This window comes from Saccopteryx leptura, chromosome 2 (assembly GCF_036850995.1).
Source record: "Saccopteryx leptura isolate mSacLep1 chromosome 2, mSacLep1_pri_phased_curated, whole genome shotgun sequence".
In the NCBI taxonomy this organism is placed as follows: domain Eukaryota; kingdom Metazoa; phylum Chordata; class Mammalia; order Chiroptera; family Emballonuridae; genus Saccopteryx; species Saccopteryx leptura.
Window position 1 is genome coordinate 347,412,054 of NC_089504.1, and position 137,524 is coordinate 347,549,577.

At 50.7% G+C, this 137,524-nt stretch overlaps 3 protein-coding genes and 2 non-coding genes across 11 annotated transcripts; all 5 read left to right on the top strand.

Annotated features, from left to right (window-relative positions):
• Positions 1-301: 301 nt before the first annotated feature.
• On the top strand, positions 302-17,542 carry CACNB1 (calcium voltage-gated channel auxiliary subunit beta 1). Of its 4 annotated transcripts, none has more exons than XM_066364328.1 (14): positions 302-593; positions 3,035-3,121; positions 6,041-6,160; positions 6,881-7,003; positions 7,479-7,615; positions 7,839-7,915; positions 9,302-9,321; positions 9,586-9,666; positions 10,089-10,147; positions 10,322-10,431; positions 10,585-10,736; positions 13,373-13,468; positions 13,888-14,073; positions 15,719-17,542. In XM_066364328.1, the coding sequence occupies exons 1-14, from the start codon at positions 510-512 to the stop codon at positions 16,181-16,183; spliced, it is 1,797 nt and encodes a 598-aa protein (XP_066220425.1). In that variant the 5' UTR covers positions 302-509; the 3' UTR covers positions 16,184-17,542. The 4 variants fall into 4 exon arrangements, with proteins under 4 accessions (XP_066220425.1, XP_066220423.1, XP_066220427.1 ...); XM_066364326.1 differs by lacking the exon at positions 9,302-9,321 and adding an exon at positions 8,317-8,471 and having other exon boundaries at positions 303-593; XM_066364330.1 differs by lacking the exons at positions 9,302-9,321; positions 15,719-17,542 and adding an exon at positions 8,317-8,471 and having other exon boundaries at positions 307-593; positions 13,888-14,284.
• Positions 17,543-22,423: 4,881 nt separating this feature from the next.
• On the top strand, positions 22,424-29,156 carry ARL5C (ADP ribosylation factor like GTPase 5C). Of its 4 annotated transcripts, XM_066366389.1 has the most exons (7): positions 22,507-22,532; positions 23,266-23,326; positions 23,672-23,923; positions 24,434-24,581; positions 25,965-26,048; positions 26,557-26,708; positions 28,405-29,156. In XM_066366389.1, exons 3-7 carry the CDS (start codon positions 23,862-23,864, stop codon positions 28,451-28,453), a joined length of 495 nt encoding a protein of 164 aa, XP_066222486.1. In that variant the 5' UTR covers positions 22,507-22,532; positions 23,266-23,326; positions 23,672-23,861; the 3' UTR covers positions 28,454-29,156. The 4 variants fall into 4 exon arrangements, 3 of the variants coding, with proteins under 3 accessions (XP_066222483.1, XP_066222486.1, XP_066222485.1); XR_010749123.1 differs by lacking the exon at positions 23,672-23,923 and having other exon boundaries at positions 22,424-22,532; positions 26,557-26,856; positions 28,405-28,440; XM_066366386.1 differs by lacking the exon at positions 23,672-23,923 and having other exon boundaries at positions 22,424-22,532.
• Positions 29,157-29,669: 513 nt separating this feature from the next.
• TRNAC-GCA (transfer RNA cysteine (anticodon GCA)) lies at positions 29,670-29,741 on the top strand. Its single transcript has one exon. It is a non-coding gene; the product is annotated as a tRNA-Cys (tRNA).
• Positions 29,742-30,451: 710 nt separating this feature from the next.
• TRNAC-GCA (transfer RNA cysteine (anticodon GCA)) lies at positions 30,452-30,523 on the top strand. The gene has a single exon. It is a non-coding gene; the product is annotated as a tRNA-Cys (tRNA).
• A 1,963-nt stretch (positions 30,524-32,486) lies between these two features.
• On the top strand, positions 32,487-102,287 carry PLXDC1 (plexin domain containing 1). Its single transcript, XM_066366390.1, has 14 exons — positions 32,487-32,692; positions 40,717-40,901; positions 67,449-67,592; positions 67,866-67,935; positions 68,553-68,675; positions 69,303-69,421; positions 70,113-70,212; positions 80,869-80,964; positions 86,876-86,957; positions 90,359-90,419; positions 91,431-91,566; positions 96,845-96,880; positions 98,965-99,125; positions 100,976-102,287. Exons 1-14 carry the CDS (start codon positions 32,617-32,619, stop codon positions 101,093-101,095), a joined length of 1,509 nt encoding a protein of 502 aa, XP_066222487.1. The 5' UTR covers positions 32,487-32,616; the 3' UTR covers positions 101,096-102,287.
• Positions 102,288-137,524: the final 35,237 nt, after the last annotated feature.

The following is a 137,524-nucleotide window of genomic DNA, read 5'->3' on the forward strand; positions in this document are numbered from 1 at the left end:
TTGGAATGGAAGGGGGGCGCGGTGCCAGCCATGCTAATCCACGTTACACCTCCACTGGCGCTTGGCATCCCCTGGTAAAGCGCCCCCTTCGTCCCCGCCCCCACAGAGTGGGCCGCCCTCACCCCAGGCGGGTAGGAGGACTGCGCGCGCGGTGCAGCCGAGCCGGGAGCCGCACGCTTCACTCCAGCCGCCCAGCCTTTGTCTGTGCGGAACCCGCGGAGGGGCTGCGAGGGGCGGGGCCGGGGCGGGCAGAGGGAGGGAGGGAGGAGGGGCGGGGGGAGCGGAGCGGGAGGGGGAGATGCTGAGCCTTCAGGGGCGGAGGCGGCGGCGGCGGCGGCGGGGAGAGCGCGAGGAGGGAGGGACGGCAGGAAGAGGGCAACCGCAGGCCGGGCCAGGTGGTTGGGTCTGGTGCTGGTTGCGCTGTGCCGCTCTCGGTTCCGACGGCCTCTCTCATGCGCTGAGGGCGCCGGGCTGGGCCGGGCCGGCGTCCGGAGGGGAGGCTCCTCTCCATGGTCCAAAAGACCAGCATGTCCCGGGGCCCTTACCCACCCTCCCAGGAGATTCCTATGGAGGTCTTCGACCCCAGCCCACAGGTGAGGCGTGGTGGCCGGGCAGAGGGAAGGGGGCCGCTCCCGCGGGCCTTGTGGGGTCGGCTCGAGGAGCGCTGGGGAGGAAAGGGTTATATGGCGCGAAGGGGAGAGGGGTGCCTGCGCCCCGTCCCTGCTGGTTAATGATAGGTAGGCGCTTGGCCCGGAATTGGGCTGCGGTTTTGCGGAGCCTGAGGGGGCGGGCGGGTAGTCTGTCACCCTCGCCTACACGTCTCCCCCGCGATCAGGGCTCCTGCTCCGGTACCGGCTCCAGGGGTTTGACAGTGGAGGTGCTGGTAGGGGGATTCTAGGGGTGAGGGAGGCTAGAGAGAGCTCAGGCAAGGGGGCGACGCAGAGCACACTCATGGGCGCAGGGCGGCGGTGGGTGGGGCGGGGGTGGCTCTGGGAGGTGGCCGAGGCGGCAATCACAGGGCGGCGCCAGCAGGCCTTCGGAGCCCTAGACAGTGGCCCTCGAGGGTGGGGAAGGGGCCAGGCCCCCATCCCAGCGGCGTCAGCTGCACCCCTGTATTGGACCGGCTCCTCTCTCCTGACACCCACGTTATCTCTCCCTGTCAATCCTCCCTCCTCCACCCCCCAGCCCCGGAAAAATGCCTCCAAAGTTTGGAAAGTTGGATGGATGCCAACTCACTGTCCTGGAGGGGAAGACGCTTCTGTGTTACCTGGGGGTGGAGGTCTGCTGCTCTACCCCCACTCACATTTTTCTTGTGCTAGTGAGTTAGTCTGAAGAAGGGGTATTCTTGGATATGGTGCTGGGTGGTCGTGCCCAGGGATTTCTCTGGGATATGTCCTTCTGTAACTTGGCAGTACCCCAAGGCTAGGATGGCATTAACTCTTTTCTTGCTGTGGCCAGCCTGGAGCAACTGTAATCATAATGTGGTTGGTTGGGGTGTGTGTGTGTGTGTGTGTGTGTGTGTGTGTGTGTGTGTGTGTGTGTGAGACAGGGTCAGGTCAGACCTAAAAATACCTCCCTTTTCCACCCCAGGCCCCGAAGAGCCTGGGAGGCAGCTGACTGGGGCCTTCTTTTCAGCTGTCCCTTGTGCCTCTGGCTGCCACTCCCTTTTCCCAGGCGGGTTGGTGGTGGTGGTGGTGGTGGTGTTAAAAAGAGTCCAGGGCTTACTGGGGGATCCTCTTAAGTTTGTAGGGATTCTCAATCCTAGAGGTTGGGTATATGTTTGGTTTGTAGAGGGGGATGGGAGAGAGGATTCTGGGGTTCCCAGGTGCCCTTTTTCCCATCTATCTATCTTCCTTCCTATACTCAGACCCAAGGAACCAGAGAGCCTAGTCTGGTCATGGCTTATCTACCTTCTTTGGTAAAGAAATTTTAGGAAGCCGGCTGGAGTCAGGGGTTTGGAGGGCCCGAACCCTCAATCATCACCCGCTATTCTGGACTGGCCTGAGGCTAATGTGTATATGTGTGTTGGGAAGGGCAAAGAAGCAGTCCCCTTTACAGGAGATCTGGAAAAACCCGAATGTGTGGCTGCTTGAGTGGTCAGGCAGTGTCCACTCCAGCCAAGTCAGGAGCTTAGCCAGTGAGACTGAGCCAACTTACCCCAGGAATTTGTGGGGGCTGTGTCCCAAGCTCATCTTGGGGCAGGGCCAGGGGGCATTTAGATTAATGCAGCCTGGTATGTACCATGGGGACAGGATGTAGGCAGTGGCAGCTGGGGGTTAGTGGGTGGATGCTTGAACCCTCTTGCCCCCTGGGAAGAGGTGTGACCACTGTGATTGTGAGGGGAGGCCTGAGAAAAAGGCCTGCCAGGGCAGGGGGTGCTGAGCTAAATCTGCCCCATGGCAGTGGGCCACGTTAGAGGTTTACTTTCCAGATACCTTTTCACAGCCTGGACCCCCTCCTGGGAAATCTAGGTTTGGGTCTTCAAGAGCTGAGAGCTGCCACTCCTCTCCCTACTTTGCAAAAAAGGAAAGCAAGAGTTGGGCACAAGAACAGCCAAGCTGGTCCCGGTGGCAGTGGCAATTCCTCTTCTCTCTGGGGGCCACGGGCACTCTCAGCCCGCTCTGCGCCTGCTGAGGGGGAGAGGGAGGGGAACTCTCCCCAGGTCTCTTCAGCCTCTCCGCCCATCACTGCAGGCAGCCTCTCCCTCCCCTCGAGGCCTCTGCAGCCTGCCCAGCATCTTAATTAGCTTTGCTGCCTAATGAGCCTCCAGCTGCTCAGTGCCTCCCCCCTTCCCAGCCTTTCTGGCCCGATTTGGGGGTTTCTCTGTGCACTTCCTAAGGCTCCCTTGCACTGTCCCCCGCCCCCTGGCTGTGGTCTGGGCCCTCCCTCCCCCTCGGGCTGTACCATCGGGAAGACGATGGTGGGAGGGCTGTTCAGATCAGGGAATGATATTCTCAAGGCTTTCCTGTAGGCTGGGCCTGGGCTGGGAAAGGGCCTTTCTGATTCCACTCTTGTCCCATCCTGGCTTCTCCAGGGCAAATACAGCAAGAGGAAAGGGCGGTTCAAAAGATCGGATGGAAGCACGTCCTCGGATACAACATCTAACAGCTTTGTCCGCCAGGTAATGGGGAGGCTGGGCTGGGAGGAGGGAGGTGGCTGGTTGGTAGAGCTCAGCACTGGTAAGCTGAGTCTGAGATTGTCTCCTGGCACCCTCCCCCATGTCATTTATCACCTGCCTGGAACCGCCCATCACACTGACACCCCATGACCTCTCCTCCATATACTGTCAGCTGCACCCACTCCCTCAGCCCCCGCCCAGCCCTTCCCCCAGCACCAGGCACCAGCCCCTGTTGCCTGCCTGCGTCATCTCATTCAGGGACAGCCTGGCCTGCCTCCTTCCAGCTTGCTTAGGGCTGTCACCCACTCCCCCTGCCGGCTGTCTGCTTCCATGTCCTCCCCCAGAATCTGTGACAGCGTGGGGTAGAGGCAAGACTTACGAAATGAGAAGCCAGGGCATGAGTCCCTGGAGCCCCGGTTAGGTATGGGTCAGGGGAATGCCCTCCTCACATCCGGATGTGACTGTTCTTTAACAGGCAGAGAGAAAGTGTGTTGAGGGAGGTGGGCCATGGGCAGGAGGGAGTTGATTTTAGAAAAGACTTTAGCCCAGCACCCCTGACTGAAGGCAGGTCACTGAATAGCTTTCTGGGGTCTTGTGTGCTCAGTCAGGAAGATGCCATTCTCATTTCTATTCTAATTCTCAACTCCAGGCCATCTCAGGCTCAGGGAGAAGCATGTGGTTGCTATGACTACAGAGCATCTCAACAAAGACTAGTACCCAAAAAAGGCGAGAGGGGCTTGGGATAAGACAAGGAAAAGGAGTAGTTGAAGAGGAAATAGGCAAACCAAGCTTATGAGGGCAGAGGGTAGTAGGGAGGAGGGGCCCTGTGGAGGTAAACACCCTCCTCGGGCCAGGAGAGAGAAGATGGTACCAGGCAGATCCATCACAGCTGGAGCGAGGCCCTTCTTTTTAATTCCTGATTCCACAGCACTTGGCACATGTGAGCCCAGGAAAGGGGCCCTTCATCCCAGCATGTCCTAAGCACACAAATAGGAAGTCCTTTCTTCAGTCTCTCCCTCCTCCTCCTGTTGCAGGACTGGGCCGGGGCCAGGGCTGGGAAGTGAGATGCTGTGCTCTCAGCGGAACTCCTCTCGCCAGAAAAGGCCTTGGTTCCCTCAGTTTGGCAACCCAGGGTGTCAGACCCCAGCCTCTAATCCTTTCCCCTCTCAGCTTCCTAGCTCTGACCCCCAGTAGTTGGTGGGGAGTGGGGGGGGGCAGTCCTTGCCACATCTCTGAGCTAAATATACCCTAGCAGTTTGCACATGTAGCAACTCTGCTTGTAACCTGAGCCCCCTGGGGGAGCGGGCAGTTTGGGCCACCTTCTAGGCCAGCAGGGCCAGGCACTGAGGGCGCTGTGATGGAGGCGCCCAGCCGGACCCTCATGGTGGTGAGCTGTGGATGGGGGGTGGGTGGGAGTAGCCTCTCACGAGAGCTTGTGAGAGCGGCTTCACACCAGCCTGTCTCTGCCTGTCTCCCGCCATTCCTGATATGTCTGTGTGCATGCATGTGCGTGTATATGTGTGCATGTGTATGCTGGGTCAATAGGCGCCTCTCTGTCACTCTCACTCTGGGTCTCACTCTGGCTCTTCGAGCATCTGTCTCCTTGACTCCGTGCTCCCATCAGAAGGGTGAAGAGTGGTGGTTGAGCTGGTTTCCACTCTCCTTCCTGTATGTCTCGTTTCCAGCTTCTGTTAGTGACTTCAGCCCCCACCCCCACCTTTGCCCTCGTGAGTCTCCCATTGTCCTGATTTGGCTGGGAAGAGGATGGGCAGCAGCACTAGCTCATGATCAGGGCCCTCTGGGGAAAGTAGGACTTTGTCTTCTCTCTTTCTCAGGTCCTCACTGTACCATGCTAATGGGCATTTCTGGCTAAGTGACATTTTCATGCACTCAGGAAAAAAACCCCACATCTCTGCAGCCCTGTTCTTTTCCCACGTCACCTCCTGTACCTGTAGCAACAGCACTGCAGCACCGTCACGGAGACCCGCATGGGCTGCACACTCTCAGGGATACCGACACCCAGGGTGCCCTGTGTACCTGTCTGCATTCAGGCATGACATCCAGCACGTGTTGTAGAACGCACTCTCCTAAGCGGACTTGAAGTTGCACATCCAAGCACACCCATGAGTGTGTTCATTCACACTGCAGGTCTGGACAGGCTGTGTGTGTTTTACACATGTGCCTGCATCACTAAAGGAGTTGTGCTCTGGGATGGCCAATGTCAAGACCAGCTTCCTCGCACACCCCAACTTCTGAGCTGGCCTTAATCCTGGCAGCTGCACCCCTAACTTAAGAAAGAGCCTTCCCTGTGTTCTGTTCTTGACCTGCCTTTTCTGCCTGCACCGCCTCAGGAATCTTGGACTCTCTTTTGTAGTTTATGAGAGCCTGGGGGTTGGGCTCCCCCGATTCTGCCAGGGGAGGTAGGATTCTGTCTTCCCTCACCCTCGAGCACAAGATAGAATTTTTGGTGGTCCTGTCATGCCAATTAGGCTGCCCACTACCAACAGTGCAGAAAGCTCAGGCCTGTGCTGGTGGCTACAGTCCCTGGAGGGACCCACTGGGCTTCTGCTGAGTCTGTCTCAGCTGGTGCTGGGGGCAGGGGAGAGACTGAGGAGCCGGGAGGGGAGGTTCATCCCCTGGCACTCTTCTCCTGTGCTTTGCCCCTATCAGGTTCCCACCCCTCCCTGGGGCCCAAGCAGCTGTCCTTGGACCTGCCTTAACCCCTGGCTTGCTGCTGCCACCCTTCCTAGGGCCACCCTCTTTCTGTGGGCCTTCAAACCTCAGTCCCTGGTTCTTCCCATCTAACATCATTCCTCCGAGCCCTTGTGGCATCATGCTGGGCTGGCAGAGGCTTGAGGCCTCCCTGATAGGTGGTACCTCCATGCCTTCTGGGGCCCAGGACCTGGCCTTGTCTGTTTTCAGGGCTCAGCGGAGTCCTATACCAGCCGTCCATCAGACTCCGATGTGTCTCTGGAAGAGGACCGAGAAGCCCTAAGGAAGGAGGCGGAGCGCCAGGCTTTAGCCCAGCTCGAGAAAGCCAAGGTGAGAAAGAAGTGAGGGGCTGTGCTGTCCTGGTTCACCTGCCCCCAGGCTTTAGAGACGGCCTGGCGAGACCTTAGGTCAAGTCTCCGCCCAGCCACATCCCAGCTGGTACCTCTGGGCCTCAGTGTGCCTCTGTCTTTCCCCTGTAAAATGTGGGCTGTAATACCTGCCTCCTTATACAGTATAAGTGTCTAATACTGTGTCCACACGTAATAGGAGCTTGAGAAGTGCTAGAAATGTACACTTCTTTCTGGAGTCAAACTTCCTGGGCTGCTCTTGCTAGCTGTGTGATCTTAGGCAAGTCACTTAACCTTTTTGAACTTTAGTCTCCTCATTCATTAAAATGGAGGTAATAATACTTCCTAGGATTTTTATGCTAAATAAATGAGATAATGCACATGAAATATGTGACACAGTAGCTGGTACACTAAGCAGTGGCTTATTGTTGTTGTTATCATTTTTATTATTATTCCTTGCGGGTATCATGCTGGGCTTCCCCACCCCTCCACGCTGAGAGGTCTGAATTCTATTTTTTCTTTTGCTTTTTATTGATAAATTTAATGTATATATATTAAAATGTCTACATAAACTATTCAGTATACCTTTTAATGAACAATTTATAAAACAAACCTCCACGTAATCACCACCCCACTCAAGAAGCCGTACATTACATTATGGTCTAACCCTCTGGGTGTCATTCTCCCTGTGTGCCTTCTCTAGACCAAGCCGGTTGCATTTGCTGTTCGGACAAACGTTGGCTACAACCCGTCTCCAGGGGATGAGGTGCCTGTGCACGGAGTGGCCATCACCTTTGAGCCCAAGGACTTCCTGCACATCAAAGAGGTGGAGAGAGCACTTGCATTTGGAGGGAAGGCAGGGTGGTGGGAAAAAACTTCTGGGCTGAGTCTGCTGTGTGACCTTAGACAAATCTCTCCACCTCTCTGAGCCTAAGTTTTCATTGGTAAAATGGGGTGGTAATGCCTAGGTCCCAAGGTTGTTGGGCGGGGTTGTGAAGCAGCCCGTAAGTGGAGTGGCAGTTGGCCAGGCACATGTAGGTGTCAGTGTTTACTTCCCTCCCCGCGCTTCCGGGGCAGGGCAGACACGTGAGGAGGAAGGACTGAGAGCAGGGATGTGCTGGGGGCAGGCCGATCCCTGACCCAAGAAGATGCTGGGCCTGATGCTGGAGCCAGGGGCGGGGCTCTTTGAGGGTGCCACCCTGGTCAGGATAGGGATAGGCAAGTAAGTCCAGGGCTGGTTTCCCCTGGCCTGCACCTCCAAGCTCCCTCTCGGTCTCTCCCACCCCACCTGCCGTTTGCAGAAATACAACAATGACTGGTGGATCGGGCGCCTGGTGAAGGAGGGCTGCGAGGTTGGCTTCATCCCCAGCCCTGTCAAACTGGACAGCCTGCGTCTGCTGCAGGAACAGAAGCTGCGCCAGAACCGCCTCAGCTCCAGGTGTCTGGCTGGGGGCGGGGCACTGCCAAGCCCGGGAGAGCCATCCAGGCAGGCCCAGGCCTCAGGGGTTGACCCATTGCCCCGAGGGCACAGAGCTGCCTGTGGCATCAGCAGCGGGGGCCCAAGAACCTTGGGGGCAGGACAGCATGTGAGGGAACAAGAGTCCCCCACCCTCACACCCACCCCTTTGCTCACAGTTCCATTTGCCTCTCTGCCCACACAGCAAATCAGGTGACAACTCTAGCTCCAGTCTGGGAGACGTGGTGACTGGCACCCGCCGCCCCACGCCCCCTGCCAGTGGTAAGCGCTGCTGCCTCCCCAGGGAGCCGGGGGGGCTTCTGGGTGGTGTGGTCTCCCCTCTGCCTTTCCCACCCTTCCCCTGCAGTACGGGGCACCCCAGTCCTGAGCCCTCCACACACACCCAGTGGTCCCCTCTCCACGCAGAGTAGGATACCCCACAAGCTGGGCCCGTCAGCGCCCGTCCTCTCATGTCTGTCCTCTCCCATTTCCTTGGTAGCTCCATCTCTCTGCCTGACTCCCCTCCCCACGCCCCCCGTTCATTTCTCCCAGCCCTGTTCCATTCACTTCTTCTTCTTTCTTTTTCCCCCATCCCATCCCTTCATTCTGTATTCGTGTCTCCATGTCCATCTCACTCTTCCCTCTCGCCTCCCTTCTTCCTCTCTCCTGACTCTCCTGTCCAGGTAATGAAATGACTAACTTAGCCTTTGAACTAGACCCCCTAGAGCTAGAGGACGAGGAAGCAGAGCTTGGGGAGCATGGCGGCTCTGCCAAGACTAGTGTTAGCAGTGTCACCACCCCGCCACCCCATGGCAAACGCATCCCCTTCTTCAAGAAGGTAATTCGAACTGGGCTCTTACAAGAGGGGAGGGGCCCAGGGCCCAGATCTTTGGCAAGGGAGGGGCCTGGAATGGATTCAGGTGTGGTAGCAGCCTGATTCTGTGGGGATCAGGGTGTCTTGCCGAAGGGACAGAGGGGTGGGATGGCACAGAGGACAGGCTTATCTATCTCCACCCACAGCCCTACCCTGGCCCGCTCCGCAGGATGGAATGGTTCTTGTGATTGAAGTACCCCTTCCCTTGGAAGGCGCCCCCCCCCAAACCAGTAGTAGGGTCTGGTGGTAATGAAACCTGAACTCTTTCTTCACTCCCAGTGGGATATTCCACATTTGCCCCTCAACCCCGAATGTGAAGGGTGGAGTGGAACAGTGACCCCTCTTTGCCCTTTTTGGACTCCATAGGTCTAGGGTAAAGATGTGGGGGTCTACTGGCTACAGAACAGGACATTTAAGGGAACTCTTAAAATGGTCAAGTTGGCCTGTACTGGAGGCAAGAAGAGGTGGGCACCAAATTAGGGGCTGTCACCCTTCACAGCTCTTTTCCAAGACCCAGAAAGGGGTTCTTGGTATGTCTGAATAGTCCCAAGTGCACTGGACTGACTGACAGTCCTGCTCCCAGCCCTGACCCAGGGCCATCTCTGGCTCCCCCTGGCAGGGGGTCCCATCCCCTCTCTCTGGCTCTGTCTGTCACTAACACGCATGCCCTGTTATCTCTCCTCGTCTGCCCGCTCCCCCCCCCCTTGTCCTGGCTCCTTCCTTGCCCTCTGCCCTTGCTTGGGTGCCCTCCCTTCTCTCTCCCCCTCCCCCCTCTTGGCAATCCCTGGACCCAGCCAAACAGAAGCAGAAGTCGGTGAGTATCACAGCTTTCTGTGTCCCCCTCCCCACCCTCTGGGATGAGCTAGGGGGACCTTCTAACACCCATTCCCATATCTGCCCCCTTTCCCCCTCCCTTCCTGGTTCTCCCTGGCCATCCCTTCCCACCCTCACTCCGGTCCCCACGTCTGGGCTCTGGGACCAGGGGGAGGAAAGGGTGCATGGGGGAGCCTGAAGTCTGGGGGAGAGGGGCTAATGCCATCTCCACTCGGGGGTTTCCCCCTCCCTGCTTCCCCTCCAGACAGAGCATGTGCCCCCCTATGACGTGGTGCCTTCCATGAGGCCCATCATCCTGGTGGGACCGTCGCTCAAGGGCTATGAGGTAGGAGCCTGTAGAGGGGAGTGGACCCAGAGGGGCCCAGGCCTCCGAGAAACTCTACAGGGTCAGACACCAGAGAGGTTCTTTCCAAGGGCCCAGGTTCCCAGGTGTCCTCCTCAGAGGGCTACAGACCAGAGAAATTTCCCAGGGGGACCAACCCAAAGGGAGGCCCACTCAGAGGGTCCAGTTCCTCCCCCCCAAAAAACCCCAGGAGAGTCCTCCCAGAGGTATCACCTAGAAGGACCTTTGGAATCTGAGAGCTCACTGGAAGCTCATCAGACTTAGAAGGACTCCCCCACCCCCAGTCCCAGGGTCCCATTCATCTCAGGAAAATGGAATGTGAGTGTGCAGATACCCTGCAGCCCACCCTTGCTGAGTGGTTTTAAACACCTGACTTCTCCCCGCACCCCCATCCCCACCCTCAGGTTACAGACATGATGCAGAAAGCTTTATTTGACTTCTTGAAGCATCGATTTGATGGCAGGTAAGACCCTGGCGCTTGCTCCCCGCTCCCACCAGGGTCCTCTGCTGCTGGGGATGGATTTGGATAATTTTGGGGACTCTTAGACTGAGGAACAGGGGGCAGGCCTGGAGCCTGGGGAGTGGGCAGGGCATCCTAGGCCACCTGACCCATGACTCCCTTTGCCCCTTCCCCTAGGATCTCCATCACTCGTGTGACAGCGGACATTTCCCTGGCTAAGCGCTCAGTCCTCAACAACCCCAGCAAACACATCATCATTGAGCGCTCCAACACGCGCTCCAGCCTGGGTGAGCCCACCCCTCCGTTGCCCTCTCTGGGGCCAGACACAGGAGGAGAGGGAGGTGGGAGGGGGAGTCATCTCCAGAAGGGTTCTATCCACCCACGGCCTCCTGGGAGGCTCCCTTATACTCCCCCTTCTCCGTGACTCCGTGTGCCCCCAGCTGAGGTTCAGAGCGAGATCGAGCGGATCTTCGAGCTGGCCCGGACCCTTCAGTTGGTTGCCCTGGACGCTGACACCATCAACCACCCGGCCCAGCTCTCCAAGACCTCCCTGGCCCCCATCATTGTTTACATCAAGATCACCTCTCCCAAGGTGGGTGTAGGAGCCTGATCCTAGAGGGGACAGGGACACTCGGTTGTCGGGCTACCTGTTTAAGTTCCAACGACTGCTTGCTAATTATGTGACTTAATCACCCCAGCCTTACTGTCCTTTTCTGTAAAACTTCATCACGGATATTGTGACAATTCAATATAATGTGAGTCCTTAGCAAAAGGTCTGGTATAATGTGCCTTATCGTATATTAGTTATTCCTATTATGTAAATATTCATATAACTTATTATTAGGGTGCTGCAGGCCAGTCCCCGATCTCCACTCTGGTGGCTTCCCATCCTTGATCCAGCAAACTGAAAGAGCTCTGTGCCTATTGTCCCGGGTGTCACCCAGCTACTTGCCGGCTAGGCGGGCCTTCCTGTCTTCATTTCAGCCTTTTTTGTTGCACTGTCCTCATGTGGATCTTGATAGAGATGAAATCGGCAGGAAGGCTCATTTTCTTCTTGGTCACATCGTGCAGCTCCGTCGGTTTTCCCTCCGTGATGTCAGTCGGGAGGAACTAGCAGCCGAGCGTAGGTGAAGAAGTGGGGGTGGCAGGAACGTGGCGAGCAGGTAGAGGTGAAAGATTTGAAGTCAGAAGCCTGCATGAGGTTCAAATCCTAGCTCTGGTTGCCTTATTAATTCATTAGATTCTGTTGGGGTTTTTTTAAAAATTGAAATTGAGTTCTCTAAGCCTCAATTTCTTCATCTATAGAATGGGGATTATAATCCCTCTCTTGTGTTGCTGTTGAGAGGATTTGAGGTAACGATGTAGAGTCCAGAGTGCATGATGGCAACTAGGGGTGGTAACTTATTACCTCGTGATGGGGCCCTGTGAGCTGAGCATCCAGTTACTTAACCTTAACCTTTCTGCGTCCTAAGTTTCTTTTTCTTTTCTTTCTTTTTTTTTTTAAGTGGGAGATGGAGAGGGGGACAGACAGGAAGGGAGAGATGAGAAGCATCCATTCTTTGTTGTGGTTCCTTAGTTGTTCATTGATTGCTTTCTCATATGTGCCTTGACCGAGGGCTCCAGCAGAGCGAGTGACCTCTTGCTCAAGCCAGCAACCTTGGTTGGACTCAAGCCAGAGACCTTGGGCTTCAAGCCACCTTTGGGCTCAAGTCAGCAAGCATGGGGTCATGTCCATGATCCCACTCTCAAGCTGGCAACCCTGCGCTCAAGCTGGTGAGCCCGTGCTCAAGCCAGCAACCTTGGGGTTTCAAACCTGGGTCCTTAGCATCCCAGGCCGAATCTCTATCCACTGCACCACCACCTGGTCAGGCAGTCCTAAGCTGAGCACGAGCATGAAGGGGACGATAGGATTTAAGTACTTCCTGGTGTAGTTGAAAGGGTCAAATGAGATAATGGATATAAAAGCACTTTGTGAACCAGGAACAAACAGCTCAGTTCACTTCCTCCATGGGAGGAGCTCTGACTGAGGTTAATGGTGGGGACTCTGAGGGTCCAGACTGCCTGGGTGTATGTCCCAGCGCTCCCACTTACCAGCTCTGTGCTCCTTTGGCAAGTCACCTAACATCTCTGTGCTTCAGTTTCCTCATCTGCAAAATAGGGATCCTCAAACGGTAGTTGTGAAGGTCAAATCCAGTAAATGGGTTAACCATGCAAAGTGGCTGGTACCTACTAAGCACTATCTCTATTCTATTTAAAAAGAAAGTTTATTGCCCTGGCCGGATAGCTCCATTGGTTAGAGCATTGTCCCAAGTGCAGAGGTTGCCAGTTCGATCCCCAGTCAGTGCACATACAGGAACAAACCGATGTTCATGTCTCTTTCTCTCCCTTTCTTTACAAAAATCAATCAATAAAAAAATTTAAGCCTGACCCATGGTGGCGCAATGGATAAATGTCAACCTGGGATGCTGAGGTTGCCAATTCGAAACCCTGGGCAGTTTCCCCCGAATCCAGGATCATGGGTTGCATTTTATATCTCTTTAGTAATCTTCAAGCTGAAACAGTTCCTCAACCTTGGGCTTTCACGACACTGACATTGTTGTAGAATACAGAAAACTAATGTTATAGAATGTCTCAGTGTGGGTTTGTCTGATGTTTTCCTTATGACTAGAGTTAGCTTTTGCATTGTAGGTTGGAAGATCACCAAAGCGATGTGTCCTGAGTGCATCGCATCAGGCATACGATGTTGGTTTGTTGGGCCGTTGGTGATGTTAACTTTGTTCACTTAGGGTGGTGGCTTTAAGCTATTGTTATTATTATTATTATTGAACGAGAATAATAATAGTGGCCACCTAATGGGATTATTGTCAAGACTAAATGAATCGAGCATGTAAAAAGCAAAGAGTGCCAGCACATAGCAGGTGCCCCATAAGGCATGGCCGTTATTGGCCTGGACAATGAAGCCTGTGAAGGAGGTGAGAGGGGCTGGGCTGTATGCCCTCATACAGCCATCGCCAGCAGAGCTTCCTAGGACAGGCTGGCATGGGACCCAGGAGAGCCTGAGCACGGTGTAGTATGGCTACAGAGCTGGTGAGGTGATTGCTAAAGAGGTGGCCGGGGTTGAGCGTCCTCAAACATCCCCCAGCCACGCTGGCTTCCACCAGGATCTGCCTCTCTGACCTGGTGCATTGCGGGGGCATCCCTTTAGCTCTTCTTCTTCCCTCAATCCAGGTACTTCAGAGGCTCATCAAGTCTCGAGGGAAGTCTCAGTCCAAACACCTCAATGTGCAAATAGCAGCCTCGGAGAAGCTGGCGCAGTGCCCGCCTGTGAGTGCTCAGACCTGGGGAGGGGGGATGTTTGGATTCTGGTTTCCTCTGGTCTGCATGGGAGACAGAGTGGCAGGAACACCTGGGCTGGTGCAGACTGGTCTTCCAGGAAGGAATGCTGGGCAAGCAGTCAGAGACTGGCTTCAAGCCCCAGAAGTACCACTTCTCTGTGGGGAGTCTAAGACTTTGTTGCCTTAAATCTAGAATGAGGGAATTGGACTAAGTGGGTGCCAACACCTTTTATAGTTCTGCCAATGCATATATCTGAGAGCTCTCCTTCTCTTTCTGAACATCAGAAGTCTCTTTTTAACTTTGTCCTTCAACCCCTTGACTCTCCACCCACTGTGCCCAGGCCATACCCTCACCCCCTAGGTCATGCCTGGCTCATCCTAGCCCTGCCCCTAACCCCGCCTCCACAGGAAATGTTTGACATCATCCTGGACGAGAACCAATTGGAGGATGCCTGCGAGCACTTGGCCGAGTACTTGGAAGCCTATTGGAAGGCCACACACCCGCCCAGCAGCACTCCGCCTAACCCGCTGCTGAACCGCACCATGGCCACTGCAGCCCTGGCTGCCAGCCCTGCCCCTGTCTCCAACCTCCAGGTACAGGTGCTCACTTCACTCAGGAGAAATCTCAGCTTCTGGGGTGGGCTTGAGGCCTCCCAGCAGGCCAGGGTGGCACCCCAGCAGCAGGAGCACGCCATGTAGGTGCTCTCCCATCTCCCCTCCCGTCCGGGGCCCAGAACTGGAGCGCAGGGAACATGGGGAAGGAAGGAAAGAAAGAACTTTATTTTGTAAAAAAAAAATGTGGTGACCAGCAGCTTCTGGTGTCTGTGGTTTTTGATGGGATTGGGACTGGCTGGTGGTACTCCTTGGGCCTGGTCCCATAGGACTATATCCGCTGCCTTGACAGCCCTCTAAGACAAGTGACTAGGAAGACTGATAGATTCATTCGCTGGACTCCATACCCATTTTAGACCCAATAGTGATGGCAGCATTGTAGACCCAACAGAGTACGGAATTCCACAGAGCAGAGACCTTTAAACCCGAAGAGATGGTCCCCTCCCCTAGAGCCCTAACCCCAGGAGGCCCCTCCAAAGGGACCTAGAATGTAGTGTCTCTTCTGTGATTGACGCCGAACCTTCCATTCTTCTCCCAGTTAACCAGATGCCAGGAAAGGCCCTGCTGTGGGCGCCCTTCCCTGCCTCGCCCTCTTCTTGTGGGAGCCATGGCCCATCTCTGAAATTACATCATTAAGTATTTGGTTCCCAATTAGAGCCGGAAGAAACCCATTCTAGACCATTGCTTTTCAAATTGGTTTCCAGCAACAGAGCCCATTTGTTCACGGAATCTTATGTGGAAGCTAGTATGTAGAGAGGGCATCCTTGCTCTGCTCTCGTGCTTGGCCTCCACTTCACCTCCATGGGGACCCTTGAAGCATTTCTGAGCCCTCCCCACTCCACCCCAGCTCTCCGGGGAACAGTTTGGAAACAGCTGCTCTAATCTCCATCACACCACCAGAGAAACTGGGCCACAGAAAGGGGAGTTATTTGCTTAGGGTCACACAACTTAAAGGGGCGGGGCTAGGACCCAGGCCAGTTTGCATCCACCAGCAGCCTTTGTGGCGGAAGTGGCCATCAGATCACCTTTCGTGTGGCATTTGGTACTGAGGACATTGGGTTGTCTCATCGTCTCCTGTGGGGGATGGAGACCCATCAGCCTTCCCTATCCTGCTGCTTTGAGTCTTTGCTGGAGGTAGAGAAGGAATTCCACCATCTGACTGGGGGCAGGGGAGTGTGAGGTTCTAGAAGCCTCTGATTAGGCTCTGGTTTGGGCTGAAGGAGCTGGGTTAGTGAGCTTGAGCCGATATCCCCTTGGTATAATTAGAAAACTGGGGCAGTGACTAACCTAATCAACCACTAACAAATGGCAGTACTGCTGAGCCGTTCATGATGATCTGCCCCAAGACAGCATGATGACTGTGTTGCAGAAGCGATGACTAATTGTTGGAGGGCTGTGTACCATGGTTACCGAGCCTCCTTAGCCTTAGGAAGGTCGGGGGCCCCCTGTCCCAACAGAGGAGCTAATGCCCTGAGATCTGCCTGGCTGGGCTTCATCCCCTACAGCCAGCGCCCTCCTCCCTCTGCCAGGATGGTGCCCGAGTACCATCACTAACCTGCCTTGCTCTGTTGTGTTTCTCTCACCCCTGCCTGATCTGCATGGTGTGTGCCGTCTGTCTGCTAACCAGGGACCCTACCTTGCTGCGGGGGACCAGTCGCTGGAACGTGCCGCCGGGGAGCACACCAGCGTGCACGAATTCCCGGGGGAGCTGGGCCAGCCCCCAGGCCTTTATCCCAGCAGCCACCCACCAGGCCGGGTGGGCACCGTGCGGGCACTGTCCCGCCAAGACACGTTTGATGCCGACACCTCCGGCAACCGAAACTCTGCCTACACGGAGGTGGGAGACTCATGTGTGGACATGGAGACTGACCCCTCAGAAGGGCCAGGGGTTGGAGACCCTGCTGGGGGCAGCACCCCGCCAGCTCGCCAGGGATCCTGGGAGGACGAGGAGGAAGACTATGAAGAGGAGCTGACTGACAACCGGAATCGAGGCCGGAATAAAGCCCGCTACTGCACGGAGGGCGGGGGTCCGGTGCTGGGACGAAACAAGAACGAGCTGGAGGGCTGGGGGCGGGGTGTTTACATCCGCTGAGAGCCCGGGGCACACCGTGGGAGGATGGGCTCAGAGCCCAGGGGAAGGGAGGGATAAGCAAGGGATACACCCCGGGGTGTATCTTGCCTCCAGGGGGCGCTGTCTCATTTCAGATGCCTTTGCTCAACGTTTGGGGTTTCTTTGGTAGTAGCATCCCAGCTCTAGAGAGACCCTTAGTCCCCAGCTGTAGGTTTTTATCTACCTGTGGTGGATGGATGGGGAGATGCCCACCTTTCTGCAATGTCCCTTTCTCTTCCACCTCCGGGGTCTCTCTCCCAGAGAAAAGGTGCACTTCCTTAACTCTACTTGGGGCTCTAAATGAGGGTCCTAAATGGGGTGGCCCTTTCTTTTTCCAACCTTGGGTATTTGGGAAGGGTAGGGGGATTTTCCTGGAGAAGGAGACCACAGGTTTTACCATGAGGGTTCTCCCAAACTCTCCAGATCCAGGGTTCATCATGCTCAATGTTACCCCCTACCTCTGCTTTCTGGCACCACCATTGTCTGGTAGGAGAAAGCTATTGGATGGAAGCCCCTTGGGAAGGGGTCTGGGTGGAAACAGACAGGTATGAGATGTAGTGCCATCTGCCCACTGGTCCAGGACCTAGCCCTGAGGAGTGGGCAACCTGAGACGCTGCTGCACTTCCCACCTCAATGCCTCAGCCTTCACCCGCCCCAGGAATGAGCTTTGCCTACATACAGCATCCTTTGCTTGCTTCCATCACAAGAGGGGCCCTCTGTGTCTGCGTGCCCTGTCCCTGAGTCATCTGGGTGTTAAGCCCACAGAACACTCTGGTCTGCCTCAGTTTGAAACCAAAAACCGTTCATTCACTCTCATCCTGAAACCCCAGGAAAGAGGCCCTTTGGGTTGGTGCCCAAGAAATGACCACCACCCCAGGGGTTGCCTTGGGACCACGGATCTCCCCTGGGGGGCTTGGCTGCTGCTGCTGCTGCTCTGTATTTGCCCCTTGTGATCCTGTTCTTTACCACGCCCCCTCCCCTCCCCCCAGGAGAGGCCTCCTACCCCCTCTGACCTGGAGAGGCCCTTTACCTAGCATTCCCACAGTCCAGCAGCCCTGCCCCTCCCCAGCATCCCAGCTGGGCCAGGGAGAGCCGATTGTGCCAACGAGGACTGGGCCCTGCCCGGAGGCCCACCTCAGGGATGGGCATCTCATGCCTATCTCGCCACCTGTGCCAATGTTGTCCCACACACACACCCCACACTGGGGGTGGGGTGCAGCTTCCACTTACTGGTTAGGAGAGGCCACTGCCCAACCTTTTTCCTCCTGTCTGGTCCCCCATCTGTCTCTGTTCGTCTGTACTCCCCTAGGAGAAGTATTTTGCCACATATAAAACCGCCGTCCTGTCCTTTGTGGCAGCCTCTGGAGCCTAATTTGTTCCCGCCACAAGCTTGCTGACCTAGGCATGTGAGGGCTGCCCATGTGCAGGGGATGGGAGGGGTGGTGCAGGGGTGAGCTGAGTCTGGAGTGTTTACCCCACGGGAGAGATGGGGCTCTGTGGTGGCTCTCTGGTGTATTACATTCAAGCCTGACAGGAGCTGCGTGGCCAGTCTCAGGCCCCCTCAGCCCCTAAACCCACGCCTAACCTATCTGTCCATGAATAGAGCCAGGGAAAATGGGAAGCCGAGGCAGGGAAATGGGGTGTCATGATTGTGTAGTGAGTGAGGTCCAGACCTACTGGCACAATGTCTTAAAGGCTTGTGTTTGTTTTTCTGCTCTGGTGATCTCAGCTACCCCCCACCCCCACAACGCCTCAGAAGAGGGAGGGACTGAGCTTCTGGCTTTCTCCATTGAAGCCCCACATTTACCCTCTTCTCAGCCCCTACTTGGGGGAGGGGCAGAAAGAATGGGGAAAGCCCCAGTCTCAGCCTGAGAGAAAGATCAACAAAGTCAGCAGGTTTCTGCCAGCATGAGCTGGCAGGATGTGGACTTCTAAAGGTTGCTGTTGTCACCTGTGTCCTCTCTCATGTAGCACCCACAAACCATTTCTCCTCCTAGCATTTGGTTCTGGGGTGCTGGTGGATATGAAGGGCTGGAGCTCCTGTGTCTTTCACCTGAGTGCTCCTCTATGCAGTGTGTGTGTGTAGAGGGCAAGAGACATCCAGACCTCCCACATGAGGGACTGGCAGACCCAAAGAAAGGAGCTGGACAGGCCCACCGGTCAAGGTCTCCAGGGAGTCAATGGCAAAGCCAGCACCACTGGGATAAGTCCAGTGTCTGCCCCCCAGTGTAGTGCTCTTTGCATAGCCTTCCATCACAACCCTTCATTCCCATGTTTTTCATACGTTCGCTGAGCACCTACTATGTGCCAACCACAAGTCTAAATGGGAGCCACAGGCAATCTGGGACAGCACAGTGAGCTCTGGTGCAGGAAGCACTGGGTCCTAGGGGAACCTGGAAGAGAGGTCACTCTCTGAACCTGAGACCAGGAGATGCTTCCTGGAGGAAGTAAGGTTTGAGCAGAGATTAGAAGTAGAGAAGTGCCCTGGCCGGTTGGCTCAGTGGTAGAGCATCGGCCTGGCATGCAGGAGTCCCAGGTTCGATTCCCGGCCAGGGCACACAGGAGAAGTGCCCATCTGCTTCTCCACCCCTCCCCCTCTCCTTCCTCTCTGTCTCTCTCTTCCCCTCCCTCAGCCAAGGCTCCATTGGAGCAAAGTTGGCCAGGGTGCTGAGGATGGCTCTGTGGCCTCTGCCACAGGCGCTAGAATGGCTCTGGTTGTAACAGAGCGATGCCCCAGATGGGCAGAGTATCGCCCCCTGGTGAGCGTGCTGGGTGGATCCCGGTCAGGCGCATGCGGGAGTCAGTCTGACTGCCTCCCCGTTTCCAACTTCAGAAAAAAAAAAAAGTAGAGAAGTAAGGGAAGTATTCAAGGCAGAGGGAACAGGTGACTTCACTAGCAAAGCATGCTCTGAAGGTGGTGGTCAGGGGTCAGCAGGAGCGGGTTGCAGTGGGCCTTGAGGCATGTTAGAGTTTGGGCTTGGTTCTGAAGCTGGTGTTCAGAGATTGAAGGATCGTAAGCAGCAGTGACAAGCTTGCCTTGGTCGCAGTTCGGAGCATAGATGGGAGGATCTAGGCCAGAAACCTGCAGTACTCTAGGTGAGAATGAGAAGGGCCTGCACTGGGTCTCAGCAGTGGAATGGGAAAGGAGGTACAGTAATGCCTCCAGAGACATCTAGCAGAATGGAGAGCTCTTGGAGAGCAATTGGAGTGGCCAGTGAGAGGGAGGTATCTGGGCTGGCGGCAGGTCACAGAGAGAAAGCAGGTTAGAGGCGGAAATGACGTCTAGCTTTGGACAAGGTGCGTTTACGGTGCTGTGGGAGGACACCCCAAAGGGGAAGAGTAGACAGCTGGGTGCATGGTCTCTCCATCTTGTGTGGAGCTTGGTATTTTGAATCAAGGGGAGGGGTTATCAACTCCAGTCCACAGAGAAATTCAGCAACTCGTCCACAGTTACATGGCCATGGAGCAAGAAGTTGGACTCAGATCTTTGGATTTCAAATTCTGTGGTGTCCATGACTCCCAAGTCTAGGGCTAATTTCCCTGCCCCAGCTTCTGTGAGGGGAGGGGGTTTGGGGCAGAGGAAGCAAGTGTGTGACTGTGTTCTGTCTCCACCCGTGCGCCTTTGGCCTGAAATTGCATTAGCTCAGAACTTACAGGCAGGAGAACGTCTTAGAAGGCTTAGATACTGAGACAAGAGGAGAGATGATCGTCTCTTGGTAACCACAAGCTCTCAACCGACACACAGTTAACACAGCGGTGATTGTCAACATGTGAGGATGTCAACAACCATGAAGTCAGATGGGACTAGGCCCAGCGAGGCTGGTTCTACTACCACAGCCACCTGCTCAGAGGCTCAGGAGCTGAGGCGCTAGGGACCCCCTACCTGACTAGCTGCTCTCTCTTTGCAGTAGGTTCTGCCCGAGTGATCCTCAGTCCTAGGTGTGGCTGTAGATTTTCACCAATTGAAAATAAAATGAGCTGAGCTGGGGCCACCACGGCCCAGAAGTGAGATGTTTCAGTCCAGTACCCTAGAGAAAAACCTTGTCTTAGTTCCAGTGATCACCCCCTCAGAGAAGTGTGCCATGGCTCCCTTCTAAAGCCTTCTCACCTACTTATTGCCTCTCAGGGTTTTGTTGTCTGTCTGTTTTTGTTTGGTGTGTGTATTTGTCTCCCCACCAGACGGTAAACTCCGTAAGACCCAGACTGGGTCTATTTTGTCTATTTGGCATCTTTCCTAACTCCTGATTCATAGTTGTCAAATGAATGAAAAATGAATGAAATGCCCCTAAGATCCAGGCTCTGGGCCTCACAGAAAAGGCAGCTCTTGTCTGTTTACTGAATATGCTCCAGCTAGCAGAATGTCACTTTCAATTCTGCAGCTGGTGGTGCTGGAGGAGGGGGCAGGGTGCACTAAGAGGTTCCCCCCCACACACCCAGGAAACAGATGGCAGAAATGCTTAACACATTGCTGCTTCCCTCAGCGCCCTCCTGTGCCCCCCCCCCAGGCCCCCACTGCACCTAGCTGCAGCCCCAGCTCCTTTCCTAGGGCTGGAATGGAACCAGCCAGATGGGCTCTGCTAGCCAATTCTTTCTAATTCTGCTACGAAGCTGGGTGAGATGAAAATTCTGTATTTAATGAGCTGTTTGCTCTCTTCTCCTTACAAACTTCCCAGCCTTCCTCAATTCTCCTCAACTTGTACTTATACCCCCCCCCCCCAAGGCTTTATCAAACACCATTTCTCAGGCTGTATCTTAACTCACTGTACTTCAATCCAATAACAACACATTCCTACTGTGTGCCAGGCACTGGACCAGGTGAGAAGTGGGGGAGTACATGGGTGAGCAAGACGCGAATCCCACCCTCCGGGATGCACAGGTGATGGGAAGGAACGGGCATGCCAATCTGCAATCTCAGTGTGAAGCCCCATTTGGCTGGAGGACCAGGCCAGGTCTTGGGAAGTAAGTGGCTTTTATGACAGGCAGCTAACGGGTCTCAGGAATCCTTTTTTCTGAGAAGGGGAAAGGCATTCAGAAGCAAAAGCACAGTTGGAAAGAGCTGTGCATATGTGAGTACGGACCAGTGGAGGCAGACATGGGAGAGAAGCTGCAAGGGCAGACGGGGGCTGTTCACTGAGGCTCTTGAATTTCAGGTGAGGAGACCCGATCCAGTGGCACGGCAACCCCTGAAGATTTATGAGCTGCGGAGTAACAGACTCAAGGTTAATAGGACTGTGAGGAGGATGCCCTGGTAAAGGGGAGACAGAGGCAGGGCGTCCAGTTAGAGGGTTGTTCCCTCAGTGGAGAGTGCACTAATGGCCAGTAGGAGAGCAGTGGAAGGGCCAATTCTCTTGTGTGATGACTGGTTTCTCCTAACTACTGCGGCTGAGGTTGGTTTGCTTTCCCCACTTCTCTTTTTGTTTTCTGGTTTTTTCCCAGTTTAAGCAAAGAAGGAAATTCACAAACAAACCATGGCTCCCCCTTTCTGTTCCTCCTCCAGCCTGGCTTTCTTGGTCCAGGTTCTCCTTTGCTGGGTCTTAGAATCTGGGATCCCTCTGTAGGATCTCTGGCTGAGAAATCTTTATTTTGCTCCATCACTGTCTTCAGATGCCTACCCTCTGGGATCAGGGAGCTGTGCCTGAGCAGCTGGTTTTGTCAGTAAAACATAGAAGGAGCACGGATTTATTCCTAGAAGTTGCCTATCACCAAGGGACCTGCAAAAGGAAGGAGACCCTGCCCTTCCCCAAGAGAACTCACTTTGAGAGGGCCTACAAGACCCACACAAATGAACAACCAGAGATCTATTGAGGGTCAGACAATCCTCCCAGCTCAGAGAGAGAGGATCAGTGAGCCCTGCCTCCCCCACATAGCTGGTAGGTGCGGAGGGTGGATGGCCAAGGGTTCTGCTCTAGTCTCATGTCCCAGACATGGCACTTGGAGAAGGGAGAGCTGGGATCTGTTTGTGGAACAGAGTGCTGAGTCTCCTGGATTTGCAGTGGGAAGCAGTCCACCCAGAGAGCTCTGGAGTTTTCTCAGGGCAAGGGAGTAGATGTGGAGTCCAGACCCCATTTTCCTTGTATCTCTAGGGCTCTGGACAGTTGTAACCACGATGTCCCTAAGCGCTGGTGAGGGGTCAGCGTCCAAGGGAATCCCCAGGCGGGGCAGGAGACTTAGAGGCTTCCGTGACCTCACAGACCCCGCCCGGCCTCCCCCGGGGGGCGGGGCTCCAGGTTAGACCCCGACCCCAAAAGCCAACGGGTCCTGTTCCTGCCTCACCCGGAACGCGCCATGGGACAACTGATCGCCAAGTTGATGAGCAACTTTGGGAAACAGGGTAAGGGGCGCACAGGGCACCCAACCCGGCTGCTTTGATCCGGCTCCTACCTGGGGCTTCCCGGATTGGGGTTGTCGAGGAGGATGCGTTGCAGAACCTCGGACTGGGAGGGTCCTGCGTGGCCGCTCCTTGCCGGCTACTCAGTCTCCCCTGCCCCTTCCCCTCCCGCTCCTCGCGGGTCGCCCCAGGGCGCGGGTCTGGCCGAGCCTCTTTCCTCCGGGCAAACGCCGCCGCCGGTTTCCTGCGACTGTGACTTCGCGCTCCGCTCTTTCCCCAGACCCTTTCTCTTGGCAAGCCCAGAGCTCCCCGGACCCTTCCGACACTCACTTTTCTGGAAATGTGGAGCGAGGGAGGTGGGGCTTAGCTCTCATTTTCACTGTCCCGGAGTGGCGCGGGTGTCCGGGCCCGGTGGCAAAGTTGCTTTGCTTTTTCTCTTTTTCTTTCTTTCTTTCTTTCTTTCTTTCTTTCTTTCTTTCTTTCTTTCTTTCTTTCTTTCTTTCTTTCTTTCTCTCTCTCTCTCTCTCTCTCTCTCTTTCTCTCTCTCTCTCTCTCTCTTTCTCTCTCTCTTTCTTTCTTCTTTTCTTTTCTTTTTTATGGGAATTGGTACCATGGGAAAGTCCCCCAGCCTGTTGGGACTACTTGCCTCCTTCCTGGGGCTTAGTGAGTCACACATCCCTCGGTCATCTCGTTTGGCCCTGGCCCTGACCCTGCCCTTCCCCCCGCATGCCTCCAGAGCACAAGGTTATCATCGTGGGACTGGACAATGCAGGAAAGTCCACCATTCTCTACCAGTTGTAAGTGACTCCCGGGAGTGAGGGGCGGGGGTTGTGCTTTCCCACCAGAATGACAAACATTTGGACCAATCACCGGAGCCCTTAAGTGATGTGGGGAACACTAGTAGGACCTTCCTGGTATAGTGGTCCCTCGCCCTGGCATTCAAATGCTGCTTGGTATGAGCAACCCTACTGCGCTCCGCCATCTGCCCAAGGCTCCTGCCAAACTCGGCTGCAGGCTTGACTCTGGTGGGCAAGCAGGTTCTGCCCACTTCCCTGCTCTTCGCTCCCCGCTATCGACAGGACATCCTTTTTAACTCCTGCATTCCACCTTTGCGTCTTTCTCCCCCCTCTGCAAACCCAAAGGGGAGGGCCCGCTCTGGGTCCGCTGGGCTCCCTAGCTCCTGGTCTGGCAGAGTCTGGCACGTGTGCTGAGTAATTAATTACCCATCGGAGTTTTCCCGGAATTCACTCCCTCGGTGACATCTCTCGCGTTCTGGAGCCTCCAGAGTATTTACTTAGGACAAATTTTCCCCTGAAAAAGGGACATATGTAAATGGTTCTTAAAAATTCGAAGAAAAGAAAAATCCAAACAAGACAAGAATGTACAGTGAAAAAGTAAGTTTCTCTGTCACCTCTCCCAGTTTTACTTTCCAGACCCTCCAGAGGAATTCCTTACATATAAAAAAAGGCTGTGTTTTCTATGTCACTATAAACAGAACAACTTTGATGGCCCTCACTAGCTCGTTTTTCTAATTCCTCGCGATTGGAAGTGTGGTCCACAGACTAGCAGCTTTGGCATCATCTGGAAGCTTGTTAGAAGAGCAAAACTCTGGGCCCAGCCTAGGCCCACTGGATCAGAATCTGCATTTTAACAAGACTCCCAGGTGATTCACGTGCAGACGAAAGTTGGAGAGACTTCCCTTTGAAGTCTCTCCTCTCTGAGGTCCAAGCCCAGGGCAGCACTGGTCTCATTCCTGTCTGCATTCTCCTGCACTGGGCAGAGGCTCGGTCAGCCAGAGCTGATTTGTTCTGAATTAGATTCAGCTTGACTTGGGTGCAGAGGGGTGAGGCCAGAGCGGGGAGCGGGCTGGGCTGAGCTCTTGGTACCCTCTCCTATCTCCCCAGCTTGATGAATGAGGTGGTCCACACGTGTCCCACCATCGGTAGCAATGTGGAGGAGATCGTTCTGCGAAAGACCCACTTCCTCATGTGGGACATAGGGGGGCAGGAGGCTCTGCGCTCCACCTGGAACACATACTACTCCAACACCGAGGTGAGTGGGCACGGGGGCTGGAGGGTCTGTGTGACGTGAGCCAGCTACTTAACCTTTGTGAGCCTTGCTTCCCCCTTGTGTGTGGTGGAGATCATAATAGCGACTTCCCTGAGTTGTGAAAATTAAATAATGAAACAATAGCTGGTGCATGTGTGCCAAGTACTTATACAACAGCACAGTGCCTGTTACAGTTTTTGACTATTTCCCAGCAGCTTAGTCTGCTTGCTGGCAGTATCTGTTTGATGGATTGGATGGGGTAGACCCTTTGTCTCTGGTGGCCTTATTTATTCACTCTGGAAGCAGTAGAATTCAATGATTTCATTCCTGGAATAAGACAGCCGAGTTCAAATTCCAGCACTGCCACTCACCAGTTGTGTGTCTGAGGGCAAGATATATCACCTTGCTGAACCTGTTTGCTCATTTGTAAATGGGGATAATATGTAAGAGTGACCCTTGAATAACATGGGTTTGAACTGCCCAGGACCACATATATGTGGATTTTTTCAATATATATGGTTGGCCCTCTGTATTCCTGGGATTTGCATCGGTGGATTCAACCAATCATGGATCAAAACCAGTATTTTCGATCCATGGTTGAGAGTCCGAGAATGCGGAGGGCCAACTGTATGCATTGTTCTATGCTATTTTTTATTAAGGGACTTGAGTATCCATGGATTTTGGTATCCGTGGGGGACCTGGACCAGTCCTCCGTGGGTACTGAGGACAAACTGAAGTTTTGGGACAAACTTTTGGAGCAAAAGTTACCTGTGGATTTACAATCGTGTGGGAGTTGGTGCTCCTATCCCTTGCATTGTTCAAGGGTCAACTGGAGTTTCAGTTCCAAAGGGCTGTGGTGAGGCCTAAATGAGTCAGCAATGCCCAGGGTTTAGCATAGCCTCTGGCATGAAACCTGAGGTTGTGCTGTGTACCCCCTATGTCTGGTTGGAAAGGGGAATTAAAATGAGACTAGGGTGAAAAAAATTTAAATAATAAATTTTTAAAACAAAAATGGAATGAGGTGACATCTTTTTCTTTTTAATTTTTTATTTATTCATTTTTTTTAGAGAGGAGAGGGAGAGAGAGAGACAGAGAGGAGAGACAGAGAAAGAGAAGGGGGGAGGAGCTGGAAGCATCAACTCCCATATGTGCCTTGACCAGGCAAGCCCAGGGTTTCAAACCGGCAACCTCAGCATTTCCAGGTCAACGCTTTATCCACTGCGCCACCACAGGTCAGACAAGGTGACATCTTGAGACTGGACAGTTTGTTTTCTGTCGGACTCACATCAGGGTAGTGCAGAGGCCAGTGGGGAGCTCATTTGGCAAGAGGCACCTTCACCAAAGAGAAAGACCACCCACCATTCATGGTCCCCCTCTGTTGGCCAGTTCATCATCCTTGTGATTGACAGCACGGACCGGGATCGACTGCCGACCACTCGGGAGGAGCTGTACAAGATGCTGGCCCATGAGGTAAGCCCCCTGCGGTTAGGGGAGGGCCCAGTGTACTGCCTGTGTGACCACAGCTTACTCACTTACCCTCTCTGAGCTTCATTCCTGATGACCCAGTCTCTGGAGCCTCTAGCTCAGCAGCTTGGTCAGGGCTAGTTTATCTCAGGTGAAGGGCACAGAAGCCAAAGGTGCTGGTTCAGGTCCTAACACCACTTCCCACTCACTGTGGGATCCCAGACAAGTCCCTTTGCCTCTCTGATCCTGTTTTCCCAACTATAAACTGGGGGGCATCATTGGATTCCTGACATGGAACAGTCGTAAGGATTATACAAGCTGGTTTGGAGGCATTCTACGAGCTGTCGGGGTCATTTACTGGGGTTGCTATGTTGGGACAGGGCCTCCATCCCCACCCCACTTGGGCATGGGCCTCTCTAGCCAGGACAGCTGGGGAGCCAGGGGCACTCATGGGGCACTAGGAAGGGAGGTTGGGTGCTGGCAGGCTGCTGGAGCTGGGCTCCTCTGTCCACAGGCTCTGCGAGATGCTTCCGTCCTGATCTTTGCCAACAAGCAGGACCTGAAGGACTCCATGACCACTGTGGAGATCTCCCAGTTCCTCACCCTGAATGCCATCAAAGACCATTCGTGGCACATACAGGCCTGCTGTGCCCTCACCGGGGAAGGGTTAGTGGCTGCCTCACCTGGACCTCCGGGGCCGCCAAACCAGTGAATGACCGTCAGAACATTCTCCTGCCTCTCCTGTCAGAACCTGGTTCCCCGTTGGTGAAGTCAGTTGAGTACCTTCCCACAGTTGAGATGCTGTGGGTAGGCGGTGAGCAAGACAATCAATCCCTGCTCTTAAGGGGCTTCTAGTGGGGAGAGAGGTGACAGTCCACCTATACACACACATTTTAGGTACTGATAAGTGCTGTGAAGAAACTGAAATTGGATCACAGTGACAGAGGGGTGGGATGGGTCTGGTTTAGCTCTGGCGGTCAGGGACAGCCTCTACCAGGAGATGTCTTTGAGCTGAGACCTGAATGAAGAGAAGATAGCCACGGGAAGACTCAAGGTCTGACTCTTTCGGAACTTGAGTTTCCTGATCTGTAAAGAGGAGGGTGATTATTCCTAACTCCCTTCCAGAGGTTTTGGATAGAGTAAATGATACCATTCATTCAATATTTATTAAGCACGTATTTGTGCCAGGCACTGTTCTAGGCACCGGAGAAACAGCAGTGAATAAAACAGAGAAAACTACCTGCCCTCATGGAACTTACTTTCCAGTGGGGGATAGATACAGCAAGTTAAAAAGTGCTAAGTGCACCCTGCTGGTGGTGCAATGGATACAGTGTTGTCCTGGAGCGCAGGGGTTGCTGGCTCCACTGGAGGGTGGACCCCCAGCTCCCCTCAGGGCACATAGGAGAAGCAATCAGTTGGGTGCACAAGGGCGAGTTGATGCTTTTCTCTCTCTCAAAAAAAGTGCTAAGTGCTCAGGTAGGAAAGGAGATTGGAAGTACATGGGGGGAATGTTGCAGTTTTAGATAAGCTATCCAGGGAGGGGCTGCTGAGCAAACACCTGAAGGATGTGAAGGAGCTCGGTCACGGTCATATGCAAGAGCCTTGTACGCGTTCCCTTTCCTCTTCCTTCTCCAGCGCAATCCCAGCAGGCTGAGGGCCTAGATGGCTGGTTGAAGAAGGGGAGGCTTTAGGCAGGTCAGCCCAAGGAACCACACATTTCTGGTGACATCTTGCTATCCCCTCTCCCCCAACCCACAGTCAGTTCAATTCAACCCGCATTTCCTATGCACCCTCCTGTGCCATGCCCTGTACCAGGCAACACAGACATGTCCAAGACTCCCCTGCCCCTTGCCCCTTGCTCTGCCATTGCTAACAGTCTAATGGGAGAACTATGGGGTCTCTTTCCAGGCCTTTGAAGTCACCCTAGCAGTGCCTCTTGTGATGGAGTGGGTGCAAGGGGACATTAGAGATTTGCTCAAAGACATTGCTAAGATAGGTCTCCAGACCCCTTCCTTCGAGAAGCACCCCCCTGACTCCCAGACATCCAGAAGTCTCTGTGCACATCCTTCCTAATCTTTATTACAGTATGTAGTTGTGGAAGTATTTGATCATTTGTTTAATGTTAATTAACATATCCATCTTCTCTGCTGGACTTAAGCCTCAGAGGGAACGTCTGTTTTTTTTCACCAGTAACCGCAGTGCCTAGCACAGCGGCTGACCCATAGTATGTACTCAGTCTGTTTATATTTGTTGACTGAAAGATTGGATATAACTTCAGTTGCCCCCACCATTGGCATTGTGCAGGGGCTGGGGCTTGAAAGTCATCATCTTCATGGGATATGCTGTTCCTCCCTTCCTGCAGGCTACTTGCTGGGCTCCAGTGGATGCAATCTCGGGCCACTGCCAACTGATGTCCCAGTCTGAGGCCAAGTGGAAACTTTGGGGTTTTGCATGGACTACGTGGGTGGAAAACCCAAGTGACTATTTATTACTTTTCTATGATTCTCCGGTGGGGACAGGGACAGCTGTGGCCAGTAAGATCACCTCTGCCCACCCAACTGCCCACAGAGGAGTTAGACTGTGTACCGTGAACTGCTGCACACAGGCAGCAGGAAAAGCTGCACCTCACTCCACAGAAGCAGGTGTCCTCCATGGACCCAGGGAAGCTGCTGGCTGGATTAGGAAGTGGAGCCACCTTCTCTCAGCGCTCCACCTCTCTGTAGCAAAAGTGGGGGAAGAGTAAGAGGCTCCTTTATTTCCTAGCACCCCACTCCCAACGCCCTCACTGCCACCCCAGCTTTCTGGCCCATGTTTGGCCAGAGGATATTCTAGAAAGGTGAAGAGGGTGGACTCGGCAAGGAGGGCATACCCAAAAGCTGGGAGGGGAAAGGGGATGGAGGGAATGGGACAGGACATCCCAGACAGGGACAGTTCTTGGCCTGCAGGGAGTTCCATTTCTCCCTCGCCGTCCCACTCCCTCGGAGATGCTGGCTCTGACCACAGCTTCTGAACTTTTGAACCATGCCCTTCGCTGCCAGTGTCCTTCCAATATAAAGCCCACTCATGCCCAATGTCCCAGGTTCCTACAGCATCTGCTTATCTTGTCTCTGTGTGTGTGTGTGTGTGTGTGTGTGTGTGTGTGTGTATATATATATATATATATATATATATATATATATATATATTCTTACATTGTGCTCAGGTTTTTATAAAGATGTAATACATATCATTGAAGTACTCACCTGTTATTTCTGCCTGCTCAGTAGGGGCCCTTAGGGGTTGGAAAAGCTCAGGAGTCCTCTCCAGGTTGAACTGGAGACAATGGAAACCCAGGCTGCCCTGCATACAGGAAGCGGTGCTATTACTCCAGAAGGCCTGGGAAGGTCTCGGGGTTGGTGGGTCTCTCTTGTTCCCAAGTCAGGCAGAGGGTATCTTGGCAGGAGTCTGAACAGAGATATAGTGAGGTGTGATTGTGGAGGAAGAAGTCAGGAATTCTAGCTGTCCCTACTCAAATTTTTTGTTTGTTTCCATCAAATTATTCTGGAACAATTCTCAGATAAAAAGACAAATTGATACCATTTCCTTATTCCCCAGAAGTGTAACCTAATGAGGTAGGCTGCTCAAGGAGGGGGTATAGCTCAGTGGTAGAGCATTTGACTGCAGATCAAGAGGTCCCCGGTTCAAATCCGGGTGCCCCCTCTCCTAGCCCCTACTTTTGAAGCCTTCTTAATTCTTTAAGTCCCCTCACCCGTGACGGAAAATACAGCCTCGAACCCTCTGCCAACCTCTTTTGCACTTAGGAGAGAAGACGGTTCCCTGCCGACCCGCACGCTCAGCTCGTGCGTGTCTAAGAGTGGAATGAGTTGCGAGGGAGGCCGAGGGCCCTGCGGTAGACCCGTGTGGACTGCCCTACGGCCCGCGCGCACGGCCCTCCCCCCAAGGCAGGGAGGAGGCGGGGTCCGCCGGGTCCGCCTGGCCAGGGACCCGGCCGCAGCTCTCAGGGAGGGAGGCCGTTTCTAAGGACGGAGCTTGGGCTGGGGAAGGCAATCCCTGAGGAGCCCGCGTGACAGTGGCGGAAGGAGAGAGGGGCGCTGAGCTGCTGTAAGGGGGGCTCTTGCAGGGCAGAGGGGACCCCGGTCCAGAGGGAATTCTCCGAAGTGAGGGCTCTCGAAAGATCTCGAGGGACTTACCGCCCGATACACACCCCCATATTGCATTTTCCTTACACTATCAGTAGAAACCCTTAGCTCAGTGCTTCAGAATACAAACCCTGCATTCAGTGTGTAATCGTTTGAAATTTTTATCCTTTACCTCTGTTGTAAACCTTGGATTCTACTCGCGAGCTCCCCGCCACGCCTGCGTAGAAACAGCGTTAACTAGGCTTTTCGTTGGCTAAGCTGCCAGCAGAGGGGGGTATAGCTCAGTGGTAGAGCATTTGACTGCAGATCAAGAGGTCCCCGGTTCAAATCCGGGTGCCCCCTTCCTTGTCCTTTTAAGACACCCACCTTCGGTATCTCGAGTAATAATTTTCTTTAAGCGTTTTCTTTTTCGTTCCACAATTTGTTGTTGATATTTCCTTCGTTATCTCTCTTTTGGGCGGACAAGAAGCGGTGAGAGAATGTAAGTAACGAGAATTCTACAGCAGTGGCTCTTAAATATGTTCCCAGAGACCAGCACCGCCTCCTGGCAATGTGTTAGTAATGCAGGTTCTCCGCCTCATCCCAGAGCTACTGAATTAGAACCTTGGCGGCGGTGCTCAGAAATCTGTTTTTAAATAAGTCCCCAGGTGACTCGGATGTACGCTCAAGTTCTAAAGGCTTACATATATTAAAACTTACACGTCATTTGCTTCTAATTATTTCCAAGTTGCTAAGCCCTTACAGAGGATCTTATAAAACAGACTGCGAGGCATTCCTAACTGGGGAATGTACAAAGATATCCAGGCTGGAGCTGCAATCCCATCTGGGACCTCTCACCTTGACCTCCCAGAAGGTAGGGCAAAGGAGATGTGGACTAGCTGGGTCACAGTCGGAGTAGGTGGACAGCATCTGGGCAAGTCAGGGAAAGTGAGACAAACCGCAAAACACGCGTGTTGCAGGTCGTCATCTTACCACTAGAGGGCAGCAAGAAGCCGCAGCTGGAAGCGGCAGCCTATTGGATTCCATTTGAATCTACAAAATCGGGATTTAAATTAGACAAGAATTTACAGACAGGCCTTGCCTTGTTCCATCGTAAGGGAATAGCTTAGGGCTAGAGGAGATCGTTTTCTGGGACCCTGGGTCCTGAAGAAGGAGGAACTGGAATTCTAAGAATAGAGAATCTTTAGCTCTTTTCCCCACACTGTTCTTTCTCCTGTCCCCACGCGGGTCCCTCCTCCTGGGGAATCCCCTCAAAGGCACTCAATGTCCATACCCTTTCCGAGATTTTACAGTTCCTAGACCCCAAACCCGTAGAAGCTAGGGCTCACTGTCCCACCTTCCAGCGCTCCAGCTCCTTGCTGTGGCACGAAGTAGGTCAGGGGCGGGAAGAGGCACCTCTGAGTCCTGACCTGATTCCGTGCCGTGCCGTCGATTAAATCTCCTAAATTGTGGGTATTTTTATTCTGTCCTGGAAAAAAAAAAATCTATTCCCAGAGCCTGTTATACGGTAGTGGCTGGGGTGGGGGTGGTGAACTGCCTTCTTGCTCTGGGGCTGGCTTTGAAGATTGTGTCGGGCCCTGGGCAGGCCTGGGGTCCCCAGAGAAAGGTGGTCTGGGTTACCTTCTAAGGGTGGCGAAAGGTTCGATCTATTTCAAAGAAAGGGCAAGCCAGACCCCTCCACCCCTAAGTTTTCAGTGCTGGGGGTCAACATGGTGCTGGAAATGGGGGGTTGCATGCTAAATGGAGAGGGGCCCTGGAGGGTGGAATTCAGGCAGCTGGGGGTCTTTGCTGCAAAGGGAGATTCCCAGGGTGGGGTGGACATCCACTAAACTCCAAGGAACAGCCCAGAAAGTCGGGAAAGCTGGTGGAGCTGGGGACTGGGGTGGGATGGCAGGAGCCTAGGGCCCGAGGAAAGGTCGCCTGTGCTTTCCTGGGGTCTGGTCCCCCAAATCTTCTTTCTGCTGCCTTCCCCAGAGGAGTGGAGGAAGGGAAGGGAGTCGGGAACTAAAATGCGATGTTGCGGGGGCAGCTGATGCTCGTCGGGGGTTCTCTCAGTCCCAGGGTCTCCCGCCCTGTCCCCCTACTCCGTCCCCCCCCCCGACCCCTCGCCCCCGTCTGGGGGCGGCCGCGGGAGCTCTCGGGGAGCGCCGGGGGAGGCGAGCAGGGCCGGGGAGGACTGGGGACAGCTCGGGAGGCGCCGCGCCCCCCGCCGCGCCCCGCCCCCTCCCGCTCCCCGCTCCCCGCTCCGCGCTCCGCGCTCCGCGCTCCGGGCTCCGGCCGCCGCCGCTCTGCTCGCTCCCCGGCTCGCGCGCTCGCCGCTCCTGCCGCCTCGTCGGGCCCCGCGCTCCGCGCCGCCTCGCCACCCGCCCCGCCGGCCGCTAGCCTCGGGGACCGAACCGCCGACCCCGGGCCGGGGGCGGGTCCTGGCGCCCACCATGCGGAGAGAGCTCTGGCTCGTGGTGCTGGTGCTCAGGGAGGCTGCCCGGGCGCTGAGCCCCCAGCCCGGAGCAGGTAGGACTGGCCGGAGTTGGCCGGCTGGGCCGGGGGCGGGGAGGGGGCAGCTGGGCAGGCGTGGGCACGGGCAGGGACCTGCAGGCTGGTGATGTCGGGGCTGGGTGAGCGAGTGGACTGAGGGCATTGTCCGCCGGGGGCCAGGAGCCCTGTGGGCTGTGGCAGGTGGACAGGGACCCCACTTTCCTAAACACATAGGGTGTGTGAGTAGGGGTGGAGGCGTCATAAATTGTTCTCCCGGAAGGACGCGGGAGGTAGCCCTGTAGAAGGGGCTCCGTAAGGCAGAAGGCAGTGGGCTGTGGTCCCAGAGAGGACAGTGGGAGAGTGATAGGGACCGCTGACCACACGAGGCAAGGCGGAATTCTTATTAGATGGGGTGTCTGCCAAGCTTTGCCTTCTCTTTCTCTTCCCTGCCCCCATCCCCAGGCTAACCCAGGCTGGGTCTGCATCGGATTTGGGGGCTGGGTGGGAGCAAATCGGCCCAGGGGGATGGTGGAGACCCAGCATCTCCCCAGAGGAAGGGCAGCGGTGGCCTGAACTGAAGCATTCTTCTTCCTGTCTGGTACCTGGAGAGTGATCCTGGGCCCAGTAGGAAGCAACTTGCTGCTCCCCCATCCCGCAGTCTCCAGGGTCCTCCTGTCACTCTTGCTTTGCTCTGCTCTGTGGCCTTTGACCTTTAGCTACTCTGGTTCTAGTTTGGGGGTAGATGGGGGCTTCCATTGTGCACACTCTTTTTCCCCTACACTAGTTTTCTGCAACCATATCTCCCACCTGGAAGTCCTTTCTGAGATCTACCTTGAATCTCTCATATTATAAAAGAATCATTTTTCGACAGGTAATTTTACATTCTCCTCATACACCCAGGTCTCTCTGAGTTTGGGGAGGTGGGCAATTTGCAGTCAGGCCTCTTGACAGACTGAATTGGGATGATAGAGCTCTATGCCTCACTGGCATAGGTATTCCTCAGATGGGACAGCTGTGTGTAGGGGGATGTTGTAGTTGGGCTGCTAGTTCTCAGGGGTATGCTAGCATCAAGCACAGCATCAGTGACCACATTCTTGACTCTAATGGTCCCTGAATGTAACTGAGACAGGCGTGGGTCCCTGTTGAGAAGAAGGGTAGGGACAGGTGACGGTAGAGCTGTGGGCAGAGAGCAGTGGAAGCTGATGTGGCAATAGGCTGCTGATGCAGAACCACCAGTTTGCAGGGAGACCACACAGAGAGTGGCCGGAGACGGCTTCTATTCCCAGCTTCTCACTTGCTGTGTGACCTTGAGCAAGTTATTTTCCCTCTCTGGGCCTGTTGCCTCATTATACATGAGGCTGGGAGCAAACTCTTTGTTTGACTCTTGGTGGTGGGCTTATGAGAGATCTTTTTTCTTTTTTTATGATTGTCTTTTCTGATTTGTTATGGGGGATTGATAATTCAAAGATATATGTAAAAAGGAAGAAGTTGGACAGGCCAATTCTTTTTTGTCTTCTTTTAAAATTTTTTTTAGATTTTATTTATTCATTTTTAGAGAGAAAGGACAGAGGGAGAGAGAGAGAGAGAGAGAGAGAGAGAGAGAGAGAAGGAGAGAGAGAAAGGGGGGGAGGAGCAGGAGGCATCAACTTCCATATGTGCTTTGACCAGGCAAGCCCAGGGTTTCGAACCGGCAACCTCAGCATTCCAGAGCGATGCTTTGTCCACTGTGCCACCCCGGGGCAGGCCCAGGCCAATTCTTTAGGTCCTTTGCAGCCGCAATCTGGTGGGATCTTCTGAACTCAGGATATGACTGGGTTGATGAGGGAGGGCTCTGAACCTCTACAGAATTGGAAGAACCATGGCGTTGGGAGTCGGTGGCCGAACCCAGGCCTGGCTGAAGGCTGCCTCTTCAGAGTTGGACTGAGATAGTAGACACCTGGGGAGCCAGGAAGAGCAGGGCAAGTAGAGACTTGAATTACATCTCTAAGTCGAGGATGCTCTGTCTTCCTGGCTTTGACAGAGAGGCAGCCTGAAAAAACGGTCTTTCTCTGCAGCAAGAGAGCCTGGCCACACCTAAGGAAGCTTTAGGAAGCCAGAGAGGGAAGCTGTTGGCTCTCAGTTTAGTGCATTTTTCACAAGGCCGGGCTAGATAGAACAGAGGGGCTGCGTGGAGGCAGGGGGATGTCTTTGGGCGAGAACAGTGATGGGGTGGGACATTCTAGGGGAGGGCCACTAAGGAGGAACTGCTCAGCTCTGATAGGTGGTGGAGCTCTTGCAACTAGTGAAAGGGCAGCTGGGACTAGATCTGAACCATAATAAGAAGATGCCTTCAGACTGAAAGACGAAGCCGGCAACTTCATAGAGTATAAGAGAATTTATGTTAATTTACTTACGGGAAGCTTAGGCCTGAGTGGACAGACGTTTTGCGCAAACTATTCCCTGCTAACAGACCCCTGTCGCAGTGCTTCTTAAATAGTATAATGTGGCTACTAATGACCGACAGGACAAAGGGACAAAGAATGCAGAGTTCCAGGGGCCATATCTCCCGGTGGTCTTATGATAGACAATTGTTTATAATCCATATTATCACCAGTTTGATATTTATCTCAGATGTCATGCCATTCTGGCTGTTACTAAAAGAAGTATTTATGCTACCTTTTAAGGAACAGAGAGAATCATGCACTAGAAAGTTTGAAATATTTGCTCAGGACAGTGAAGTTGGTCAAAGGTCACAGCAGGAAACTTAAATCTGGGACACAGAGATGGAGCTGTTGTGTTCCCGTCTACATCTGTACGTCTCCTGTCCCTTTTGATGGATTGGCTTGCTTGGTAGAGCCTTGAAGTTTCATCCATCATTAGAACGGGAGCAGGAGAAAGAAGATGAGCAACCTAAAGACATAGTCAGGGGGAGGGAGAGACCAGCAGAGGCTGGCAGACAGACAGATGGACAGACAGGAAGGTGGCCTTGGGGTGCCTGTGGGAGCAGGGGACATTGAAGGTATGGCCCAGGTAGAACCAGAGGTGTCTAAAAACAGACATAGAAGGGAGAGGCAGTAGGAGGCGGCTCCCTGGCCTGGGAGTCGGGAGCGCAGGCCCAGCACCAACCCCTGGTGACCCTGGGAACTCCCTCTTCTCTCTGAGCCGTGGTTTCCCCTTCTATAAAATGGGATTTGGACTGGATGATCTGGGGTCCCCATAGCCAGCATTTCTGCTTCCATCCTCCCCTTTGCCACTAGTGACTTCCGAACAAACCAAGGCTAAAATCCAAACTTCTCAATGTGGCCATGAGACAGCCTCTGTCACACCTGTCTTGCTGTCCCCATTCTATCCCTCAACACCCTCAGGCTTCCTCCTTCTGACCTTCAGGTAACTAGCTAACTTGTCATCCAGGTGTCAGTCAACTGGAGGGCTCCCTCCTCAGAGAGCCCCACCCTGATGGATCTGTCCAGAGTAGCAACAATCTCTAACCCTTCGGTCTGCCTTCTTTTCCTCACAGCACAAGTCACCATCTCACAGAGTCTTATTTGCTGTATTATTAATTTTGAATATGTCTTATCCAACCAGAATCTTCATAGGCATCAGGATGTGTCTGCCTGATCACGGTTGTCACCCCAGCAGCCAACATGGTCTCTTCCTCGGACCTACTTGGTGGTCCTTTCCTGCCAATTCCTTGTGTTTTTTCCCTCTCCCCAGGTGAGGGTCCTCAGTGGGACCTACCTACCAGCAAGAGCAGAGAGGATACAGTGGGGGGCTTTGTCACTAAGAGGCAGGATTTCAGTTGGAGCCTTTCCCAAGCCCTTTGAAAAGTCAGTCCTCACGTGGAACCCAGGAAAGGCTGGGTCCTGCTGGGTGCTTTGTGTACATTATTTTGTTCAAGACTCAACACGGCCCTCCGGGTGTAGGTTTTAACATCCCCGTTTTACAGATGGGTGACCCGAAGCTGAGAGAGATTTTGCAATTTGTCCAGTGTCAGTAAGTAGTAAGTTCAGGCTGCGGTCTCGAGCTTGTCTGATTCCAAACCTGTGCTCTTGTATTGCTGTGGCATTACAGCGAGGGTCTCCAGAAGACAAGGGAAGGGTCTTCTCAGCCCTGTGGATCTCAGGTACTCAGGGCATTTAGAGATTCTTCCTCCTCTACTTCCCTTTCTCCCTTTCTTCCTCCTTCTTCTCTCTCTCCCTCCTTCCTTCTTCTCCTCCCTTTCTCCTTTCCTTCCTCTTTCTCTCCCTCCCTTCTTCTTCCCTTCAGTCTGTCACCCGTGTGAGCTTACTGAGCCTTTGCTCTGGGTCAGGCACCTGGAGCCTAATATCTTGGGATCAAGCCTGGGTGGCACATGTAGCATTTAGAGCGAGGGAGAGAGATGTCAGGGATGCTCTGGGAAGAAGTGACATCTCGTGAGACTTGGAGATGAGCAAGAGCTCATGGGGAGAAGGGTTTATTTACGGAGCAGAGTGATCCTGGTTGAGAAACAGCACGTGTGAAGCCTTGTGGCCAGAGAGAGCAGGGCCGGGTCCTGGAGAGGGCGTTAGGGAGGCAGGAGGCTGGAGGGGAGAGCAGAAACCCAGTCATAAGGGGCCCCGAATGCTGGGTAGAGATGCCGAGTCTTTAGCTGGAGGGCTGTGGCCAGTGGGACGCATGAGGAGGCTGGAATCAAGTTTGTCCTGTGCTCTGGCGGGCGTGTGGGAAGCTTAGCTGAAGGGCATTAAAGGTGAAGGCTGAAGTGGCTACTGGACTGAGTGGTGGTCATGGGCTGGGAAGGCAAGCTTGGGTGGTGGGTGAGAGGAGGGCAGCTTGGGCCAGGCACTGCGGTGGCAGAACCTGGTGTCCTGACATCAGCCCGTGGCTCCTTGCTCTGGCACAGGGCAGTGGCATGTGAAGGGGGTTGGGGCACTACCACTAGGTTGTCCCTGGCGACACAGGGGACACAGTCTCCCAGGGCAGCTCCCAGGCTCAGGTCCAGTGGTTCTCAGAGCACGGCATCCAGGAACCCAGGCCGCATTCCAGTCCTGCCCCGGGGCTGCCCCTGCCCCTTAGGAAACAGCCTGGGGTTGCTGGGCACATCTTGCTGCACTTTCTGTGGTCTGAGCAGACCCTGGAGCCAGCCTGCCTGAGTGCAAATTCTGCCACGGACTAGTTGGGTGACCATGGGACATTTCTTAACATCTTTGTGCCTTGGTTTCCAAATTTATAAAATAGGTCTAAAACTAGAACCTCTCTCATAGGGTTATTGGGGGGATTAAATGAGTCCATATGTTTAAAACACTTGAAATAGTGCCGACACTGAATAAGCATTTCTCTAAAACTTAGCTCTTATTTAAATTACTGTTACTACTGTGGCATCCCACTAGACCGTGTGCTACTCGGGGTCATGAGTGAATGAGTGGATGAACACTGTGTTCTGGGAGCTTCCTGCCCTCACTCACATGCGAGGGCTCTCCAGTACAAGGCAGAAGGTAGAGCAAGGAGCAGCAGAGGTTTGGATAGGTGTGCAACACATGTGTGAGCACACAGGGAGGATGCCAGGGCCGTTAGGCAAGTGTCTGTGTGTGCAGGGGTGCACGTGTGTGTTTGCACAGGCACGTGAGCCCTTGCACCCACACACGTGAGCAACCAGCTGTGCTGGCTCCCGCCACAGGCTGAGTGATGTCCTGTCCTAGCCAGCTGGGCAGGGGAGGGTGGCAGGGAGATGGAGTGTGGTTTGGGAGGGCAAGATTCAGGGCTAGGCTAGGACTGGGCAGACTCCTCTGTCCTTTGCTTTTACCCTTCTCAAGGACTCTGCTTCTGGCCCTGGCTCTGGGCCCTCTATTTATAAAGCCTTCTCATTTCTGTTTCTCATCTGAGGCTCATAGCAGCCTATGCCATAGATGTGATTATTGTACCCATTTTAGTGATGAAAAAACTGAGGCTTAGAGAAGTAAACTGAGGGATCCAAGGTCGAACAGCTTCTGGGTACAACCCCACCTCCGGCCAGACACCCCTCCCTGCCCTCTCCCCAGACCTTGGCCCCCATCAACCCAGCACACTCAGTTGTAGGACTCAGTTGCACACCCTGTCCTGGCCGCCGAGCTCCTCCGCCTGCTCTGCGCATGCTCCTTTCCTGTCCTGGCTCCTGCCCAGGCCCGAGGGCTGCTTGCAGGAGGACCTGGGGAGGCGGGCAGCCCAGCCCAGCACAAACAGTCCTATTTCCAGAGGCAGCTGTGGGCCTCACCCGAGAAGTGTAAGGCAGCCTGGCTTGGGGTATGGACCAAAAGCAGGCTGTCTTCCCAGCACTGGGCTCAGGTCCATCTCAGCTAGTGGGCATCGAGGGGAAGGGGTCTGGAGACCGCTCCTCTCCCATCTTCTCCAGAGCATCTGGTTGCGATTAGGGGCAGAGAAATGAGAGGGGTCCGGCAAGGGTCCAGCAGGCGCCAGCAGCCAAGAATGACTTAATTGGATAAAATGTCTAATGACAAACCAGAGCCTGACAGCAAAGAGTCCTGGCCCCAGCCCCAGGCCTGGTCCTGGCCAAACCTTGTCTCAACCTCTGTGCTTGTTGGCTCTCCAGTAATTACCTCCAGTATTGTGTGCTTAATTATGCAGTGATTGAGCACCTACTGTTTGCTAGGCACTGAGGATACACATTTGCAGAAGGTGGGATAGTCCTGGGGGCAACAGGGTGACATAGTTACAACCCCATTGGATGCCCTAGGAAAGAGGACTACATCCAGGAGCTCTGGGGAGTGGGTGGGGACAGGCAGAGGTCACGAAGGGTCACGAGTGGGTGGGCCTGAAATTGATGAAGATCACAGGGACTATCAGATCCAACTGTCTGGTGATCTGTGTCCCATATACACATCCCTAGTAGGTGTGGCTATTGGAGTGACAATAAGATATTGAATACATCTTTGAGGGCACACATCTTTCTGAAATGGACAAGCTTGGTTTATGTGTCATATAGAATAAATTTAATGATAGAACAGAAGAGAACATCTAGTCTAGGAATAGCTGCTAAATGGCCTGTGTGCCACCACCTTCTAATCCTGTGCCATGGCAGACATTGCTAATCAATCATAGCAATCTTCTCTGCTAAACAGAAATGGAGCCTCAGAAGTCTGCTTAATTAGAGTGCTCCTGACTGTCACTAACTGGTTGGAGATGGGTTTTGAGCTGAAAGTTATTTGCCGTACTTGGCGGTGTCTACACTCCTTATTTTATGAGGAAAGTGACTTGCCCAAGGTGCCGGAAGGCGGTGATAGGATTAAACAGTGGCCCCTACTGTGGAGACTTCTTTCACTGTCACATCCTGGGAGGAAGTGGCATCTAGTGTGTAGAGGCCAGGGATGCTGGTAGACATGTTACAATGCTCGGGAACTGTGCCCAACAAAGAATTATCCAGTCCAAAATGTCAATAGTCCCAAGGTTGAGAAGCCCTGAACTAAAAGAATTCTGTTCTCTGGCTTCTAGTCCCTAGAGTCCGTCGGGAAGGTGAGATTATGTACCATTTCTGGCAGAGAAATAAGGAACTGGTTTGGGAGGTTCCAGAGGAGTGGTTCTCACCCTTGTCTGCAGGGTTGGGTCCAGGGTTTCTTAATAACTCCCCTGGGAATCGTTTAAGAATCCTAATACTCAGGCTACACCGTGGACTACACTACATCAGAGTCCCTGGGGTGGGACCCAGACATTGGGAGTTCTTAAAGCTCCCTGGATGATTCCGGTGTGCAGCTGAGGTGAAGAATAATCACCTCTTTGGAGGCACATCTACCTGGGTTTGAAACTTACCTCCATTCCTAACCTGCCATGCGACCTTTAACCTCTGTGAGCCACTGCTTCCTGTCTGTGAAGTGGAGAGTGTCCTATCTACTGTGGAGGGATGGGGTGAGGACTAAAAGTGTCATATGTGTGAGGTGGCGTGGAGCTGGGTACATGTCTCTCAGTTCACGACGGTATTGCATTCCCTGGTAGTCAGTGTCCCCAAAGGCAATGATGACGTGGGGTCGGAGTCTTTGCAGAGTAAGTGGGCTGGTTCCCCTCTCGGATCTTCACACTGGACTCCCAGGACTCAGCTTTCTGTCCCCTTCTCTCAGGTCAAGATGCAGGCCGAGGCTCTGGATGGGCTGCCAAGGGGACCGTGCAGGGCTGGAATCGGAGAGCCCGAGAAAGCCCTGGGCAGAGGTCGGAGCCGGAGCCGGACAGGACCCAGCTGAGCCAGGACCTGGGTGGGGGCACCCTGGCCATTGACACACTGCCGGATAACAGGACCAGGGTGGTGGTGAGTGCTGAAAGGACATGGAGGGAGAGGGGAGTGGTGGGAGGCCTGCCACGGGCCCATGTACACGTGTCAGACATGCAAATCACATACCCTTTGTTCCTGGCCCTGGAAGTCAGTGTGGAAACAGGGGTCTAGAAGAGATGGAAGCAGAGCCCCACCTGGGTCATTAAATCTTGGCATCTCAAGAGCATCATAAGTTACCTACCTCTCTGTTAACCAGAAAGGTAAAGGATTTGCTTAAGGATGCTCAGCATGTCTACAGGGTTCCTGACACTGGATTCGTCCACTGCTTAGGGACTCCACTGAAAGCTGAATGAAGGTGGCATTCTTAGTCACATCCAGCTGCCAGCTCTGGCCCTTCCCCCACCTCATTTATTTTTTATTTTTTAAATTGAATTTATTAGGGTGACCCTAGCTAACATAGTTATATGGAGTTCAGGTGCCCAGTTCTACAGCACGTCTCTGTATACCGCACTGTGTGCTCAGCCCCCCAAGTCAAGTCTTCATCCGTCACCATTTATCCTCCACACCCGCTGCCACCTCCTCCCCTCCGAGCCCCACCTCATTTCTGTGCCATCTGTAGACTGTGTCCCCAAAGGGTTCACGGCTGCTCAGACTCATGGCAGGGGACTCTGAGTGGAGGAGGCAATGAGGGTGAAGCCCCGGGAGAGACCATCCTGTGTCCGGGGCGGTTCTGGGGGTGTTGCAGGGGGCCAAGGGGGCCGAGGCCGGGAGGAAGTGCCGTCCTCGTCCTCGTCCTCGCAGGGTCTGGGCTGGCTCTCCGGCTGGAGGCCTCTGCATGTGTGCGGGTGAATCTATAATAGTGTGTGTGTGTGTGTGTGTGTGTGTCCGTCGGCAGGAGTGTGTCTGCAGCGTGTCTGAGGGCTTTGATGATTATGTACACCTTCCTGTGTGTCCGTTACCATGAGCTGTTTGCGTCTGTCACGAGGGGGTGTGTGTCCGTGTGTGTCCACATGAGTGTGTATGTGCCTATGGCCGAGAGTGAAGGGGGTGGATTCTCAGGATGGTCAAACACTATGAAACAGGAAAATAACCCTCAAAACTATGAAACAAGAAGGAACAAGAGGAAGTGCTTCTTAGTATTTATTTATGTTTTCATAACTTTCTTTTTATATCAAAGAAGTGCTTACAGATAGTCAAAAAGGTCAAATAATGCTAGAATTGGAAAACAAAGCACATACCCCCCGCCCCTTGCTCCGAGGCGCAGCCTCAGGTATTCCTGCTGGCCCTACCTCCATATTTCTAAGTGATGTGCTTATTCTGCTGCCTCTTGATTAATCTGTTTAGACATTATCTGTTGACTGCCTGTGGTGTAGATGGAGATTTGCCTTTTACATACTCCCCAGAGCATCATTTTACTCTCTCAATATTTTTGTGAATTCCGTATGCTCTGCTTTATGTCATTATAATCATGTAAATATTGTTTGCCACTAATCCAAGCAGGAGAATAGCATTGCTTACTTTCTTATATGATTTTTTTTACCTGGATCCTTGTCCCCCTCCACCTGCTTCGTTTTCTTACTACAGCTACGTGTTCTTATACATCCATTGACCTTGTTAAAAAAGAGACCACAGGCCCAAAATGGAGTCACTTGTGCTAAACCCACAGCACAAAACCAACACTTACTACCCAATTTAATTACAGTTTCAACCTCTCCCAGGAGTGGAATCTTAAACCAGTCAGCCTGGAATTACCTGGTGGGTTCTAGTAAGGTCATCTGCTTGATAGGCCCTGTCATCCCCTGAAAGATGGTGACCTGGACACAAACAATCCACTCTTTGCTATAAACTTCCTTTTATCTGCTAAATGAGATGCTGCCTGATTCATGAAAAGCTCAATAAAGGCAATAAGAGCTTTAAAATGTGCTCAGCTGAAGTTTGCTGTTTAACAACAGCCTCAAATACAATTTTGGGGGTAGTCAAACCAGTCAGTTCTCCTCTGTCCCCTGCAGCCCTGAAACCTCTCTCTCTCTCTCTCTCTCTCTCTCTCTCTCTCTTTTTGTATTTTTCTGAAGTTGGAAATGGGGAGGCAGTCAGACAGACTCCCGCATGCACCCGACCAGGATCCACCCGGCATGCCCACCAGGGGGCGATGCTCTGCCCATCTGGGGCGTTGCTCTGTTGCAACAAGAGCCATTTTAGCGCCTGAGGCAGAGGCCACGGAGCCATCCCCAGAGCCTGCGCCATCTTTGCTCCAAAGGAGCCTTGGCTGCAGGAGGGGAAGAGAGAGACAGAGAGGAAGGAGGGGGGAGGGGTGGAGAAGCAGATGGGTGCTTTTCCTGTGTGCCCTGGCTGGGAATCGAACCCGGGACCCCTGCACACCAGGCCGACGCTCTACCACTGAGCCAACCGGCCAGGGCCCGAAACCTCTCTTTTATAGTCCCGCTCCAACCTGGATTGGCTGTTCTCCCTGCCTGCCCCGCAGCCATCCTGGGACCTCTTCTTCATTGTGGAACCCCTAGTCTCTCTCCTGTGTTGAGCATCCTGTTCTCCTGACCCCAAGTCTTCTCTTTCCTGCTTCTCCCCTTTGTTTGTTTAGTTTCCTAAGAAAGTTTACATGGGAGCAAAAAATTCTTTTGAAAGCTTGCATGTCTGAAAATGCCTTTATTCTATCCCACATCTGATTGATGGTTTGGCCGAATATAGAATTCTAGATTAAAAATAATTTTCCTTCAGACATTTTGCAGGCACCTCACCATTGTCTTCTAGCTTCCAATGTCACTGTTGAGAGGTTTGATATCATTATTATGCCCCATTTTTGTATATACCTGTTTCTCCCCCACTCCCACCTTCAGAAACCATGGGTGTTCCCTGTAACCTCTGAGAGTGAGGCTGTTTGATGGGCTGTTTCTTTTTCTTTTTTAATTAAGTGAGAGGCAGGGAGGCAGACAGACAGACTCCTGCATGTGCTCTGACTGGGATCCACCCAGCAAGCCCCCCTACAGGGAGTTGCTCTACCCATCTGGAGCCGCTGCTCCATTGCTTGGCAACCAAGCTATTATAGCACCTGAGGGGAGGCCATGGAGCCATGCTCAGCACCCGGGGCCAACTTGCTCTAACCTTTAGAGCAGGGGTCAGGAACCTATGGTTCATGAGCCAGACGTGGCTCTTTTGATGGTTGCATCTGGCTCACAGATAAATCTTTAATAAAAAAATAATAACGTTAAAAATATAGGCCCTGGCCGGTTGGCTCAGTGGTAGAGCATCGGCCTGGTGTGCAGGGGTCCCGGGTTCGATTCCCGGCTAGGGCAACAGGAGAAGCGCCCATCTGCTTTTCCACCCCTCCCCTTCTCCTTCCTCTCTGTCTCTCTCTTCCCCTCCTGCAGCCAAGGCTCCTTTGGAGCAAAGTTGGCCCAGGCGCTGAGGATGGCTCCATGGCCTCTGCCTCAGGCACTAGAATGGCCCTGGTTGCAACAGAGCAATGCCCCAGATGGGCAGAGCATTGCCCCCTGGTGGGCATGCCGGGTGGATCCTGGTCGGGCGCATGCGGGAGTCTGTCTGACTGCCTCCCCGTTTCCAACTTCAGAAAAAAAAAATACAAAAAATAAAAAATAAAACATTCTCATGTATTACAATCCGTTCATTTCCTATCGCTCATGTTCATGGTTGCAGGCGGCTGGAGCCAATCACAGCTGTCCTCCGGGACAACACCAAATTTTTATTGGATAATGCCTACGTACACGGGTCGTTGTATGGCTCTCACGTAATTACATTTTAAAATATGTGGCATTCATGGATCTCTCAGCCAAAAAGGTTCCTGACCCCTGCTTTAGAGCCATGGCTACAAAAGGGGAAGAGAGAGAGAATGAGAGAGAGAGAGCGTGTGAGAGAAGGAGAGAGAGAGAAAAGGGAGGGGTGGAGAAGCAGATGGTCTCTTCTCCTATGTGCTCTGACTGGGAATCAAACCTAGAACTTCCGCATGCTGGGACATTGCTTCATGGCTGAGCCAACCGGCCAGGGCCTCGATAGGCTGTTTCAACCTATGGACATAGTCACCAGTTCTGGAAAGTCTTCCTCTTTTATTTCTTTGACAATCTTTGCCTAGCATATTCTCTTCTTTCAACAATTCCCCTTGATTTGATGTCCTTCATGGAGAACGATCTTCAAACTTTCTTCTCTCTTCTGTTGTCCCTCTGACCCTTTTGCATTTTATTTACTTATTTATTTATTTTTAGTGGGAGGAGAGGCAGAGACAGACTCCTGCATGCAGCCTGACCAGGATCCACCCAGCAAGCCCACTAGGGGGCAATGCTCTGCCCATCTGGGGTCCTTGTTCTGTTGCAACCAGAGCCATTTTTTAGCACCTGAGGTGGAGGACATGGAGCCATCCTCAGTGCCCGGCCCTAACTTGTTCCAATCAAGCCATGGCTGCAGGAGGGGAGGAGAAGAGAGAGAGAGAGATACGTATAGAGAGAGAGACAGAGAGAAAGGAGAGGGGGAGGGGTGAAGAAGCAAATAGTCGCTTCTCCAGTGTGCTCTGACTGGGCCCAGGACATCCACACACCAGGCTGATGCTCTACCACTAAGTCAACCTGCCAGGGCCCCTTTTGCATTTTTTGTTGTTTATTTGTTAATTTGCATGTTTTTATTGTTCTACTTTCTGGGAGATTTTCTCAGCCTTCTTTTCTTTCTTATTTTCCCCCAACTTTTAGAAACTGTTTATTTTCTGTTATCCTTATTTTCATTCTGTTATGAGGGACCTGACCTGTGGTGGCGCAGTGGATAAAGTGTCGACCTGGAACGCTGAGGTCACCAGTTTGAAACCCTGGGCTTGCCTGGTCAAGGCACATATGGGAGTTGATGCTTCCTGCTCCTCCCCCCTTCTCTCTCCCTCCCTCCCTCTCTCTCTCTCTCTCTCTCTCTCTCCACTCTCTGAAATAAAATAAATAAATAGAAAGAGTTTGTGGAAGGCCATTCAGTGGTTGTTTCTCAACCTTATTTTCTTTTCTTTATTTTTAGAGACAGAGAGAGAGTCAGAGAGAGGGATAGATAGGGACAGACAGACAGGAACGGAGAGAGATGAGAAGCATTAATCATTAGTTCTTCGTTGTGACACTTTAGTTGTTCATTGATTGCTTTCTCATATGTGCCTTGACCGTGAGGCTACAGCAGACCGAGTAACCCCTTGCTCGAGCCAGCGACCTTGGGTCCAAGCTGGTGAGCTTTGCTCAAACCAGATGGATGAGCCCACGCTCAAGCTGGTGACCTCAGGGTCTCGAACCTGGGTCCTCTGCATCCCAGTCCAATGCTCCATCCACTATGCCACCGTCTGGTCAGGCCTCAACCTTATTTCCTTAATGTTGCTGATTTCCCCCTACTATCATATTTTTAATTTCCAAGAACTCTATTATGTTCTGAATATTTCTTTTTATAACAAAAGGCTTCTGTTCTTGGGCCATAGATGTACTATCTTCTCTTTCTAAACACGCAAAATTAAAATGTTTAAATATTGTTTTTCCTGCCCTCTACATTCTTGCTTTCTTTCTTTGCTCTTTGCATCATTTCTTTTTTTCCCCTCTCTCTCTTTCTATTTTTTAGTGGGGCAATTGTTCAATGCAGAAACAGTTCACACAGGTTGGGCAGGGGAAGGGAGACAGGGATGGTGGAGCACTTCGGGAAGAGCAGCAGCATGGAGACCCGATACGCTTGGCTGGGAGGCTGGCTGCCCAAAGCGGGAGCTGTGACCGCCTCTGCAGGAGGGCTGCTGGGCAGGAGCTGTAGCAACAGGGCAGGGAGAGGGGCCAGCACCAGCCTTTGGCCGGTAGGGAGGATGCGGGGAAATAAACGCTCCACATTCTCCTCTGCATTGTTTCTATGACTGGTTATTCCATTGATCTCAGGCTCTGGCATGGCTTGGCACCGTTAGCGATCCTGTCTTTATTTGAAGTTTTGATATTTTCTTCATCGTAGGTTTGTTTGCATTAATTCTGATTTTTAAACAATATTCTTTGTCTTGATGACTGAGTTTGTTGGTCTTTAAATGTTGTACCTGGCCCTGACCAAACAGCTCAGTTGGTTAGGGTGTTGTCCCTTTATACCAGTGGTTCTCAAAGTGTGCGCCAGGGTGCACTGGTGCACCCTAGAAGATTTCCAGGTGCTCCCTATGGTATTCCAGAGAAATATGTGCCTGTTGGGGACCAAAAAATCAATAGGGTTTTTGGAGTTTAGATTTTTGGGGGACAGAGGTGTGGGGAGTTGGCTGTAAGCTGACAGTCTGCCCAACCCCCCACCTCACTTGCCTGATTAGGTTGCAAAAGGCTGTTAAGCTGTGGTGCTGGATTGTTTACACTACCCCCCATGTTCCCTGGAAAGACTGGAGGCAAGTTTCTTCTATCCTTTGTTTGGTGTAAAGTTAAGATGATATGTATGGTGGGGGTTTTCTGCACTCAACACAATTAAGAGTAAAAAGAGAGGAATTCTTCAATGTATTGATGAGGAAATGAGAGTTTGCCTTTCTAATATGTATATGCCCAAACATTGAAGAAATCGCCAGGACACATCAGGCCCATGTTTCTCATAAACACAAGAATGAAAAAACTTAACACATTCGCACTGGGACCTGCTGAATTTACTAAATCTTACTAAGAATGTATCTATATATATAAAAAGATAACTTTTTTGTCATTTTTTTATTTTTTAACCCCTCTTTTTTACGAATTCTAAAACACATAACTTAAAAAATATAACATAAAAATGTTTTTTTTTTTGTTTTTTTCTGAAGCTGGAAACGGGGAGAGACAGTCAGACAGACTCCTGCATGCGCCCGACCGGGATCCACCCGGCACGCCCACCAGGGGGCGATGCTCTGCCCATCCTGGGCGTCGCCATATTGCAACCAGAGCCACTCTAGCGCCTGAGGCAGAGGCCACAGAGCCATCCCCAGCGCCCGGGCCATCTTTGCTCCAATGGAGCCTTGGCTGCGGGAGGGGAAGAGAGAGACAGAGAGGAAAGCGTGGCGGAGGGGTGGAGAAGCAAATGGGCGCTTCTCCTGTGTGCCCTGGCCGGGAATTGAACCCGGGTCCTCTGCACGCTAGGCCGACGCTCTACCGCTGAGCCAACCGGCCAGGGCAACATAAAAATGTTTTTTAATGTCAGAATAAATTTAATTTTGTCGTATTTATTTTGTTTAATTACCATAAAAGCACGCTTGGAGTTTATATTTATTTCTTTAACATCTGACTTAATTGTTATAACATATTTCTCAGAAATTTGTATATAATGTGCCTACAATTATTTGTAGGATTTTAAATGCGCCCCAACCTCAAAAGTTTGAGAACCACTGCATTACACCAAGGTTGCAGGTTTGATTTCCAGTCAGGGCATGCACAAGAAGCAGCTAATAAATGCATAAATAAGTAGAATAACAAATGGGTGGTTTTTTTCTCTCTCTCTCTCCTCTCCCTTCCTCTTTCTCTCTCTAAAAATCAATTTAAAATTTTTTTTTAAATCTTGCACCCAGGTCAGTGCCTCACTCTCCTCGCCCTAATCCCAGACTAAGGTAGACCCAACCTCTCACTCATGCAGCCCACTTGTGCCCCATCCGCCCTGTCTTCTCCGTCCTTCAGAACCAAGGGCCCATGGTGAGACGATGGAGTAGAAGGGCATGGCAGGAGAGGTCCCCTGGGGACACCTGGAGGCTCACCCTTTCCTATCCCCCAGCTTTGCTGGGCTATCAGTTACAGAACTGATACTTGCTTTGGGCCAGAGACCGTGGCCAGAGGGCCATGTCCCTGTCTGTTCAGAAAGGACCTTGCTAAAGAGAGTCACGGAGATGTGGACTTCTGGAAGCAATTGTCTGTGGGCGTTCAGAAAGGGCAGTAGGATCGTTAAGAGCCAGCATGGAGTCAGTAACCTCAGAGGTTAAAAAAACAACATGAATTCTTGGGCTCCACCCTGGACTGACTGGTTCAGAAACTCTGCAGATGGAGCCCGGGAATTTGTTTCTTTAAAAGTCTCCCCCATATGATACTCCTGATCATCTAGGTGTGAGAACTGCTGACATGTAACATTTCAAACCAATTTCAAAATTGGTCACTAGATTGATCACCAGAACATGAGGCTTTCTCAGGCACCACGTGGCTGTACTTGACCACAAGGCTTGCACTACTCTGGGGGCACCACGTGGCTGTACTTGACCACAACAAGGCTTGCACTACTCTGGGGGCACCACGTGGCTGTACTTGACCACAAGGCTTGCACTACTCTGGGGGCACCACGTGGCTGTACTTGACCACAAGGCTTGCACTACTCTGGGGGCACCACGTGGCTGTACTTGACCACAAGGCTTGCACTACTCTGGGGACACCACGTGGCTGTACTTGACCACAAGGCTTGCACTACTCTGGGGGCACCACGTGGCTGTACTTGACCACAAGGCTTGCACTACTCTGGGGGCACCACGTGGCTGTACTTGACCGCAAGGCTTGCACTACTCTGGGGGCACCACGTGGCTGTACTTGACCGCAAGGCTTGCACTACTCTGGGGGCACCACGTGGCTGTACTTGACCACAAGGCTTGCACTACTCTGGGGGCACCACGTGGCTGTACTTGACCACCACAAGGCTTGCACTACTCTGGGGGCACCACGTGGCTGTACTTGACCACAAGGCTTGCACTACTCTGGGGGCACCACGTGGCTGTACTTGACCACAAGGCTTGCACTACTCTGGGGCTCCCTCAGCAGCCACACATCAGGAGTCCACGTGGAGGAGCAGGACCACCCTGGCAGAAGGTCCCTCTGACTACATGCCCAGCTCTGCCCAGAAGTTAGGAGGCTCAGACTTCCGATCAGACTTCTGCCTTAGCTGGAAGAGGGTCAAGTCAAGATGTCTTAGCTGGTCAGATGTCAAGTCAAGGACTTGAAGCCCTCCTTGGCAGGTTGAATGATAGTTGGACTCCTGCCAAATAAAACTACCAGGATAAATATAAATCCTGGTACTTCAGTTTAAAATAAGGTAGGAGCCTTGACCAGGTAGCTCAGTTGGTTAGAGCGTCGCCCCAATATGCCAAGGTTGTGGATTCAGGCTCCAGTCAGGGTACATACAAGAGTCAACCAATGAACACATGGATAGGTGGAACAATGAGTCGATCTTTTTCTCTCTCTTTCCCTTCCTCTCTATCTAAAAATCAATAAAAATAAAATTTTTAAATTATAAAATAAAGTAAAGTGGGAAAGATATGGCTTAGCAGCAGTTCAGGAGGAAAAGACTGGGGCTTCTCACTGCCTGTGGGCTGAGGATGAGTCAGGAGGAGAAGTGGCTGCCAAGGATGGAGGTGGCAAAGCCAGCTGTGTTAATGGAAACCCACAGAAACCTTGGGACCAGGGCTGGGCCTTGGGGGACCCTGTGGGGTAGTTCTCAGCCTAACCACAGCTGAGGAGTCTGAGAGGAATCCAGAATGGTTGAAGGAATTGGGGGTAGTTTGCCTGGCATGGAGAAGGCTCGAGACGTGGCTATTTTCCAATAGCTGCAGGGCTGCGACTGGGGCAGAGGAAAGAGATGATTTTTCTCCATAGCAGTTATCCCATCCTGCACTGAATTCTCTATTCATTTGTTTACATTGCCTGTCCTCCCGCTGGAACTGAAGCACCAGGAGACCTGAGACTGTTTTATCACTCTGTCGCCAGTGCCTGGCACATGGTGGGAGCTCCTCCTTTGAAGGGACAAAGGAAGTAAGGATTTGTTCATCCCCAGAGGCCTTAAAAGAGCGTTTTTGAAGACAAGAGGTTGTGCCCGGGGCGGGTTGTTGGATTCAGTGACCCCGACTCTACTGACTTCCGGGTTCCCACACACATAAGAGAACATCAGAGCTTATACACATGTGTGTGCATACCCGTGATCCGGGTGGTCTCATGCCTGCATCCTTAGAGGGGCCTGTGTTCCCTTCCCTACCTCGCCTTGAACCCATTAGGCCTCGCACTGAGCAGTGTTCAGTGGGGGACACTGATGATCGCCCCCCTTCAGCACAGCCAGATCTCAACATCTCCCCAACCCCCCAGTCCCCCGGCTATGTGCCCCTCCTGCCCTGGACAGTGGGTCACCCCAGCCCCTGCAGGAGCCCAGCAGAGAAGCCCGAAGATGCCTGCTTCTCTGGCATCTCTGGTCAGCATCTCAGAGAGCTGGGTTCTCTTTGGCTGAAGGAAACCCAATCTAGATAACAGCTCGGCGGCCAAGCGCTGGGCAAGAGGGGAGTGGGGGAAGCAGACGTTTCAGCAAGCTGGATTTGATCTATCTCAGAATGTTTTCTGGGGTCTCAACAGGTCAATATTTCCATGGTCTTTCCATATCGCAGCCTGGTCTGTGTCCATGCTCTGGGCCATGTCTAGGGGCTGAGGTCCTGGCAGGAGAGTGGCCATTCCCTTTGACCCCAGCCCATCCTCCTTCACTGTCCCTCTACATCCTCTGGCTGTGGCTTCCCCCTGGCCAGGTCCCTCCTGCTCGGCTCTCAAGTCAGCTCCTCTGCCAGCCTCCGTCCCAGGCCTTCTCAGGCTCACCCCCCTCGGCCCATCTTCTCTTCCCATCCCCTCTGTCCAGTCCCTCTGCCCAGAGCCCCTGCCTGGCCACATCACCACAATGCTTCTTCCAGTTCAGACTGGCTTGTTTGGAGGCCTTGTGGGATCCAATGCTGCGCTCCCAGGACGGGCTCTCAGCTCCAGGGCCCCTGGTCAGAGCCAGTTCCTTGGGTTTCAGTCTCACACCCACTCTACAGTGACATCCCAGTGGGAATAGAACTCTTGTCCTAACTCAAGTTTTCCAGCGATTTTCCACCAAGATCAACCCTAAGGCCCTAGAACACTGGGAATCTCTTTGGAGGGGGTGGGGCGGGGGTTGGGGGAAGCCACAGAGCTAAGTCAGAGACCTTGGGATGTGCCACAATTTCTTCTCCGAGAGGTTGGAAGAGGGAGATGTTGAACAAAGATTCTCTTCCTCCTGGAGATTTTCAAATCTTGGTTCCGTGGTTCAGGTCTGGAGCCAGAGTTTGGGAGGAACCAAGTTTAAGAACACTCAGATGTGGAGGTTCCCCTGTAACAGAAGAGGTTCACTCCGTAAGAGAAAAGAGTTCTTCCTGCCACCCCCGTCTTCCCCGAGGCCAGCTTCCAGGAATTCCTCTCCTCTCTGGCCCAAGCAAAACTTTCCAGCTCACCCACCGGGTGGCAGGCTGAGGACCCTGCATGGAGCAGGCACCGTGTCATCCAAGATGGCTGAATAGTGACAGGGACAAGTGAGTGCAATTCCTGCCTGGTTACTACAACCTCCCAAAGCAGGCAGTTCCCAAAAGGAGACCTCCAGAAAAGGCCTCCTCCCCATATTTAAGGACCTAGGAGAGAAGGGACAGATGGACGGATCTGTAGCACAGACACGCGAAGTGTAAACAGTGCTCACTGAAGAGCCTCACCATGTCCGTGCACTTGGGAAGGGAGGAGGGGAGGAGGCCAGCACAGGACGTCTGGGAGTAGGGTGGAAGGAAGGTGGGTGGAAGGTGAAAGTTGTGAGTCGAATTTCTTTTTTAAAAGATTTTATTTATTGATTTTAGAGAGAGGAGAGGGGGAGGGAAAGGGGGTTGAGGAGCAGGAAGCATCAACTCAATACGTAGTTGTTTCCCATATATGCTTTGACCAGGCAAGCCCAGGGCCTCGAACTGGTGACCTCAGCATTCCAGGTCGACATTCTATCCACTGTGCCACCACAGGTCAGGCATGAGAAGATGAGAGATTTTGTGAGAAGAAAGGGTGTCCAGAGAGGTGGGAGGTTGCGGTGGGGTCCAGACGTCCAGTCTCCAGCACGGTGGAGAGTCTGGCAGTCTTGGCACTGGCAACTACCCGCTGCATGACCTTGGGCCGGACACCTAGCCCCTCGGTTAATGCACCTGGCATGGCAAGCTTCTACAAGCCCCTGCTAGCTTTAAATTTCCCAAATGGGATGGCAAATAGTGATCTCACAGGGTGAAGATTTAAGAGCAAAATTCGGGGCACTTGCTGGGTGCGCAGTCCCCATTGTCTCCCCTCCCCAGCTGAATGTGCAGCCCCGGGAGGTCCATCTCCCCTGTAGTTCCTCTTGTTGACCCTCTCCCTTGGACAAGTTGGTTTCTTTTTTCTTTTTCTCTTCTTCTTTTTCTTCTCCTTGCTCTGATTGGGGTCCACCAAGCAACCTCATCTGGGGATGATGCTCAAGTACCGAGCTATTTTTAGCACCTGAGGCTGTCCCGCTCCCAGGGAGCTATCCTCAGCACCCGAGGCCACACTCGAACCAAATGAGCCAATTGAGCCACTGGCAGCAGGAGAGGAAGTGGGAGAGAAGGGGGAGAGGGAGGGGGAAGAAGCAGATGGTCACTTCCCCTGTGTGCCCTGACTGGGAATTGAGCACAGGATGTCCATACTCCAGGCCAATGCACTATCCACTGAGCCAATGACCAGGGCCTCTTTTTCTTCTTTCTTGTTGAAGTGTGGGTCACATAACATAAAATTTAATAACATAAAATGAAGTGTATTTAACACACTCACAATGTTGTGTACCCATAACCCCTGTCTAGTTCCAAAACATTTTCATCACCCCAAAAGGAAATACTGAAAGACTGTCCCACCTTAAGCAGTTGCTCCCCATCCTCCCCTCCCCTCAAGCCCTTGGCAACAACCAATCTGTTTTCTGTTTCTATGGATCTACCTAGTCTTGATGGCTCATATATAAATGAAATCATATGATATATAACCTTTTGTGTCTGGTTTCTTTCACCTAGCGTAATGTTTTTCAGGCTCATCCATCTTATGGTTGAATACTGTTCCTTGTTCAGATACACTGTAATTTGTTTATTCATTTGTTGATAGACATTTGAGCTGTTTCCACCTTTTGGCTGTTGTGAACAGAGCTGCTATGAACATGTGTCCATGTATTTATTCAAGTACCTGTTTTCAACTATTTGAACTAGGAGCTATATCCCTAGGAGTGGAATTGTTGGATCATATGGTAATTCTCTGTTTAACTTTCTGAGGAACTGCCAACCTGTTTTCCATAGTAGCTGCACGATTTTACATCCCCAACAGGAGTGTATGAGGGTGACAATCCCACCCCCCACCCTCGTCCTTGTGAGCACCTGGCATTTTTTGTTGTTGTTGTTAAACAGCAGCATCCTAGTGGGAGGGGGTGAGGTGATGTCTCATTATGATTTTGCTTTCTATTTCCCTCCTGACTTGTGATGTTGAACACCTTCTCATGTGCTCATTGGCCTTTTGTGTATCTTCTTTGGAGAAATGTCCGTGTCATGTTTTTTCTGCCCATTGTTTCCTTTGCCCATTTTAAAATCTCATTGTTTGTCTTTTTGCCTTGGGCAAATTTCTTAATCCCTCTTGAGCCCATTTGTTCACTGTCAAATGGGGATGTTATTTTCCAAGTGTAACTAACTGTAAGGGTGTTCAACAGGAATCTACATAAAGGGTGTGGCACAGGGTCGGGAATGACCAACCCTCTCAGTTTTCCCAGGACGGTCCTGGTTTCAGCATCCTGGTAAATCCCAGGACCCTTGGCCACCGACTGTGGCCCCAGGTGTGGTAGGCAGTGTTTATTCTTGCCATGTAATCCCTCTGCACCTCAGTTTCCTCATCTGTAAGATGGAACTGAGAATGCCTCCCAGAGCTGTTGCCTGTGAGGCAACAATGCCTACAAAAACCAGATGAGCTAATTGGTTGAGAAGGTTAATCAGAAAGGTCTCTAAGAAGAAAGGGCAGTGCTCCCCTCATCACCCAGATCTTACTGGAGGTACAAAACTAGAATCCCAGCGACCAAAGAGGACTTCCTAGCCTGGCAGCCTCCAGCGCTACTCTTCCTATCGTCACTACTCCTCTGAGTTTGGTGGGACCAGCGGCACCGACAGTACCTGGGAGCTGGTTAGACAGGCGGACGCCTCTCAGATCTGTTGGGACAGAATCTGATTCCCAGGTGATCCGTCTGCACGTTAAAGTGTGAGACATATCACTTTCTGCCAAAGGCTTTGAAGCAGGAGAAATAATCCAGGATATGGAAATGCATCAATAAATTCATCACACGGTATTTGTGAGAGCATGTAAGTCGAAAGCTACCTAAATGCCCAATAATAAAGAAATAGTGAAGAAAATGGTGTGCTTTCTTCTGAGAGCCACAAAGCCATTATAAATGATAATTAAAAGACCACATTTAACATCAAAAACTGCTTTAGATGTCATGAAACGTGACTGAATAGGTACACGTAACTGGGTGATCAACAGGATAACCTTGGAGATTATATGTTTATGTAAAAGACTTGAAGAATTAAGCCAAATAGGCCTGACCAGGCAGTGGCGCAGTGGATAGAGCATCGGACTGGGATGTGGAGGACCCAGGTTCGAGACCCCAAGGTCGCCCTTGGGCTCAAGCTGGTGAGCCTTGCTCAAACCAGATGAGCTTGCGCTCAAGCTGGCGACCTCAGGGTCACTCGGTCTGCTGTAGCCCCCCACCTTCCCCCGTCAAGGCACATATAAGAAATCAATCAATGAACAACTAAGGAGCCGCAACAAAGAATTGATGTTTCTCATCTCTCTACCTTCCTATCTGTCTGACCCTATCTGTCCTTCTTTCTGACTCTGTCTCTCCCACAAGAAAAAAAAAAATTAAGCCAAATAGGACCAGATGGAGGAGGTCTGCTTTTGTTTTTGTTTTTCCTTCTTGTCTTAATTATCAGTGGTTATATAATATAAATTTGTGCTATCAGAATCTCTGGTTGGCTGCTACCACTCTAAAAGCCCACGTTGACTCAGTGCCAGGAGAAGATGATCCTTCCATTTCTATGAAGTGTTGGGAGCATGAAGAAATGCTTTCTCTAGAAAGCCAGTCCACACCCTCTTTCCAAGCCTGGTCCAACCCTCGCCCCCAGGGCCTTCTTGGGTCAGCCTCCCCCACCTGACGCCTCTTTACCCCAGGCCCTCAGCGCTGGTGCAAGTGCCCCTTTGTCTGGCCTGGCTCCTTCCCTTCCTGGGTGAGACCCACTTGCTGCACTCCTGTGATGACAAGTGTTCTCTGTGAGTTTGTGGGTTTGTTTCAGTCTGGTGCTCGAGTACTTCCAGACAACAGATGGAGGGTATCATGTGGATACATGAGCAAAGGGAAAATAATAACAGGTAGTGTTAAAGGAGCCCTTCCTGAATACCAGCCTGATTCTGTGGCCTTGTATTTCATCTACCCAGCTACCTCAGGAGGCAGGTATTTCTTTCTTCTTCTTCTTTTCCAAGTGAGAGGAGGGGAGATAGAGAGACTCCCACATGCACCCCAACCAGTATCCACTCGGCAACTTCCATCTGGGCCGACGCTCTGCCCATCTGGGGTCATGCTCACAACCGAGCTATTTTTAGTGCCTGAGGAGGAGGCTCCAAGGAGCCATTCTCAGTGCCCAGGGCCAATGCACTCAAACCAATTGAGCCATGGCTGTAGTGGGGGAAGAGAGAGAGAGAGAGAGAGAAGGGGGAGGGAGAGAGTTGGAAAAGCTGATGGTCGCTTCTCCTATGTGCCCTGATCTAGAATTGAACCTGGGACATCCACACGCTGGGCCAATGCTCTACCACTGAGCCAACCGGCCAGGGCCAGATTCTGCATTTCTAACGAGCTCCCTGGTGGCACAGATGCCGCTGGTCCATGGGGCATACAACGAGTAGCAGGGATTTAGAAGATATTCCTGTTGGTCTTGTAAGGCTTCATAGAATGGTAGAGGCAGGGACTGGGGTGCCCCTACCGCAATCATCCCATTCTCGCCTCCTGGGTTGAACCCAGCTGCCTGGAGCACCAGCTGACATGCCTGTCTGGCTGGGCCTCTCCAGCAGGCCCGGCACGATACCCTTGGTTGCCTGCCCTGGCAAATCCACCTGCCAGTTGGCTGGCAGGTGATGGGCCGATGGTGACAGCTTAGCTGGAATTCCTGTCCAGAACCGTCTTGAGCTCAGCCAAGGTAAATGCTGCCCTGCTGTCAGGAATGAAGCGCTGGCAGGCTCCGGGCATGAATAATTGAGGCAGAAGAGACACTGTAACAGCAGACGTTTAGGACGGAGCTGGGCATGGCTTCGAGGAGGCCGCCTCCACAAGCAGGACCTTTTCCTAGAAAGGTCCAACAAAGTCAACATCATGGCTCCCACTTATCAAACACCTACTGTGGACCAGGCACTGGGCTAAGAGCTCTCCACTGATATGTTTTGATAGGTGTAATTCTTTCACAAACTCTTCAAGGAAGGGTACTAATGGAGCAGACACTCATAGAGTGGAGAGTCATGCTTGGCACTATTACGTAGTGGAGCCAGTTTTTGAACTTGGGTCTGTCTGATGCCACAGCCCCTGCACTTGATCCTAGAGAGTGGTTTTCAAAGTGCGCTGCACAGAACCCTACATATTTCCCCACAAGCGTTTCCTAGGCTGCCGTGGATTGAGGGTGTGGAGGAGGAAATAGCTGTCCAGGCTCTAGGCCCTTCTCTTTTCTTCTCCTAGGATGGCCTCCCTTCCATGTGATTTATGTATTGAGCTTCCATGGGCAATTAATTGGAATAAAGGATTTCACGGCCAAAAATGTCTGAAATCCACATCATGACGCTTCCCCAAGCAAATGGGAGTTATTGACTAAAAGGCTTCTTGCATACATTTCGAGGAAACGTAGTTTCCTGGGTGGACTTGCCAAGTAAGGAGTCTGGTTTTTGCTGTGGTCTTGACCCCTGTAATGTCTGGATACCCCATCATAGTCCCTGGCCTCCAGTCCGCAGTGCCTGGAGGTCCACTCCCCGGGGTAACGGGACTGCTCCACAGACAGCAGATCACATGCCGTAAGAGTCAGTGAGCTGGGTGAGTTCCTCAGGCAAGTTAACTGCCAAGCAAGGTCTCTAAATCCTTTTTAAGAGACGTAGCTACACGGATTGCAGTGAAAAATCCCTCAAGTCGACTGGTCCTTGTACAGCAGTGGTCCCCAACCTTTTTTGGGCCACGGACTGGTTTAATGTCAGAAAATATTTTCACGGACCGGCCTTTAGGGTGGGATGGATAAATGTATCACGTGACTGAGACAAGGGTCAAGATTGAGTCTTAGACGGATGTAACAGAGGGAATCTGGTCATTTTTTAAAAATAAAACATCGGGCCCTGGCCGGTTGACTCAGCGGTAGAGCGTCGGCCTGGCGTGCGGGGGACCCGGGTTCGATTCCCGGCCAGGGCACATAGGAGAAGCGCCCATTTGCTTCTCCACCCCCCCTCCTTCCTCTCTGTCTCTCTCTTCCCCTCCCGCAGCCAAGGCTCCATTGGAGCAAAGATGGCCCGGGCGCTGGGGATGGCTCCTTGGCCTCTGCCCCAGGCGCTAGAGTGGCTCTGGTCTCGGCAGAGTGACGCCCCAGAAGGGCAGAGCATCGCCCCCTGGTGGGCAGAGCTTCGCACCTGGTGGGCGTGCCGGGTGGATCCCGGTCAGGCGCATGCGGGAGTCTGTCTGGCTGTCTCCCCTGTTTCCAGCTTCAGAAAAATGCAGAAAAAATAAAAAAATAAAAAAAATAAAACATCGTTCAGACTTAAATATAAATAAAACGGAAATAATGTAAGTTATTTATTCTTTCTCTGTGGACTGGTACCAAATGGCCCACGGACCGGTACCGGTCCGCGGTCCGGGGGTTGGGGACCACTGTTGTACAGGATACAAATTCAGGTATTGTAACAAATGCCCAACTAAGGAGGCATTGACACCTGAGAGAAATTTATTTTCTCATATGTAATAATGAGAGCATAGTAAGCAAGGATTGATGTAGTATCTCCATGGTGTCGGGGACCCAACTTTCCTCTATGACAAGTACCTTCCATGTTGTGGTCCAAGATGGCTGCTTCAGCTCCCACTATCACATCTGCATCCCAGAAATGGTTACCGAGCAAGGTGAGAGCTCCCCATTCCTGCTGAGGGCAATCATTCTGCTCAACTTCCACTGGCTGGATGTAGTCATTTAGCCACGCCCAGCAGTAAGGAGGGCTGGGAAACAGTCTACCTGGTGGCAGTGTGCTTAACTAAAATTGGGAAGTTCTGCTACTGCAAAGAGAGAATTGTCATTGGGAGGCATTTAGTAGTCTCCGCCCTGAGTGGAATCCTACTGTCAAAACTGCTGGTGCCTGTGGCAGCATGATCAGGGACCTACAGTAGAAGATGAGAAGCACCACCCAGTTTGGAGAATTCCAAATCTCATAATTCCTTTCCCGGTGGTCAGTCAAGAAGCCAGCAATGATTCTTCATAGGAGAAAAAAAACAACACATGGTGGCCAGTGTTTCCAGGGAAAATTTCTCTCAGATTCGCACTGTGCTGGTGAAGGACTGTCTGCGGTGCCCTGGAAGTCCTTCCTCTGATCACCCCATGAGCAAGATCGTTCCAGATGCTTTTGGTTTCAAGAAGCCATTCGAGCTATCTGAGGGAAAGGTTGATAATGAGGGAGCAGAGACCTATTGAGGGATCCAAGGACTAGAGATGAAGGACAGTCTGACCTTGGAAACCAGGGCTGTTTTCTTTCTCTCACGACCCACCTATCTCACTCAGTTCTTGTCTTTTTTCACTTATCCAGCATATATTTATTGAAGCCAGATGCACATAAAGTCTTCCTTCTCTTTTCTATGGACTGGCAGTCACACTATGACCATGCTCTGTTGACATCGGAGTCACCCGTGTTCCATGCTTGCTTCCCTGCCGGACTCCCAGCCACGTGATCTAATGTGTTTCTCCCAGGTTCAAGCCGGGTGGAGCCAGGTTTCTCTCCTTTGCACTGAAAGCATCTCTCTTGTTACCTTCACTTCCTCAGAGAAGAGCTTGGGAAACCAGGAGACACCTTCCTCTGTGCAGGATGTCCCAATGACGGGAATGCTTTTCATGGACTCGAATTCCCAGAGGAGGCAGCCTGGTCCTTCACAAGTGGTTTCTGTATCCCCTGTCGTCAGTGGTGGGGGAGGATGCTGTCTTCGTCGGAGTCGCATGGCATTCTCAGCACAGCCTGCGGCACCGTCCGCTGTGGGGTCCTTGTGATTGAACTCAGCAAGCATATGTCTGCCACCCACCGTATCCCAGGTGCCAAGCCCTGTGCTAGGCAGGTGCTAGGGCTGAGGAGATGAATGTGACACAGTCCCTGAGCTCTGTGCTCCATAAAGGACCCACGCCGGTTCTTCTGATGTGAGGGATTTTAACCAGTGAGTGATAGGTGGCCTAGGTCGCCTTCTGGTGGGACAGTTATTTCAAGACCTGAGAAACAGTAGACAGAGGAAAAGGCACTGGCTTTGAGTGAGACTGACACGGCTGCAGATAGATATGCAGGCCTCAGTTTCCCCACTTATTTTAGTACTCACCTCCCAGGGTTGGTGTGTGGTGATGCGTCTGAAATGCCCCGTGGAACGGCCACAGCTCTGCCAGTGCCGGTTGCCCTTCTCTTTCCTCCAGGTCCTCCGAGCACCCTCCCCGACCCCTGCAGACTTTGTTTTTGGCTCTGCCTGGGAATGACCCCAGCTCCAAGTTGTCCCCTCCGCTCTGGGCTGCAGCTTGGCCTCTCCCATCACCATGGAGCCTCCCCAGGCTGGGGCTCTAAGTAGGTAGAGCTTCAGAACTCACTGTCCTGGGGATAATCAAAGTCACACGCGCGGCCCTGGCCGGTTGGCTCAGCGGTAGAGCGTTGCCTGGCGTGCGGGGGACCCGGGTTCGATTCCCGGCCAGGGCACATAGGAGAAGCGCCCATTTGCTTCTCCACCCCCCCCTCCTTCCTCTCTGTCTCTCTCTTCCCCTCCCGCAGTGAGGCTCCATTGGAGCAAAGATGGCCCGGGAGCTGGGGATGGCTCCTTGTCCTCTGCCCCAGGCGCTAGAGTGGCTCTGGTTCGGGCAGAGCGACCCCCCGGAGGGGCAGAGCATCGCCCCCTGGTGGGCAGAGCTGCGCCCCTGCGGGAGTCTGTCTGACTGTCTCTCCCCATTTCCAGCTTCAGAAAAATACAAAAAAAAAAAAAGTCACACGCGCCAGAGGAGGTGGCCTGTTGGGGCCTGTTTGGGACTTGTGGCCGCTTTGGTGTGGTGCTGTCCCCTGAGGCTGTTCCCTTCTAGGCCAGCTACACTTGGCACTCTTGAGCCCTGAAGCAAGGCCTCCACCTTGCCCACCCGGCCTGATCATGGTCCGAATGTGTGGAGGCCCTCACCCCCCACCCCCATGCTGGGGGTCTGCTGACTCATTGGAGGGAATCTCTGCCTAGTAGTTAGAGGCCGCAGCTCCTTCAGCTTCTGACTCCCCTCCAGTCAGCATAGACAAAGACCTTTTGTTCCTGAAGCGGCGCCATTGGAGGGCTCCTTGGGAACACCAAGAGGGAGAGGATTCTCTCCGGGGATCCCCCAACAGCACCCGTCCCGGCTCCTCGCCCGGGAAGCACTGCTGGGGCCGCAGATCATTTTCCTTCATGGGAAATAGAGGATTTGGAGCGACAGGCTGATGGGACACATCCCGCCCTTTGACTCTTCGGTGAGGCAGCAAGAGGCATGTCAGCATGTTTGGGCTTCACAACTGCAGAGCGTGGCTTCTGTCCAGGGCCCTCATTTCCAACGCGTGGAGGTTTAGCGAACGCTGTCGCCAGGCGAGTCTCAGGAAGCAGGTGATGGAAACAGGACCCTTCTCCCAGCCTGCAAACAGCCGTTTTAAACACAAGCCTGCTCAGGTTACTAGAGAGGAGCTGTATTCAGTTCACTCGTACAGACAGCACCTGTCCCTTTGGTTGCTATCCTGCTTTGTTTGGTAACACCATGCCACCCTCGTCACCAGAATGTGTGGTGGTAGCAATCAGGTAAAGCATGACAGGCCTTTGACCAACTATGCTTTGAGGCTCTGAATGGTCATTCATTCATTAACACATCCTCCAATTGAGCACATAATCTGTGTTTAAACACCATCGATAAAGGCTGTGAGGAACTTACAGGAGAGGCAGGTGTGAAGATAACAAGTCTAAAAGCCAAATAAATCATCATAAATGGGCAACTCATTGAGAGGGAGAAGCCCAAGGGTGATGAGAGTGTCCCAGGGGTTTCAGGGAGGTGATCAGAGTGTCCCAGGGGTCTCAGGGAGGTGATGAGGGTGTCCCAGGGGTTTCAGGAGGTGATGAGGGTTTCCCAGGGGTCTCAGGGAGGTGATGAGGGTGTCCCAGGGGTTTCAGGGAAGTGATCAGAGTGTCCCAGGGGTTTCAGGGAGGTGATCAGAGTGTCCCAGGAGTTTCAGGAGGTGATGAGAGTGTCTCAGGGGTTTCAAGGAAGTGATCAGAGTGTCCCAGGGGTTTCAGGGAGGTGATCAGAGTGTCCCAGGAGTTTCAGGAGGTGATGAGGGTGTCCCAGGGGTTTCAGGAGGTGATGAGGGTGTCCCAGGGGTTTCAGGGAGGTGATGAGAGTGTCCCAGGGGTCTCAGGGAGGTGATGAGAGTGTCCCAGGGGTTTCAGGAGGTGATGAGGGTGTCCCAGGGGTCTCAGGGAGGTGATGAGAGTGTCCCAGGGGTTTCAGGAGATGATGAGGGTGTCCCAGGGGTCTCAGGGAGGTGATGAAGGTGTCCCAGGGGTTTCAGGGAAGTGATCAGAGTGTCCCAGGAGTTTCAGGGAGATGATGAGAGTGTCCCAGGAGTTTCAGGGAGGTGATGAGAGTGTCCCAGGGGTTTCAGGGAAGTGATCAGAGTGTCCCAGGAGTTTCAGGGAGGTGATCAGAGTGTCCCAGGGTCTCAGGGAGGTGATGAGAGTGTCCCAGGGGTTTCAGGAGATGATGAGGGTGTCCCAGGGGTCTCAGGGAGGTGATGAGAGTGTCCCAGGGGTTTCAGGAGGTGATGAGGGTGTCCCAGGGGTCTCAGGGAAGTGATGAGGGTGTCCCAGGGGTCTCAGGGAGGTGATGAGGGTGTCCCAGGGGTTTCAGGAGGTGATGAAGATGTCACAGGAGTTTCAGGGAGGTGTTCTGTGGAGCTGAAGCCTGAAGGACAAGCAGGAGTCAGCTTCTGAATAGAATAAGAAAGAGGTTTTGAGGCGCACAGAGTACCTGAGTCCTGAGGCAGACAAGTACTTGGTGATTTCAGAAACTGAGAAAAGCCCAACAGGGCTGGAATGCAGAGAGCAGGGGGACAAGGGGAGGTGTTGTATGGGGGCCAGGTTACAATACATCAGGAAGGATTTGCTTGTGTTTGTGTAAAACAAAGGACTGAATCCAAGGACTTAACAAGCATCCCTCCAACATGTCATCAGACACCCACGTTCCATTCAGCTCTTCACTCTACCATCCTTAGGTTGTGGCTCTTGTCCTTACACTCACAAGATGGCTGCTGGAGCTCCGCTCATCATATGTTCATTCCAGGCATGAATAAGAAGGGCAGAGGCAAGAGGGGCAAGCAGTCAAATCTGACCTCTTTCAACAAGCTCCACTAGAACCTTCTGTTTATCTCATTAGCCAGCCTGGGTCACATGTAACATGTGTGTTATGTGTAACCTTTAAGACATCCAGGGAATGAGGTCTTTTAGCTGGCTACATTGTTGCTTGCTATAAAATCAATGTTCTGTTAATAAAAAAGTTGGGAGGGAGTATTGGATAGGCAGTATTCAGAGTCTGTCCCACAGAACCGTGTAAGTCATGCTAAGGGGTGTGACCTTCATTCTGAGAGCAGCTGAGAAACCACAGGGTATTCTACACAGGGCAGTGACACGAAAAGGGGAGACAGCTCAGGGTTACCCCACTTGAGCCACAGCAACATACCTGTGGCAAGGGTATTAGTCTCCCAGGACTTCCGTGACAAATTACCGCAAACTGGGTGGCTTAAAACAATAGAACTATATTCTCTCACAACTTTGGAGGCCAGAAGTCTGAATCAAGTCGTCGGCAAGACCAGGATCCCTCTTCCTTACCGTTTCTAGCTTCTGGTGGCTCCTGGCCATTCTTTTTTTTTTTTTTAAATGAATGCTCTTTTATTATTTTATTTTATTCATTCATTTTAGAGAGGAGAGAGAGAGAAGGAGGGGAGGAGCAGGAAGCATCAACTCCCATATGTGCCTTGACCAGGTGAGCTCAGGGTTTCGAACCAGCGACCTCAGTGTTTCCAGGTCGATGCCTTATCCACTGCGCCACCACAGGTCAGGCTCCTGGCTGTTTTTGAAGTTCCTTGGCTTATAAACTGCATCACTCCAATCTCTGTGCCTGCTATCACATGGCCTTCTTCCCTGTGTTGCCTCTGTGACTCTGTATCCAAATCTTTCTCTTCTTCTTTAAAAAAATTTTTTAAACTAATTTATTTTGCCTGACCTGTGATGGCACAGTGGTTAGAGTGTCGATCTGGAATGCTGAGGTTGCCAGTTTGAAGCCCTGGGCTTGCTGGATCAAGGCACATATGAACAACAACTACTACTACAAGTTCATGCTTCCCACTCCTCCCCTCCCTTCTCTCTTTCTTCTCTCTAAAAATCAGTGAATTTAAAAAACAATCTTTAAAAAATTTATTTATTTTAGAGAAAGGGGGAGAGAGAGAAACATCAATTTGTTGTTCCACTTATTTATGTATTCATTGGTTGATTCTTGTATGTGCCCTGACTGGGGGTCGAACCTGCAACCTTGGTGTATCAGGACGATGCTCCAACCAACTCAGCGACCTGGCCAGGGCTCCTTCTCTTTTCTTTTATAAGGACATCCATTATTGGAATTAGTACCTGCCAAGACTCTATTTCCAAGTAAGGTCATATTCATGGGTATGGGGGATTAGGGCTGGCACATACAATTCTGCTTGATACAATTCATCCCACAGTGGTACCTACTCAAAGGAGTGCTACCGAGATGCTGGTTCGCTCTGTTGGGCCGCTCATTTCCCCCTCATCCGTAGATCATCAAAAGGCAGCCCAGGAATTAGGAAAGCAGGCTTATTTCCACAATTTTGACCCAATGCCAGGCACCGATCCCTCCTTCTCTTCCAAAAGGGCAAAAGGAAGGGTCTAGACTTCCGCCTCACTCACCTTGGCAAACTCTTCCCCAGCTCCGAGGACACAAGGACCTGGAGCTATGGGTGCAGAGGTGGCTCTCCTGTCCCTGCTCGTCAGGGGACCAGGGTTTGGGCAGGTGGTAGTGGTGGTGGTGGGGGGGTGGCAGCTGAGATTTAAATGCCAGCCTGAATAACATCTTAGTTGTTTTCCGTTCATCAGGCAAAATTTTAGGTTAACCAGCGCCCTTTAATAAAGCACTTTTATATGTGAACGGGGGTGGGCGGTGGGGGTGGGGTGGGAGGGAGACTTGGGCTGTAGCAGTGGCTCTGGCAGGTGGTAGCAGCTGGGCTGGGGTCAGAGTCGGGCTCCTGCAGCCCGTCAGATGTGCAGTGTTGTTCAGCTCGTTCTGTTTTTTGCTTTGCAGTGGAATAAAAACCCCTCACCCTGTGAGTCCCAGGAGGCAGTCTGGGGATGCCTTTTTACATATCTGTTTGCCTGAGTTGGTGTGCATGGTGCTTTGTTTCTGGCAGGTGATTTTTCCGAAGGAGTGTGTTTGGGGTTTTGTTTGTTTGATCAAGATAAGGATCCCCCTCAGAGATGGGTAGAGATGGTAGAGATGAAGACCCGGGAGGAAATGATATGGCATCTGACCCCCTGGGGAGTTGGGTAAGAGGCAGCAGTGGGAGGGGCTGCTTTCCTGAGGAAGGCTGGAGCTCTGGGCACAAGCCCGGCTGCTTCGGCACCTTCTGGGACCCCAGAGTGGATAGCTGTGGTAGCAATGGGAGGCAACATCCTTGGTGTGGTCCCTTGCCCTCACTCCATAGGTGGTAGCATCTAGCCCCCCTTAGTGGTTTCATGAGTAAAAGCAGAAACTGATTGAGGGTGAGCTCAAGTGACCCTCACAAATGGTACACACATATCTGGAGAGCTCCCATGGATAGTGGGGACCATTTGCAAGGGCTGGAGATCCTCACTAGGCAAGGGGGGATAGAAGGTCAATAAGAAGGTAAGGTTTAAGCTGAGCATTAAAAGAAAAGGAATCAACCAGAGGGACAAAGCAAGGAAAGTCATTCCAGGCAGGAGGATCAGCATGTGCAAAGACACGAGTGACCACTGGTGGCCTGAGACTGTGAGAGGAGTTTGGTGTGGGGGTGGGGCCACAAGGACGCACAGGGGAAGGAGAGAGGAGAGAGAAGTGAAGCTGGAGGGAGGTAGGAGCTGGCTCATGAGGGGACCCTGCATGCCAGGCTGAGGTTTGCGTTTTGTCACGAGGACGATGGGAGCCCCAGATGGCTTGTGAGCCGAATTATGTGGCCTCACACATGTTTTAGATTTATTTTATGGATGTGAAACCAGGCAATGGCGCGAAATCTACCCCCTGTCTGCATATTTCTTCTGTTCGTCTTCCCCAGCTCTGCCCCGACCCCAGATTCCTAGAGTGTGTCACTTGTCAGAAGAGCAGAGTCCTCCTCCTGGCGGTGGGGCGAGCAGGCATCCTGTCCCTGCTCAAGCCGGGCCCAGAGCGGGGGCTGGCTGGGCAGCTGGCGGGCTGGCAGAGAGAACAGGGTCTGCTCCGCTGTGTCTGCAGCCACTGCCACTAGAGAGTCTGATGGATGACCCGCGATGTCCAGGGCTTCCCACGGGTCAGCAGCCCCATCTCTGTGGCAGCTGCCAAGGAAACCTGCCCGCTCTGCCTCCGTTTCTCCTATGGCTGCTCCTGCACCCCCCATGGGCTGAATGCTGTGACATCGCCTCTTCTCCTGGCTCTTCCACCCTTTCTGCCGACCATTTCCTGGCCTCTTTCCAACCCTGGTGCTAAAAGCTCCTGTGCAGGAGAGGCATTACGAAATCGACACCCAGCCTGCTGCCGCTGTGTTCTGGCTTGTTCTTTATTTTGTCCCCATTGAGCACACAGTACAGGTTAGAACTACAGCTTGAAGAAATCTTGCTGCTTCTCTCTCCCCATTCTCAACCCTCCAGTGACTGTAGTGTGGGCCCTGGATCGTCTCTCTGCTGGAGTGTCTGGGTCTGTTTGCTGTTTGCAGAAGTCCGACCTCCTGCAGCAGACCAGCAACTCCCCAAGATCAAGGGTTTGCCTCCATCTTTAGACTGGCCGCTTCTAAGATCCAGTTTGTTCTTCTCCCTGAAACAGGGTGTCCCCCAGAGCAGGGGCTCTCTCCCCCTCAGTCTGGGATCTCCCTGAAGACAGGGCTCCTTTGGGGGCTGCCTTGTCTATTTCTCTTGGATGCCTCAAGCTGAGCTCTGCCTTGATGTGCTTCACGGGGACCCAGGGACAGCAGGGAAAGCCTCCTGGCCTCTCTGGGAATGGCAGGGCTGAGCATGGGTGCAGCAGGTGGGGACTGGCCTGGGGCCAGAGCTGCACGGGCCTGGCTAGGGGCCAGGTACTGAGCCGTTCAGGGCCAAGGGCTGGCCCAGGGACTCCAGGGCCTAAACAGCCTAACCCAGGTCCCTGAGAGGGCCATGATTTCTCGTATCCAGAAGTCTGGGAGGGGGAGGTGCAGAGGGTGATTCCTGGCGTGCCTGACACCTCATGCTTCCTGTGGGCTCTGTCTCGGGTGGTGGCAGGAGGACAACCACAGCTACTACGTATCCCGTCTGTATGGCCCAAGCGAGCCCCGCAGCCGGGAGCTGTGGGTGGATGTGGCCGAGGCCAACCGGAGCCATGTGAAGGTCCACAGGATCCTGTCCAACACCCACCGGCAGGCCTCGGTGAGTGCCCCAGTCCCAGCAGTGCTGCCCTGGTTGGGAGGCTGGGCGCCAACCCACCCCACCTGGTCAGTGGCCTAAAGTCTGTGATCTGGGAGATGTCTTCCAGGGGGTCTTGGGGGGCTTGGCCAGAGTTGGGGTACCCACCTGTGGTCCCGTCAGCCTGCCCTGGACATGCCCGCCACCCACCCTGTCCAGATAAGCATGGAGCAGTGTAGATGCCCAGCCCCCGGGCCTGCAGCTTAGCCCATGCTGACTCTCTCTCATCCCCTGCAGAGGGTGGTCTTGTCTTTTGATTTCCCTTTCTACGGGCATCCTCTGCGGCAGATCACCATAGCAACCGGAGGTAAGGCCATGTTAGTAGGGCTGGGGAAGATTTGGAGCTCTCAGCCAGAACTTGGGGGACCTACCTGGGGAGGTTCACTGGAGAGAGGGTTGTATAAATGGACGGGGGCGAGACCCATGTTTGGTTCTCTTGGGAGCCCACTCTCGGGAGGGAGGTCAGTGATTGTGTCTGAATACCTCTCTCCCATCAGCTGACTTGCTCATGTGTGTGTGTCCCTCTGGGCCAGCTCAGGCCGGTGTGGGCAGCCCCTGTGGTCCCTGTGTTTCTGATCTGTGACTGAGAGAGAAAAGGAGACTGTGCTCAGAGCTTGGTTCCCAGGACCAGGCTTCCTGTTGACACCAGGAGCCCATCTCTGATTCCTGTGTACACTCCCAGGGAAAGGGAGGTGTGGGAATTTGTACCCACCTGGAGGGGCAGGGAGAACCTTCTCTGGTCTGGGAACCTTTTGCTCCATACATGCCTGACCCTGAGCCAACCAGTTGGACATGGAGGACAGAGGTTCAAGGCTTGCTTCTAGCTATGTCTGCACTGCTCCTTCCTGCCCTTGGGGGAGAAACATAAGGAAACAACCCTTCTGGTCTCCTCTGGTGACTCCGCTGCACTTCTCCCCACTCCAGGCTTCATCTTCACTGGTGACGTGACCCATCGGATGCTCACAGCTACTCAGTATGTGGCCCCTCTGATGGCCAACTTCAACCCTGGCTACTCCGACAATTCCACAGTTGCTTACTTTGACAATGGTGAGACCCGATCTCAGAGTTTAAGTCAGCTAGCACCAGGGCTCCACTGGCCCAGCCCCTTTAGAGGAATGCAAGGCCCAGAGAGGGCAAGGGACTTGCCGCGGTCACACAACACGGCAGCCACCCCTCCTTTCTGTACTGTTTCCTCATCTGTAAGAGGGCAGCAAGACAACTGCTTCCTCGCAGGATCTGACGAGAGACTGGGATGAAAGTGTTTGGCTATGAGTAGAAGTAAAATAAATACTAGGGACCTTTATTGTTTCTTACTCTCGCCACACTGCCCCTTGAATACCCACCCTCCCGTCCCAGGGGGACAGGCATTTCTCCTATTTCTCCTCCTTTTCACGTCCAGTGTCAGCATAGGTAAAGAAGGAAGGGGCATGCTCGGGGTAAGAGAGGCTAAAGCACGCCCTCCGGGGCTGAGGCAGGCTCTCCGGCTCCTCTCCAGCTTGGGAGCCAGGCTGATGGTTGGGGTTGCCCAGCTCCTGCTTCAATCAAATTCGCAAATGGCCGCCATTGTTCCCGAAGGACCCGACCTGTGGCCAGTCCGCTTTGGCCACTGTTTCTGCCCAGCTCTGCTCCCTGAACCACCTCTCCGTCCAGCCAGGTCTCTGCTCTTCCCCACAGGGACAGTCTTTGTTGTTCAGTGGGACCACGTCTACCTCCAAGGTCGGGAGGACAGGGGCAGCTTCACCTTCCAGGCAGCTCTGCACCGTGACGGCCGCATTGTCTTCGGCTACAAAGAGGTGGGTGAGCCCACCTGCAGGGATGGCTGGGTCTTGTGAAGCCTCTTATTTATTTATTTATTTTTTAATTTAGCAAATATTTGTTCAGAACCTGAAATGTGCCTGGCATAGGGCTTAGCACTGGGGATACAACAGTTAATAAGAGGGTTGTGGGCCTTGCCCTTGTCGAGTTTAAGGCCTTTTAAAAAATTTTATTTGTTTATTTATTTATGGATTTTAGAGGGATGAGAAAGAGAAAGATAGGGGCAGGGGGAGCAGGAAACATTAACACATAGTAGTAGTTGCTTCTCCGATGTGCCTTGACCTGGCTAGCCCGGGGTTTTAAACTGACAACCTCAGTGTTCCAGGTCGACGCTTTATCCACTGTGCCACCACAGGTCAGGCTAGAGTTCAAGTCTTGTTGAAACAATAGACGATGATTGCAGAGACAAATGTAGGACTGTCACAAGTGCTTCTAAGTAGGGATGTCTGGTGCCACGAGAGCCTGTCATATCACCAAGATAGAGCGCAGAATGTGCTTGCAGGTGGTGTGGGAAAGACTTGAAATTTGAATGGGCACCTCAATGTGAGATGTCTTCACATCCTCCACGAGGCGGTGCCAAGCAGGCAGATGGGTGTGGAGCTCAGAGGGGAAGTCTAGACTGGCCCAGGAGTGTTGGGGGTAGATGGTGCCTCCTCTCCCCTGCTGCAGATCCCTATGTCCGTCCTGGAAATCAGCTCCTCCCAGCACCCTGTCAAAGCCGGCCTATCAGATGCCTTCATGACTCTCAACACATCCCCGGACGTACCAGGTGAGTCCCCACGGATCCAGCAGAGACCTGCACTGGGTTGGACTCAGCTCAGACTGACCCGGGCTGGTGGAGGGTGGCCGTGGTGGTGAGGAGTGGATGGACAGTGGGGAGCTGAGTGGGAACTGAGGGAAGAAAGGGGACATAGCGAGAGCCAACATTTCTTCGTTAAAGCAGAGAAACCGTTTTTCCAATAAAGTCTCCAGTGGGAGGCACTGCTCTAGTTGTTGACGGGCAGGGGAGCCGGGGCCATTCCACTCAGCGCCACTGCTGATTTAGAAATTCTCCAGACACCGAATTAAGGCTTATGAGTCCTCCCAGAACACAGCCTCCCATCCCAGGTGACAGAAGGAATATCACAAGGGAGCCAGGAAGAAGAAAAATTAGGTTTCTCTCCCATCCCTGACCCCTTCCCGGGTCCCACCCATTTCTCTTTCTTAAGCAACTGGAGCTACTAGGTTATTTCTAGAGCTACACGCCTTCAGATAGGTGTATGTGCATATATCGAAAACAGGCGATGGTTACATACTGCCACTGTGCTCCTGAACAAAGTGTACCCTGCCCATCATTCCATATCAGCACATGTCTCATGCTTTTTTTTTTTTTTAATTTTATTTTTTTATTATTTTTCTGAAGCTGGAAACGGGGAGGCAGTTAGACAGACTCCTGCATGCGCCTGACCGGGATCCACCCGGCACGCCCACCAGGGGGCGATGCTCTGCCATCCTGGATGTCACTCTGTCGCAACCAGAGCCACTCTAGCGCCTGGGGCAGAGGCCAAGGAGCCATCCCCAGCGCCCGGGCAAACTTTGCTCCAATGGAGCCTCGGCTGGCTGCGGGAGGGGAAGAGAGAGACAGAGAGGAAGGAGAGGGGGAGGGGTGGAGAAGCAGATGGGCGCTTCTCCTGTGTGCCCTGGCTGGGAATCAAACCCGGGACTTCCGCACGCCAGGCCGACGCTCTACCACTGAGCCAACCGGCCAGGGCCGTCTCATGCTTTTTAATGGTTGCATGGTAGCCCATGGCATGGGTGTCCTTCACTTAACCAGCCCCCTGGATATAGACTTTTCAGTTGTTTCCAGTCTTCTGCTACAACAAATAATGCTGCAGTGAGTATTCTTGCAAGTAGGTACTTTTATGCCTCTGTGTGAGTATTTCCATAAGATAAATTGCCACCGCTTCACCTGTTTCTCCCCAGACTCCCTTCTTGAACTCCCAGTGCTCTGGCAAGCAGCTCAGCAAGGACCCACAGGACCCTGCTCCCTCACCGACATCAGCCTCCGCGCCACTGGTTAGCGCCGGGACTGAGCCGGTGGTTCAACAGTCTCAGTATCAACCTGACTGTATTCGTTAGCTACTGCTGCATGACAAATCACCCTAAAACTTAGTTGCTGAAAACAACGAACACATACTCTCAGAGTTTCAGGAAGCGAAACATGACTTAGGGGGGCCTCTTGTTCAGGGTCTGGACAGGCTGCTCTCAAGGTATTTGTCAGGATTACAGTCATCTCAGCAATTGTTGGGGAAGAGTTACATTTCTAAGTGCTTTCACAACGTTGTTGGCAGAATTCAGTGTCTGCCTTGTGGGCCTCCCCATAGGACGGCTCCCAGCCTGGCAGCTGGCTTCCATCAGAGTAGGCAGGGAAGTCGGCAGTGGAGGGTGAGAAAGATGGAAACCAGTCCTTTTGTAACCTCATCTTAGAAGTGCCATTCTATCAGTGTTTGCCCTATTCCACTGGGTGCAAGCAAGTTACTAATTGCAGCCTACACTCAGGACAGGATTACAGAGTGTGAATACCAAGAGGCGGGGGCCTCGGGGGCTGTTTTAGAGGCTGCCCCCATACTGATTATAATCCCCACCCCAGGCACTGAGACTTACAGGATCTTATTGGATCATCCTCCGAACTACTGTACGTTTGCCCCTTTCTAAATGAGGACTCAGAGGTTCAGGGTGGAGTGACTTCCTTGTGGTCACACAACTGTGAAAGGGAGAACTGGAAACTGCATCTTCTGGGGTTTTTTAACCCCAGGGACCAGTGTTGAGATTTTCTAAGCCTGACCCAATTCCATTCCACCCAGAGGGGTGGGTCCTTTTCTGGTCGGCTTCCCGAGCACCCACAGCCCGTGCGCACGCACCCCAGGCTGTTCTGCAGGAAGGGCAGTGATGCACACTACTCCCACCTCCCCCTGCATCACTGAGCCTCCGGGGCAGGGTCTGGTCTGTTTCTTCTGCGTCCCTCTCACAGGGCTCGTGCACGGCAGAGTCTCAGGAAATATGTGTTGTATCCAGCTGTTGAATGGGGGTGAATCAGAGGAAGTCAGATCCCTTGGGACTGTCTGCATCTGAGGTTCCTCTGTGGTTCTGGAATGAAAGGCTGTTTTAGAGCAAGCCGGGAGATGTAGGGGCGGCAGGGAGAAGGGCCGGGTGGGGGAGGAAGCTCAGTGCACCTGAGAAAACAGGAGGCCGGCTGCGCCTGTTCCCAGAGACTGGGAGGAGCCGCAAGGCTCTGTCGTGAGAACTGCTGCCTTTGGTGACTCCAGGTGCTGTTTGCTGAGGGATTGTGTCCACCAGCCAGGTGAAACCTGCACCTGACCCCCAGTCACCACCCAGGGGCTCCCAGACTCCAGTCTCCCTTCCTTCTGTCCCCCATTCTTTCTTGTCACTGCCAGACAGATCTGATCCTGTCATTCTCTGACTCCTCGTTGCCTGCAGTGTCGAGTCAAAACCCTTCGAGTGGCATTCAAGCCCCTATGCAGCTGTGCACAACCTGACCTTATAGGCTCATCTCCAAACTGTCACCCACCACTCTGTCTGGGCACCACTGGTGTGTATGCCCTGTGCTCCCCAAACATGCCAAGGGCAATCTAACATCCTGTGACACGGTTCCATGTAAAAACTAGTCCCCTCTCATCCATTGGCAAAGCTCCCATGTCATCTACTCCATGCAGCAGAATTCATGCTTTCCTCCTCGCCCCCAACTCTATTGATATCTTTAATATAAAGCCCATCACACAGCCCTGCTCATCTGCCTTCTCCCCAATTAGCTGTGAGCTCCCCAGGGATTCACTGTAGCCCCAGCTCTTGGCACAGTGCCTGTGGTAGGCAGGCGCTCTAACAATGAGTAACAGCTCAAGAGCGAGTGCCACTGGAGCAGATGGGCACGGCGGAGACCCTGTCCTCTGTTCTCTGCTGACCAAGTGAGAGCGGGGCCTGACATCGCTTGCGTTTGGGGGTGAGTGCTTTGGTAATTGCATTGTCTCTGTCAAGGTTTTTAGCTCGGGGATCCAGGGCCAGACTTCAGGAAGAATATTGAGGTATGGGTGGAACATATTCACATGCGTGCATTTTTCTGGGACAGTCTCCCGGGCTTTCCTTGGGTTTTAAAATGAGCCATGGTTTCTGGTTTGGGGAATGATGGCTTTTATGTGGTTAAGTGGTCAGGTTCCTCTGGCTCTGACATTCAACCCAGGAAGGAGGGAATTAGTTTGGATTAGGTTGAGCTGCAAATAACAGTAAATCCCAAACAACCAGGGCTGGAAACAAGACAGAAGTTCAGGGAGAGAGCTGTGGTCTGCAGACCCCTTATCACCATGGACAGTCCCATTGTCCAAGCCCGCCTAGTCCTACAGAATGGGTGGCATCACTGTCCTTGTACCTAAGCTTGGCTCCACCCTGCCTGGGGCATTGGGAGGAGTGAAGTCTGGTTCCCTACTAGTCAACCCCCCCCCCCCATGACTGAACCTTGCCCAGGGATGTTTTCCAGCCTCCCCTTTCCTCTCACCCCTGCCTGAGGGTGGAGGGCATTCTATACATCAGGGGTCCCCAAATTACGGCCCGGCCCATGGGCCACATACGGCCCCCTGAGGCCATTTATCTGGTCCCCACCGCACTTCTGGAAGGGGCACCTCTTTCAAAGGTGGTCAGTGAGAGGAGCATAGTTCCCATTGAAATACTGGTCAGTTTGTTGATTTAAATTTACTTGTTTGTTATTTTAAATATTGTATTTGTTCCCGTTTTGTTTTTTTACTTTAAAATAAGATATGTGCAGTGTGTATAGGGATTTGTTCATAGTTTTTTTTATAGTCCGGCCCTCCAACGGTCTGAGGGGCGGTGAACTGGCCTCCTGTGTAAAAAGTTTGGGGACCCCTGCTATACATGCTCACTCCTGGGATTGCAGGAGGGAGAGTTTTTCTTGCCATTACTTCCTTATAGAAACTGCTGCACAGGCTTTGGAGCAGGGAGTCCGCAGAATGAGCTTTAATGCAGAGAAAGGCGGCATGGACGTTGGCAGCATCCTTCCACGGAGACGCACCAACCCCACAGCAGCTTATAGACTATTTGGCTGAAGTGGCCCCCAGAAATCAATATAATTCCCTCTACTTGTTTTATGGACAGTGTAAAATCAACTTTAGTGTAGCCAGCGTCAAAACTGACAGATTCTGACTTAGTGGAATCAATTAATGAGGATTTCATTATGAAAGGCTCCAAATTACGGACTGCCCCTTGGCTGGCCCCGGATGGCCTCAGATGGCCCTAACGCTTGGGCCTTCTTCTTTACCAGAACTTTCCTTTCCTTTCAAAGGCAGATGTGAGTCCAGAAATGTGTCAGAGCCCTGTGCTGTACCTCTGCGCCGGGCTGCTGGGTGGGAGGCTCCGGAACCAGCCACAGATGAGGGCGCGGGACCAGCCAAGTGAGGGCGTGGTGCACGGGGACATGTCATCACCGGATCTGGCCCATTTGGTCTCGGCCTCCCTGGATGAAGGAAGAATCCTGTGCAGTGCTCTCCACTGGAGCTGTGTATCATCCTGGGGCCCTTTCTCCTCCCTTTCCACGTTTCTCTTCTGTTTTTCTCTGTTCTGCTCCCTGAGTCTGACCGACCATTTTTTGCTTCCTCTCCTCTCTCTCTCTCTGCCTCTTTCCTACTTCGCTTCAGGGCCAAGGACTCCTCCCCGAGTGCAGGGCCCTCACTGTGTTTACCTCGGGGCTCCTTGCTGGGGCTCGATTCATAATCATTGAAGGAATAACCAAAGAGCAAAGGAATCCAGGAATGAGGGAATGGATGCTCTTTCCCAAACCACCATCTGATATTTTTTTATATCCCAACCACCCGATTTGGAGGGAAGTTTGTAGCGAGACCGAGCAGTCTGATTTGTCTGAGTGACCCAGCTCTTTCCCATGGGTGTCTGAACTGAAACAAAACGGGACATGTAAATCTCTCTTCTGCACCCTAAACATTTCTTAATTGGGTGGCAGGACTCTTCGTGTCTGGACCTTAGTATTTCTGAATCTTTGGTGAGTGGAAGCAGAGATGAAGCAGAGAACGTCTCAAACTGCCAAGTATGTGGCTTTAGGGCGGCCTCCTTCTCCCGCCGGAAGGGATCTGTTGGTCATTCAGACGGACGTCATTGTCCTTGGGTGAGCCCCAGATGTTGGCAAGATAATCCAAAAGCAAATAACTCAGGCGGGGATATTAAGGGTTCTGTTTTTAAAGAAATAAAAATATCTCCAAAGCCATACACTCAAATAAGTAGAAGTTGGCTGTTGAAACAAACATATATTTTAAATCAGAGTTATGACTCTGAATACCCACCGCCTCCTCCTTCCTAACACACTGGCGCCCCTGCCCTGCTGGTAGGGCGACGGTGGGTTTTGGAGGACATCTGACCACTTCTGGCCGCTCCTCACTTGAGGGCATACCCCCAATTCCACTCCAAGCTGGCTGAAGGGGACACTCATCTCTGGATCCTGCTGGGAGCCCCACTTTCCCGGGATGCTACCTGTGTGACTCTGTCCCTGAAATCGACCCCCTTGGCAAGTCTGTATCTCCATTTGTGCCCCAACCCTGACTCCCTTTGTCCCTCTTGTTTCACTTTCCTTCTGACCAAGGGTGTCTGTCCCCAACGTCCTTGCAGGCAGAGAAGTCCTGCAAACCAACTCTTCTATTTAGAACTCTAACTTGTCTGTTGCCTCTGGCCCACTGGGGTGGCCCTCTTAAGAAAGGCCATAATCTGTGGTGGGCTGGGAGGAAGGGCATTCTTCCTTTGGGCTGTGGGCTGAAGTCATGCTGCTGAGGTCTGCATGACTATTGATAACCTCTTCTTTCATCACAGTCATTCCGTGGGGCCTTGTTATGTGCAGGGCCTTTTGCTTGGGGTTGGGGGACAGTGAGAAATCACTCACAGGCTCTGTCCTTGGGGAGCTTGCAGCCTGGTGGGGCAGGTAACCAACAAAGAAAATATTGATGGAGCCTGACCAGGCGGTGGCGCAGTGGATAGAGCGTCGGACTGGGATGCGGAGGACACAGGTTCAAGACCCTAAGGTCGCCAACTTGAGCGCAGGCTCATCTGGTTTGAGCAAAGCTCACCAGCTTGGACCCAAGGTCGCTGGCTCGAGCAAGGGGTCACTCACTCTGCTGCAGCCCCACGGTCAAGACACATATGAGAAAGCAATCAATGAACAACTAAGGTGTCACAACGAAAAACTGATGATTGATGCTTCTCATCTCTCTTCATTCCTGTCTGTCTATCCCCATCTATCCCTCTCTCTGACTCTCTCTCTGTCTCTGTAAAAAAAGAAAAAGAGAAAAGACTTATGAAATCGTGTAACAGGTGGCCACTGGACATTGCACAGGGAGCAGTGGAGTTCAGAAGAGGGGCCACTGACTGCTTCTAAAGGTGGAGGAAGTCTTCAAGAAGGGCATGTTGAGCCCTGGGGGATTGGACAGATACAGGCATAATAGTTTACATAGACTCTAGACCTCATGGCCTCAGGCACAATGGCAGACCTGGGGTTTCATAGTTATTTTTTCTATTACGTTTCAGTGCTAAAAGGGGTGCTTTTTTAGAGGGAGAGGTGGCTCCTGGGGGCAGTGGGAGGGATGGAGCTGTGAAAGGCTGTCTGGAACGTCCTCATCCTCCACCTCCATTTCCTGCACCCTCCAGGCTCACATAGAGCCCAGGCCACCTACTCACAGCAGGTGTCACACAGGAAGGGCCTTGGTGCAAATTGAAACTGGTGCCCCTCTGGGCAAATGAATTACAGCAAGGTGCCCTTCCTCACCCCAATCTCAGTCCCCACTCCTGCTTAGCAAGGAGATTTTCTTGTATCCAAAATATTGGTCGTGTGTAATCGGTGTGGGTGTGGGTGTGCACTTGCCAACACAGGGCTTTGTGAACATGGCTCAGCTTTTTTGTTTTTGTTTTTGAGAGAGAGAGACATGAAGGGAGAGAGATGAGAAGCATCAACTCATAGTTGCATCACTTTAGTTGTTCATTGATTGCTTCTCATACGTGCCTTGACAAGGAGGGTGTGGGCTTAAGCCGAGCCAGTGACCCCTTGCTCAAGCCAGCGACCTTGGGCTTCAAGCCAGTGACCTTGGGACCATGTTGATGATCTCACACTCAAGCCAGGAAGCCTGTGCTCCAACTGGCAACCTTGGGGTTTTGAACCTGGGACCTTGACGTTCTATCCACTGTGCCACCATCAGTCAGGCCTGTTTTTTTGTTTTTGAGAGAGTCAGGTAAAGAAAGAGACAGGAACATTGAGTTGCTCCTGTATGTGCTCTGACTGGGGAATCGAACCTGCAACCTTTGTGCTCCAGAGTGACACCCAACCAAATGAGCATCTGCCCAGGGCTTAATTTTTATTGATTTTAAGAGGCAGAGAGAGGAAGGAGAGAGAGGGGAGGGGAAAGGAAGCATTCATTTGCTGTTCCACTCAGTCATGCATTCTTTGATTGCTTCCCGCATATGCCCTGTCTAGGAATCAAACCCCCAACCTTGTCATTTCAGGATGATGCTCTTAACTGACTGAGCTAACCGACCAGGGCCCACTCAGCTTTTGATTGTGGGTTGTCTCCTTCCTAGGACCCTGGGAACCCTGGGAACATCTGGCAGTTACTGTCTGATACACTCAAGGCTTGCCTACTGGGCCTCTTCTTAGACTTTGGGTTGTTTGGAAGAAAATAAACACACAATTACTAAATCTTTGGGACATGGGCTTAACGATTTTCTTAAAATTGTAAATGTTTCCCTTTGACTCTTTAAAAGCGCAACTGTAAACAATGGAGACACTTGTACAAGAGCAGGCTGACCATGTCTCTTCCCAACTCTGTGCTGAGTGACTTCAGATTGGTAACTTGAAGTCAGCCATTTGGCCACAAAAATCAACAAACACCTTCCTGACCTGGACCCTCCACTCGGGAATCACTGACAAGAAATATACTGTGTGTGTGTGGGGGGGGGGGGGCAGGAGGCAAAGAAACATGCCATTCTTTTTCCTCATGTTCTTTGGCCAGGGTAGAGTTTGAGGGGTTGGGAAAGGCCGAAAATGTCCTAGTGTCTCGGCCACAAGAAAACCAAACACACAAAAGGAGCAGGTGTTGAGAAGAAAGAAAAACTCGCCTACTTTAATTAGCTCCCCTGGTCTGGGTACTCGGCTTGAGTTGCCTACTTGAATTCTCAGAACAACTCCATAAGTATAGACCCACCGGTTCTGTTTCTGGATGAGGCACACTGAGCTTAGTCCCTTGGTCACACAGACGGTAAGGACAGAGCCTAAACTTCCCCTCCTCATGTGGTCCCTCTCCTGATGCAAGATTTCTCTTCCTCCGTGTTCTTGTCGGTCTCCACACCTTCTTCCTCCTTCCCACTAGGCTCAGAGCAGACCCTGTTGCACGAGTAACAGACAGACCTCCTAGAGACACGTGAGTGCCAGTGCTTCAGGCACGGGCCTCTGAGGCGGGGCTGCAGACTCCTACTGAGTTCCCGGGCAGCTTGGCTGGCATCAGAGAAAGAGCAGTTTCCTTTTCATTGCATGGAACGTGTTTCAGGATGCGGCCCTGAGTGTTGCAGGGGCTGACATGCCCACGGTTGCTCTGCAGTGGGCCAAGGGGCCGGGGGAGGAGAGAGCTCGCTCTGGCGCCAGACCACCTGGGCTTGAATCCTGGGTTAAGTAGAAGGGAACAGTTCCAAGATTGAGGAAAATAAATGGAAGAAACATAAATGACATATTCTTTTAAGCAGCAGATGAAATATTCTTTAGATTCTTCATACAGGAGGGGGAGCAGGGGGTGGGCCACCCAGCACAGGACGCCCTCTCTTTCACGGATGCCCCAACTGAGTTCTGTTGCTACCTTGGGAAACTTCCTCCAAGCCACCTTCAGCCGAATGAGAAAATTTTATCCTCACCTACGCTAGGCTTCTAGTGACAAAAACCCAACTCAAACTAGCTTCTGTGGAAAAAAGAGTACACTGGGGATACTGAAATAGCCCACGGGCCAAAGGAGAGCTAACAATGGTAAGACAGGGACCAGAGCAGGACCTGGGACTCCGGAACCTGGAATGCCACCAGCACTTCCTGCTTTCTCTTCACAGAATGATTTCACCCTCTGGCTTAACCCCATGAGCTTGGAGCTGTGGCCATTCACAAATTCCAAGCTTGCATCTTAACTTCATTACTAGAGAGCAAAGGGCCTCTTGGTTACAGTTGAAAAGTTCCAGGGAAGTTCTCTGATTGGCCCAGATTCCATCAGACGCTCAGCTCTGGATAGATCACTATGTGGCCAGGGAGGCAAGGTCAGGAAGAAGATGGCAGCTCCTGCAGACCACGTGTAGGAAGGGGCTGGGGGCAGTTCCGCCAAAAGGAATTGAAGAAGCAGACCAGAAGAAGAAGGGCACTAGGCCGACCAAATGCTAAGTGGCCCTTTCCCCTCAGAGGGAAGCTCAGTGGCTGACTGCCCACTTTTCAGAGCCAAAGAAAACCAACCCATGGTTCTTGGGTGAGATTGGGGCTTTGGTGGGAAATTATCAGAGCATCTCTGATTGCCATTTTAGGAAAAGTCTTTTCATCTACAATTCCAGTTTCTTCCTGCAAAGTGTGTGGTCGCAGGTATTTTTGTCTTTCCAATTCACAGATAAGAAACTGAGGCCCTAAGTTTACCCAACAAGTCAGGAACAGAACTGAAATTAGAACTTGGGTTTCCTGATTCTGAGGTCCCGTAGGAAGTTTCTTCAGGGACTGAGGCAGGTCACAAGGCTGGCTCCAGGCCCTGAGTCTCACGCTGGCTCCATCCAGGAAGGAAGAAGTTCTCCAAGGTCAGCCTGACCATCCACAGGCCTGTGTAGAGTGCTCACTATGTGTCAGACTCAGGACCAGATAGTCACAGACTAATGCCTCCGTCCCTCCAAATAAAACCTAACGACCACACAAGGTGGTAAGCACGGTGGGGGGAGGGCACCTGGCCTGAGTGGGGAAGGGGAGCAGGTGGCCAAGGGGGGCTTCCCGGGGGGAGTGGCCCTTGAGTTAGATGTAGAAGGGTGACTTTGGCAGGGAGAGAGGGGGTGGGAATACATCATGGGCCAAGGGAACAGCAGCTGTGAAGTCATGGAGGCGTGCAGGAGCGTGGGACCTCCTATGTTTTGGCCCCAGGGACAGCCAGGCCTCTGCACTGAGGAGTAAAACATGCTTGTGACACAAAGCCCTCTCAAGGTCACCTCCTGTCCTGTCTCCCCATGGCATCAGCATCATTATCCCAGGCTGGGGGGTTAACTTGCCCTCAGTTCCCCTCGCTGCAGTCCCGTGCGCAGCATCAGGCCCCGGCACAGCCCCCAGGCCCTCTGCGGGCAGGGTCCCTGATGGCAGGCCCTGCCTCTGTTTCAGAATCCCGGCGGAGGGCCATCTTTGAGTACCACCGTGTGGAGCTGGACCCCCGCAAGGTCACCAGTACGTCGGCCGTGGAGTTCACCCCATTGCCAAGTAAGTAGGGGTGGTTCCCACCGACGGGGAAGGCAGTCCAGGACAGGAATGTCCTAGAAAGAGCTTCCGAGTCAAACAGACTGCGTGCCAATTCCCATGCCCACCACTGACCCTGTGTAGGTATGGCCGCCTAACATCTCTGAGCCGCCACTTCTCGTTTGTCACATGGGCCTAACACCCTGCCAGAACTTTGGTCAGGGTTAGGGCCAAGGTAGGAAGAGCTGAGGACACAAATAGCGGCTCTGACACTAACTGGCGCTTCCCAGGCCTGGGGTGTGGTTTGTGCCCGACAGATGACAGCTCTTGTTAATAACACATAATTGAAACCAGGAAAGAGGGGCCTCTGGGAACTCAGACTGAGCCCCAGAAAAGAAATCCAGGAACTGAATTGATTCATAGTTTATCACTGTATTTTCCTTAGAGGAGGGGTGGTGTTGGAGTCCACAAGCAGAGGCCACAGAAGGATTGGGCCAGCAGCTCTCCAGGAACCATGGGCCCCTGACCCGCCCCCCACTCTGTACCCCACTCACCTATGTTGAAGGCACTCCAAGGTCAAGGCCCTGTTGCTGCTGTCGACCCCGCAGGATCAAGATCTGGTCAGAGTGGCTGGAGAGCTGAGAGAAAGGAGGACCACACTCCTATCCTCGTATTTTTTTATTTTTGTATTTTTCTGAAGCTAGAAACGGGGAGAGACAGTCAGACAGACTCCCGCATGCGCCCGACCGGGATCCACCCGGCACACCCACCAGGGGGCAACGCTCTGCCCACCAGGGGGCGATGCTCTGCCCCTCTGGGGCGTCGCTCTGTCGCGACCAGAGCCACTCTAGCACCTGGAGCAGAGGCCAAGGAGCCATCCCCAGCGCCCGGGCCATCTTTGCTCCAATGGAGCCTTGGCTGCGGGAGGGGAAGAGAGAGACAGAGAGGAAGGAGAAGGGGAGGGGTGGAGAAGCAGATGGGCACTTCTCCTGTGTGCCCTGGCCGGGAATCGAACCCGGGACCCCTGCACGCCAGGCCGACGCTCTACCACTGAGCCAACCGGCCAGGGCCATCCTCGTATTTTTTAAAGAGGGTTTTGACTTCGTTTTAACGTATCCCAGTGCATCCCAGCTGCTCAAGCCATGGCCTTTTCCCTGCCCTGTGGGTGTTTCTTGCCCTCACCCCCCCGCCACCTTTTCCCCTTCCCTGGAGGTTCTGGGAGCAGGGACTGGAGAAAGAACAGGAAAATGAGAATTCTTGAGTGCTGGGCCATGTGTCTCAGTCTGGGTGCCAATTCCCATGCCAGGGCACACAGGAGAAGCGCCCATCTGCTTCTCCACCCCTCCCCCTCTCCTTCCTCTCTGTCTCTCTTGTCCCCTCTTCAATTCCGGCCAGGTATCCTCTGCTGGAAAAGAGGAAGGCCGTAGACACCATGGGGTCACAGGGCGAGGACGCCTTGCAGGTCGCAGCCCCATCCACACCCCCACCCCAGCCTCCCTCTCTCTAGGCAGGAGAGGCCTGGGGCCCGAGAACCAGGGGGGCCCCAAGAACCGGTGAGAGCAAACCTCTCATCCTGATCCTAGGACTTGAATAAAACATGTAGGAGCAAGGACATCCGAGGACAGGGCTAACTGCCCGGGCAGAAGAAGTGGACTGTCCTGGGACTGAGTTTCTGGGACACTGTTTGTACATGTAAGCCACTTCCCACCCTTCCAGCGGATTTGGTGAGCGTTTAATAGCATTCAGGACATCTGAAATGCAGATGAGAAAGAAAGGTCAGTGGGTTTTATGAACACCCCATGAGGCTCCCCGCATTTGTTTTCAGCTTAACTACAGAGTCACTTAGGGACCTCCAGAGTCACTGGGAGTGACCCAGCCATGGATTCCCATGTGGGTGCAGCTGGTGGGGGAGGGGATAGTGCTACCAAGGCTGTGATTGGAGCCCCTGGGAGGCCAATGAGCTTTGTCCAGAAAACTCTGCATCCCCACCCCCACCACGCCCAGGCTCCCTCCTTTACCTTTGGCTGGGGGAGGACTTATTCAAGATCCTTCCAGGCTGTTGATGAGCCATCGCCAAGCCATTGCACTCCGTGGCTGGCCCCTCTTCTAAAAGAGGCTCATGAAAAGGGAGTGTGGGGTGAGGGTGGGTGCTGGGGCAGAGGGGTCCCACAGAAGATAAGTGTTCAGGCCCTCTGCTCATACAGACCTTGGCTCACACTCAGACCTACCACTCTTAGCTTGGTGACACTCTCCAAGCCTCAGGTCCCTCTTCTGTACAATGAGGTTAAAAAAGCATCTATAGAATGATTCGGTAAACATGCTAACTGCCTCCCACATGCTGGGCACTGTTCTGGGCCCTCTGGATACATAAGGGAACAAAACAGCCAGAGCTCTCATTCTCAGGCCAATTCCTGCTTATTTCCTGCTTTCCATCCACCCTTCCTGGTCTGGCAGACAAAAGGATGTGGTGCCCCCTACAGCAGTTCCTCCTACAAAGCATCTAAATGTGACTACTTTGTGCCCATGAATACTCTCCTACTCATCAAGGACTTGTTCCCAGCTTCCATCTTGTTGGGGGTCCATGGAGTAAAAATTAGTCCCCTACTTAATGGATTGTGGTAGAGTCCCATTAAAGCTCACACAGTGAAGGGCCCTGGCCAGTTAGCTGGGTAGTAGAGCATCGGCCCTGTGTGTGGAAGTCCTGGGTTCGATTCCTGGTCAGGCACACAGGAGAAGCGCCCATCTACTTCTCCACCCTTCCCCCTCTCCTTCCTCTCTGTCTCTCTCTTCCCCTCCCACAGCCAAGGCTCCATTGGAGCAAAGTTGGCCCGCGTGCTCCATGGCCTTCACCTCAGGTGCTAGAATGGCTCTGGCCACAATGGAGCAAGGCCCCAGATGGGCAGAGCATCGCCCCCTGGTGGGCGTGCCTGGTGGATCCCGGTCGGGTGCATGCGGGAGTCTGTCTGACTGCCTCCCTGCTTCCAACTTAGGAAAAATAGAAGAAGAAAAAAAAAGCTCACATAGTAAAGAAATGTGTGTGTGATGTTATAGAATGAGTGGTCTTTTTACTGTAATTAGTTGTCATCTCTTGCTGCTGTCGATGTGTTCTGTTCAGCTGCTCATCAGATGAGTCCTTCTACTGCAGCTTTTCTGGGTGAGGGCCTGTCACTCCTTGTAATAAAATGCATGGGATTTGTGGCAGCTGCTTGCCACTTCAGAGGTCATTCTGGTTCACTTAAGTGGGTGGCATTCAATTGCAAGTGAAAACTCTTAAAATTCAGCCCCCCACAGCTTTCACTTCCTTGGCCCTCTCTGCTCCTCTGCCCAGCCGGTGCCAGAAGGGGTCCACGCACCCTCCAGCAACCTGCCCAGCCTGTCAGTGCTCTGGTTGCTGTTGGGAACATGCCTGGGACGTGCTGCTCCTGGGTCTGCATCTGCACAGGGGCCCTTCTGCCTGGATTTCTCCCCCAGGGGAGTTGCTCGCTTCCTCCCTTCTCTGTCTCCTCCCTGAATAGAACACATCCTCCACGGTCATTTCAGCTCCCTGTTCTGTCCTATTTTTTTTTTTTTTGTATTTTTCTGAAGTTGGAAACAGGGAGGCAGTCAGACAGACTCCTGCATGCGCCCGACTGGGATCCACCCAGCATGCCCACCAGGGGGAGCTGCTCTGCCCATCTGGGGCGTTGCTCTGTCGCAACCAGAGTCATTCTAGCGCCTGAGGAAGAGGCCATGAAGCCATCCTCAGCGCCCGGGCCAACTTTTGCTCCAATGGAGCCTTGGCTGCGAGAGGGGAAGATAGAGACAGAGAGGAAGGAGAGGGGGAGGGGTGGAGAAGCAGATGGGCGCTTCTCCTGTGTGCCCTGGCGGGGAATTGAACCCGGGACTTCTGCACGCCAGGCCAATGCTCTACCACTGAGCCAACCGGCCAGGGCCCCTGCCCTATTTTTTGACAGCCCTCCTCACCACCAGAAAGCCTAGTGTAGATTTATTTGCCTGGCTGTGTTAACCGTCTCCTCCACTAGACTGCAGGCTCCATGCAGGCAGCACCTGTGTCTTTTTCTGTTCACACCTGTATCTCCAGCACCTGGGGCAGTGCCAGGCCCATGTCAAGTGCTCAGTAAATATTTATTGAAACAATGAATGGATGGATGGATGAGTGGATGAACACCTGATAAGGATATTGAGAAGAATGAATAAGACCACAGTCAATAACTACAAGTGGCGTTCACTGGGCTCACCACGTGGCAAGCACTGTTCTAAACCCTCTCTAGGTATCATGTCCTGCCATCCTCACAGCAGCTCTGCAAAGCAGATAGCATTAGGATAGATAAATGAGGTATTAAGTCACCAAGAGGTTAAGTAACTTCCCAAGTAAGATTTAGGCCTGGATGAGCTGAGTTGCTAGCACACCCCCTGGGGCAGCCCCTCCCAAGAGGAGAGGTCGAAGAAGGGATGAAGAAGGGATGGAATTACATATGTCTGGTTTACCCTCACAAACTGGGCACGCAGCCTGACCAGGCAGTGGCTCAGTGGATAGAGCGTCGGACTGGGATGCGGAGGACCCAGGTTTGAGACCCCGAGGTCATCAGCTTGAGTGCGGGCTCATCCAGTTTGAGCAAGGCTCACCAGCTTGAGCCCAAGGTCGCTGGCTCAATCAAGGGATTACTCGATTTGCTGTTGCCCCCCAGTCAAGGCACATATGAGAAAGCAATCAATGAACAACTAAGGAGCCACAACAAAGAATTGATGTTTCTCATCTCTCTCCCTTCCTGTCTGTCTGTCCCTATCTGTCCCTCTTTCTGACCCAGTCTCTGTCACAAAACAAACAAACAAAAAACTGGGCAGACCTCCCTGGGAGGGGGTGTGTGAGGAGGTAGAGAGAGGCCAGGAGCGGGTGGGGAATGAGTGCTCCCAGCCAGCTCTGGATGGGGGTCCAACCAGAATATATTAAAAAATTGTTTTCAGTGATTATAGACACAAAACTGTAATATAAACAATAAACTTGCTGAGAGATAGATCTTAATTGTTCCTACCCGATGAAGAAATGATACTTACATGACACAATAAGGGTGTTAGCTACAATGACAATCATATCACAATATAAATGTATCAAATCAATATGTTGTCCACCTGAAACTTACTCAGTGTTTGCCAAATACATTTCAATTTTTAAGAATCCCTTTCACCAGCCAGGGCACACAGGAGAAGCACCCATCTGCTTCTCCAGCCCTCCCCCTCTCCTTCCTCTCTGTCTCTCTCTTCCCCTCCCGCAGCCAAGGCTCCATTGGAGCAAAGATGGCCTGGGCCCTGGGGATGGCTCCATGGCCTCTGTCCCAGGCACTAGAGTGGCTCTGGTTGCAACAGAGCAACGCCCTGGATGGGCAGAGCATCGCCCCCTGGTGGGCGTGCCGGGTGGATCCCGGTCGGGCGCATGCAGGAGTCTGTCTGACTGCTTCCTGGTTTCCAGCTTCAGAAAAATACAAAAGAAAAAAAAGAATCCCTTTCAACCCTGTCATTGTAGGAAATAGTGCAGAGTATCTTCCCAGACTAGGTGAGATCCCTTTGCACATGCTCCTAACACCCCGTAATTCTCCTTCATAAACCTCATCCAAATAATAGTTATGTGTTTATCTTTGTTTGAGTATCTGCTTAGTTTGTCTCCCCATGTGATTGCAAGGGACCAGGTCCTACTGCTGAATCCCCAGTGCTAGCTCAGGGCCTGACCCCCCAGGACACAGAAAGAAGGAAGAGAGAGAAGGAAACAGGAAGGGAGAGATGGCATAAACAGGGCTGGACCCCAGTGAGGGTGGCGTTCGTGACCTCTGGGCCATCAGAGACTACACAGTTCAGCAAGGACTCGGCAGTTGGGAAAGTTGCACCTTTTGGAGGCCCGTGGAGGGCCTGGTGCTGAGGTACACTGCCTTCTCTCTTGCAGCCTGCCTGCAGCATCGGAGCTGCGACGCCTGCGTGTCCTCGGACCTGACCTTCAACTGCAGCTGGTGCCACGTCCTGCAGAGGTTTGTGCCCAGACTGACCCTCTGGTTCCCGCAGGCAGACGGTGGCGGAGGGGCAGAGAGAGCACTGCCCGCTCCTTGCCTCAGGCCTCATTGCCAAGATGAAGGTATCTCTGGCCAGTCCACTCTGAACCTTAGGACAGGAAGGTCACAGAACTGAGCTTCTCCCTGCAGCCTGGGACCGATCAAGGTGACTGTGTGGCAAGGCCCCTATTGACAACATTAGTCTCCTAGGGATTCCTGCAGCTGCTGCGCCCTCTTCACACCTGGAAAGGGTGGGTTCATCCTGTGGGGCGGGGCTTCACCAGAGGTCCCGGATCAGCTAAGGCTCACAGACTCCTGGGACGTGCCCAGGTCCCTGCCTCGGGATTTCTGGGAGAGAAGCTCAGGAGCCTGGGTTTCAACACGGTGCCTCATCTGCATACAAGCGCGGGATTTGCTGGCGCAGAGACAGGGGATGCCCCAAACACCCACTGCCGTTCGGGGAGAGCCCTATGACCCCCAAGCACCTCCGCAAGATCCTTCTCAGGCTGCGACAGAGTTTCCTGAAAACCAGGGGCGTGGAAATGTCAGGCATCTGTGGAAAGTTGGATCAAACTAAGCTGTGTTTGCTTGGTTTTAGCAGCAGAGAAAATTCTGGATAAGCTACAGGTCCAGGGATAAAGCTCTTACATCCTGCTCCTCTACCACACCTTGTTCTGAAATCATTTCCTCACAGAGCAGACTGAGCCTGTCTGTGATAAAGTAAATGGCAGAAGGGAGAAAGCACTTAATTTCTTTGGGGACTAGGTCTCTCATGGGATTGGGGTGCCCTATGAACTCCAAGAGCTTTTAAGGCAATCTTGAAAACTGCAAATTAGAGGCCCCGGGTTTCATGCAGCTGTCATGCATCGTGCATCTGTCAGTGTTTCCTTTGCTCCTGTCCAATATCCTGGTGGAGAAATGGAAGCCATCGTCTCTGCAGGCAGCCTGCCTGGCACACAGGGCCCAGCTCCCGGCTGGGAGGACGGAGGGGCCCTCATCAGGCCTCCTGGGTGTTCCTCCCAAGCTCAGTTTGTTGTCCCTATGAAATTCTGGAGCTCTGTGGTTCAGAGAAACATGAGCGAGGAAGACGCTGTTATTTTAGGTCCTCAGATACCAAACAGCGTTTTTGCGAAGTGTTCAGGGTCCTTCACATTGAAAAGGCACAAAGCCTCAGGGAGAACACATAGGGTAGACCCCAGGTTGGTTCTTTTAGGAATGGAGCCGTAAATTGTGGTCCATCTTGTGCACTTTCAAATCTGAGAGCCACCATCTCAACATGGGGACATAATCCAGATGACCTCAGATGAGCCCTGGAACCCTGAGGCTGGCTGCCACCGCATGACTCAGCATCCAACAACAGCTGAGCCATGAGAACTGCAAAATGGGTCAGAGGAAAGCCAAGCTTCGCATTGGCCCAGGCCCATTCAATGCATACACCCCACCCCAGAGACCGGGACGGTCTAATGAAGGCTGGTCAGTTTGGGGGAGGGCAGGACCTCGGGCCTTGCTGTGGTCATGTCAGCTACGGGATGGAAAAGCAGCAGAGTATGCAAGGCTGATGTGGCTCTGGAAACCTCCAGTCCTCAGATGTCCATGGGCCTGGACTCGCCCCAGTGTGGTCCCCTTCTTGCCAGCTCTCTGTAGCCTCAGCTCCAACTAAGAGCTGACTCCACGTCCCTAAAATATCAGAGTGCACTGGGGCCAGCTACTGGCCTCTCCCAACAGCTGCTCGCACTCACCACGTGGGCTCTTGGCTAACCCTCTGCCCTCCACCCACTTTGCCCTCCACAGCCTCCCAGGGCTTCCCCGCCCTGTCCTGGGGCGGGATCTGATGTCGATAATTTCATGTACCAGGCAGGTGTTTTCTGGTCATCCCACATTGCATCCCAGTGGCCTATTCTGGAGGCCAAGAGTGACCTTAACTTCAGGATGTGGCTCAGGAAATGAGAGGCACAATCCATTGTGTGGGTCCCCTGAGATGGTGCAGGAGCAGCATGTGGCTGGGGCAGTACCTGGCACTCGGGAGGCACTCAATAAATGACCATTTCTCATGCCCTTCTTCCCTGAATCTGGGTTGTTTAGTTCAGGGCTTAGCATGTGATGCTCTTAGACCTAGATCACAGGCTCAGTCCTTGAAAGGATCATTGTGGCCTAAAAGAAACTATCGTTCCCATCCCCCAGTAGTGGCTCTAACCCTCCACGCCCCACAGTAACGGTCACAGAGGACCTGAGAGAGAGGAGTATGGACGGCCCAGTCCAGCCACTGCTGCAGGAGCAGCACGGAGACATCTTCCGAAGGACAGGCTGCCGGTGCCGGGAAAGCCCCGGCCCTCGGCCTCACCAGGTCGCGGGCGGATAGGCAGGCGGTTGCTGGTGCAGAAAGTTGACTAGTCACAAACCCTTTCTCAGTACTGGTGGCATGTGATATTATTTTTCCTATGCAGATGTCCCTGCGCTTGAGTAGGGCTTGATGGATTCCCCTGGCACCAAAGAGTAAAGATCGGAAACTTGAGCCTGATGCCATGGAGAACATTCTCTGGTTCATCCTCAGGCCTCCGCCCCTTCCCTAGGGAAGTGCTTGGCAGGGCCCCGCTGAGCTGCACCATGTCTTTTCGGGGAGCCCTGGTCAGACAGTTTTTAATCTCTCCCAGCCTGTGGCAGGACCTTCATTTCTGTGGGGGGGTGTTGGCGAAACCTGCCGATGTCCACCTTCACCCAGCCTCTCTTTGCCAAGTTCAGGCCCTTCCACAAAAAAAGGGGTCTCAGTGCCCTGGCTGGGTATTTTGGTTGGTGAGAGCATCATCCGGATACACAGAGATTGCCAGTTCAATCCCCAGTCTGGGCACAGACAGGAGCAGATCGATTTTTCTGTCTCTCTCTCTCTCTCCCCCTTCCTCTCTTTTTAAAATCAATAAATAAAAATTTTAAAAAGAGGGATCTCGGTGAATAAACAGGATTTCCCCAGATGAGAACACGTGTGTGAATTCCCCAGATATTTTAGCAATTTCATGGCAGCCCCGAGCCAAGGGGGCCTGAGAGGTCGTTAGAGGTCATGTCTAGCCCCCTACACACACATCCAGACAGGTGAAGCTTTGATCCTCAGGAGCTGGGTCAGAAAGAAGGTGGGATTTCACAAACACCTTATCCTCCTTCAGCAAAAGGAATGGAGGAGGCAGGAGGGCCTGACTCCTGATTCCACAGCCGCCTGGTGCTGAGGGCACCCGCCCAGCGGTTTTGGGGAGGTGACTGCCCGAGCCCTAGGACGCTAGCTCCCTCCTGGCTATCATGGGAGAGCTGTTGCTACATGGGGGAAACGGAGGGAAGGGCTTCTCTATCAGTCTTCCCCCACACGTGCCTCTGACCTTTGGTTCCTCCTGCAGATGCTCCAGTGGCTTTGACCGCTACCGCCAGGAGTGGCTGGCCTACGGCTGTGCCCAGGAGGTGAGAGGGTTAAGAGAGCCCGGTTGTGGGGAACAGTGGGGCTGTCGGCAGGTCCCTTGCCTGGTGGCTCCTCTTGAGGTGTCTTTGGTTTTAGGTGACATTGTCCCCTCCACCTGGGACTCTGATCCTCTGAGAGGCTGTGCCCCTCGTGACATTCGTGGAGCGACTGTGGCTCCAGCCTTCAGGTTTTGAGGATGGCAGTCGTTCTGGGAGTGAGGAGCGTTGTTCTAGGCCCCCCCCCCCCCCATTTTAGAATCCCATACAGGTTCCTGCTCACTACTGGAGTTTTCCAGAATGTTCCACACTTCGATCCTGGGTGGGGAACGTCCTATTGTCACAACTTATACTAACACGTGGGTCATCCCTGTGTCCTTTTCCCCTCCCTCCCCCTCTCTCTCCATCTCTCCTTGTATTGCAAGCACGTTGTTCGGCACTTGCTCCGACTTAATCCTAACATGTCCCCAGGAGCTGGGGGCCAGTGCCCCCACTAACCAGAGTAGGAAACTGAGGCTCAGAGAGGTTGAGTGACTTGGCCTGCATCTCACAGTTGGTGAGATGGTGAAGGTGCCAGGCCCAGCATTTAAACAAAAACCTCCCAGATCCCCTGCCGGGCACTCATCACTGTCTGTTTTATTAGTAAAAACTAAGTGAGCTATTTTTTTTTCTGGCCTTAAAAAAAATCTTGTCCTAGAGCCACTTCTGAGGCTGGCCGTTGGTGAATGTACAGATTTGATCTATTTATTTAAAATTGGCCTCTCAGCTCCTTCCTCAGGAAGGATTCAGAGCACTAGGCAGATAAATTGCCCTAAAGGAGAAGATGTTTTCAGGATAACGTGGAAGGCGTCAAGGCACTCGGGGCACAGCCTCGGCTGGATCGCCACGCTTGGGCCGTGAGCCGGAACCCTAGGTCTGCCGGCCGCTGAGGGGTGGAAGTGCCCCCAGCACCCTCAGTTGTGTGGCATCCCCACTGGCGAGGCCTTTGTCCAGGGCGGCCCTGGGTCTCTCTTACAGGCAGAGGGCAAGACCTGTGAGGACTTCCAGGACGAGGACCACTACTCGTCTTCCCCCGACCCCTCCTTCAGCCCTGCTCATGGGGACCTCAGCACCACCTCCCCCTCCCTCTTCTCGGACAGCCTCACCACAGAAGGTAACGGTCAGTGGGGGGGGGGGGGGGGAGAAGTCGTGGGGAGGGGCTGGAGTATCACCGTTTCCGACAGGGATTATCTCAGGGACTAAGAGTTGCCCTGTCCTTTCCCAGATGAGGCACCTGAGCTCAGAGAGCTGGGGTCACTTGCTGGTGAAGCAGAACCTAGTTTAGAACGAGTGTAGTCCAGGCCCCGGCTCTCACCGCTGAGCTGGTCCATGTCAGGGCTACGTGATGAAATTCACTGTGGGGAGGGCGTGGGGAGGGGGGAAATGGATGTCCAGACCAGGGCCAGATATTTCAGATGACAACTCAGTGAATCTTACTAGCAATCCTCACAGTACCTGTGAGGTCTTATCATCCCTGTAGAAGGAATAGACTCAGTCTGAACACTCAGACGTGGCAAAAAGATTGCCTCATTTTCTCTGTAACTTCCCTTCTCTTAATCCTCATCCAGCGGGAGTGCAAAGAGTCCCAGCACAGTCCCCCCGGGGCTGGGCTCCCTGCCCCTGGGACCTTGTGCGGCAGAGGGTCAGAGTGGGGAGCTGTGTCCATCTTCACTGCTGATGGTCCATCCCTGTCTCTTCAGGCCTGGCTGTCGCCAGGGGCTTCTCTGTCATCCCCAGGCCTGGGGGCAAGAGGGTCTGGCCGGAAATCCGTCCACCCAAAGGTGCCACACACCATGTCCAGAAGCCTGTGCAGGCCCCCTGGGACTCTGGCGATGTGTAAAATTCCTCTCTCTTATCCATTTGCCATTCACTGAATCGAGGTGTTAGCTCCTTGCCTTTAGGCTGAGACTGAGAGACCTGTATGCTTTCATCACCTCCCCAGAGCCAGACACCTGCTGGAAAGGGGCAAAGGGAAGGGAGGAGAGGAGTGAAGAGAGGAGCTAATATTGTAAAACATTGTTCAGCCACCAGTCCCATTTTGTACATACAGAAATGGGCTCATGGGGCAACGAAGGTTACTTGGTGTTACACGAGGGACAAGTGGTGGAGCCCCGGCCTTTCTAAGTGCAGCTGGAGAACTGGAGAGCTGGAGCAGCAGCCCGAGGGTCTGGCCGGAGGGCGGTCAGCGGAAAGTGAGCAAATGACAGGAAGAGCTAGCACCTGAGTCGGGGCGGATGTCCGTGCGCCAGTCGGGTGCTAGCGTTGTGCACGCATTAATGCTCACTTGGTCCTTCCAATCCTGTGTGCTGATGCTCTTTTATCCCCATTTTGTAGAGGAGACACTAAGGCTCAGAGAGATTGATGACCCGCCCAAGGTCACATAGCCCAGAATAGGGGGAGTCAGGTCTCATCTGGCTCTAAAAGCAGCCAGCTTGCCCCTCGGCCCCATGGCTTTCTCAGTGCCAAAAGAAATACAAAAAGGCCTTTGGATTCAGGGAATGGGAAAATGGCAGAGGGTGAAAAAGCAAGGCAGATTCAGACGGCTCCCTTTACTCTGAGGAGCAAGGAGCTGGTTAAAACCCCGCTCGGTTGTGAGAACAGAGTTCCCGCGGGTGCCGTGGGACTGAATAACTTAAAGGAGAAAGGAGCAAGAGGGGGCCTTGCCCTCAGGGAGTTAATAATCAGGTCCAGGTGACCTTCCAGTTCTGAGGAAGAACCCCCGCCAGTCTCCCCTGAGTTAACCCTCTGTGTTTATTGAGAGCATCCTCAGAGTCCAGCGCTTAGGGGTTTCCTGGACCTTGGGGTGAGCCACAGAGTGTCAGAGGCCAGAAGGTGGCTGTGGTGGGTACAGAGAGCACAGCACATGCCACTTGGGGACTGGCTTCAAATCTGACTTGAATTATTCAGCTCCTGACAGCTTGTTGCTCCCAGGGTGCTGCCGGGGTGGGCTGTCCCCACACAGAGGCCAGTTTTATTATGTGTGTGTATTCTGCAAGCCAGGAATGTGCCTCGCTTCTGTGTGCTTTGTAGCAGTCCCCCAAAGGAAACATTAATTAGAGTGAGGACAGTGTGACTTTATGTCATTCCAGTCCTGGAGGAGGCAGCAAAGATCATCAAGTTGCTTCTACGAGAAAAAACGTTTGATGATTTCCCCCACACCCAATTCTCAGGACACGTTGGCAGGACAGGTTTCAGTCACCCTCCTGCCTGTGTGACTACAACCTGCACACAGAGAGACGGGTGGAGGCAGGTGAGGGACTGTCTATCTCGGGGTACAGGGAGACACCGTGTGTGAATGAAGGGAATATAGCACTCCAGCCGGAGGGACTGGCCTGTACAGGACTGAGTCAGACAGCTGGGAAGTTAGTGGACTCAGGTTAATGGAAGGTGTGCAGACCCTTTCGGCACAAGCCAGGCAAAGGAACAGCGAGGGCCAGGGGCACAGGAGGCACAGGGACTGGATGTTAAGAGTTGTTCACGTGCAATCAAATGCCACCCACTTAAGTGAACCAGAATGACCGCTGAGTGGCAAGGAGCTGCCACCAAGCCCATACATTTACCTACAAAGAGGACAGGCCTCCACCAGAAAAGCTGCAGTAGAAGGGCTCATCTGATGAGCAGCTGAAGAGAACACGTTAACGGCAGCAAGAGATGACAACTAAGTACAGAAAAAAAGACCACTCATTCAATAAACATCGCACCCTTTTCTTCATTATGTGTGCTGTCACGGGACTCGACCACAATCCATTAATTAGGGAAACAGTTTGTATTACGTGGACCCCCAACAAGATGGAAGCTGGGAACCAGCCCTTGATGAGTAGGAGAGCCGTCATGGGCACAGCAGGGTAGTCACCGTTAGTCACTCAGTAGGAGGGACTGGCTGTAGGTGGCACCATGTCCTTTCATCTGCCAGGGGTAGGTGTGGACTGGGCTACAATGTACTTTCAATGCTCTAGAGTCAGAACAAGCTGATTCAAATCAAGTTAGTTTCCCCACTGATGTTTAGGGTTACTCTGGTCAATTCTGATTAACCAATTCATTATTTTCAACTTGCAGTAACAAAACAGACTCAGAGATGTGTTTCAATACCTTGTTTGTTGAAATTCTTGAAGAAAACATAGCTTTCTATTATAAGTCTATAATTTTCTGGGGCTTGTTTGCTTTCAACTTTTAGGGGTGCTTTTAAAATTTGATTTCTTTATAATTATGTAATAGTTAAATGATGATTTACGTGGTCCCAAAGTCAAGTCTACAGAAGTAGGTATATCCGAAGAAGTTCAATTTCTAGTTTTCTCTCCTCTTTCCCTATATGGAACCATTTTTAATGGTCTTACGATTTATTTCTGCATTATTTAATGTGATTTTTTTAATGGAAATGAGTAGCAGAGCAGGACATTATGTCCAGTCATAGGAGTATAGCTAGACTGGGTGTGGAGGAGCTCATTGTCTAGGGACACAACGGGACCTGAGATGCTGCAGATACAGGGACCGAAGACAATGGGACACGGAGGAGGCCACAGCCATGCATCCTCCAGGAAGCGCCAGGGCCTGGACAAAGGTGAGGCAAGTGAGGCACTCCAGGCAAGTGTAAGACTTCAGGAGGCACCCAGAAAAATTTAAAAAAAAAGAAAAGAAAAGAAAAAAAGCAATAATCAGGACAAATAATATTTTAATGTAACATTTGTAAAAACCAAAACCGATGCCCAAAATTCCATAGTGAACAAAATACCAAAATTAGTAAGTAAAGACAGAATCAGAGGGCAGTTTAGGACTGGAACTTCTAGAAGAGGAATAGAGAAGGGGAGGAAGGGGCATGCCCTGCAGGGGGAACAGAATATGCAGCAGCCCAGAGACACACAAGCCTGCCAAGGGTGTCAGAGAGCCTTGGGCAGCTTGTTATAACCACTGAAGCGGTCTTGAGTTGTTGCAAGTCACACGAGGGAAGATGGTTGGGACAGATTGCAGGGGCCTTGAAAACCTGTGAGCAGAGGGGAGCCAGCAAAGCTTTTTAAACAACAGAAATGGTGAAGGTGCTGAAGCGAGAAGAACAAAATGCATGTTGGGCCCTGGCCAGTTGGCTCAACGGTAGAGTGTTGGCCTGGCATGTGGAAGTTCCAGGTTCGATTCCCGGCCAGGACACACAAGAGAAGCGCCCATCTGCTTCTCCACCTTCCTCCTCTCCTTCCTCTCTCTCTCTTCCCCTCCCACAGCCAAGGCTCCATTGGAGCAAAGTTGGCCCAGGTGCTGAGAATGGCTCCATGGCCTCTGCCTCAGGTGCTAGAATGGCTCTGGTTGCAACAGAGCAACGTCCCAGAGGGGCAGAGCATTGCCCCCTGGTGGGCATGCCGGGCCCCGGATAGGGTGCATGCGGGAGTCTGTCTGACTACCTCCCCGCTTCTCACTTCAGAAAAATACACACACACACACACACACACACACACACACACACACACAGATGTCAGCAGCCCTGAATTGTGGACTGGTTCCATTTGTTTAGAGTTTTAGTGTTTAGAGCAGTCACCTGCAGTCATCTAGATTCTAGAACCTTCTCCCCGCATGGAACTCTTGCTTCCCTTTGCCCATATGACTGTGGAAAGAATCACAGGTGAAGTCAACCATTGCTACTTATTCAGAAAGTCATAGGACACACAGCTTGAGGTGGAGAGAGTGTGTGTTGGTATGGACATCTGTCTTCCACGTTGTACCCTGGGGGAGGTCTCTGAGCAAAACAGATCTGGTGACACACTTACCTCCTTAGACACATCCTGAGTTTCCCATTGCCCCTTAGGAAAATGGGAAAGGTCCTCAACTAGGGTTCCAGGCAGCCGTGCCCCCTCACTCTCCACACCCCCTGCTCCCATCCTCTCTACCCTCCAGCTAACTGAACTGCTGTTTTGTTTTGTTTTTCTCAACTGGCCAAGTTCTTGCTGACTCTGGGTCTTTGCCCAAGCTCTTTCCTGTCTAAACCCCTTTTCTCAGCGCCATAGCTCACCCTTCCTTCTGCCTCCCTGTGTCTGGTGAGGCCCTCTAAGTCAGAGCTTTATTGGGCTGGATTTTAATTGTCCCTCCATCCATCTCACCTGTTAACTCCCTGAGGGCAGAGAGCATGTCTGTCCTCAGTGCTGACTTCCAGTGCTCAATTCATAGTTGACTCAATAAATATTTGTTGAATGATTGAACACGAGCCCAGGAAAAGTTGGCTTGTTCATGGCCTTCTACCATTACACTGCTGTGTGACTTTGAGCAAGTCACTTCCCCTCTCTGTGCTTCAGTTTCCTTGCCTCTGAAATGAAGGGTTGGGCTGAACCGCCCTATAGTCCCATCTGGACCTAAAGTGACAAAGGCCATAATGATTCCACTAACCTTCAATCTTCTCTCCTTTCTTTTCAAAGATGACACCAAGTTGAATCCCTATGCAGGAGGAGATGGTGAGTAAAGAGCTGTCTGTCCCTCTTCATCAGGCCCATTGACTCTTGGACCCCCCGCAGAAGAGGGTGCAGCAGTCACCTGGTCTCTTTGCTTTCATTCTGAGTGGCGGAGGGGCAACAGCGTCAGCCAGAGCTCCCTGGACTTTCTGCTGGGTGGGAAGGCAGGCTAAACATTTCCTCTGTCAGGAGGCTCCAGTGGTTCTTCTCCCGACCTCTCTGCTCCGGACTCTCCACTACAGCGTGAGAGAGGAGGAGATAGCACTGCCCGAGGGCAGGCCTGGCGGTGTGCGGCCTGTGGCTATCGGCGTGCTGCCCTCTGGGCCTCACAATGCGAGGTGGAGGGCAGTTCTCTACATCAGCTTTCCTTTGATCCCCCACCTGGGTTGGCAGAGGGTACACAAAAGTTGCCCACCACAATTTTATAGGGTGCAAGAAGATGGGGTCCCCTCCCCCAGGGTTACCTGGGAGGCCAATCTCTCCGATGCGGTAAGGTGGCCACACCTTTCCTGCCTCTTTCTTAGAGCCAGCTGGAAGGAGCCAGCCCAGGCCCTTGCTGCCAGCGCTGCAAAGGGCAGGGGGAAGTGCTTCCAACTCCAGGGAAGGAGGGCAGGGGCTTTAACACAGCACAGAGTGATTGGGGCTCCCACCCGGATAGAGCTATTACTCTTCTGTGGCAGCAGCTGTGAGTGTGCATGAGTGTTGGGTGTAGGCGCAGCGTAGGGTGGCGGAGCTGGGCACGTTCCCCTCGCTATACCGTGTGTTCATTAGCCCAAGCCGTGACCATCAGATCACCAGGGTCACTGCAGGCTGCTGGCGGGTTGATTGCCTGGTCAGGGGAGGCCAGTTTGGGGGGCCTGTGACCTCAACTCTCCCACCTGTTGGCAGATCGAGGCATGAACCATGCCCTGGAGTGCTCCCGGGTAGTTTCTCTCCTGGATTTCCCCCGCTTGCAGAGAAGAGGCGTTAGGGAGGGCAGTGATTTGGGATGCCCCTACCATCCTTTTAAAAATTCCCATCCCTTGTTGACTCCCATCCCACCCACTAGCCATATAAATAAGATTAGCTACTCCTGTTGTTTACATGCTCATCTGTCCCTGTTTCAGTATCTCCACATCCCTTGAGGAGAGGGAGAAGGAGCAAAGAGCCGGCCCAGGTGGTATCAGGAAGTTAGGCTTCTCGGTGGCTGGCACCGGCCACGGTGTCCCTGGGCAAATCACTTCCCCTCTCTGTATTTCCATTACCTCAGCCACACAGAAAGGGTGGGACTGGATGAGTTTCCAGCCCAATAGTCTATGGAAATAGTCAGTTTCCTCTTTGGGATAGATTTCAAATGCTTGGGATATTCTTAGAGAGTGCCTGCTAGTTCGTTAGCCTTCAGAGGACTTGGCTTATTCTTTCACGGAGCTCCTACGATGCGCCGGCCATTTCTCCCCTAAGCACTGAAGACATAGAAATGAATAAGACACTGTCTCTGCCCTTCAGGAGGTCACAATCTGGTGGAATGGACAGTGACAGGTAAAAATATTGTCATTTGGCTATCATAATACCTGACACTTACTGAGGTTGTCCAAAATCCCAGCCATGGTCTTCAGTACTGGACAAGAATGATCTTTTTTAACCCTCACAATGACCCCAGCAGGTAGTTACTATTATCCCTCTTCCACATAAGTGATAACTGAGACACAGAGAGGTTAAGCAATTTGTCCACAGCCACACAGCTAGTAAGCGGCAGTCTGGATTTGAATCCAGGCCACCAGATTCCAGCTCCAAGAGTCTTCACTCTTTGTGAATTCCTTAAAAGTATTTATGTGGCATGGGCATCCGAGGGAACTTCCCTTATGATCCTTATTCGATCAACATTTGGGCAACTTGAAAGTGATTTTTAAATACCACCTGAACCATGCCAAGAACGTCAGTGCCACACTCATGCTCCCGCCCACTCCAACTGCCCCTTCTCGTGTGTTTGGTATGGAGGCCGAAGGTTCTGCCAGCTTTCATCTCTGGGACTTTGTCAGAACCCAGGGCTCCATGGCCCCATCTCCCTGCTCCCCTGCAGCTGCCCTGCCCTAATGGTCTCTCCACAGGCCTTCAGAACAACCTGTCCCCCAAGACAGAGGGCCCCCCAGTGCACCTGAGCACCATCGTGGGCATCGTGCTGGCGGTGCTCCTCGTGGCGGCCATCATCCTGGCGGGGGTTTACATCAGCGGCCACCCCACCTCCAACGCGGCGCTCTTCTTCATCGAGGTCTGCTGCCCCTCTCCTCCCGCCTCACTGCTTCCCTGGCCCCTCACCCGCCTCTCTCCATCTCATCCCTTACCCACCGCATGCCTGGCTCCTGTTCCCACCTGCAGAACCTTCGCTGGCTCCATCCCGGCACATCTCACCCTGGCTAGTGTCCTTTCAGTCCCCAGACCCCGGGGCTGTGCACCTCAGAACTCCAGCCCTCCTGTCCTGTCTGCTTTTGCTCCCCCACTTGTGAAACGAGGCCCCAGGGCGAAGAAAGAAGGCCGAAAGTGCCACACGTGCCCATCCAGTGGCTGCAGCCAGTCCCTAATTATCTGTGGTCTCTTGTGGCCAGATTCCAAGCCAGTGTTTATTCAAAGCTGTAATGGAGCTGAGCTCTCTGCCTCTGCTGTGTAGGGTTTACATTTCTTTTCTTTTCTTTTTTTTTTAATTTTTTAATTTTTTTTTTTCCTGTATTTTTCTGAAGCCGGAAACGGGGAGAGACAGTCAGATAGACTCCCGCATGCGCCCGACCGGGATCCACCCGGCACGCCCACCAGGGGGCGACGCTCTGCCCACCAGGGGGCGATGCTCTGCCCCTCCCGGGCCTAGCTCTGTTGCGACCAGAGCCACTCTAGCGCCTGGGGCAGACAGAGGCCGAGGAGCCATCCCCAGCGCCCGGGCCATCTTTGCTCCAGTGGAGCCTCGGCTGCAGGAGGGGAAGAGAGAGACAGAGAGGAAGGAGAGGGGGAGGGGTGCAGAAGCAGATGGGCGCTTCTCCTATGAGCCCTGGCCGGGAATCGAACCCGGGACTTCTGCACGCCAGCCCGACGCTCTACCACTGAGCCAACCGGCCAGGGCCTTTTAATTTTTTTATTTTGAGAGGACATTTATTGAAGTTAGAGACAGTGACACAAGGAAGGGCTTAGGATAGAAGAAGCAATAGGAGAGAGCCAGGCAGGGCTGCTTGGCTCACTGGGAAGTCAGAGAAAAGGGGCCTTGGAGACAGTTGAGGGGGGAACCTTAGAGTTTCTACCCTGAAAAGGAAGAAAGGCGTGGGCGTGCTCCCAGGAGGGAGAGCGCTGCGGGGTGGGACTTTCAGGTTAGACTCGACACACCATAATCATAATGAGTTGCTTTCTCTGGGAGCTTTCACTGAGGATGCTGCAGTTTTGCGTGTCTAAGAATTTGGAAGAGCATCCCCAGGCGCCGCCCGAACCTGAGGCCCAGCCCCTCACTCTGGGCCACAGAGCTCAGCGGCTCCTGTCCCAGCCCGGCTCTCTGCTTCTCACTGGCTCTCTGCATGGCACGGTGGTGGCACCTCTGTGACCGCAATCTCCTTCACTGGGTGCACAAACCCATTGACCTCATTACCCAGAGGCCCAGGTGGTTCCCCCCTTTTTTGTTTAGATGCCCCCTGTTTCTTGTGAGTCCTAACCAGTCGTTCTTAATTAAGCCTTAGCCTACCTGGTATCCCCAGCCACAAGGGTGCTGCTAGGGCAGATCTGAGGGAGGCCCGTGGATCCGCATTTTCGTAAGCTTCCCAGCTGACTCTGATGGAGGACCCGTTCTCCTGGCATTTCCGGAGCCCCCCCCCCCCAGATCATTCCGTCTCTCAGCTGCTTCCTCGCTTCCCGCTGTCACAGAGCCCTGCTCTGCATGCTGCTCGAGCTCTCCCCCAGGGTCCTCAGCAGGCTTCCCAGCAGTGGAGGGATCAGAGCAGGGAGCCCTCTGGAGGGAGGTCCCTGAACTTCACCCAGCTCTCAGGAGCCCCCAGTGCCCTTGTAAGGGAGTGGCACTCAGTGCTGCCCCTGGGGGGTGGTCCCAGGGGGTGAGGCCACGCCCCCTGACTCTGGTCTGTGCCCCCGCAGCGGAGACCTCACCACTGGCCCGCCATGAGATTCCGCAACCACCCCAACCACTCCACCTACACGGAGGTCGAGCCCTCAGGCCACGAGAAGGAGGGCTTTGTGGAGGCGGAGCAGTGCTGAGAGGCAGTCCTCCCTTGGAAGGGTAGGAAGGAAGGCCCGCAGACCCCAAAACAGACGAGTCAAAACCAAGCAGAGAAGTGATTTTTCATGGCCTCCTCCGAACATACACTGACTGGGAAGATGGGACAGTGGCTGTGGTGGCCATCACACCTCCCAATATTGAAGCGGGGGCAGAAGAGCAACCACAATGAGTTTTTAAGGAACAATTACCCATTTCATCTTCTTTTGATGCAAGGGGTCTCCCCTTCTGGGGCTCTCAATGGTCTACTCTGCAGCTGCCGCAGACACCCCCCCTCCCACCTGGAGATGACCAGATGCCCTTGCTCCTGGTCACCTAACGCCCTTGCACATGACACAAGAGAACTGAGCTCTGCACTGGGGCGGCCGCATGCTGGGTCCGTAGACTCAAGAGCTGGTCCTCACGGCTATGGACTCGGCGCCCTCAGCCCCTGCTTCTGTGGCTCTGGAAGTCTGCAGGAGTCCTCTCCGTCCTCAAACACAGGCAAGGCTGCTCTCAGCCCTTCCTCAAGCCGCTGAACGGAAGAAAGCCAAAGGAGAGGAGAGAGAAGAACTTGTGGGGAAAGCTGCATCTTTAGGCTTTGCTCCCTCAATTCGCCCTTCCTGCTGAGAACCAGCCCTCCCGCATCGGCATCAGATGGGTGTGCAGCCCGTTTAGCCCAGCTGTGGCCCAGCCTCGGCGGCGCGAACCATGAGGAACTCTTTATTCCAATGGCATGTTTGGTGCCCGTTGTGTTCACTGGCCTTTTCCCCCTGTCAGTGCCAGTAAGTACCTTTAAAGGCAGAGCTTTTCCGGTTCCTCTTTTCCCTCCTCCAAGCTGGATTGTGATCGCCATTAAAGAGAAACAGTATGGTTTATGGAAACGTATCCAGCAGGGAACTCCAGCTGGAGTGTGTTGAGAAGCAAAGCCACTGGGAACAGTTGGGCCAGAGGACACTCACAGGGAAGGGGGGGGGCTTTCTAAGTAGAATCTTGACCTGGAATGTTGCTTTCATCTCCCCAGGTCTACTGGAAGTTTTAGGGGGCAGATGGTTTAGGCACTCAAACTTAAGGGAATTCTGTCCCAGAAATGAGTTGGGGCTCCTTCTGATGAGCATTTAAAATGAAAATCTATAGCTCACCCTCATCCAAAGTAAGAAAATATCAGCAGAAAATAAATGATAAATCACAGCCTCCACTTAGTCTCTCCCTTTTGTGCATGTCATTGGGGACACTACAGAAGGAAGAAGTCAAAGTACCGGCCCCCCGTGGTGGGGGGGTCAGGAGTCCACAAATGACCAGACGCTTCTAAACACTTGACGGGTGGTCTTCCAGGTGCTCCATGGTTTATCCTCAGTGAGGACGCTAATGATAGTCAGACTAGGAAATATGCTGATCCCTCAGCCATATATATATATATATATATATATATATATATATATATATATCTCCTTCATAAACCAGACAAGGGAGAGCTATGGGGTCAGAGTTTGAAAAGAAAAGACATGCCGCAGAGAAAAAAGGGTTCTTTTCAAGCCTCTGAGGGACAGAAAGGTTGGTAACAGAGCTCTCTTAATGAGAGAGGGCAGCCAGGCACTGAAATGCTCTGGGCTCCAGCACTCCTGGCCAGCAGGAGGGTGATTTTTGCTCTCGCCTGACCAGCAAAGCATTTATGAACTTTATGTGTCTAAATGGGCAGCAAGACGGTCTCTGCTGTGGCCAAAGGCAGTGCACAGGGCCATTTGTCCCACTCCCAAAGCCAGCGTGCTCCTTCCCGGTGGGAGCTCTGACAGTCGCTCTGGATTCCAGAACGGAAGGGACACGGGGATTGCAGAAAGGGGCCGTGATGCGCTGAGGCCTCTGTCATAACAACGGCAGGTGGAGAAAGGATGCCAGGAGCCTTGGCGGCTGGGTCAGAGAAGCCTGGCTCACACCTGGGAACACAGTGGGAAGGGCAGTGGGCTGTCTGGCAGCAGGTAGTTTGTTTACAGCAAAAAGAACTAAAGATGTGTCATTAAGAGAAGCCTCGGGACATGAAGAGCCTTTGGATGTCTCCAGCCAGAACATGTAGCCTGGTGCTCCCAAGAAACAGAGCAAGGCGCTCACAGCTGGGTCCCAGCTGTCCTCAGGATCTCTCTCGCGAGATAAGTGTTTCTTAGACCCAGGAGTTTTACTCCGAGCTTTAGCACATGTTAGCTGGTTAGTTGTGGATAGTGTCCAGAAGGAGACAGTGGGGTCTTGTGGTCAACCCTCAGAGTTTGGCTGACAGTCCAGGGAGGCAAAGTAGCATTTTGTACTGTACACAGATCAACCACAGACAGCTTGTAGACTTCCAAGTCCCTCCATCCCACAGGTACATACAGTCTCCAAGGAACACAGGTGGTTGACAGTTACCTTCTCCACGGGGTGTCTCTGGGCATCCTGACAGTGATCCCGCGGGGAAGTAGAAGGGTAAAGTCCATCTGAATTCATCACTGCGACAGAAAGTTTTAACCCTGTGAGATAGGGCTCTGGGGAGCTGTCTGTGTTGTACCCAGAAATCAGAAGGTCTCAGGGAGGCTCTGTTTTACACAACTCTTAAGAGAGCCAACAAGAACATGGAAATAAGAAGAGGAATGAAGAGGCCAAGTATGAGCGGGGACGCTGGATCGGGCTGTGAGCACCATCTCATTATTCTTTAGTTGGCGGCTGTTTGATTTGTAGATTTGTTCAGTAAGGCCCCAGGCGTTTCTGCTTCTAGAATAAGAGTGCATTTGAGCTCAGCTGTTAACCCCAGCACTCAGGAATGCCCCAGGTAGCAGACAGGATTTCCAAGTTGACTCACTGACCACCTCCTTCCCCCCATAATCAGGGATCACCCACTCAGCCCACCAGGCCTCTATTTCTGGAGACCACTTCTTCAGGTCTCAGCCTCAAGCCAGAAGTTTAAATGTTCTTTTGTCACCATTTAGAGGTTATTGAGAGACCCAATGGAAACAATTTTTTTTAAATATTTGTGTTTACCAGAGCTCCTCTGCATAATGTCTCCGTGTGTGTGTGTGTGTGTGTGTGTGTGTGTGTGTATTTTAGGCACGCGCATGCGCACACACACACACACACGTGTATTTTATGGCTGAAAACATCAGATGAAGCTGTAGTATGCTCAACCTGTAGCTTGGTTTGTTAAAATAAGACAGTGGCAAAAGCTGCCAGCCAATATACTATGTGAAAAGCAGTGTTCACCACGTAAGCTAATCACTCATCTGGTGGTGAGCCGGGCTGAGACGTTCTTCTCCGAGTCCTGCAACAGGTAACAGATTTGCTCAGCGTCTGATGAGGGCTGCACCCAGACTCCCTGCCTTGAGAAGTGACCCCGGGTAGAATCCCAGATAAAATGCAACCAATCAGGCCCTGGCCGGTTGGCTCAGCGGTAGAGCGTCGGCCTGGCTTGCGGGGGGACCCGGGTTCGAATCCTGGCCAGGGCACATGGGAGAGGCGCCCATTTGCTTCTCCACCCCGCCCCTCCTCTCTGTCTCTCTCTTCCCCTCCCGCAGCCAGGGCTCCGTTGGAGCAGAGATGGCCTGGGCGCTGGGGATGGCTCCTTGGCCTCTGCCTCAGGCGCTAGAGTGGCCCCCTGGTGGACAGAGCTCGCCCCTGGTGGGCGTGCCGGGTGGATCCCGGTCCGGCGCATGCGGGAGTCTGTCTGACTGTCTCTCCCGTTTCCAGCTTCAGAAATTTATTAAAGAGAAAAAATATAAAAAAATTTAAAAAAATAAAAAAAAATGCAACCAATCAATCCCTCTCTCTCTCTCTCCAATCCCCTTCTCCTCCACCCTCCCAACACAAACCTACCTGGATTTACAGCACAATGAAAAGGATCTGGAGATGGCGGGCACCCTAGCTCTCTTGAATGTAATGTGTTCCCGTAGTTAGTTTGAATTCTATGTATGGATTGTCAAGAGTTAATAAAAGGCAATATTCTTTTAAGACTTCTGCTGTGTAGAAGATAAGCTACCAAGGATTTTGAGTGACATTCTGCAAATTGCCACACAGACCTTAATCCTGACAACAGACATCTTCTCTAATGACCTTCATCGAAGAGCATAGAAACAGCCTCCAGCAATCTGCCCGACAGGGTGCTTTTCCCAATGTCTCAGTCCTACCTCCGGGAAAAGCAGCCTGGAAAGAGAGAGACCCATGAGGGTTTGTAAATCCTCAGGGGTTTCTAATTCACTATCTAGAGTTACAAAATCACTCTATATAAGTCGATGCTGCTACATGTCTGGGAGCTTTGCATTCGAAGCACTTTAGCAGGCTCGTTGTGTTTTCATTACTTTGCGTTTTTATTTTTTCTCGCAAACATGGTTAAGCAAACCAAAACAAAAAGAGGAAAAATGCGAACGCCTCACAGCCAAAATCAACTATGCCAAATTTCAGTCTCCAAACAAGCCAATTTATAAATAAACATATTGTGTTTGCCAAATAAAGAGGAATGTGTTGGAGAAAGCAACGTGCACTGGTGGAGAAAGGACCCAGCTCTGCGGGGAGTCAGAGGCAGGAGCTGGAGCCCCAGCCCTGTCGCAGAGGCTGTGTGATGTCAGCCAAGTCGCCCAACGTCTCTGGGCCTCTGTGAAGTAAGGGGGTGGGAAAACAAATCGATCTAAAGTGGGAATGTATTTTTCTCCTTAGCAAACAGACCTGCTTGGTTTGTTTGTTTGTTTGTTTGTTTTTGTTCTGTTTTCGGTTCACACAGCAGCTCAGACCAAAACATCTCTTTTTTTTTCCATTATCCTCATAGGATGACCAACGTGTTTCAATTTGCCTGGAACTTGCCTTGTTCTAACACTGAGAGTCTTGTGTCCCAACAAACCCTTCCATCGTAGAACACTAGGCCAGTTAGTCCTTGGAGCCTATCTCGACCCCATTGGCTGAGGAGATAATGTTAATAATTTCAAGCGTTTTAGAGTCTTGGACCTAGCTAGTGTGGGGCATATAGAAATCCCCTGGGGGTTAGCTAGAAATGCAGGATTCAGGCCCACCCACCCAGACTTCTGGAGTAAGAATTTGCATTTGAGCATCTCCCCAGGTGGCTCATGTAAAGGCAAGCACCTTAGAGAAACACTTCTAGCAATCAGTTTTGCCCATGTGACCATAGCCTGTTGGGGAAGTATGCCCCGTTTCCAGAATGAGGAAACAGGCTCACACAGCTGGCTTGCTTGTTTGTTATTCGTTTGGTCCATACTCATTTAGTGCCTACTGTGTGCCAAGTAGCGTTAAGTGAATTACCCAATACACAGTAGGAAGTACCATAGTCCAGACAACCCCAAACCCAAGTCTTTGAATTTCCATCTCTGTTATTCCCTGTGTACCATGGGGCCATACCAGAACCACAAAGTCACTGTTTAATATGGACACAGACTGTAGTTTTTTTTTTTAATTCTTATTGATTTTAGAAAGAGAGGAATGGAGAAAGAGAGAGACAGACAGAAACATTGATCTGTTCCAGTATATGCCCTGACCGGGGATTGAACTGGCAACCTCTGTACATCAGGATGATGCTCTAACTGAGCTATCTGGCCAGGGCAACACAGACTGTAGATTATACAGAGGGCTCCCAGGCCTGTAGAAAACCTTATAAAGATGCATAGCGATGACTTTAGATACACACTCTTGGCTCTTGAAACTGGGAGTTTATCATCTATTTATTTACACACCCCAGGAGCTTGAAAATGTCCTCATTGTTGCTGCCTCCTTCATATCTCCACTCCCCCACTCCAGTGAAGATTTGGAAGCACTCTCCATAAAGGCTTCACAGAACACAGAGGCCAGGCCTCTGTGCTATTTATCTTCTTGAATGAAGGACAATTGATTACTTCACTGGCCAAGGGGGCTGGAAAGAAAGGAAGTGGGAAGGGAAGAGAGAATTCTTACCTGAATTGCAAAAACCCAAGAGAAATTCTTTGGGGGATGATTTTTCTGATGCTCATAAAACATTTTTACATTTGGTTTCTAGAGACAGTTAAATTATGCCCACAGTTCCCCACAAAGCTAAAAGCACTGGAAAAACAACAACAACAACATTTGAATCCAGGCCAACAACATTTCAGCACACAGCCCCGCTCTTGGGTTAGAAGAACCTTCCCTTCCAGCTTCAGTCTTTCTTCTTCAAAGCTTTTTTTTTTTTTTTCCTTCAGAAATTGACTGTCACCACCATGGAATCAGATGGAATGTCTAAACAGGGTAATATGAGACTCTCTATGTCCAGCTGAGAAAAGTCTGGAAATCCTCAAAAAAGAACAGATACAGTTTCTCGTCCATTGATCCACCCTACAGTCCCCTCAGCTTGGATCCCATTTTGAATTCACAGATATGCCGCTCTCTATAAACTCAGATGCAGTGGGTCAAGTGCCCTCTGCCTTGGCTCTCCTCTCTCAAGTCACAGTAAATTATTCCAAGAGCTCCTCCCCAATGCCAGGAGGCAGCCTGCCCCAGGGCCCAGCCTCTCTTTCTCCGGAGCTTTCTGTTCCCTAGGCTCCTCTCCCCCAGGCCTTCCATGGACCAAGCAAAGTCTTTGCAACTTTGTTCTTCCTCCTGTTTCCAGAGAGGAGCACTCAGGCTTCTTGGGGGGGGGGGGGGGACGGGGAGGCACGACACAAAACTAACAAAATTGGGCCTTAGCAAAGCTTACTTACAAAGGTCCTGGTCTGTTTACCTTTGTCCTCTGAGATGACGATGAGAACCGAGGTGGTGGTGGCCACTCACATTTACTAAGTGCTGACTAAACTAAGTCTCTTGGACCACACATCTCAGAGGCTGTTACCCAATATTTTCTTGTCTGTTGATCTCAGTCTACAAGAATGGCTCTCTTGTCCAATCCGTCAACCTCTTAATTTTACAGAGAGAAAACCGAGGCTCGTAAAAGCCAAGATCAACTTGCCCATGACCACACAGAAAGTGGGAAAGCCCAGGTTGCTGGTTCTCAGAGCCAGCATGTGGGGGTGGCAGATAATCACGTGGGCTCTGAGGCCACCGGGCCTGGGCTGAGTGCTGGGGATGCCACACACCACCTCTGTGACCTTACCCAAGTTACTCAGTGTCCCTGCTCCCCTTCAGCATTGGTTAAATGGAAGCGATGAAAATAATAGCACCTGCCTCATCAGTCTTACAGTGTCTGGAGCCAAGCAATGCACTCAGTAAGTGCTCTAAAAGCTTGGCTTCTTTTTTTACTTGTTAATTACCAAATACAACATGACCTGTTATTCAGGGCAGTGAATGGATTTTCTGACGCTTTCTGCTGCCTTTATGTTTAGACATCGTTTCCACCAGAAGAAGTCACTCTGCTTGGTGATGGGCTCTGCTCAGCAAGCAGCTAGCATGTCCCTCTCAGAAAGCCTCCCACTCCCCTCAGAATGGGGACAGTCACCAACCAATATACCTGGGTTGGGCAGGTGGGGGGGGACAACAAGATGACTCTCATTACTTTGAAGGAAACAGGCGCCATAACATCTCGCCACTCTTCATTCTTAGCTTTCATTATTTACCTTCGAAACACAAACTCATTTATATCTGCCTGGGGGAGGGGGAGGAGGAATACAGTATGAGGAAAAAATGTTCCAGAATTTAGCCTGCAGAAATGAAACCTTGGGAACTTCCCTCAGTGATTAATTTTGAAGGAGGGTCTCAGTCCCCATGGCTGGCTGTTTTGTAAGTACATCAGATGACACACTGGCTTTTCGTTTCTAGTTCCTTTTATGCCTAAATTGGATTAATTGTTGCAATTCCTATTTTTAAGAAAAGTAGATTAACCTAATAATGTACCTACGATGAGATGGTACATAACAGGCACTTGGTGTATTTGTAGAACAGATGAATTTAGAACAAGAGATGTGCCTCTTAACCCAAACAGAAACACTTCTTTTTTTGTTTGTTTGTTTCTCAGTTGATTTGAGAAAGAAGAGAGATGAGAAGCATCAACTTGTAATTGCTTCACTTTAGTTGTTCATTGATAGCTTCTCATACGTGCCTTGACCAGGGGGCTCCAGCCAAGCCAGTGACCCTTTGCTCAAGGCAGCGACCTTGGGCTCAAGCTAGCGACCGTGGGATCATGTCGATGCTCCTGCATTCTAGTAGGTAACCTTGGAGTTTCAAACCAGGGACCTCAGCATGCCAGGTCAATGCTCTATCCTCTGTGCCACCACCAGTCAGGCAGAAACACTTCTTTTCCTCAACTGAAAAATCCCTCTCATGGATATTTTGATGAAAAGAAAAGAGGCAAAAAGGCTTCGTGTTCTTTCAAAGGCATGTAAGGCCAAGACAAGTGCAGATGTGGCTCTCGTGTGTTCGGATGGGTTTTGGGCTAACAGGACCCTGGGAGGGCAGGATAAGCCTCCACACCTCGCTGAAGAGGAAGCCTCTAGTCCTTAGGCCCATGGAATAACCAGAAAACCCAAATTTAGATTTCTCATTTCTCCCCTTACCCACTTCCTCTCTTTCAGGAGAGAAGGCCCATGTCCCAACAGCCCCCATGTGTGGGACAATGGATCATAGGACACTTGAAGCATTTCCCATTCACCCAGGTCTCAGGGCCGGGTCTCTCAGTTTCTGGTCATTAGGCAAAAAAGCCCAAATTAATTCTCAGTCCTCAACACCCAAATATATGACTCAGAGGCAGCCCTCTGCACAGAGGACCCAAAATGAAGAAATAAAGAGCAAAGCGCCAGAGGCACTGCGAGCATTTCTGGAACGAATTCGGAATCCAGGTTCTCAGTTTCTGGAGGAAAATCACTTTCTGCAATATAAACACAGGAGGAGAGTGGGAGGCATGGGATCATGGCCCAGGGCAGATTGGAAACAAGTACCTAAAGGCTACAAAGGAACTTTATGAAGATTTGCCGAAAAGGCCCTTTGAGAAGCAGAAAACGTCCCACAAGGCCTTCCCCAAAGTTTCTTCTGGTTCCTCTGCTAGGATCGTATGGTTAAAGAAATATCCATCGGCATGGTTTCTGTTATTTCTGTCTGAGTTACTTCTTTCCAGGCAACTGTGCAGATTTGACGACTACCCGTTACAGGAACCTGCATGAGTGCAGGTCTCTCACACACTGGTGTCTCCTACACCCAAGTGAAGCAAAGCTCCCCATCAGTCTGTCATGTACGGGGCTCCCTCTGCCGCCTCCACTCTCACTGATAATAAAAGGATCCTCACAGAGGGCTTTACCGCTTCCAAAACACTTTCCTAAGTTCCAGTCTCCGAGGCAGGGCAAGCTGAGCTCAGGCCGGGCGGCCATGGGAACACCCTGTTGCTATCCTCCCCCACGCCCAGCCCAAGCACGCTGCCAAGTTCAGTGCAACTAGAACCATACTGGATATTGATGGGTCTTCTTCATTTTCAAAACACTTTCTCAATATAGCATCTCATCTGAGCACTGTAGTTCTCCTTTGAGGTTGGCAGGGTAGAAACTAGCATTCCATTTTATTTAAAAAATTTTTTTTAGGCCCTGGCTGGTTGCTCAGTGGTAGAGCATTGGCCCAGAGTGTGGATGTTCCGAGTTTGATTCCCACTCAGGGCACACAGAAGTGACCATCTACTTCTCCACCCCTCCCCCTCCGCTCTGTCTTCCCCTCCCTCGGCCTTGGCTCAATTGATTTGGCCTTGCTTCAGGTGCTAAAATAGCTCAGTTGCCGAGCAACAGAGCAACGGCCCCAGATGGGCAACACATCACCCCATAGGGGGGTTGTGGGGTGGATCCCAGTCAGGGCCCATGTGGGAGTCTGTCTCTCTGACTCCCTGCCTCTCACTTAATAATAACAATAACTTATTGATTGATTTTTTGAGAGAGGAGGATAAAAAGAAACATCAATTTGTCATTCCACTTGCATTCATTGGTTGAATCTTATATATGATCTGACCGGGGACTGAATCCACAACCTTGGTGTATTGGAATGATGATTTAACCAAGTGAGCTACCCAGCCTGGGTTAACATCCTGTTTTACAAACAAACTGAAGCTCAGAGCACCGAATGATTTTCCCAGGCTCCACTGCCTCTGACCAGAAGATGGCATCACAATGTCAATGCCACCCACCACAATAACATAATGACAGCTAATGTTTATGGAGTGTCTTTCGTGGTCCAGGCACTGCAAAGCATCTCATAGGCACTTTAGCCAGAGGTAGCAAGGGAGCCTATGACCTTGACTCACTGCTGGATTCCCAAGGATGTCAATCAAAACTCACTTCTTGGGCTCCTACCCCAGGGCCAGCAAAGCAGTGAGACAAGATGAAATCACAGGAAACAGAGAACAGCACAACCTAATCCATGCTTATGGCTTCAGCTGGTAAACAGAGGGAACTCTCGGAGCTGTGGTAGCTCAGAGGAGAACTAAGGTGAAGACGTAGAGCTGCACTGCTCGGTGTGGAGCCACCAGCTACACGTGACTATGGAGCGCTTAAACCGTAGCTGGGTCAGATGGAGACGTGCTGGAAATGTAACACACACTCCAGATTCTAGCAACTTAGTACAAAGAAAAAAAATGATCGCAAATGTATCTTATTAATGATTGTTATATTCATTAGATGTTGAAATTGTAATGTTTTGGATATGTTGGATTAAATAAATTATTAAAATTTATATTCACTTGTTTATTGTTACACTTTTTTAAATGTAGCTACTAGAAAATTTTAAATTATACAGAGGGTCCTCGGGTTATGACAGTCTCAACAGACGACGTTTCGAGTTTACGATGCTCACTCCCATAAACACTTTAAAAAATTGAGACAGGAGTGTTCCGCCTTACACCATTAGTGACGTACTTACGGACTACGTGGGAGAACTGGTTTGGTTGCGTGGTCGCGTGGTTCCATGCGGTGTAGTTTGGTTGGGTGTGGAAGAAGAATACGCAGTAATGCGGCTATTAGTGAGGAAGTTCACGCCATTTTGGATTGTTCAAGGTGCAAGTGTTCTAGTTGTGCTGCTTTGTTTGGTGAGGACCCCAGCGATGACAGCTTCAGTAAGGTCTACAGAGCTGTTACGGATGCCTTGTAATGCTATAGGCAGATTTTGGAAGAGAAGAAGTCATCAACCTTCCAGACTAGCCTGGAACAATTCTTTAAAAAGGTAGAGAGGGCTGCAACAGATCCCATACCCTCTACATCAGCTGCTTCTCAAGACGAAACACCTGTGGTGCAAGTAGAATCATCTCCAGTGTCTCCTGCATGTTCCTTAGGCAATCCTGACTCACCTGACCCAGTATCTCCAGCACCTTCTGCAGGTCCTCCTGCCTCTCCAGCTTCCTCCTCCCAATAGGTCATTCTCCCTCACTTTACAATGCCCCTCCCAGTGTGCATGCCAACCACAGGAATAAAGGTAAGGAATTTTTTTTACACTCATATTTTCTGTGAGAGACAGAGAGAGGGACAGACTGACAGGAAGGGAGAGAGATGAGAAACATCAATTCTTCGTTGCAGTTCCTTAGTTGTTCATTTATTGATTTCTCATATGTGCCTTGACCGGGGGCTACAGCAGACTGAGTGACCCATTGCTCGAGCCAGCGACCTTGGGCTCAAGCTGGTGAGCCTTGCTCAAACCAGATGAGCCTGTGCTCAAGCTGGCGACCTCGGGATCTCAAACCTGGGTCCTCCACGTCCCAGTCTGACGCTCTATCCACTGCACCACCACCTGGTCAGGCTTCACTCATATTTTGCTCATTTTTTCTGTTACTACAGTACAGAATTTTTATACAACATAGTATATTTATGTCCTTTTCCTTTTTCTGTGGCTTAGTTGTGTTTTTATGTTCTAGATTATAATTTTACAACTGTGTTAGGACAGGTAAGTGACTTAGACTAGGGTGTGTTTTGACTTACACCAAAATTCAGGTTATATCACTGTCATAAGAACAGAACTGTGTGAAGGGAGATATAAGTCCCTTTGCTAGAAGGGAAGCTACAAGGTAAATGAAAAATATATATGTGCTTATACTTAACCTATGAATACTAGCTAGTTAGAGAGAGGACACCTCCAAAAGGAAGTATACTTTAAAGAAAAATTACTTACTGCCAGCTTGGTTGTCACTAAAGGTTAAGATTTTTAAAATTAAGAGTTCTAACTAGAAAGGAATTGTATGATTTTGATAATAAAAGGTATAAAATATAGAAATACTTTTGAAAGAAAAAGGAAGAAAGTAAGTTGTGATGAAAGCCAGTTATTTCTGAATAGTTAAGAAAGTTTATAAAAATTATGGGTTTATGTAAGTTGCAGAAGGTTTGTACAGGTTGTAAGAAACTAATCAGTAGCATTTGTTTCTTCAGTATTACTGTTAATGAAAACATCAAGTCTACCTGTTAAATATGAACGAAAGGCATCACCCTTTCTGTTGCATGTTATAGGCTGACGTTCCTACTTACAGGATCTGCAGATCAATAATCGTAGCCTTAACTTTAGGCCTCTGCCTACTCAACAGCCTCATGCACCTCCTTAAAATGAGTCAAGGATCTGACTCAGGATATAAAACCAGTGGGGAATGTGATAAGGTGCCAAGGAATTGCAAAAATTGTTAACATTAATATTTTAAAAGGAAGAGTCAGGACTGACTGGGCGGTGGCGCAGTGGATAGAACGTCGGACTGGGATGCGGAAGACCCAGGTTCGAGACCCTGAGGTCGCCAGCTTGAGCACGGGCTCATCTGGTTTGAGCAAAAAGCTCACCAGCTTGAGCCCAAGGTCGCTGGCTCCAGCAAGGGGTTACTCAGTCTGCTGAAGGCCCACAGTCAAGGCACGTATGAAAAAGCAATCAATGAACAATTAAGGTGTTGCAGTGAGCAACGAAAAACTAATGATTGATGCTTCTCATCTCTCTGTTCCTGTCTGTCCCTGTCTATCCCTGTCTCTGACTCTCTCTCTCTCTCTCTCTCTCTCTGTTTAAAAAAAAAAAAAAAGGAAGAGTCAGGCCCCCTTACCCGTCCTCTATGAAAAAAAAAAAAAAAAAAACAGAGAAAGAGATTAGAGGGGCAAAAGTTAATTAGTAACTAATCATAGTTCTCTGGAAGGATAAAACTTATCTGAAAACTTCCTCTTCCCCTTCCTTAAGATCCTTTAAAAGACAATGTTTACATATCTTAATTAAAAATCCCTACACTGATTCTAACTCTTCATCGAGAGTGACGTATACCTTTAAGCAAAGGGATCATGAGACCACTCCCCTTGCTTGAAAAACCTGCATTCTGTAATATTTGATATACTTTCTAATAATTATCCCTCTTGAAATATAAAAACTTGTAAACTGAACAAGCTTATTAGGGACTAGCTTATTAGGTTTCCTAGCCCCAACACTTTAGCAAAGGTATTTTCATTTGGCCTCTCTCCTTATCCTAAGCTAACCATTTCACTGTGGGACAGGGATGGGGGGTAGACACTAGAAGATTTGGGAATGTCTTTGCCGGGCATGTAAAACAATTATCACTACTGTGTTATCTTGTGGTGTAAGAATGCTTTTCCTTTCAATAGAGCCTATAGATAGATGTGTAAGCTTGTTAGTAATTGACTATTGTACCATGCTCCCTCCTTACCAACCAACCAGTACTTGATTTTGTATAAAAGAAGGAAGATCTAGAACAGTAAGAGGGCCTACAATTCAGGCATCCCCAAACTACGGCCCACAGGCTGCATGCGGCCCCCTGAGGCCATTTATCCGGCCCCCGCCACACTTCCGGAAGGGGCACCTCTTTCATTGGTGGTCAGTGAGAGGAGAACTGTATGTGGTGGCCCTCCAGCGGTCTGAGGGACAGAGAATTGCCCCCTGTGTAAAAAGTTTGGGGACCCCGGGGCATGATTAGGGATCCTGCCCCGTGTAGCTAGCCGGCTAATTAATAAACTCTTCAAATTTCTTCTGTGTAAAAAAAAAAGAACAGAACTGTGTGGTAACCCGAGGACCTCCTGTATATGTGGCTCACATTATATTTCAGTTAGACAGTGCTGGTGTGGCATAATGATCAGCCATCAACTTGTTTTAGATGCCTAACTAACTGCTAAGGTCTTTATGTGCATTTTCTTATTTAATCTTTGCATCATCTTCATGATCTCATCATTATTCCACTTTATAGATGAAGAAGCTATGGTTGAAAGGAGTTAAGGATATAGCTTTTAAAAATAATATGTTAAGCCTGACCCCGAGGTCTCCAGTTTGAGTGCGGACTCATCTGGTTTGAGGAAAAGCCCACCAGCTTGAACCCAAGGTCACTGGCTCGAGCAAGGGGTTACTCGGTCTGCTGAAGGCCCGCGGTCAAGGCACATATGAGAAAGCAATCAATGAACAACTAAGGTGTTGCAACGTGCAATGAAAAACTAATGATTGATGCTTCTCATCTCTCTCCGTTCCTGTCTATCTGTCCCTGTCTATCCCTCTCTCTGACTTACTCTCTGTCTCTGTAAAAAATAAATAAATAAATAAAAATTAAAAATATGTTAAAACTATATGTATTGTGATGGAACGTGTCCACAATAAATTTTTTTAAACACTGATCATCAATTAGATAAATAAAATATGCTTATATAATTTATTTTAAATTATTTATTTATTTATTTAGTCACAGTGACAGAGAGAGTCAGAGAGAGGGACAGACAGAAAGGGAGAGAGATGAGAAGCATCAATTCTTCATTACGGCACCTTAGTTGTTCATTGATTGCTTTCTCATATGTGCCTTGACTGGGGGTGGGATGGCTACAGCAGACTGAGTGACCCCTTGTTCGAGCCAGTGACCTTGGGTCTCGAACCTGGGTCCTCCGCATCCCAGTCCGCCGCTCTGTCCACTGCGCCACCACCTGGTCAGGCTATAATTTATTTTAAATAAAGACATTAAGCAACTTGCCCCTGGCCATCCAACTAAGTGCAGAACCAGGACCAAAACCCTGAGCCTATGACAACTCTCAGTTCATGCTGTTATTCTTGTAAGAACCCCTAGAGGCAAAAAGGGTTTGGAGGGCATAGGCATTAACTCCCACCCATGTGAAGTCTTCTCTGTAACAGCCCTGGAAGCCAGCCAGTTAGCATCTGTTTGAATACCTTGAGTAATGAGGAACTTCTTATCTTACTAGGCAGCAGGTCTCATTATTGGCTACCGGTTTATTAGAATTTCATCCGTTAAATAAGGAGAAATCTGTCCATCCTAAATTATGTCTTTGATTCCCGGATCCTCCTAGAGAAGGCAGCCCACTTGAGCTGGGCAGAAAGTCTGGGCTGGCTCGCACTGGTCTCTACGGAGAGACCACAGGCAGCTCCAGCAAGTTCCTCCCTGCTTCGTGGTGGAGGGGTCCCACTCCTCCAGGCACCCTACTGCCCCACCTTTCCTGCCCAGCACTTCCTGCAGACTGACCCGGCTGAAGCACTGAAGTGTGTGTGCTGGGTGTGCACTGCCTCCCCGTGTGGCTGTGGGGCCACAGCTGCAGCACACGCCTGGATTCTCATCCGTGGTAAGGCCTCCCATGGCCAGAAGGCTAATTATCTGCCTGCTGCACCGACAGGTTCCCATCTGGTCAGGGCTGAACACTGTCTCTTTAGAACAGACACCCGAAAAAGCAAGCTCCTGGCCTGGCTCTGATAGATTCCCTCAGCTACTCCAAGGGGGACAAAGAAATCGCTGGCGTAGGAGTCAGGGGTGGGGAGCAGAGGCGCAGAGAGGAGGAAAAGAGGAAGAATCCGGGATGCTACTGAATTCCTTGTGATCTCACTCTCGTTATTCCAGCTCCTCTGCAAAAATTCCTGGGGCTGCCCTGCCAGCCAGAGCCTGAAAACGTGCTCAGGTAGACAGAACCCCCAGGACAGCTGGGAAATGCTGGCTGCTATTAATGGATGCAAGTTCAAGAGAGAAAAACAAGAGGAGGGATCTGCAAATGAGACACCCCTTGACATTGTACTTTGGGGTTCTGCTTTCCTGGTCTAACCTCCCCTCGCCCACTAACATCTGCAGCCCCTCACAGTGACAACAGAGCTATGAACCTAGGACCATGTATAGCCAAAAGAAGTGGCATCCCCAAACCCATTGCCTCTTCCCCCCTCACACGGCCACTTTCAACATAAAAAATAATAATAATAAAAGAAATGCCTTTTAGGAGTTTTAGTAAAGGGTCCAAGCCTGTAATCTGATCCCCAGTTCTATTTTCTCTCCCAAAGCTGTGACAGGCCTTGTGAGGTCAAGGCTGCAGGCCAGCCAGCCACCAGCAAACCCCAATTACACGCTGATTCTGAGAGCTGGTACAGCTAGCACAGTTAGGCTCGAGTAAACCCACAGTAGCGTTATTGACTGCCAACCACATCTCAGGCTTTGCCCTAAGTACTTTATATTATGTGCCACAAATTTGTGAGCCAAGATTTATTATCAATATTTTATAAATGTGGAAAATTTTCTAACATACACAAAGCACCAGGAACTAGTACCATGAACCGCCATATACCTGTTAGCAAATTGTAATAACCATCAACATGGTTGTTCTTGCTGCATGCAGCTCTACACCCACCCATACTCCTTGATCAGGTTATTTTGAAGCAAATGTTAGATATCATGTCATTTCATCTGTAAATAGTTCAACATATGTTCCTAAAAAATAAGGATGCTCAAAACCTGTGCTCTTAAATCCTTCTAAAATGATGACCCTGGCCCTGGCCGGTTGGCTCAGCGGTAGAGCGTTGGCCTGGCATGTGGAAGTCCCGGGTTCGATTCCCAGCCAAGGCACAGAGGAGAAGCGCCCATCTGCTTCTCCACCCTTCCTGCTCTCCTTCCTCCTTCTTCTCTATCTCTCTCTTCCCCTTCTGCAGCCAAGGCTCCATTGGAGCAAAGTTGGCCCTGGGCTCTGAGGATGGCTCCATGGCCTCCCCCTCAGGTGCTAGAATGGATCCAGCCAAAGCCAAGCTGTGGCCCAGATGGGCAGAGCATCACCCCCTGGTGGGCATGCCGGGGTGGATCCCGGTAGGGCGCATGCGGGAGTCTTTCTGACTCCCCACTTCTAACTTAGGGGGGGAGAGATGACCCTGGGTAAGAGATTACCAAGAAAATGCCCAGAAATTTTGAAATATTTACATCACCCCCAGAGGGGATTGATGCATTCCCTGATACATTCCCTGACTGCTATGACATTTCAGTACAAAGTGGGGATGGTTTAGTCATTATCTGCTAAGTCCGGGAATACTCATCTGGCAGCCAAGCCTCACCATGGGAACTGTCCACCTAGCTGCATGGACAACCCATTCTTACCTGTTCCTTCGAAGTAATGTCTACCTAAAGAAAACGTGACCTAATCATTTCTTTACAACTGCTGTTTCAGAACTTGTTACCTTGTTGGCTGTTGTGTGTACATGATTTATGTCAACATCTACTCAACACACCTATTATATGTGTCAGAAAATGAGCTAGGGGTTTCTGTATGTACAAGGAACCTAACTAACAGTTGATTTTTTACAATTTTTAATTAATTTTTTTGGTTTGAATTTCCATCTGGCTCAGAGTATCATCCGAACTGCGATGTTATGGAAGGGCCTCTACAGCTTCCCTGCAGGGGCTGAATCCATCCATCATAGCACTTACTTAGAACGTGTGTAAGTGAGGCACCCTGCAAGTCACCCAGGAGGGAACCAAAAATAGGAGATAGTTCCTGCCTTATACTCTTGTGGAGAAATTTCTCTGTCGTTAGGCCTGCAAAGAGGAACCTCTCCCATGCGCAGGGTTTGCAGTTGCGTCCTAAGGCGCTTGGAAGCCTTGATAGGGTGGATAAGACAAAGCAGACAAATGGGCAAACTTACAAGGCGTAACAGACCAGCCGCTACAGCAGATGTGAAAATAACGTCACGGGAGTTGAAAGCACAGCAGCAATGCGTAAAGGGGGAAATCGGAAAAAGCTCTGGTGGGGGTGGTGGCACGGGGGGTGTATGTAGCCTGTTTCCCAGAACTCTGTGCGGTTCGCTCTACATGTCATGTACAATAGGCGATAGAAGCTGCACACCGGGCTCTACTCTCCAGTTCCTCCTCATTGTGACACTGGTGGTGTCACCTCATTGAGGATAACTGGCTTTGGTCCCATCTGCATTCTTTTTTCATCACTCCAAGGTGTCCCCAAACTGCCCTGTGCTCTCTGTACCTTAATGTGGAACCCTTCTCGCTGGTGACGCTGGCTCTCAGGGCTTGCTCACTAACCCCAGAGAGCCGGGTGATGCTGCAGTTCTCCGCGTCTCCAGCAGATGGCTTTGCTCATCGGATCGTTGGTTTCTGTGTACTGTGAAGGTGCCAGGGGGTGTGAAGCAGCGTTGGAAAACCGAGTTCTACCTTCTGGGGAGGGGGCTGAAAATAGAACTGTGGTTAGAATTTCTACAGGCAGAGGTTATTGGGTAGGGAACCACACGAAGAAAGGCGAGGTGAGAACAGCATTTTCAGAGAATCCCAGCTGAAGGCTGGGTGGTGGAGAGCAAGGGCAGCGGGGAGAACCGTGGACGTACATCTGGAGAAGCAGGCTAGGGGATTTGGTGAAAAGCCATAAAAACATGCTGTGAACCAACAGAGGGAATAGAGAGTTAATGGAAAATCGGGCAGCCCTGGCTGGGTAGCTCAGTTTGTTGGAGCATTGTCCTGATAGGTCAAGGTTGTGGGTTCGATTCCCAGTCAGGTCACATACAAAAGTTGGCCAATGAATGCATAAATAAATGGACCAATAAACCAATGTTTCTCTCCCTGTGTCCTCCCTCCTCTAAAATAAATTTTTTTAAAAAGACCTGGCTGTATTGTCACCCCATCTTAGGAATGTGTTGACCTGGCACAGCGAGTAATACGGACTGGAATGGAGGGGGTAAATATAAACCAGGAGGCCAGCTAGAGGCCTAGAGTGAACGCATTTAATAATTATCTACTTCTCTGCTTCCCTATCCTGACCCCCCTACCCCACTACAACGTAATGTGTAATCTGAGCCTTTTGAAATAAACCCTCTACTGGCTGTAGACATCTTAAGGAATGGGCCTTCCCTGCATTAATTATTTTGTTTCCCCAGTACTTGACATATAATAGGTGTTCAATAAATATCTGTTGAAAAGGAGAAAAGGGAAGGAAGAATGGAGGTGGGAAAGGAGGAAAGGAAGGAAAAAGGCCAAATACGATAGGCTGTGGAGACAGTTTGGGGGCAGGTAACAAAGGCCTGTCTGTAGGGGCGGAGGCAGGAGTCACAGACAGGTCAACTAGAGCATCTGTAGGCCTTGGCAAGTGAGTGGATGTGGGAGGAAAGCCAGAGCGAGGATCTGGGAGGGCTGGGAGGATGATGGGGCCATTAATAGAAATAAAATCAGAGGAGAAGCAGGTCAGTGGGAAAAGGATAATTTTCATTTTGGACTCTTGAGTTTCAGGTCCAGCAGGGCCACCAAAAGTAGCTGTCCAGCTAGCAGCAGAACGGGGGTCTGCTCAGGAAGCTCAGGAAGGCACTCGCACGGAGAGTCCAGCCCAAAGAAGGCATGCATCTGCAAAGAGGTGCTGGTGGCCATTGTGGGAGTTTGTGAAATCACCCAGCAGAGAAGAGAAAAAACAAGAGCCCAGAGGGCAGAGCCTTGAGGGATGCCAACTCTGATGGGAAGAGAACAAGACAGAAGGAAAATTGAGAAAGTGCAGGATCAGGATAACGAGGAGGAGGTTCCAAGCAGGGGGAGGTGAGCAGCAGGGCCAGATGCTTCAGAGGGCCAGTGGGAGGAGTTCTGAAAACAGCCCGCTGGTTTACGCAACAGGAGGTTACTGGCGCCCTCAGAGGGCTAGAGAACTGGGATGCAGAGTGGGAGCCAGACTGTGCCGGGTAAGAAAGGAGTGGGTGGGGAGAGGCAGCAGGCAGCCAGCTAAAACACTCTTTGAACGTCTTTGGCAGCCACAGAAAGAAGAAAGGAAAGACCACCGCTTGAGGGGGAGGTAGGGTTGGAGGAGCTCGGGCTTTCAAAATGAGATGAGAACAGATTTGTAGGCAGAAGAGAAGGAAGCAGTGAGGTGGGAAAGGAAGGAAACAGGGGACATTTGGGGGAGCAGAGCAAGGTTCCAGAACAAGAGGGGGAAACCAAGAGAGTACGTGTTTTAAGAGCCCACAGATCAAAGCAGCACGTAAGTGGTGATAACAGTAAGTTCTTCCATTTGAACAGTGAGGGAAAGCGAGCTACAACACATTTTTACGTGTTTTATCTCATTTAGTCCTTGTGATGGTCATGTTATTATTGTTCCTACAAAAACACAGGAGGTTGGCCCTGGCCGGTTGGCTCAGCGGTAGAGCGTTGGTCTGGCGTGCAGGAGTCCCAGGTTCGATTCCCGGCCAGGGCACACAGGAGAGGCGCCCATTTGCTTCTCCACCCCTCCCCCTCTCCTTCCTCTCTGTCTCTCTCTTCCCCTCCCACAGCGAGGCTCCATTGGAGCAAAGATGGCCCGGGCGCTGGGGATGGCTCTGTGGCCTCTGCCTCAGGCGCTAGAGTGGCTCTGGACACAACAGAGCGAAGCCCCAGAGGGGCAGAGCATCGCCCCCTGGTGGGCATGCTGAGTGGATCCCGGTCAGGCACATGCGGGAGTCTGTCTGACTGCCTCCCGGTTTCCAGCTTCGGAAAAATGAAAAAAAAAACAACACACACACAGGAGGTTAAACGGCTCATTCAAGATCACACACCCAGTGAGCAGTAGAACTCAGGATTAAAAAGTCAATCAAGACATGTTCACTGATTAAATGCCTGCTATGCTGGCACAGGGTTAGGTGCCAAAGATCCCAAAAAAACAGGAAATGGCTCCTGCCCTCAAGAAGCTTACAGCCCAGCAGGCTGAGCTCCACGCTACTGACAGACGTGCTCCAGACAGATGTGCTCGGCAGAGGGCACCAATCAGACTGAGGAAGGGAGACGAGTTGTATCCAAGCGAGGCTTTCAAAAGGAGGTGATGCTGGGTTGACTCTGGAAGAATAGGCGGGAATGGGCTGGCTGAGAAGTAGTCAACAAGAGGAAAGACCTTCTCAGCAAAGGAGGTTAGTGTGCAAGAGCCTGGGGCCTTTGGGAGTGTGAGCGACTCACCCTGCTGGCACACATGTAGGTGGCAAGGTACAGGAGAGGCATGTGCCAGGATGGGGTGGGGGAGCATGGCATGCTACCCTGAGGAATTCTAATTGTGCCCTTAAGTGAGAGCACCAGTGAAGGGTTTTAAGTAAGGGAAAAGCATCATCAGATTTGCATTCTAGAACAATCACTCTGGAGGACCCCTGGAGGCAGTGTAGAGAATTAATTAGAAGAGGATGTTATGGGAAGCAGGGAGACAAGTGAAGATGCAAATATAGTGGTTTAGGCAAGGAAAAATGAGTGCCAGCCTGGACTAGGGTAGTAACATTTATAATAAACTAGAGAATGAATATATAATATAATGTAGCAATGTATTATATTTATATTATACAGGCATATATGTAAATATACATATATGTATACATATGTGTATGTGTGTATGCATGTATATATGTATGTATGAATGAATGAAGAAAGAACTGCCCAGGCTTAAAGGAAGAAGATAAAGAAATAAGGAAACAGAGGGTTTAGAATGATTCCCAGGTTCTGGGTTGAACAGAGGCAGGTAGAGAAGAAGATATGGGTAGAGGTGGGGGGTTGAGTAGACAAATAGATTCAGGACACACTGGACTAAGTAACCCATGGGACATCCAGGTGGAGGTGCCAGTAGGAGTTAGATATGGGTTCTGGAGATCCTGGGGACACTGCTTGTAGATATATCTTTGTGATATATATAAGGTAGTAGTTGGAGCCTGGTAGGGTTGGAGGTGAGTGTTTGGAGGAGAAAATGGTTTCTCACACAGCCTTAAGCAGCGCTGGCATTTAAGAAGTTGGTAAAGAGAACAGATTTGAGAAGGAGGTAAGGAGAGGCCAGAGAGATAAGAGGAAAAAAAAAGAAGAAAACGATGTCTCAAAAAACTGAGATGAAGCAGGTTACCTGGGAGAGTGCTAGCGAGAATAAGAAGAGCGTTATTTTCATTTGCGTTCAGGGGAAGGGCAAAAGGTTTCCTCCGGGCTGGTCAGAGAAGTCTTGAGGATATAGAAGGAAAGTGAGAAAAAGAAAGGATCTTTCAAGATGAGAAATGGAGAGAGAGTTGAGTCCATCTTCTCTTTGCTGTGTTTTCTTGACTCTTGCTGCAATACTCAGTGCATTCATAGGAAATAAAGCATGTTATTTGATGAAATGTGGAGAATCAGATGTTCAAAATGAGTCTCTTCTGTGCCTCAGAACCAGACATGCTGAAGTGGAGACTAGCCAATATGATCATGCTGTCCTTAAAAATGTTCCTTATGTTCCTTTGATAAACATTACACTGTTCTGTTTACCAAAAATGTTAATGAGGAAAATAAACAATAAGGCTATTTAGGAGCATTTCAAAATTGAAGTGGAAGCCATAAGAGAAAACAAGAAACAAAAATAATCTAAAACTGCATGAACATTGCAGACCTCAACTGCCCTTATAATCTTTTTCTCTCTGCCTAATATTACATAATTCTTCACCAGCCAAAGATATAAATTTCACATGCTGAAATTCAGTATGTGTCATACTTAAAGGGCAGGGTATTGAGAGGAAAGAATAACATAAAGAGAGGCAGTCACTTAAAGCGATGCACATCAGTTGGGAAGCAATGCACATAGGGCCTGAGTATTTGTTAGAGAAGCTTTAAGAATATTACTGAAAAATGGGTGATTACAGACTTCTTCTGTAGTTGATATAATAAACCCAGGCACCCTAACTGACTCCTGAAAACAACTAAAAATTCTGGATAAAATACTACAAATGTGTTTTTACTAATACGTGAATAAAAGTAAGGGATATTCAGCCAAAACCAGATGACAGTAGAAACCCAGAGAGATAAATGGAGCAATTGCCAAACCAGTTAGCTCTTGGTTTTCAACAGTTTAACGAGCTCCAAGGACAGGAGACAAAGCCCAGAGTCTGCTTAAGGTTGAGATTTTAATTGGATACCCTCCTGGACAAGTGAGGCCCTAAAGACTATATCTTTACTGTTAGACTAATCTAGAAATAATTTAATCTCCCTACCTGGAGGGTCTGTGACCAGAATGGGCTGTCTTGATTCTTAGTACCACATGAAAGTGAAACTCCTGAAAATGTGTAACAAAAAGCTGGCCCCGGCCCTGGCCAGTTGGCTCAGTGGTAGAGTGTCAGCCTGGCGTGCAGGAGTCCCAGGTTTGATTCCCGGCCAGGGCACACAGGAGAAGTGCCCATCTGCTTCTCCACCCCTCCCCCTCTCCTTCCTCTCTGTCTCTCTCTTCCCCTCCCACAGCCAAGGCTCCATTGGAGCAAAGTTGGCCCGGGCGCTGAGGATGGCTCTGTGGCCTCTGCCTCAGGCGCTAGAATGGCTCTGGTTGCAACAGAGCGATGCCCCAAGATGGGCAGAGCATCGCCCCCTGGTGGGCATGCTGTGTGGATCCTGGTCGGGCGCATGCAGGAGTCTGTCTGACTGCCTCCCCATTTCCAACTTCAGAAAAATAAAAAAAAATAAAATAAAATAAAGCTAGTCCCAACACAAGTCTGCAGCCTAGGTTCATATCAGTTTCATGGTCTGAAAAGCTGTCAGCAGAGAATTTAACTTAAAGTGGCCATAAGTGCCTGAAGTCCTGGAAGAAGCAAAGGTGATTTTTTTCCCTAGATGAACCCAGTTTTATCTCAGCACCCCCAAATTCCCACAGATAAAGTTTCAAGAAATATAAACTTACAGTCAAAAATTACAAAATCCAAGGAACTGAGAAATCACAAACAAGAGAAGCAGAAATATAGACAGCAGAGTCAGATTTACAAAGACTTTAGATAATAGGAATTATCGGAAACATGATATATAATAACTATTTTAGAGTTTTTGAAAAGAAATAAAAAGGAGTGAGTAATATGAGTAAATAATAAGAGACTACAAAAATGATCAAGGAGTTTTTTTTAATAAATACAATTCTGGCCGGACCAGGCGGTTGCGCAGTGGATAGAGCATCGGACTGGGATGCGGAAGGACCCAGGTTCGAGACCCCGGGGTTGCCAGCTTGAGCGCGGGCTCATCTGCCTTGAGCAAAAAGCTCACTAGCATGGACCCACGGTCACTGGCTCGAGCGGGGGATTACTCAGTCTGCTGAAGGCCCACGGTCATGGCACATATGAGAAAGCAATCAATGAACAACTACGGTGTCGCAACAAAAAACTGATTGATGCTTCTCATCTCTCTCCGTTCCTGTCTGTCTGTCTCTATCTATCCCTCTATCTGACTCACTCTGTCCCTGTAAAAAAAAAAAATACAATTCTGAAAGTGAAAATATAATGATTAAAATTTAAAACTCAGTGAGACATATTTAATAGCAAATTAGATACACTAAAGAGAGAATTAGTGAACTAGAAGACATCTAAAGAAATGATTCAACTTATAGCACAATGAGACAAAGAAATGGAAAATGAAAGGATATTCAAGAATCCCAATAAATTCTTAATAGAAAATCACATTCTAACACATCATAATAAAACTGCAGAACACCAAAGACAGAGACCAGATTATAAGAGCAGGAAAAAAAAGTCAGATTACTTTAATGTTGCAACAGTTAGACTGATAGTTGATTTCTCAAGGGTAACAGTAAAAGTAAGAAGATAATGAAGCCCTGGCCGGTTGGCTCAGCGGTAGAGCATCGGCCTGGCGTGCGGGGGACCCGGGTTCGATTCCCGGCCAGGGCACATAGGAGAAGCGCCCATTTGCTTCTCCACCTCCCCCCTTCCTCTCTGTCTCTCTCTTTCCCTCCCGCAGCCAAGGCTCCATTGGAGCAAAGATGGCCCGGGCGCTGGGGATGGCTCCTTGGCCTCTGCCCCAGGCGCTAGAGTGGCTCTGGTCGCAGCAGAGCGATGCCCCGGAGGGGCAGATCATCGCCCCCTGGTGGGCAGAGCTTCGCCCCTGGTGGGCGTGCCGGGTGGATCCCAGTCGGGTGCATGCGGGAGTCTGTCTGGCTGTCTCTCCCCGTTTCCAGCTTCAGAAAAATACAAAAATAAAATAAAATAAAATAAAATAAAATAAAATAAAATAAAAAGAAGATAATGAAATAATGGTTTCAATGTACTGCGAGAAAACTACTACCACCAACCTAGAATTATACACCCACTAAAAAGATCAGTAAAGAACAAAGATTGTTCAATTTGTGGTGATGCACTGGATAGAGTGTTGACCTGGAATGCTGAGGTCACTGGTTCAAAACTCTGGGCTTGCCTGGCCAACGCACATATGACAAGCAACTATTATGAGTTGATGCTTCCCATCCCCCTCCTCTTTCTAAAACCAATAATAATAATAATAATAATAATAATAGAAGAAGAACAAAGGTTTAAAAAAAGAAGAAAATTCAAACAAATAAAAACTAAAAGTAGGCCCTGGCCGGTTGGCTCAGTGGTAGAGCATCGGCCTGGCGTGCAGAAGTCCCAGGTTCGATTCCCGGCCAGGGCACACAGGAGAAGCGCCCATCTGCTTCTCCACCCCTCCCCCTCTCCTTCCTCTCTGTCTCTCTCTTCCCCTCCCGCAGCCAAGGCTCCATTGGAGCAGAGATGGCCCGGGCGCTGGGGATGGCTCCTTGGCCTCTGCCCCAGGCGCTGGAATGGCTCTGGTCACAGCAGAGTGAAGCCCCGGAGGGGCAGAGCATCGCCCCCTGGTGGGCAGAGCGTCACCCCCTGGTAGGTGTGCTGGGTGGATCTCGGTCGGGCACATGCGGGAGTCTGTCTGACTGTCTCTCCCCGTTTCTAGCTTCAGAAAAAAAAAACAAAAAACTAAAAGTAGGCCCTGGCCGGTTTGCTCAGTGGTAGAGCATCAGCCTGGCATGCAGGAGTCCCGGGTTCGATTCCCAGCCAGGGCACACAGGAGAAGCGCCCATCTGCTTCTCCACCCCTCCCTCTCTCCTTCCTCTCTGCCTCTCTCTTCCCCTCCCACAGCCAAGGCTCCATTGGAGCAAAGATGGCCCGGGCGCTGAGGATGGCTCTGTGGCCTCTGCCTCAGGCACTAGAGTGGCTCTGGTCGCAACAGAGCGATGCCCTGGATGGGCAGAGCATTGCCTCCTGGTGGGCGTGCCGGGTGGATCCTGGTCGGGCGCATGCAGGAGTCTGTCTGACTGCCTCCCCGTTTCTGGCTTTGGAAAAATACAAAAAAAAAAAAAAAACTAAACTAAAAGTATTTGCTATCAAAGACCCTCTTCAAATGAGATTCCTAAGTATGTACTTTGGGCAGACGGAAATTAATCTAAGAAAGAATGAGATAAAGGAAGGAGTGAAGAGTGATAAAAGTGGTACAATAATTAATCAACTATAGACTATTTATTTCATCTATCTACTATTGACAACACAAAACTACAATGATATTCTATGTTAAAAACTAGGTTAAAAACTAACAAGAAGGTCTTTGCTGCCATCTGGCTCCCGGGTCCACAGTATAGATCCAGCCATGGCTCTGTGATAACCCATGGCCATAGACCTCAACAAAGCCCAGAAGGTGAGCAAGCCAAGCCATAGCGGCGGCCTCAGGAGCCTCATCCAACACTCCAGGTTCCTGCGGGACATGATCCGAGAGGAATCATGAGCAGCATGCCATGGAGCTGATCAAGGTCTCCACGGACAGGCAGGCCCTCAAGTTCATAAAACTGGTGGGACACGTATCCGTGCCAAGAGAAGCAAGAGAACTGAGCAATGTCCTGGCCACCATGAGGAAAGCAGTGGCCAAGAGGACTGAGGCCCCGCTCTGTTCATAATAAAAATGTTACAGAAAAAAGGCCCTAGCAAGATGAAACCAAAATATATAACCCAGGAACACAGAACTCAGAAGGTGGCTGTTTGGAACGAAAGTGTTTTAAGGTCCTCCTTATAGGCCTGACCTGTGGTGGTTCAGGGATGGAGTGGCAACCTGGAATGCTGAGGTCGCTGGTTCTAAACCCTGGGCTCGCCTGGTCAAGGCACATACAAACAAGCAATGAGCAACTAAAGTGAAGCAGCTATGAACTGATACTTCTCATTCCCCATCTCTCTCTCTCCTATCTCTGTAACATCAATTAATAAAATCTTAAAAAGAAAGATTGTGATAGTAGAGAAAAATCCAGCTTTATCCAGTTTACAGAAAACCAACCCTTGTAGAACCTAAGGACGCAGAAAGGTGAAATCAGAAGAATGGAAAAGGCACATTAAGTAAATACTAAGTAAAAGAAAGCAAATATAACTAACTATGTAAGTATCAGACAAAATGTATTTAAAAGCAACAAAGATGGCCCTGGCCGGTTGGCTCAGCGGTAGAGCGTCGGCCTAGCGTGCGGAGGACCCGGGTTCGATTCCCGGCCAGGGCACACAGGAGAAGCGCCCATTTGCTTCTCCACCCCTCCGCCGCACTTTCCTCTCTGTCTCTCTCTTCCCCTCCCGCAGCCAAGGCTCCATTGGAGCAAAGATGGCCCGGGCGCTGGGGATGGCTCTGTGGCCTCTGCCCCAGGCGCTAGAGTGGCTCTGGTCGCAATATGGCGACGCCCAGGATGGGCAGAGCATCGCCCCCTGGTGGGCAGAGCGTCGCCCCATGGTGGGCGTGCCGGGTGGATCCCGGTCGGGCGCATGCGGGAGTCTGTCTGACTGTCTCTCCCTGTTTCCAGCTTCAGAAAAATGAAAAAAAAAACAAAAACAAAAAAAAAACAAAAAAAAAACCAAACAAACAAAAAAAAGCAACAAAGATGCAGTATTAAATATGAAGATATCACTATATAATAAAAATATACTGCAAATGGAAACTGAAAATTCATCATCATAATGGGAGATAGTAATACCTTCAAGTGATCAATAAATCAATCAGATATAACAAATATGTAAGGATTTATGAAATTTGAATAGCACAGTTACTAAGCTCAATTTAATGAGCACATATAGAACAACGCCAAAACAACATCCCAAAACCTTACAAGGACAGCCTGAGAAAGGCAAATTATATAGCACTCTTGTGCATGAATGCAAATATCATAAGACAACTAGTAGTGAACAGAATTAGCAATGTTTTTCTCTTTCTTTCTTTCTTTCCTTTTTTTTTTTTTTTTTTTTTTTGAGAGAAAGGGAAAGAGAGGAATGATTTATTGTTCCACTTATTTATGTATTCATTGGTTGATTCTTATCTGTGCCCTGACCAGGGATTGAACCCACAATCTTGGTGGATTGGGACAATGCTCTAACCAAGTGTGCTGTCCTGCCAGTGCTGAATTCAGCAATGTTTAAAAAGGTAATATACCTTATTACCAAGTTGGATTTACCCCAAGAATGCCTTGTAGATTTAACACCTAGAAATCAATGAATTATTCATTTTCTTAGCTGTGATAATATATGTATATGTAGGAAAGTGTCCATATACTTAGGAGCAGCATGCTGAAGTACTTTATGGGTGGTGTATCATATCTGCAAATAATTAGAGAAAAAAATATATATATATTATAGATATATATAATACATAGTAAACAAAAATTATAAAATGTTAATTTTTATACCTAATCTTAGGTATACATGTGTTCATATTGCTATTATTTCAACTTGTATGTATTGATACATTGAAAATTATTCATAATGAAAGTTATGAAAAAATAAAACCAAGTAATGAAATTTACCACATTAACTGAGTAAGGGAAAAAAGTCTTTGACAAAATTGAACATACATTCATGATCTTAAAAAAGAAAAACTGTTAGCAAACATAATGGTGATGTATAAAAATCATTCTCTTTAAGACAAGAAAAAAGACAAGGATGGATGATTGCCAATATTGTACTGGAGCCCATGAGAATAGAGCAAGGCTAAAAATTGAACTGAAAGAAACAAAACTTATTATTCATAGCTGATTATGACTGTTTACATTGAAAATATCAAAGAATTAACAGATATAGTAGTTGAATTAGAGAATTTAGCAAGCAAGTATATTAGAAGCAAAAGCAGTGTGTATTTCTATACATCGTCTACTAATAGAAATTGTACTTTTAAAAGATATATTTTATAATAAAGTCAAAATTATGAAATTCCTAGGAATAAATCCAACAAACGATGTGCCAGAGCTCTATATAAAACTTTATTAACAGATATTAAAGAATACAGTACTCAAAATAATGTACTGTGTTCATAGACTGCAAGGCTTGCATTAATAAAAATGTCAAGTGTCCCCAAGTTGATCTAGAAATTCAATGCAGTCCCATTCAACAGATTATTAAGCCATTAAAAGGAAAGAAATTCTGACACGTTACAACAATAACAAACCTCAAAGACTTTATGCTAAATTGAATAAGGTGGTCATAAAAGAACAAGTATTGAATGATTCCACTTACACGGCATATCTAGACTAGTTCAGTTTATAGAGGAGGAAAGTAGAGTCATGGTTGCCGAGACCTGGCGGAAGGAGGAAATGGGGAATCAATTAGTAATACCAAATACAGAGTCTCATTTGGGAAGATGGAAAAGTTCTGGAGACGGATGGTGGTGATGGTTGCATAACAGTGCGAATGTACTTGATGCCACTAAACTGTGTACTTAAAAATGGTATTATGTGCAGTTAACCACAAAAAAAACGGTTAATACAAAATTCCAGATATATTCATCTCAGGGATTAAGAAAGGAGATGCTGGCCCTGGCCGGTTGGCTCAGTGGTAGAGCGTCGGCCTGGCGTGCAGAAGTCCCGGGTTCGATTTCCCGCCAGGGCACACAGGAGAAGCGCCTATCTGCTTCTCCACCCCTCCCCCTCTCCTTCCTCTCTGTCTCTTTCTTCCTCTCCCGCAGCAAGGTTCCATTGGAGCAAAGATGGCCCGGGCGCTGGGGATGGCTCCTTGGCCTCTGCCCCAGGCACTAGAGTGGCTCTGGTCGCAACAGAGCGACACCCCAGAGGGGCAGAGCATCGCCCCCTGGTGGGCAGAGCGTCGTCCCCTGGTGGGCGTGCCGGGTGGATCCCGGTCGGGCGCATGCGGGAGTCTGTCTGACTGTCACTCCCCGTTTCCAGCTTCAGAAAAATACAAAAAAAAAAAAAAAAAAAGAAAGGAGATGCAACTGGAGAGGTGCCCACATGGGTCTTGATAACATTCTTTCTTGTCTTGGTAATAGATTCAGAAGTGTTCATTTTACTGTTATTGTTTTAACTAAACATGTATATTTTCATGGGTGTTGTATGCATGCTGTATTTCTCTGAAAATTTTAAGTACACACAGACATATGAGCATGCATGGTAGAACTATAATGAAAAACAAGGGATTTATAAATGCAAATTCAGGGTAATGGTTGCCTCTGAAGGAAAAAGATCTGGAAGATGGGGACCCCAGCCGACTAGAGAGCTGATGACAATGGGTTTATGAATGTTGGATATACACAGGAGTCTATTACATCATGATCCTTCATTACTTACATATATTTTTGCAAATATTCTTCTTTCTTTATTCAATAGTTAGTAAATGTAACTGAAAAGAAAACCCTAACAATACATTTTTTAAAGTTTTAGCTTTATTTGTAAACCTGGCACGGGGTCAAACACTGAGGACAGCTGCTTAGACATGTCTGGCTGCTGCTCTCCTAATGCCTTGTGGTGCCGTAGGATGACTGCAGTGGTCTGAAAGTACTCGTGATGTGATGAGCAGACAACTTTAGTGCATGATCAGCCATAGCTCTCCTTTATGCAAGTGGATAAAAAGGAGAGCATGCCCTCCTTTGGGGTATATTAAAGGTTTGCTGCAGCTCCTCCAGTTCTTTACAGGGTAGAAATTGGGCCACTGTGTCCTTTGGCTGCGTTCAGCCCATTAGCCTCCTTTGCCTTTTCCCCACGTCAGTAAAGGAGTAATACATAAAACACTACCAAGTAAATGATCCTGTCATATTCGACAAAGGAAACATTTTTCAAGGATAAAGGACTAAGGATCTCTACTATTACATTAGAAAGTGAATAGAACTTATCATAGGGGACCAGAGGGCCATTTGGCTGAGCCATTGGCATCAAGTACATTCGCACTGTATCAAAGGACCTCAAATTTAGATCCTTGGCCTCATCTCCAAATGAGATAACAGTCACAAAGACATATAAACACGATTCAGTGAAGACATTTATTATGCGGCTTTAAGCATATGTCTCAATACCAGACCACACTTCCCATAGTGCCCTATGAGCTAGTATTTGTTGTTAAGTCCTATCATTATTTGTGACCAGCAGTTATATTGCAATGCATTTCTTAGTTTGGCATTTTAATTTATTAAGTACAAATAATTTTTGTGGCACTTTAGTTGTTCATTGATTGTTTTCTCATATGTGCCTTGACCGTGGGGCTATACAGCAGACTGAGTAACCCCTCGCTCGAGCCAGTGACCTTGGGTCCAAGTTGGTGAGCTTTTGCTCAAACCAGATGAGCCTGCGCTCAAGCTAGCAACCTTGGGGTCTCGAACCTGGGCCCTCCGCATTCCAGTCTGATGCTCTATCCACTGCACCACTGCCTGGTCAGGCAAGTACAAATAATTTTTAAATTCATCACTAATTTTATAACACTGCTTTGGTGTTTCTTCATTCTTTAATAAATTATGAACTTTTAAAACTTAGGCTTGCCAGATTTAGCAAGGAAAAATACAGGACATCCAGTTAAATTTTATTTCCAATAAACAAGTAATTTTTTAGTGTGAGGGTGTCCCTGCTAAATTTGGGACATACTTACAGTAAAAAGAGTGTCGGTTTTTTACCAGATATTAAAATTTAACTGGGTGTCCTGTATTTTATTTGGTAGCTCTACTAATGGAAATACCCAGTTTGTCCACCTCTGTGTTCCCCAGAGTGAGTGGAAACTCAAAAATGTTTATTGAGTGCCTGCTGTGTATGAGCCAAGCGCATTACAAGTGTGATCTCATTTAAACCTTGCAACAACCCTATGGGGCATTTGGTATTATATAGTACTACTGCTTTGACAGTGAACACAAAGCTTGAGTAATTTATTCAAGGTGAGCCAGCAGACGTGAGATGAAGAAGCAAATTCAGGTTTGCTACCCAAATTTGTATTTTTCCCCTAGCAGTACACATCCCATCAGAAAGCTTTCTGATGGCCTTCTTAAAAAAAGGTTTTAATAAAAAAAAAAAAAAAAGAGTTCTGGAACTACTTCAAAGCTTTTCTGTCATAACTTAATATTTCATATGAAATGTTTTTTCATATCTAATTAAATTTGTTTGCCTTGAGTGTAATGTAATTGTAAGTGAAATTTGCATAGCCAGTCATATGTCAAGGAATTTATTTCCATGAAGAGCTTTGCCTTCGGAAGTTCAGGTAATCTCTTTGGATTTACACATTCTTCATCTGCAAACTAAAGGTGTGCTGTGACAGCTAACGTGCTTCCCAGTTCTCTCTACCTTTAGGGTTCCCACGCCTCATTAAACATACTTAATCTCATACAGCTCTCTGCTGCCACCTGCTGGAAAAATCACAGCACCTATTTCTGGTTGAAACGCATTTTACTTAGTAACCAGTCAGTCCCCTTGATCCTGTGGCTTGTTTGCTTGCTTAGTAACTTCAGTCAATTAGTAAGAATTATTGTCTTCAAAGTTTTCCCAGTTTCAGTGTTTTTAATCTGTAAAGAATTCCAAATGATTCAAGCCTGAACTTTGATCATCTGGAAATTAATTTTTTAGCAGTTTATCCCACAGGGGAGTATTACTCATACTTGTCCCGTGTTTTGCAATGACTGGTTTGCCAAATCTACTCACACAAGGAATTTGCTTTAATTGCTGTTAGTGTGCTATTCATGAGGTCTGATAAAAAGAATTTAATAGAACAAGAAATTTTTTTCTTAAAGTATCTTTTAAATATTTCTGAAACATTTCATTTCTTTGTTTCAAGAAGACCAGGATACAATGCTCGTCTAGGTTTGCAAGCACACACACACACACACACACACACACACACACACACACCCTGGTAGACATGCACATATATATATATTTTTTAATCTGACTGCTTTATATCTAGAAAGTCTAGATTTTTAACTGGAAATTTATTTCCTAAATTAAAGGCTAACTGCTGACCTTAAATTTTTATGTTTTTTTTTTACACATAGACTTTATTTTTTAGAGTAGTTTTAGATTCACAGAAGAATTGAGTGGAAGGTACAGAGATTCTTTATCCCCTGCCCTCTACCCCACACATGCACAACCTCCCCAGCATCAACATCCCCCACAAAAGTGACACATGTGTTAAAATTGATGAATCAATTTAGACTCATCATTGTCACCCAAAGCCCATAGTCTACATTAGGGTTTTTTTTAGTGTTGTAACATTGTATGGGTTTTGACAAATGAATAATGAGATGTATCCAGCATTATATCATACAAAATTGTTCCAGTGCCTAAAAATTCTTTTTGTTCTGCCTATCCGTTCCTCCTCCGTCCTCCGAAGCCCCTGGCAACCACTGATCTTTTTACTGTCTCCATAGCTAGTTTTGCCTTTTTCATATGTCATGTAGTTGGAATCATAACAGTATATAGCCCTTTTCAGATTGGCTCCTTTAAGTTAGTAATATGCATTTTAAATTTCTCATTTTTTCGTGGCTTAATAGCTTGTTTCTTGTTAGCATTGAATAATACTGCATTGTCTGGACGTACCACAATTTATTTAATCACCTACTGACAGACATCTTGGTTGTTTCCAAGTTTTAGTAATTATGAATAAAGTTGCTATAAGCATCTGCATGCAGGTTTTTGTGTGGACATAAGTTCTCTTTTTATTGATTGATTGGTTGGTTTTGATGAGAGAGGAAAAGAGAGAGAGAGAGGAACATCAAGTTGTATGTGCCCTGATCAGGGATCAAACCAGCAACCTCTGCACTTCTGGGACCATGTTCCAACCAACCAAGCTATCTAGCCAGGGCAGAAGTTTTCAACTTCTCTGGGTAAATGTTTTCTAGGAAATCGCCAAATTGTCTTCCTAAGTGACTATACTAGTTTGCATTCCCACCAGCAATAAATGACAGTTCTTATTGCTCCACATCCCAACCAGCATTTGGTGCTATCTGTTTTAGGTTTTGGCTCTTCTAATAGGTGTGTAATGCGATCTCATTGTTGTTTAGATTTGCAATTCCCCAATGACATTATGTGAAGCATCATTTCATATGCTTATTTGCCATCTGTACATTTTCTTTGGTGAGGTATCTGTTCAGGTCTTCTGCTCATTATTTAATTGTGTTGTTCATGTTCTTATAGTGGAGTTTTAAGACTTCTTTTTATATTTTAGATTACAGTCCTTTATCAGATATGTTTTTTGCAAGTATTTGCTCCCAGTCTGTGGTTCATTGGCCTTAATTTTTAAAAACAATTAAAAATACTTCCCAGAGTTCGCATCATAATGCTAAAAGTAAAGCCCAAACAATTCAATCATAAAATATAAAATATGAGATTATCATTTATAATTTTTATTCATTTTAGAAAGGAGAGAGAGAGAAAGACAGGGGGTAGGAGCAGGAAGCATCAACTCCCATATGTGCCTTCACCAGGTAAGCCCAGGGTTTTGAACCGGCAAACTCAGCATTTCCAGGTCAATGTTTTATCCACTGCGCCACCACAGGTCAGGCCAAATATGAGATTAAATTCATTGCTAGTTGGGGTTGAGCTGGCTTTAGAGGGTGGAAGCCAATAGCCAATCCCTCCTTACCTGAATCCATAGTATCTCAGGGTTTTCTTTTTGAGCTGCCTGGAGCTCCATGCTATCTAAGGGGTAATAAAATCAGAATCCTATACCTTTCTAAACACTAATCTTGGGGGAGGGCTTCTTTTGAAATAAGATTGTGAAAGGAGGCTATACCTATTAACTGCTATGCTATTTGCTCCTTCTGCCTCGTGATGTCCCAGACAGAACTATGAACTGGCTTAAACATTTGGGAACATTTATTCATACCATATTTTAATTTATGATACTCATTTAAAGATACCCAAAACTACTTCCCAACCCTTCTCCATCTCTTCCATTTGTGGTACAGTAATATACAACAGTGCATATTTTAAATATTTTTTTCTAATACAAATAATATGGGCTCATTACAGAGAGCTTGAAAAACCCAGAAATGGCTAAATCTTTTTTTAATATTGCCATGCAAAAAATAACTACTCTTAATAGTGTCATCCCTTCTAGTACTTGATATGCTTATATATACGTTTTTCCTTTTAAAATAGTATAACACCGTATACTTTATTTACTTATTTAATTTTTCTTAAGTGAGAAGCGGGGAGGCAGAGAGACAGACTCCCGCATGCGCCTCAACCCGGATCCACCTGGCATGCCGCCTACTGGGCAATGCTCTGCCCATCTGGGGCTGTTGCTCTGTTGCTCCTTGTTAAACAACTGAGCTATTTTAGCACATGAGGTGAGGCCAGGGAGCCATCCTCAGCCTCCCAGGGGCCAACTTGTTCCAACCCAGCCATAGCTGCTGGTTAGAGAGAAGGAAGAGGGGCAGGGTGGAGAAGCAAATGGTCGCTTCTCCTGTGTGTGACCAGGAATCAAACCCTGGACGTCCATACACCAGGCAACGCTCTACCACTGAACCAACCAGCCAGGGCCTGTACGCATTATTTCATAGTAGACTTGTTTTAACATGGCACTTTTTCAGGCAAAATTTGACATGATCTAAATGTAATTACTCAAACTGGTTTTATGCCAGAATTCTGGAGTTGAAAACTTTGGGAAGGGCACTTAACTCCTTGGACCTTGGTCTCCTTGTCTGAAAAGTGGATACTTTCTTGCCATTCCCCTGCAAAGCCTATTTTTGGATGCTAAGGACTCTCTGTAACAGCCCCTAGTTTGACATACCCTTTAAAACGTTTTGTTAGTATACATTTTTCCAGTTCTTGCAAATCATTTGAATCTGCCTTATTATTTTTACTAGCCAGTTTTGTGATTCAGCTGACTAGTCTTTAAAAATAAAGAGTAAAAAGACAATACCCATTTTTCAACAACAACAAAAGGGGGGAGTACAAAAGAGAAGCTAAAAACTATCCATTGTTGGGCTTTGCTCTTTGGTATTCAAAGAAATAAATGCATAAAAATTATAGGATAGAAATCACTATGTTTCAATTCAAACCAAACCATTATGATTTAGTAAGAAGAAAAAGTAACAAATTTAGGGATCAAAATAAAGCCACATACAAGAAATATCGTAGAAGGATGGAATAGGATTTGGAAACTCAAAGGAAATCAAACTAGAATGGAAATTACTCTGAAGAATGGAAGTTAGAAGTGGCTTTAATTATTTTCAATGATATAAAAGACATATGGGGGATGGAGGAATTGAGGGGGGGGGGAATACCGGGGGGGGGGGGCGGGGGCGGGGTAGACATAAGCCAGAGGTCGGGCCGCACTCAAAACCACGTCCGTCCGCTGCCGGTCCCTGGCGGGTCGGCGGCAGGACGAGCTGGACG

Bases quoted from the DNA above. Each gene is read 5' to 3' on its own strand.
- PLXDC1 (XM_066366390.1), top strand. From the start codon at position 32,617: ATGCGGAGAGAGCTCTGGCTCGTGGTGCTGGTGCTCAGGGAGGCTGCC. The intron at 40,902-67,448 runs GTGAGTGCTGAA...GGGTGGTGGCAG, and splicing joins ATAACAGGACCAGGGTGGTG to GAGGACAACCACAGCTACTA. The intron at 69,422-70,112 runs GTGGGTGAGCCC...CCCCTGCTGCAG, and splicing joins TTGTCTTCGGCTACAAAGAG to ATCCCTATGTCCGTCCTGGA.
- CACNB1 (XM_066364326.1), top strand. From the start codon at position 510: ATGGTCCAAAAGACCAGCATGTCCCGGGGCCCTTACCCACCCTCCCAG. The intron at 3,122-6,040 runs GTAATGGGGAGG...GTCTGTTTTCAG, and splicing joins CTAACAGCTTTGTCCGCCAG to GGCTCAGCGGAGTCCTATAC. The intron at 6,161-6,880 runs GTGAGAAAGAAG...TGCCTTCTCTAG, and splicing joins CCCAGCTCGAGAAAGCCAAG to ACCAAGCCGGTTGCATTTGC.
- ARL5C (XM_066366386.1), top strand. From the start codon at position 22,487: ATGGGACAACTGATCGCCAAGTTGATGAGCAACTTTGGGAAACAGG. The intron at 23,327-24,433 runs GTAAGTGACTCC...CTATCTCCCCAG, and splicing joins TCCACCATTCTCTACCAGTT to CTTGATGAATGAGGTGGTCC. The intron at 26,709-28,404 runs GTTAGTGGCTGC...CCCTTCCTGCAG, and splicing joins TGTGCCCTCACCGGGGAAGG to GCTACTTGCTGGGCTCCAGT.